The following is a 121896-nucleotide window of genomic DNA, read 5'->3' as shown; positions in this document are numbered from 1 at the left end:
ATTCCTAAAATAAAACATACTGAAACATCTCTTGTTTATCTTTATGTGATTTCACACATTTCCTTGAGCCATTGCTAAATACTTGGTAATTAGTACTTTTCCACGCATCAGATGTTTTCCGCTTGTAAAAGGAACACGTCTGGAAGGATCTTTTATTTTATGTGGACTTATAATTGTTAATCTAAAATCTCTTGATATAACAAAATCATATTCTAGTTTCCACGAGGCGTCCTTCCCCACAGCTGCGTTCCTACGGCAACGCGTGGAAGCTTCGTCCCAGAGGATCATGGGAAGCGACTTCAGCTACAGAACCGGAGGGAGTTTCGAAAATATTTCACGATTAGCTTCGGTTTAACATGAGATATCAGGGTTGTATTATACTTTCGCCGGCACTCTACGTGAACACAACATGTGAGTAGAGTCAGAGTGTATCGAATATTCAAGTTAGGCTTTTTTCTGGAGCAGTTTTCCTCGATGAAAGCAGAATTAGCTAAGTGGCTAACGACGCTATGAAAACAAAGGAAAAGAACGGCTGATAATGTTTTTATATACAGTCTGTGTTGATAACACGGCGCCGTAACATTGTCATTGTCGTGTAGATACCACTCATTATCGTGGACATATGCTTTAATCGCGTGTTTACTGGTAAAATATTAGCTCTGGAGCTAACTACAATGTGTACATACAGCACATGAACGTGATGCTTCTCCACTAGAGGTTTATATCGTCCTGCTTGTCCAGAGGGATTCTGTCATTTCTATTAACCCTTCCTGAATACACAATCCCCACGTAGAACTGATGCTGGCATTCAAACATGGAGCTGAAGCTGGAGGTTGTTTTGTCAACCAGCATCAAACGGAAGAAACCATGGCCCAGATTCTGCTGGCTTGGGCAGGTGAGGACAGGAGAGTAAAGACACACTAACCCGATGTCCCCGAGGAAAAATGACTGTGAGCCCTCTGCTGTGTCCTCCCCCAGGAGAAGGAGTCTGTGTTCCTGTTAGATGACAAACGGATCAGTGAGATCAACATGGTCTCTGGTCGCACAAAGAAGAGGACCCCTAAACTCCATCCTTTGCTCAACAGTGTAGTGACTATGGCTTCATCCCGCAACGGTGAGTTTAATGTATTAACTCAAAGCAAAACTCTTGTATTTCCGTGTTAATTCTGTGAATACATTAATACACTGGTTGTTTTTTTTTAGGTGTGTGGCTTTGTGGAGTTATGGTCTCGGGAGAGCTCTTTCTCTGGAACAGAGATAAGGACTTGCTGAAGACTGCTGCAGCTGCCCCAGAAGTAGTTCAAGTCATTACTTCTGGTCAAGGTATGCACAATAAGAGGGTGATACATCAGACTTTTTCCTCAGCTACTTGATATGCAGCGGGAGATACTTCATAAGATATCTGCAATGTCATCCTAGTACTGCAGTGAGGACTAGGTCTGTACAAGCAGTGATTTGCAGATGTATTTTATCCTAGTTATTAAAGTAGCTAGACTGTTAATAGGTGTTTACAAGGATATGTTTACTGATTCTTTGTTCGGCACATCCTCTGTCCCAAATCCCACCATTTATTTTATATATTTTGATGAGTGATTAAATCCTAAATGATGGTTCTATGTGTGTCTTCACAGGAAATACCACACGGTTTTCTCTTCAGGTTTCAGGGGATGGAATGCGAGTGCTTCTGGCAGCCTTAACAGGACAAGTCTTCCTGTGGGAGTGTGTGGATGTCAGGGACTTGACGGGAGTTCGAGATGGCACAGTCAAGGGACGTTGGGCACATATAAAGCCCCTCGAGGAAACCATTCTGCCTTCTTTACACGACAAAGAAGCATGCCAGCACTCAATATTTGTAAAGACAGAGGTCTGTACTTGCAATAAGAGTAAATGTTTAATACATTGTGTAATGTTTGACTACAGACCTGCTCTCCATTTCAAATTTTCTTCAGGCTTTAAATCTTATTCTGTCTTTGTCAAAACTCTCTTAGGCTGCGGGTGATACCTGCTTATCAGCCCTTGTTTTCACATCAGGGAAGAAGCTTATAATCACCTGTTTGAAAATTCAGTGGGAGGAGGGCAACACAAGGATGGGGTGAGTGAGAGGGTCGATGTAGCAGTCAGGACTTTCACTGGATATTACAAAAGCAAATAAAAAATCACAGTTTTCTTTGCAGTTCTGTGGGGTATAGTGTACAGTGGGCCACCAAAACGTACCCCATGACTCATCTCATTCCAACTTGCCAACCGGTCAAGTCTAGAGGGGCCATAGTGCCAGCCTTCTCCCCAGATGGCCAACTGTTAGCCATCGTCCTGAACCAGAGACAGCCAAAGGTGACCACCTGGCCCCTCCTATCTCTATTTTTCACATATTATTCACACATGTGAATCAAGATTTGTATTTCCTGTTTTTGAAACCAGGCTACACAGGTCCTTTATGTGAGCATGCAGAACTTTGTCTCAGTATCAAGCAGCCTCGGAGGATGTGGAATGAAGACGATAGAGATTCCCTCCAAATACATAAGGTAGAGCATACATACGTGCATGAGTTCAGCATCATTTCCAGAACGTCTTGATATAAAATGTACCAGAAGGGGAGTGACCATTTCCCACCTTTATCAGCAAAATGTCAGCAAAAAATCTGTGATAAACAGTGTGTATTTATTTAGAAATAAAGTGAACATATCTTCTCTTTTAGGTCCTACTGGGTCAGCAGTGTGAGCTGGTCCCCAAGCAGCCTTTTCCTGGCATGTATCCTCAAGAGGGGCTCCCTTCTTGTGTTGGCTCGCCTTGGGGGCCTTCTCAGTCTAACAAGCTCCGGTTGTAATGTGGACTTTGGACCGGCGCACTTCCTACCCCTGCATCCCCTCGTCACTTACCGGTATACATTTGAATCCTTTGTTTCAAGTTATTAATTTGTTTGAGCTGATCTTGATTATCGTTTGATCTCTCTCAAATCTGGTCATCTGTTGTACTGATTTCTTCACCTTTTATCACAACGTCATGCAATTGACTCTCTCTTATTCTTTTATCTTACGCATGAATGAATTAGAAATTCTGTGTCAAATGTGATGATTTGTTATATATAATGTTTGTCTTATTTGTTTTATTATATGTAATAATGGTTTTGACCCACACTACTTTCTCTCTGCAGGCCACCAGTGTCTGCAGGGTTAGGGGAGGCTAATCTGTCCAGTTCTAGCTTGTCGGTGCGGGACATTCTAAGGCAGCGATATTCTGTGACCTGGCATCCTCGGCTGTTCTATCTCATTGTGTCTGATGGCTACATGGCCACAGTTATGAGGATACTCGACAGGCCCTCTCCTGCCATGTTGCTGAAGTCACTTTTAAAGGACACCAGCAGGGATCTGGAGAAGGCCAGTCAGAAGCTGGAACAATCGCAGGGGGTAAACCAGGGACTTCTAGTGGGAAAAGTGATCTTACTCAGTCTTAGCTTCTGCTTATAGTTTATGCATTGCTATTCTTAACAATATGCTTTTCCTCACACACATTATTTTCAGTTTCACGTGAGGGCATGGTTGGAGTCAGTATCTTGCCTAAAGCTTGACAGCAGCCTTGAGGCACTTAGTCCCATCGGTACACGTGGTCCCAACACTGCAGACTCTGTCGTCTCGGGACCCACAGGTGGATCCACTTTGCCACTTTTCCTGCAGGACCAAGGGACATTGGGTGGAACCAAGGGGCTCCTTGAAAAAGTGCAGGTCAGTCACATGTATCAGGAAATTGTTGCTTGCATGTAATTGCATGTGATCACACTGTGCTAGAATGTGGCTTGACCAATATAAATGTCTGGATTCACTTAGCTGTCTTTGACTTGCCGTTTGACTGTGTGGTTTTCTAGAATTTCCTTGATGATGACTCTGATTTAGACGGACCTCCTGCTGGTTCTCACATGCAGAATGGCGGTCGTTTGGAGTTTGCCTCAATGTTTGACACTCTACATGCCCTGGACACACAAACTGACACTGTACTCACTACTGGTCCAGATTATGAAAAGGACTTTGCTGAAGCAGAGAGGAAGACTCCTCTTCTTCATCGTGAACTCGGGAAAATTCAGACTAAGCTGCTAACAGCCTGGGCGTTTAGCATGTCTCTAGGAAATGAGGTGGAACATAGAGCTCGTCTGCTGAAGCATACCCTCCTTTGTGTGGTACGATTTGCTGCTTTGGTCCATTTGATCTCCAGCTCCACGGACCACACAGGAAAAAAGAATACCTTAGTCTCTACCAGGCTCCTCCATCTTATCAAAACCCTATTATCTTTTCTTTCCTGGGATAGCACTCACTCAAATGGACCGTGCTGCCAGGGCCTGGTGGTAGGGCTCAGTAAACAACTGGTACACCTCCTGCTGACCCCTCACCCTGAGTCCTACCAGACCGGTCACTGTCAGCTATCATCCCAACTTCTGTCCACCGTCCTGTATATTTTGCAGCTGGTGTCTGATTCTCTTGACCACACATACAGCCTGCAGCAAAAAACAGTGTGGTCCTCTGCAGAGAAGGAATCTGTTTCCCAGTCACAACAGCTCTGGCCTTTGGATGTTTACCATGTACCTCTGCTACAGGATGAGAAGAAACAGAAACACACTTCACTGCATCAGGCATGTCCTGTTCCACAGCGACCATCTAGCAGGTAGAGATAGTCTCTTATGTGCCACTGTTTATGAATAAAATGTGTTGTTGTGGATGCCAGTATTAGTAATTGCACATCATGCTTTACCTGACACTTCAGACAATTTCTAATTCAAAAGAGACTTGAGTTGACTTGCTTTTTCCCCAGATTGTTTGGAGTGTGGCAGTGGGTGTACAAGGTCACCCAGAAGTATCTGGAACAACTGAAAAACTTTGAAGGCTGTGACGGCTGGGAAGAGGAACAGCAGCAGTTGACTTTCCTCATGTCTCAGATTCAAACAGCTCTGCAGGCCACAGGAGAAAAGCTCGAGCAGGGTCCAGCACTGATGAGTTACCCAGGTCTGAGATACATAATCCATTTATTATTTATATCTATGGTTATTGAACCGACTATAGGAAGTAAAGACAATGTTGATTTTCAACATAATCCAGTTGTTTTTAAATGGACAAAATTAACTTTGCATTTCAACTCTAATTACCAAAATCTTACATCATATTGAGCCACTAGTTCGTCTTAAGTGATTTATCTGTGGCTCAGATCAATTGTAATTATAGTTAATTGTGAATTATTACCATGTTGTTAGCATTTGACTCTTCTCCCCACAGGTGAACATCTTTTCCTGATTGGCTTGTATCCAAAAAGTGCTGATGCCTGGCAATCACAAATTTGTGATGAGAGTAACAAAAGTAAGCCTCATTGCTTCAGTTTTTCAGAAAAAAACATCAAATATTCACATTCAGTCTAAAATGGTAATTTTATATATTTTTATTAGTTTGTGATCGCAGGGTCTTCCAGGAGGAACGGTTCTGTCTGGCACTCCTATACAGTCTTCTGTCCCAGTACCGTCTCAGGGAAGCTCAAGAGTTGGGTGACCACATGGCACGTCTCATACTGCACAGGGCTGGACATCAGAAGGACAACAGAAAATCCATAACAGGTCAGAAAGAGTTTTAATAATAAGTCAGTTTATGTCATCAAGTTGTGTATATCCAACATCCCAGCCTTTCCAGTACGATTCATTTTAATGCATTATTAATATCACACCCTGTCTTAAAGGTCAAGCTTTAGAGTCGAGAGGAAATCTGACACTGAAAGGAAGATGTGTTAGGTATCAGCCTTGCCTTTGTTTCTTGCCGCAGATTCTTTTCCGTGCACGTGGCTCCCACTCGACCTTCACAGTGATGCAGCATTTGCAGTGGTTCAGAGTCTGGGGAGAGTCATGGCCTCTTACTTCGCCAACCAACCCCTCCACATCCTGCCCCCTCACAATGTGGCCGTCTTGCCTCCACTCCATTTACCTCATGGTGTGTTTCCCAAAATTATTCATCTGTAAAAAAATGATAATTTCTTAATAATATTGATAATTTTATCTTTTCTCAGGCCCAAGTGTTGGGCGCTTGGTGCCACTATGCCAAGAGCAGGTGGCTACAGCAGTTCGACGACAGCATCTGTCAGAGGTGTGGACAGTGGACTATGCCCAGGACCTGCTCCTTCTCGGGGGTCTGCTGCCTGAGGCTGTGTGGTTGGCCTCCCACCTCGGGGACTGGAAGACAGCGGTTTCTCTGAGTTTGGCTTACACAAGCTACTGCACTGACCACTGCGACTTTGCTCGGTCAGTGTAAAGGAAAGAATACAGTATAATCAAGGAGAAGTTTTCTGTTACTGTTGCCATTTTATTTCATCATATATTTGATTCATTGTCATGCCAATAACATCATTCATGACAGGCTGAGAAGGAGAGAGCTCCACCTCCCAACAGATTTGGAAGCAGAAAGCATTTTTCAGGATGAGTTGGAGAATCTTCTTGGGAATAAGCCTGACTCCCAGCAGCACAGAGACAAGGAAGATGACAAGAGCTTGACAGGTATGTGAGACCTGACAACTGTAAGATAACCCCGACACACATAAAACCCATTTTAATCAATGCCTTGTCTCACCTCCTTTTTAGACCCTTTGGAAGGAGAGGACTGGGATTTATTACTAGTTTCCATGCAGGAGATTCTGAGAGCATCAGTCATGGCTGGAGTGAATGTTATGTCCTCACCCTTGTCTTCCTTGCTGGACACAGCCAAAGACTTGTGTTCCTGTTTGCCTCTGTTGGTGCCCAGTGGACTGTATCTCCCCTCTCCTCCTCTTTATTGCCCTCAGCCTTCCCCGAACACACAGGTACTTGAGAAGAGCGGATTAACTTTTGAAATAATGTTTGCATACACAAGTAATTAAATGTTGTTGTACTTTGTTTCTGTTTCTTAGGACCCGATTGGAACAGTCGGGCAGTTTGCAGAGGTTGCATCACGTCACAAGGTGTCTGCGGTTCTCCAAAGATTACTTTTACTCCTGAGATCTGCCCGTTGTTGCCAACCTGCTGCTCAGTGGTACATCACCAATCTGCGCCGTGCCAGACACCTACTACACAAGGTTCTTTACACAAGCATTTTTGTCTGGTTAAATAAAAGGATTACATTTCTCTAAGTGTGGCTAATATAGCTGATGTTTGAAGTCTTAATGAAACAAAAAGGTAATTTTGTCTTTAAACAAGTGATTGTTTTTTTGTTAACAATTTCACAAATCACACATTCAAAAAGAATCACAATTTTTCTGAAGAAACACAAGACTGTTCATTTACACACCTTCATTTGTTAATCTGTTAATATTACATAATCATTTGCAGGCATTATCGTAACATACCGACACAAAGTGTTTGAGAGTTGGTGATCATACTTAGTTATGAAGTGCCATGCCATTTGAGATCGTGTAAATATCTGATGTTGTTTTCAGATCAAGAAGAAGTACTTATATCCAGCAGCCAGTAAAGAAGAGAAAGCTTTCCCAGAAGGGCTGATTAAGTTTGTCACCCGCAGTGGATTCTTCAGACGAGGGCCTAACAAAGACGGCCATTTGGACCCTGACACGATCCAAACTATTAGTAAGATGCCACTTTAAGTGCGATGTTGATGTCATAATCAATAATCAGTTTTCAGATGCACTTACCAATTGTTTTTCTGCAACAAGCCTGTTTCAGGGAGCTGTGTGGTTTATGCTGGATGCTGCATGTCCGGGACCAACTCTCCATTTCCTGCAGGAAGTATCAGGCTGCCAGGCAGCATTGCAGAAATGAACAGGTATTATATTTGTGTTTGAGTGGATGACATATTTCTCTAAATATTCTCAGCTATTGATGCCCCATGAGCATGTCTGTTTATTTGTGTCCCACAGATCCCTGGTGATTCAGAGGTGAGATCTAGCTGTGTTGAAGCTCTCCACTGGGCCTGTCGCTTTCTGCCTTTCTCTCGCTTCCTCAATGCTGAAGAAATTCTCCAGGACATACTGCTCAGCCTGGTGTCTGAACTACCTCCTGTCTCTTTGGTGAAATTGCTTTTTTCTTGCCTTTTATTACATAAGCAAGGTTTGTTAAAGTAGAACAGAGTGAGTAAATGTCTCATCCTTGCATGCTCCTTCTTAGGTTGCAGACACGCTGGTACAAGCCTTCCCGGGGGAGGAAGAGTCTGTCAGAGTCCCGCTGAGAGAAAAGTATAACTCACTGCTACAGAGACTGAGGCAATGCAATGTCCTTGGTATGAACCATTCATTATCAAGTACCTTTGAAATGCTACACAACACTGAAATTGTTATGTTTTGGACACAACTTTACATTTAAACATATTTTGTTTAAGTCACCTGATGGCCTAATTCTTCTTTTTTGGATACTATTAGAATCTATAGAGAATGTATGACATGAACAAGAACCAAGAACCAGCCTGAACAGATCACCAGTGCGTAGCAGGACATATAGAGACAAACAACGAGCTCAGAGTCATACCTTAAGGGCAATTTAGAATCTCCAATTAACCTTGTATTGTGGTAGGAAGTCCAGGAAACCCAAGCAGAAACAGAAAGAACATAAACATTCATACAGAATTGCCCCAGCTGGTCTATATGTTCAAACCCAGAATGTTCTTGCTGTGAGGCAAAAGTGCTTTTATCTCTCTTGGTTAACCTTTCGATAATTTTAATGTTTAAATGTTTTATATGCTGCTCCTTTTAGTATCTTACCTGCACCTTTTTTAATTATTTTTAAAATGTATTACTAGTAGTCATTATCCATCACTTCTTACAGTTATGTGATGTATTTTTAAACCTTCCTCCACTTTATTCTGTCTCTTCTCTGTCTCTTCTCTGTCTCTTCTCTGTCTCTAGAGGACGAAAAGGATGACGCAAATGAGTTGATGATGATTCTGATTCAGGACAAACACAGGCAGAGGAGAAAACATCTGGGGCGTTTGCGGAGGCACCTGGCTCCCCCTGAGCTCCACCTGTGGGAGAAAGAGGAGGAAGAGGAGGACAGGGGAAACAAACATGGGATGGCGATGCTGAGGCAACTCTCGCTGGGTACAAGTCTGAGCACCAGCACTTTAACCGACTGCGGTTTTCCCCCAGTGTGCAGTGATGGAGACACAGCAGAGAACACATCTGAGGCAATCTCCCCTGAGCAGCATTGCCGACTCATGTCCAGGTAGCCAGTGAAACAGTGGCACTGCTATTACTCTTATCATCTATGTTGTGGCTTATTCTGTGCTGTTTCTTTTCTTTTCAGGGACAAAAAAGTATATAAAGTAAGAGACAGAGAAAATGTTGTTAAGATTGAAAGCGCCATTCAGGAGGAGACTCACCCAGACGGTACCAAGGGGAATGAGAAGTCCACCTTACCAGTTGTTGGCACCTGGGAGTTTGAGTTAGAAGACGAAGAGTATTTGAACTTCCTGGAGCTCTTCATCAGCTACGAGCTAGAGAAGGATGGTGCTGATGGAGGAGACCCGGGCAGTGAACTTCCTTTGCTGAAGAGCTTCTCCTCCCAGCTGAGGGAGAGAGAGTTGCATTCTCTAACTTTTGATGTGCTCACTACGATACATCGCCGTCAAAGAGACGGGCACCATCCAGGGAGGAAACTTTGGAGCAGCAACCCTCCAGTCTTCAGAGCTGGGTGCTGCTACAAGCCCATCATACAAGGCATGACACCGGAACCGCAATCGTCCTCCCTCTGGAATGAAGCCTCCATATCCAGAACCAGTCTTTCTGTCAGTTCTCTTCCTGGGCCAAGAACTGGCAAGCTGAAAGGTTTGTTTGGCCTCCGAAAGCAAAGCAGTGTACATTTATCCCACAGGAAAAGTGGGGTTAACTGTGGTTCAGACTCCAGCCCTATTAAAAGCACCTTTCCCACTGGGCAGCCATCAGAGAGCTTGATGTTTGCCTCCTCAACTTCAGTGGAAGCTGTGACTGAACTGCAGCAGGGCCTGGACCCTAAATTAGAGGCTCAGTTTCCAGAGCTGGCCAGGCTGCTGGAGTGGATGGTGCGCTGGGCTGACAGGAGGGTGCTTCTGGGACATCATAGCAGAAAGAAGAAAGAGAGGGGAGGAGGGATCAGAGGAACAGCTGACGAAGGAGTAGTGATTCGTGTCAAAGCCTCAGCTCCTGCTGTCCTCACCTCCCTCAGCTTATTAGAGTGGAGGTACACAGCTCTATTTGGGACAGACCACTACAGCGCCAACATCCAAGTTCCAGAAACACAGTGGACTGTGGCCCCTGTGCTGCAGCCTGAGGTGGACAGGAACCAGGAGAGAGAGAGCAGTATCGATACAGGCTACCCTGGATCTGCCATCACTGGTCCGGATCACAATCTACAGCAAGGAGAACTGTCCATGTGAGTGCCTGATGTTTTTTTATACACATTGGTATTACTGGGCAAACTGGACCTACATTCTGTTGCTACAAACTAAAATAAAAATGTTCATACTGATTTTGTTTTGAATTTAGTTTTTATTATTCTTTTAATGTTATTGTTTATATGAATACTATACTGTTTCTTATATACTATTTGTTTCCTTGCAGCGGTTCTTGCACAGATGAACCAGAGGAACAGACACGTCACAGGAAGCCTCTTTCTAATGACCAGGACCAACAGACTTTTGATGGTCAGCAGGCACAGTCCTGTTCACGACAGACATTTCTCGATGACTTAGATGTTGAACCCGAAAAAGAAGGTTTGGTGCCAAGTTATATTGGATCGTAATTTTTTTGTAATATACATCTTTATAACTGAGAGTATGAATGTGTTTTCTATATTCGTAGGTAAAAGTAGTGGCAGTGAGGGGTTGGAGATGTCATCCCTTGTTTCGCATAGAAACATCTGTGAAAAAATCCGCACACCTGAAACGGTGAATATTACTATTTAGGATTTCTGTTCCTCATGTGTATCATGTGTGTTCTCAAAACAGAAATAATTTACATTCTTGTCCTTTCCAGAGTTTGAAGCTTGCAGACTTGGACTCAGAAAACACTGAAGATATGTTCACTTCCACCTCTCTGTGAGTTTTTAGTAATTATTTATATTATTGAATTATTAAACTGGTTTAACACTGAATGTGTAAAAAAATTTATAGGCATTATTGTTGTAATGTGGTGCCACAATAATGTGAAATTTCCATTGTTTTATGTCTCTGTTATTGTCTTTAGTGTCTCAAACTACCATTTTTTTTCTGCAATCCTAGAAGTCTACAAGCTCCACTACACCCAGAGCCCCAAGCTCTTCCTCCTGTCCAGCCCAAGGCCTCGCTTCACACAGATGTCACGGATACAGTTGGTGGGCTGTTCCCCAGTACACCTGTAGATCCTCTAAACCTTCAGCCACAAAGCTCCATGGCTAGTGCACCCACTGCTGTTTCTGCAGCACCCGATCAACCATTATCCAATCATACCCCACAGATGAGACAGCAACTGGGTGAAGACTTATTTAGATTAGTTCAGGTAAGAAAGGATTGCCTGAAAGGAAAGGTTTGCACTCTGTTCTCTATTATGAATGACTCTTACCTGAAGAATGTTTGGCCTTTGTTGCAGAATATCAACTACATGAACATGATGGAGGTTTTGGGAGCTTCCTTTTCCAGCCTGCAACTTGCCCAACAGAACTCTTCTTTGGCTCAGTCTAACATGAACCCCTCACACCCTAATGTGCCATCATCTTATGTAACCAACTTCATCCCTCAACCAAATGTCTTACCGGTTCAAACCTCAGTTTCTGTGGCACCCCAGACACAGGCAAGTGTGCCACCTTCAGGATCCAACTATCCTCACCACAGTCAGGCCACTGCATGTATGTTTGCAGACCAGCCTGCTGTACAGAGCTCAGGGAAACCCTCTCGAACAGATGGCCAGCATCAAATCACCAGGAATCCATCCTCCACTCAGGTATTGGTCAAATGTATTGTTCAGATGTGACATATTGTCCACTAACTATATTTACACCACAGAGAAATCAAGCTAAATACAGTTTCTCTTTTCTTCAGGAAATACATCCACTCTCTGTCCTCGTGGGGTCACCAGAAATCCAGTTTAAGCAGAGTAGGAGTTTGATCCCGTCCTCAAAGGGGCTTCTAGTCACTACTGACATTAAACAGGCTGTTCCCAGTGCTCCTGTGACACTGCCTTCTAATGTTAGCATACAAAATGACCCTGCTCCCCAGTTCTTGGGCCTGAAGTTACTTCAGGCTTGGTGTCCCCCATTGCCTCAGGAGAGTGCCCCACACTACCCTCCAGCCCAAGAGTCCCAGATTCTACACACTGAATACCCTGCATTTCTGGAATCCCACCAGCCCAACCTCAAGCACAGTTACCAAGCCTCCTCAAAGAGGGCAGAAGAAAAAAGAACTGGATCTTCAGTTCTAAAAAGACAACTCAGTTTTAATCATCCACAGGATCCAGCCCCAAGGAGCTCTCAAACCCGGATTCAGACGCCGCAGAGGTCCAGCGGGCCGGAGTTCCCATTACTTCCTCCTGCTTTTCAAGCTCAGACACCTGCTGTAATGCAGTGCCCTCGCCTGCTGCATCTTCAGCCTGGTGCACACAGCAACATCACTTTCCCCAAACTACCCATGCCATTTTTATCTAGGCCCTCTTCCGTCATGTCAGCTCCAGTGGGAGGAATGCCTGTGACCAAGCTTTTACATATACAGTCTGGACCAAAAATGGCAAGCGATACTTCCATTGCTTCCAGATGTTGAAATTAGGCATCATGAAACCTTGAAGTGTAATTTATGTACAGATATTTGTCTCTGTCACAGATTACGCCCCTGGCAGCTCCTTCAACACAAATGACCCGCCTCATCTCCATGGATGATTTGACAAGTTCAGTGATCAGGAGGCAGAATGTGGAAGAGACTCAACAGCGGTTGCTCAGAGTAGACCCACCTAATGAAAGCACTAGATCAGCTATGACTTCTCCCAGCTCTAACTCCAGCAAAAGGCAATCATTACCTTTATTAATGCTGCTACTGATTTTAATTTGCATGATGCTGACTATTTAATTCACTGTGCTTGTTCTGTGTTGTTTATAGGCAGAGGAGGAGAGAGGAAAAGGCTTGCAGGGAAAGAAAAACAGCTGTCACATTTAAACCAAATGAGTCCATCATCCCTATGCAGACGGTAGAACAATATTAATTTCATAAGAAGTAGTTTCTATTATTAACAATGTTAATTGTTATTCCAAAATAATTAATTTGTTCCTATATGTCTACAGCCAACAGATGAGCCTGTAAAGCCAGTAAACGAAGAGCCTGCAGTATCAGAGATCACTCCTGGACATGACTTTGCGATTCCTCTCGGTAAATCTCACAAACATTTCCTGATTATTAACTATTTCCATATATGGAGCAATTGCTGTGAAGTCAGACAGTTGAGGTATCATATGTTTATGTTGCCAGTTAATATTGTCGAGTAGTAGCACTAAAGAAAGAGGTTAACTTTGTAGCTGTAATAACATGATCAATTATGTGATAATGACCATGTAGAAAAATGCAGGACAACACACAACACGTCATCACATCATGTCTCAGGGGAACAACCATGATCTGTGTTCACACTGTTTCACATTTTCAATCTGATGAAATGCATATGTTATTATCTTGAGCTTTTGTCTCTCTGATCAAAAGAACAAAATTATTTCAAGTTGATTATAATATTAAACTAACAAAGAAATAAAGGTTATTTACTCAATGGTCCTCTGTCCTACATGTGTTACACACAGTATAATAACGCTCCTAACCAGATATGTATATTATGAAGCTGTGTTTACAATTCTGTTGATCTCTTTGATAAACTTCATCTCTCAGGATCCTTTGACTCATTACTGACTGGTCAGAGATTGTTGGACAAGGCGGAGTCCACTTCAGCTGAGCTACATGCTTTTGCTTCCACATGTAAAAAACCCCCAGAGTGTCATGATGCGTTCACCAACACAGAGCCAGGTGAGTGAGGATTTATACATTTGAATGAAAATATTGTGTTAATACATTTTGGCTGTTTTGATCAAACCTATGTTCTGTGAAAGTAACATGTTGACATGTCTTCTTTCAGCTTGTCCTCCCACACTTGTGGATAAAGCTGTGTCTGCCTCTGTCACCACATGTAGCCCTAAATGTAAGTTGATCTGAATTTGTACCTACAAAGATAACACCCTGCTTTTTATTTATTGTGGATCCATCGATGAGTCAAAAATTGTGTTCATGTTTTCTTCATGCAGCACAAGGTTCACAGAATCTTCATCTTGTTGAAAACATAGAGGGGCACCAAAAGAAACCAGGGAAGATTCAGGTGAGAGACCAGATGTGGAGGTCGACTCATAATATATATATATATATAATACACTTATACACTATATATAAAACACTCTGTGTTTCTCTGTGTCTTTTTTCTCAGGACATGCACGGCCACCAGTTCATAAGTGTCTTGGATCTTGAAAACAAAGCCCTGCACCATGATTTGCCGTTGTGTCTCAGCCCAGGAACACAGGATGTTCCTTCCGTACGCCCTTCATCACCAACTTCTGCTCAGCTTCATCTTTTTGCAACTTCGGTTATCAGGGGTTCTGCTGCTGCTGCTGATGCTCAACCATCAATCAGAGACAATCTGCCAAAACCCACCACTCGTCCAGGTCTTTATTTCAACAGTCTAATACATTTATGTGTTGTCTTTACTTTTAAAATGATTAGGCCTGAGGTGAAGTACAACACTATTGGTAAAATTCTTTAAATATCTGTTGAACTGTGTATTCTAGATACCCCTGAGGATTCTCAGTTTCACAGTCACACTGAGTCCAATACGGAGAGAGTGACTCTACACGACATGACAGATCCCTCTGACTCTCAGATCTGTCAGGCCATTAAGACGCTGAGTGTTGGACCTTACAGAGCCTCCTCCTCACCTCCCACACTCTCCTTCTCCTCTCACCTGTCAGAGCTGGATGCCCAGTTGGCTGCACTGCAGAAATTTGCAGACAATCTGGAGATGGACTTTTCCAACTCCAGGATGGTAATATTTTATTACATAAGCATGACGTTGTGTATTCATTCCATCTTGTTTTTAAGGCCCTCAGATTTAAAAACTTGCTACTAAGCCTGACACATTTATGTATGTAATTAATATGTCCTTGCTTGCCCTACGTTGTCTTTGTGTAGCTGGTGAACACCATCGAAAAGCTCACCCCAGGCTTTGCTCCTGACGTGGAGAGTCCCATGGCAGTGAAAAAAACCGTCAGACTGTCCGTCCCAAAGGAAGGTGTGCCTCCAATCACTTAAATTGCTTGACATTTAAATCAACTTGATTTAAATGTCCTGAAACCCATAAGAAAACATTCTAGCTTTAACAAAGTAACCTATAACATAATAACATTGTTTATAAAAAAAAAAAAACATAAGCCTCTGTTAATGTCAGGTGTGTATTCTCCTTCTTTGGCAGCATGGGCACCAAGATTAGAGGTTTTAACTGAACCAAACACCTGTGAAGAGGAAGAGGAACGTCAGGATGACAAATATGTGCTTCACAGTGACTCTCGCAGTCCGGATGAAAAACCCTTTCGTCATTTCACTTCTTCTCACAGTCAAAGAGCCGGTCCTTCCTACGTTCACACCCCTCCAAGTAAAGATGCAATTTAATCAAACATTTTCTGAAAAAAACTGCTTGAAACAACTCACTGAATTTATATCTGATCTTTCAAAATGTATCTAAAATTTAACGGCAATGTGGCTTTACACATTTTCCAGGTATGTCCCAATAATACTCCTAAATGACAACTGCAATCTAAAAGAAAGAAAAACATTCTACAACATTCTAATGATGCAAATGTTTTAAGTTACGATTTCAGCTGTTCAATGTTTGTGTTTCTTCCACAGAAATGAAGGATAATTCAACTGAAGCATCTGGAATATCTCATGTGTAAGTTTAGCTTTAATCCAAAGACTTGAGTTTTCAATGATGCATCTCCTATTTCACACCACTCTGCCCTTTACCTGTCAACTTCTAGATGGGAAGATGAGAATCTGGGTCAGACTGGGCTATCGGATACAGTGGAAATCTTAGAGGAGCTGGTTAAGGAAGGGTATTTATCCCTAACTGACCTGGATTTGTCCACTTCACAGACTCAACACCAAAGCAGGTATTGCACCGAGAATGACTGCAAAACAAATGGCTTCTTTAACAAGTATGAGTACTTCTGAGCTGAAAAGTAATGTGACCCACTGCAGGCTGGAACAGCAGCAATATAGCTGGGTGTCGTCGAGGAGCGTCCCCACAGAGGATGAGAGGAGAGAGCTGAGAATCTGGATGAGAAGGAAACAGAGGGAAAGACTTGCTGTTTATCAAAAACACAGAGAAAGCCTGAGGGAGAGGGAGCGAAAACCTTTTCCTGTCCCTGGAAAAGTGGTAAGATTTGTTTTCCTTTTTATAAGAATTGATATTTGATATTGATTTTGTCCTTTATAACATTACATACACAACATGGTTCAGGTGCTGTACCCTTTCCTTCCACAGAAATCTGCATACAGAAATCGAGCGACTGCTTTGGGAACTAGAGAGGAAAAAGTAAAGTATGTACCTGCTTGCTTTGTACATGTTCAGAAAACATTAATATGTAGGAACGTAACTGTTATTTGAATTTGGTTAATAGGTTCATGCTGATGGAGCAATACAACCAGAGGACCAGTGAAGCTTGTTCTTTGGCCAGTGAGTTTCCCGTAACTTCTCCAGTCGTACGCAGTTCTTCCCGGTCTGATGGGCCTCCACTGCCCACAACCACACGGTCCACATCCACTCCTCTTTTTGGAAGCACTCACAGGTATTGTCTGCCACTGTAATCTGACCAGGCTCGTCTCATTAAATAGTCATTTTACTCTTCTTACATTCAATCTAATCAGTAGTTATTCCACAAGGGTCAGAATCTGATTCTTTTTTTTCTATGTTCATTTGAAGCACCTGGCATTTTCTAGCTTGGGTAATGGATGTCATTTCTTTTTCTCAGGGTTTACAGGACTTCTGCCAATGATGAAAGAAGTCTTAAATCCCCGTCAGGACAATCTCAGCCCCTCCTTCGTCCATGGACTGCTGAGGTGCAGGGACGACCTATGGGGGATCACAGCAGGCGACTGGGACTACATAGACCAGGTATTATAATGATATTCAACTAAGTTGCCTGTGAAAAATAAGTACCATGATTAGTGTCATTAGGGATGATGTGAAATTAGACAAAGCGTTTATATGTTGTGTGATTTCTTTTGGTATTAGTTACCTCTTTGCCAGGGGACCGTCTGTCTCAGGTGACCAGACGTGGCATGCTCACTGATACAAAGAGCCACACACGAAACATTGTTGGATACCAGAGAAAAATACAGTTGAACAAAAGACCCTCAGGAGGGACTCTTTTAGAGAGAGGAATCCAGAGGGATCAGACAGAAGATGGAGAAGAGGGGACCCTTTGTGAGCCCACCTCAGAACTGAAGAGGCGAGAAACCAACACAGTAAGAATCCCATATTTCCCCTTTATCTTTCTGTGTCATTACAGTAATGTTACTTCTCTGTCAAGTACTTCTTCGTTGATAGATTTCACATCTAGTTTCATACGTCTCTGTATATTTATCAGGTTTTGACCAGGCGGTCAGATGAGCAGGATGACGGAGCCACAGCTGGTGTGTCGGAGATGGACTGGCTGGACAACCTCTCTGAGAGCGCCAGCAGCTGCCTCAGCAAAATCGACTGGGCTGCTATCGAGAGGATGGTGGCTGCAGAGGGAGACTGAGCTCAAGTGTCTTAAGGAAAAACTAAATGTGCCTATTAAATCCTATTGTAAACTGTGATAATAGATTTTATTTAGATAATATTTAATAACGAAAGATATAATCATCAATGATGTAAAATATATTACATCACAATAAAAACAAGTTTTGTATTTTATTTGAAAAGTAGGCCTACAATAAATCATATGAGATGTAATCACTTTCATTTTGATTAATAATTTCATTTGAATAATGTGTCTCACTGAATTCTCTAAGATGGAGGATTGTGCCATTTGAGTTTGTGTGTTACGTTTTCTGGATATATAATTTATTTTTGTACAGACTTGACTCCCCTACCAATAAATATCTGAATTCACAAGTTGAACAGCTGTTTGCTCTCATGTTTTTGTCTTGAGCTTCCCACTGGATGCACATAAGCATCTTAATTATGAATGTTAGATTTTTGTTTCAGCACAGACTGACATGTTCTGACAACCTATTCTATTAAAGACAGTGTCATCCACCACAACCTACAGTGTTCACACTAGCTTTAACACTTCTTCAGGGTTGAGCATCAGTCATTAAAATAAGCTCAAATTGGCTACTTCAAAACAAAATCAAATGATGCTGAAGAATTTAACCAGACTTTTCTTCCTTTTGGAAAAAAACCTGTAATATAACAAAATAAATAAATTATATAATTTATTGATGTTGACATATTTTTCTCTACTTTTTATTTTTCTTGTTCTACATTTAAATGATTTTCTATTTCTTTTAAACAAAGAATCGTCATGTGTGTAATTGTTTTAATAAATAAAAATATAAAAACCACTTCCTGTACCGATCAGCTGCGGCGCTGCGAGCACGAGAAGAAGAAGAAGAACTTCCGGGGTGAGAGGTAAGCGTCGCAGTTTGAAAACATGGATCCCAGCAGAGTGGATGAAGGTAGCTGCTGTTTGCTTTCACACGTCTTTAAGTTGAGTGTTTTAACTTTAAATTACTTTCATATGTGAGCCGGTGTAATGTGCGGTATTTCCTGTCAGCGTAACATGAACTAGCTAGACACGGTTAGCTGGTATGTGAAAAGAACCAGTCAGAAGCTAGCTGTTAGAGCTAGCTTCTATGTTAGCAAACATTTCTTACCAACATAGACTCTTGAACTGTATTTAACTTTAGCTTTAATCGTCTCAAAGTTGTTTTTTGTTCGAAACGTCCATATTGAATTGATGTCAACGTTGCTAGTTAATTTGTACCGCTCAGTATTCTATCGTTTTATGACATGCTTCTATATTTTAAGCTACTTTGACGGATGTGAGGCATTTTGGGGGTTGTGTTGTTTTATAACTAATAAACGGTGTATGTCTTCCATTCCATTGTGGTGTGAAGTTATTTCTCTCTGTACTTTTGACTGTACCACACTTAACTGCATGAAACTATTGACCATGTGTACCCTGTTGTTACATTGTTATGTATGCCTGTCATTGTTTAAAATGTCATTTATGAGTTTTAATCCTCTTCATGCTCAGTACTTTTACAAGCTTTAGAGTACATGGGACTCAGGAAGCCTCTTAATGTTTGCGAATGACAAAGAAAACAACAAAATCTAATTGCATTCTGTATTGGACACTTGGTTATAGTAATATATAATAATATAATACTATCAACCTGGTTGTGATAACTACTGTGCTTGGATTTCTTTTTGCAGCGTCAGGCAAGATGAGTGATGATGGAGACATTGCATCTGTCATGGGATTCTCTGGGTTTGGTATGTACAGCTAATCACATACTTTCAAATATTTGATATGCTGGTTTTATTCCGTATTTTAATATTCATTGGCTTTATGAGTCATCACAGTCATTTTTCCCTCCAGGTAAAAAAGCCCGCACATTTGACCTGGATGCCATTTTTGAACAGACCCGACGAACTGCCGTTGAAAGGAGTCAACGTGTATTAGGTGGGTTTATCGACAAGTATGATAATGACAAGCTGTGTAGTAATATCAGAGAGTATAATCGTGATTGGTGCATCCCTTAGAGGAGAGAGAGAAGGAGACTGAGATGGAGGAGGAAGGGGAGAGCTCCAAGTCAGTCAAGCCACCAGTCAAAGCTGCAGCCGCTGCTTCCAGGTAACTGGTTTCTTCTAAGCTGTTTGAATAAACACTGAATTACAGTTTAGTCAGGCTGCCACTGTCATTCAAGTGTAAGACAGGTTTCTCAGTTTGACAGAAAATGTTTTCTTTTTAGAAAGCAGGAGAGTGACAGCAGCAGTGACAGTGGTTCTGACTCTGACTCAGACTCAGAGCTTATTGGGCCTCCAGTGCCTGGTCAACATGCAGCTCAGGACGAGGAGGATGATGATGATGATGAGCTTGTGGGACCGCCTCTTCCTCCAGGCTACGCAGGCAGCACGGCTCACAGTGATGATGATGATGATCAGGAGGGAGATGATGACGACGACGATGATGATGTAAGTCACAAATGACCCATTTAACAGAATGCATGTCAGAACCCTGAAAATAAAGTTTCTCAACACAATTCATCCATGATTGATTTTCTTATTTACACATGTGATTTTCCTTCTGTGACATTCAAAAATGTTTCCTGTTGAACAAACGTGTAAAGGCACCAGTTTGTATCGTATTCTACTGTGATTTTAAGGGTCCACCACTAGATGGCAGCACAAGAAAATACATGTGGAATAATCAAAGACTGCATAAGTTTGTCTATGAATGAAGACACAACTACCATGTGTTGCTTAACAGTAGTTTTGTATGTGTATTTGGTATTTTTTCACTAATATTTTCAAATGTAAATATTTTCCTTCCAGCTAACATGAATCGGCATATAAAATAAAGCGTTACCCAAATGTGTGGTGATTCGTTTGTATATGTCGCAAACTGCGAGTGTGAATCTATCTAGTCAGTAATTTGCAGCAAACAACTTTTTTGTAAAAGAACCAGATAAAGTTCAAATGATGTATGTAATTGAATCGTTGGGTAAAAAGCTAAACTGTAACTACATACCTAATCTGTACTTTCTGACACAGAATCCAGTGAAGAAAATCCCAGACACTCATGAGATCACTCTGCAGCACGGCACCAGGACAGTAAGAAATTATTTTTATAAGCGCTTAAGTCAATATAATTGTCTTGCTGATGTGCATCAGTTACTGGATTTTTACCCAAGGCGATTAAATATGCTTTTATTTATGCAATTTCTATTCTGCTGCCTTTCGAGGAATTTGTTTTATTTCGCTGTGAAAAAATTGTTGCATCTTAACCAACCCTCTGCAGCTGGTTTGGTTCTTTTTGAATGATAACTTAAAAATGAATGGAGCAGGCTTATTAATTGTCTTTAAGATGTAAATAACACAACTGACTCCTCAGGTGTCGGCTCTTGGCTTAGACCCGTCTGGAGCTCGTTTGGTGACGGGCGGATATGATTATGATGTTCGTTTCTGGGATTTTGCTGGGATGGACCAGGCTCTGCAGGCCTTCAGGTCCCTGCAGCCCTGTGAGTGGTGAGTCAGTTTCTGAGAACACAACATGAAACATCAACACAGTTGCTTAACATGTGGCTAATTACTTTCATGCAAACATCCAGTACACTCAGCTTGCCAAAGTGTACACACATACACAAACACACATTTGTTGAGCTTCATTGAGCCTCATGTTAACTCAGTGACATCCTCTCTTTTCATTCAAAATGAGCCCTTCAGAAGCAGATGGTGGAGATATGTGGGTGTTTGTGTGATTCTCTGTGTTTATTCTGTGTTTCACTGAAGCCATCATCAAAGATTAGATTCTTATTTGATTTTAGGAACTGGAGGGCTGACCTGCAGCAGGCTTCCCCTTATTAACAAAAATACACGCCAAATTTAATTTGATTACAATGAGATCCAGTAGCCTGTTTGGTTAAGTAACAAGCTCGTCATCGTATAGAAACCTGCGCTGTTGAGGTCTACTGTTCCTTTTTCCTGACTCAAAAAGGCAACGATGGAGCTCAGTCCAACTAAAATAATAAAGAATCTGAGAATTTGGGCTATGTAGTGAGTAGATGAAGAAGCCATGATCTCACAGTTAGAAACAGCATCGGCGCTAGCCACACTTTCACTTCAGCAATGGAACTTTTTGCTCTCTGCACGGAAATCCTGGTGCCTCATCTACCCCCTGCTGTGTTAATGCTATTTGATATTGACCTGAATTGCTAATCTCACTCTGGTTAAGTGGTCCAGATAGTTATCCTTCTCTTCACATGCATGCACTGCTGTGCAATGTAGAATGTCATGAGTGTTATTCAGTGTATAAATTGGAAACATTAAAGTCACATTCATTACAAAAAGCACCAAATACACCTTTCTTAAATTTGCATGCCATCTGTTTTTTAGCGTGATACATATCTGTAACAATTTTTTATTTTGTTTATATTTTGTAAATGTAACTGGTTTCAAAAAGTGTGTTGTTGTTATTCGTTCCCTTTTTTAGTTTTAAAATGCTGTGATGCTCCGTTATGCATTACTGTGTTTATGTATTGCTTGTCGTTGATCAAAAAGACCAATCATCAGATGAACATCAGATGTTGTGCTGTTTTGTTCCTATAGCTACTTGTATCTAGTGTTTGTCCTTGACTCTTGTATAACAATGTTTTTTTTCTCATGGACACATGCAGAAGTCTTGCGCACATGCAGCTCACAGATGACTTTCAAACAAGATAGAAAACACTTATCAGAATTTATTAGCACCACAGAAAACCAATTTAAAATGAATCTCGGTGTCTTTGATCCCCTCTACATATGTATCATGTCTGTGTGTCCACTCAGCCATCAGATCAAGTCTCTGCAGTACAGTGTCACCGGTGATGTCATCCTGGTGATTTCTGGTAACGCGCAGGCCAAGGTGTTGGACCGTGACGGCTTTAATGTGATCGAGTGTGTGAAGGGAGACCAGTACATTGTGGATATGGCCAACACCAAGGTATGCCAATACATGTTTAATTTAATAAGTATGTCAGTAGTACTCACATAATTGGGATTCATTATACCTTAGGTCTAATTTCATAATTTGTCAATTGTTTGCATTGATTACAAACCACAGCATGATCACTGCAACCGCATGAGCCCCACAGGGCCAATAAACATGAGTTAAATCAAGATGTTGGTCTTTAAACTGAGATGAATGTTTACAGCAGACAGCTTGGATAATAATTTCACTGTCTCATTCTGCGTCTCTTGTAAATACGTTAAACTTCAGTTTGTTTAGTTTAAAACTTGTTTGATATTTCTTAAATCGTCCGACTTTCGAAGGATGGTGGTGTGAACCCAGACTTCTGGAGTGTTAACTATCGAAATGATGTCATCAACTATAAGGAATATGACCAAGATTTGTAGTAACCTGGAAATAATTTTAAAGACGTGAGGTGTATATCATTTTTATTGCAACCGTAGCCTGCCCAAGAGCAACCGCTAATTCTAAACGCAGGCTGGATCTCTGCTCTCCTGCTCTGTGGGTAAACCTGCCAACAAATAATGGTAGCAAGGTGTAGCTGTGAGCTGCTCTGTTGTATGTGATGATAATGGTCTGTGCTATGCGACCAGCCAGAGGCGGCTTCAGGGGGAGAGGACCACCACATGCTTTCAGGCCTGTTGCGGTTCATCTCTTGCTTGTACCTGCATCTACAAAGGAGAATCTTAATTAAGTGTCCATGTTTGGGTTTTTGCAGAGTTGAAGCTATATTGGTGGTCACTAACCATCTGTGTCAGCTGCAGCGCATTTAGACATGGTTTATACCACCCATATGAATCACTGAAAGTGAAGGCCCATTGATTGCAACTAGTGTTTTCCTGGATGTCCTAAATTCTTGTACTGCTCAGTTCCAGCTGGTGCAGGAGGCTGAGTTTGGTTCAATGAAAATGCGTTTTGGCCTGCTGACAGCGTCCCAGGAGATTATTTGCGTCTCATGTGATAATTAATTCCGTGCCCTTACTCAGCCTCTGTTGACAGACAATTACTTGCCTCCAACTCATCACACTGTGCGGAGTGATTTTCCCCACACATGCATGCAGTGAGATATATTTCGGTAAACAGTCCAAAATCAAGACAGAGGAAAAACCTTGAAAAGCAGCAAAAGCATAAAAAATCCCATAGTTTCTCATTCGACTTGGCCAAATTAAGATGACGATCTCAACTCAGAACTTTTCACCACGAAGCAACAGAAAGATACCACCCACTGCTCTGTTGACAGGGTCTGACTATGAAGAGATTAAGTTGTTATCGCTGGCACTAAATTATAGGATTACTCAATAATCAACGCCTGCTGCACACTAAATGAACACTGTATAAAAGTGATCGATTTGCAATGTGATTTTTGCATTTTCACTGCATTTCTATACTCTCACAATTCTATATCTTCATGAGAATCCAATGATCAAATCCATCTGTTATTGCAAAATATAGAACGTTTTCTTGAGAATGAACAGAAGCAGCTTTTATATTTGATCGGAATTTCTCTGCACTGTGGGAAATATTATGATTTCAGCTAACTGAAGAAGAATTGGCAGCACCAAGTGATCTGCTCTTGTAAGTTGGATTCAGTTCCATGAGTATTCTCATTTGATTCATTGACTGTGCAGCTCCAAATTGTAGTTGATCTGTTGATCTCTTCACTGCTCCTCAACTAAAACTTGACAGTTACAGAAACCTTTGTAGCCTTATACTTAATGCAATTTCCATGAACACAAACATGCCAGTATTAGCCTCACTTAGTCATTTTGTTATCAGTAAGAACTCTATTCTTGGCTCTGTTTGTCATTAATATGCTCCTTATGTGTTTATTGTTGGTATGAGTGTCAGTCTGCTTCTCTTTAGTCATTGGCAATTTGTTGTCCTAAACTGTTGAGGAAGAGGAATCGGATTTGGTCAGGAATGCTGTGGCTCCTTTAACTTAATCATGAAGCTCCTGTTTTTATTCTTATGTTACTGCTAAGAGCAGAGACACAGTGGAGTCATTCTCAGCCCATATGGATCGTGTATTTTACCTTTAACTACTAGTTATGAATCCCTTTTAGTCATTAAACAGTAATACCTAGGTAGTTTGTATTTATTGATCATTGAAGTGGTGTGTTTAAAGTGTTTGACAGTGAACAGGCAGGCAACTCTTCCTGATGCACACATACCAATGGCGTTTGGTATGACTTCTGCTCATGCAAGGCTCTGCTTTCTTAAGCATCCTGTCAAATAGCAGTATGTCATGTCTGAGGGCTCTTCCTCTCTGACCTGGCAGTCAGTGGGGGAGGCCTCTCTATGGGTTGTTCCACTCTGAAGTCATTTGTTATGAGTAATTCTCCACAGGACTTCTCTAGAAGAGGAAATGTCTAAAAGCCCTCGTTTTCTGTTTGAAGCTATGGCGCAGCACTGCTCCAGGGTTCAGTGGCTCAGTTGAAAGGTGACCTATGTCAATGAAAGCCAAAAGTCAAGGTTACAAAATGATCAAATTAAATGTCATTTCCTGAAGGAAGAGTCCTTTAAGTTCAATTCAAATGAAGAAAAAATATTGTTTCTTCCTGGGAATTATTTAATCTGACTCTGAATACAGGCCTCACATTTGCCTTGTAGTCCACACTGCAGAAAAATGAAAATGCATTGTCACAAAAATGTGTCAATCAGTCTCTGCAATAACAATGAAGAACAGTTGCCTTCTTTGCACATTCATCTTTACTAATTCGCCTTCATTGGATCCTTCTGGTGACCAATTCTTACAGAATGTAACTGTCACTGCTTAATTTGGAAAAACATTTTAGGGCAAATGGCAACTCTGAATGTGAGCAGATTTCTAATTTCTACTCTGCTCTTCTCAGGGCCATACAGCTATGCTGAATTGTGGCTGCTGGCATCCGAAGATGAAAGAGGAGTTCATGACCTGCTCCAATGATGGGTGAGTTTTATATAAGTGTAAAAACGTACCTCTGTCTTCCTACTAACTACTAACCTAGATAAGTCATGACAATGGCCTCATAGATGCTCAGGCACATCTGTGTGTTGTCTGGTCGTCAACCATTAAAATGTGTCTTGGTTACCAATAATTATTGAGGAAATCTGTAAGGTAACAGTATCAACCTCGTAAACTAGAGATGCTTTGCTTACAAGTTTCTGTCAGAAAAATCTATATGCTGCCCCCTCTTATCTACATATGTACATCTGTTTCTGTAAATAATTTATTTTGTTTATTTTGTTGCATTACCCCATACGACTACAGGACACATTTTACTATGGACATTGTCCAAGTACAACCATCCACTTCTATGTAGTAATTTAGGATGCAGGATGTCACTCACACACACATGCTCTTTTCTGCTCCCCATGGCAAAGTTTTCTGTCTCACTAAAAACAGCACTAGACCAGTATGGCTGCGGAAGCTATAACCCTTTGCTGTGTGTACAGGTGTGTGTGAATATTTGTGAGTGAGAGCGCAGTGATGAGTGTAAGTGAGTGTGACAGGCAGCAGTGCAGAAATCCAGGGCTATCATCATTAAGTGGAAACAAGGGCTCGACTTTGCGGGCAGGCCTCAACCCAGTGTTTACCAGTGTTCCCGCTCTTCCAGATGTGTAGGCTGGTTTATTTAGCTCTTACTGAGGCTCTGGAAATCCTCCCCTGGCACATTAGCACTGGGTGTTGCCCCTGGCCAGCTCACAGGAGAGGAGCGCACAGGGAGCCATTCACAGGCAGAGCAGCTGTATGTGAGGAAGGTTCACAGCAGCAGAGCAGGTCAGCAGGAACCTCAACGATAGAAAGAGAGAGTGATGAAGAGAGGGAATGCCTGTAGTGATTAATAGGTAGAAGAGGTTTGTCTTTGTCTAACCCCTATTTAATCCACCAAACTGCACATTTACTCATCACGTAATAATGTGCAGTTAAATACAGTGGTATCCCAATAAAGTGATTTTCCTTTGCTTTCTTGGTGGTCCCACTCCTTCTTATTCCCTCAGTGCAAACAAAATGTAGCTTCCAGGGTTTGAACAGGTGCCAAACATACAGATCATGTTACCAAAATCCTTGTTTCTGTCATGTGGTGAGGGCCTGGCCACAGCAATGTTGATTTCAATGTTCAGAATTTTAGCATGCATAGGTTGTTTTTTTTGTTGCATTTGTATGTTAATCCAGACAAAATGCAATAGGCTGTTGGCCAATCCATCCAAGATATGAGGGGTTTCTGGATTTTACTCAGCAGAATTATTCTGCGTCTTGAAACAGGGCCCAGGACTTGAAGTGATTAAAAATCTTCAATTTGTAAAATGATATGGTTCAACTTCTCATTTCAGATTAAGTGAGGCTTTGTTTGGGCTTTAAAAAAGGTTTGAGTATCAGTCTATAAAATTCAGAACTGATAGTGGCTCACTCCTCCTTAACAATATCAGCTTTCTCCCTTGTTTCCCCCCAGAAATGTGGCTTCTGGCTTCAGTAACTGCTAGAATGCCAGCCAGTGGTATCCAAGTCCAAATACTCCATTTAGAAAGTCCTGAGTAGCATCATATTTGTCAAGCACAACTTTTGAGTGCATTTAAATTGTGTTGGTGCGCCTGAAAAAATATGGTGCAGCAGCTAGTGCAACTAATGTAAAAAAATCTACGGTCCTGAACTACTGTCTATGGGAACAACATGGCTTCCATATAAATAGAAAAGGAACTTCAACTGCAGTAAAAACCTCCCAAAAAGTTGGTGCTGCAAAATTTGTATTTGCATTAAATTCAAATATGTTCTGCAGCCGCTCTGAAGAAATGAAACGGAGCCGCTGTCCCTTCAGTGATGAACCTTTGGGATGTAGGGCTTTCGGACTTGCAGTCCAAAAAGATTATTAATTTTCTAGTTATTAAGGAGGGACCATGAAGCAATGTTTGATTTGCTCCTCGTTACCACTTTATGTATGCTGGTCCACTTCAGTGCCATCGTTTGAATAGGTATGGAGTCTGCAGAGGCCTCTTGAGAAAAGACCAACAGTCGGCCAATAGCACCAGTGGGTGCCTGCTACTGGCAGCGTCAGCTTAAACATCAGACCAACACCTCTGCCTTTCTTCTGTGTCAGCCTAGTTAGAGATTCTTTGTTGTGTTTATGTGAATGGGTTATTAAGCATGATCACTGGACCGCCCAGCTTCTTAATTAAAGATCCCCCCAGTTGTGTGGAATCTCATTCAGAAGAATTGCCTCCCAGCTTGTTGAATGATTTCCTTAACCCTGACATTTTTCTCTGAGAGCAGTTGGATGAGCGGGAAGTACTGATCAAGCAGTTTGAAAATGCAGCAGCAGGGTGGTGGTGATTGTCCGTGCACACTGAAGGGTTGAAAGGGGCTCGAGCAGAATTGGACTTGAGTCAGTGAAAAGCATTTACTGCTCAGAGTCGTGTGAATGTGTCAACATTTCACATTCTTCTGTTGTTCTGTTTTGAGAGTTTGTGTGATTGTAAAACGGCATAGTGTTTTCCAACAACATTCACCCAGGGCTGCCAAATGTGTAATAAGCATAGAGCCACTATAACCGAGTCTTTGCTGAAAGACTGGACACCTGTTTGAAAACCGCAGCTTTAATTCTCAGAAAGTGAAGGCATTCTGTGCCGAGTCTAGTCTCCGTGGAACTATTTCTTTGGCAGAATTAAACTTGAAGTAAACTGAAATATGACTGAGACTTTGTGTCAATGGTGTATTTTGGGACCTGCAGCCTTTTCTAATGAACGGAAAAAATTTGGTTAAAAAAACACACACAGTGCAATGTATTAACAAACTATCTTTGAGGAAAACTTTACAATACTGACTTAAAGGACATGACATCACTGATCCTTGGTTTGTCATAATGCGTCCTTCTTTTTGCGGCGAGTGCAGCAAAGGAGCGAACAAACGACGACTTTCTAATTGTGCACACATGTTACTTCTGTTGAGGTTTGGGACACACTTGCGCATGTGCACACACAAAAACACACAATTTGAAGAATGTTTCCAGGAGGTTTGAATGCCAGGGATTCCCTCCATGTTGGCCTGCTGTCAGCGCTGCAGCTGGACTTGGATGTGTAGCTTTATGCAAAGAGACCCAGAGAACAACATGGCAGGTCCTTTTTACTGCTGAGGAAAAAACTGTTTGTCTTTGTCATGTGCTCCAACCAAACACATGATGTGACACGTGGTACATTCAGAAATTTGGAGAGTATCCACAGCAGTAGGAAAAGACAAACAGAGAACAGTGAGAATAAATCCCAGTGATCAACAATTATTTTTTGTCAGCAGTATTCAGCATCTGTGTTTTAAGTGTTCTCAAACTTTATTATTCAGAATTTCATACAGTTCTTATCCTTTGTATTCTGTATGTCCTAATTAGTCATTTATGACATTCTGATCTTATCAAGTTAGTAGATAATCTGAGAAAGGGCGTCACTGCCGTAAACTGCATGACAGAGCAAGGATGAAGAGTGAGGACAGACACTACAAACTGTGAGCATGTTGGGGCGATTCACATTATTTTGAAACATCAGGTTCATCCACAGTCCAGTGCATCTCTTTTGCCGGCCTTACAATGCAACCGTTGCATATCCAGCCCAAGAATGCACATACCGTACCTTTTAAGGAGTCCATTTACTCTTCTTCAACTTACAGTCATGATTGAATTTTTGACTGACACTAACGTGTGTGTGTGTTTCTTATCTAATTGGACTGAAAATCAGGCCACTACCTTGTGGAGACATTGCTTGATTAAATCTGAAGCGCTGTCTTGACTTCTTGTCCTCAAGCATCTTTTTTACCCTTTACTGTACTGTGTGGTCCCACCTGCTACTTAGACCCACAGTAATATTGTTGTGAATTTGTTGGAATCAGCATCTCTGCGTACCCACAGTGCATGACCCCAGTGTTTCTTGCTTCAATGACACTGTTAAGCCTCTTCCCAAATCCCCCTGTTATTTCCCCACTTTGTCCTCTTCAGCTGCGATGGAAGATGGAGCATCTTTTATCCTAATCTGCTTTTTCCATAACAGAGCCCCAGTTAGTCAGTCAACCGGCCATCGGGCAACACATCCTATAGGTCCATTGCTGGAATTTGACCAATAAACAACCTTATTCAAGATTTGTACGCCTTTCTCTTCCCTCTTTCTTCCTTATCTCGTCATCTGGGAAAATGGGCCTATAGCAGCCATCACCCCCACTAGGCCTATAACCTGAGAGACAGATAAAATCAGGGGCCTGGGGAGTTGTCACTCCTCAGTTGATGTGTGAACGACAGTGCGACCTCGTAAAGTGCACATGCATGACTGAGGATGTATGGGTCTCATTTTATTACATTCACCCCACAGTCTGAAGTGTATGTGCAGGAAAAAGGGGGCTGTTGATTGAAGGGAAAACAGGGTTGCAAGCAAGAAAGAAGGAAGGTATTGCCCTTGAATGTTTTTGATGGTTTCTTTATACTGCATTTGAATATTTTGACATCTCGTACTTTCTCATAATTACCGTCCCAAAACACCCACCTCCGGTGAGAGAGTAATTTGTAAGACTGCCCCAGATGTTTCTCTCTGGAAGAAAAGGTGAAACTTTTATTGGGTGAAGCTGCACTTAATTTTTTTATTATTGAGTTTTGTTACTCTAATGGGAGATGTAACGTTTTTTACACAACCAAATTAGTGGATCACATATTGGCGCTGACAGTTTCACCTTCCCCACCCTGTTTTCTCTGCTCTGACAGGTGAGATTGTGCAGCATTCATCCTGGTGGGCTCCGTCCTTTTGGCTTTGTTCCACTGACAGCCTGCAATGCCATGTTTTGGAAAGTGCCCTTACGATAAAAAGCATTCCACGTTTTGTCGAAAGGTTATGTTGTCTTCATTGGCTTGACAGGCAGGTGGACCAGTTTGTCATCCAGTCTGTGGCTATTACTCCGTCTTATTCACACTCACATATCTACTTATTGAAACATTCAACTGTACAACGTAGAGGCCTTTGTGTTGTACTGGGGAACTTATCTATATTAATCCACGTGGCTTTCGCAGTGTTTCCCAGAGAGAGGTTTTTTGATTTATGAACAGCTTTAGTTTGTGTGGATTTATACACAACTATGCATCAAACAGAGTTTTATTTGACCCTTGCCAGTTCTCACTCAAACCATATGTCTTCAGCTGGCATTTGTATCACATTGTTAGACTTATCCAAACAAAGTTGAGTGTGTGTCTGTGACTTTGTATGCAGCAGTTAAGGAATCTTTTCCTTGCTGTTAGTAGTAGCCCTGTCTGTGTGTTTATACTCCTCTGCTGACCTCATGACCTGAAGGTCATGATGATCACGAAAGCAAACAGCGGGTCACAGACAAATTAGGACACACTATGTCTGGCTTGAGTGTTGGTTGTATGCATGTGAGAGGTTTGCTAAACATTTTTGTCTCGTCATGCATTTAAATAATTGAATGTGGAGCTTTACATCTTTTTGGTCTATTACCACTATGCACCTCAATTTGATATATCTGTTAATGCTTTTATTTTCCTTTATTCTTCATCTATATTAGTTTTGATTACTATTGCATCGCTTTTTTGGTTTTCTGGTGATTTCTCAAATGTTTAAAATGACAGCCTCTTGTAGTAGTCTGAATCATCTACTTGTTTTTACATCCTTCACCTCCTTATTTTAACAGTTACTTTAACAGTTGACACTAAAATATTATTCTGCATAAGATAGAAGACTTGGATATACTACATATCCTAATTGTACAAATATAAATCTAATTTCATAACCTGCTTGAGTCAAAACCGCGCAGATGTTTTTTCAGTGTTTGACATAAAACATCTGTAGCCTCCTAGGATTGTTGTTGCGGGTACATTTGCTGACATTTTAGAATTTTTTTATTTGCACATATATGAAAAGTCTACACTTAAAGTCCTTGCTCTCAGTCATCCAGCTTGTGTAATGTGTTCAACAGATGTATGAGAGAAAATCAGAATTTCATGGAAGCTTCAGACATGGCTGTCAGACTGATCTACTGTTCTGCTGTTTGCTAACCCCTCACCCTGCAACACATAGCTGCCTAACCTCATGTTCAGATGAGGTGAACATGACTGGGTCTCACTGTATCTCTATATGATTCTGATTTATTACAGTGACTGATAGTGTTAATGACCAAATATGTTTTGAGGGACTGATATATCATGACTGATTCATGGCAGTTGCTTAAGGATAAATTCTCTGCCTGTCCACAGCACTGTGCGCACATGGGACGTGAACTCTGAGAAGAAACACAAGGCTGTGTTCAAACCGCGCTCCTTCCAGGGAAAGAAGGTCATACCCACATGTTGCACCTATAGCCGGGATGGGAAGCTGATCGCAGCAGGCTGCCAAGATGGCACTATCCAGATCTGGGACCGAAACCTCAGCGTGAGTCTTAAAGCACACACACATACCAAGCACCACGATGTGTAAACAGTGTGGTTGTAAACGAAGGATGTTGCTCTGGCCTTGGTTACAGAGTCATGGGACTCAGGTCATCTGGTCACAGGCCAGACAGGTCAGAGTTCAACAAGTCACTAACACTGACCAGAATTCAAATACCTGGCATTCAAATCCTTGGTTAAAAGTGTATGTAGTTAAGAATATTATTAAATAACTTGTCTGACTTGAATTGTCCTGTTCCCACACTGTCCAGGTACATGGCACTGAGTTTTGTTGTTTTGTAACTCTTAAGAAACAGTCTACAACCATATCAGAGGCTCTGTGAGGAGATGTTTGGAGCTAACATATGGATGTTACAATACTATTTAGTGTTTTCACAATCTTAAGTTACTTGTGATAGGATGCCAGCATTCATTAACTGGCAACCAACACAAATTACTGCTCAGACTGATGGTACTGTCATTATAGTTGTTGGTATAGATGTTAACTACCAGATAAAAAAGGATTTTTATCTGATGATGACAGTAGAGAGGAAGATCAGGGAACAAATGCATGTTGAAAATGTATTGAAATCATTCAGTATTTTCTGAGACGTCTTACTTAAAATCACCTCACCATGCAAAAAATCAGGGGGTCACGAACAGAATCATTGTCCCTAGAGCCCCATCACTAGCATGACAAAACCGACAATTATGTAACTGAATTAACTGACGTGTGATGATTGAGTTCAGTTGCACAAAAGTTTGTGGGAGGCCCGATCACATTTTCCCTTTGCAGATTTTCCACTATTAGTTAATGAGGCATTCGAGTGATCAAAGTGTTTATTTCATTTTTCAAGATTCACATAGTTGAGGTAATAGTTGATGTTGGCTCATTAGAAGCATTTTTCTCTCTCATTTGGCTGTTTTCACTTGAGTTACTTGACAAATCTTTGTGAAAATAAATTACTTCCATTGCCGTCAAGAAAACGTAATTTCTTCATATTTTGTCATGTAGATTTTCGGAAGAACTAAACGTTACATCACTGTATTTCTGCTAAAGAGCGTGTTTAGGGGGATTGCAGCACTCGTTAGTCAAGATTTCCAAAGAAGATATAGTGCAGGTGTCATTCCAGTAAAGGTATTGTCTTACATTACGGCTAGCTCTTTTGCTCTTTTCAAACTTATTCACCAGGGAGTCTTAAAACACTATATACCAAAATTTTAAGATGAAAAATAAAATAACAAACCCATATCACATTATACTGTCTAAGACAATCAGGAATATATAGACAAGTAGGTGTGAGTGTAGCTTAATGAACTATCTGGAAAGAAGACGTTTTTCTGGCCTCAATGCTTTGGCTCTTTTCACTCTCATTCATTTGTTCCACTTCATATGTTTTCATCTGTCCAGCACCATATGTGGACAAGGTTGAATGCTTCTGTTATTTCATATAAGAATAGAGACAGTGACAATTAAGCTGCTGTTAGTGAGTTGGAACAGACAGACCGAGGGGCTTATCCAGATTAGTCAAATGAGAAGTAGGCTACACAATAATTACTCCCAACAGTCAACTTTCAAATCACAGAACTCGAAATGCAGTTAGATTTGGGGGTCGTTGTTTTTTCCCTGCAAATGTGTATGAGCTTGAATAGACTCCCACCTCTCCGCCTCCACTCACCCATCTTTCTACCCCAGGGCTGCTCGTAGCGGCAGACTCCAAGTAAATGGGTTAAAGCTCTCAAAATATAATACCCCTCCTTCTCCATCTAAATATTTACCCTGCATCCCATAGCAGCTTACAATAGTCATGTCTCTTGCCTGACCACTGGAGCCTGTCTTGTCTGAATGGCTCAAGAATGTATTCAGTGCCCTCTGCCCTAATCAGCAACCTGTGCCTCTGACTCAAATTCAGCCACAACCCTAAAAAGGAGTTGACCTCTGTGGTTTTACTGCAAGCTCCCACCCCGACTCAGACGAAGCCTGTTGTATTGCCGCTATTACTCATAGTCAGAATATGCAGGCAGATCAATCACGATCAATCACGTACATGACCTTGATCTCGAGCTCAGCCTGAAGAGAAGCTATTGAGGATGACACATCGTGCTCTTGAACCCTGACACTGGTTGATTGATCCTGTGATGGGAGTCAAGTACAGCTCTTTTAGTGGACTGCCACAGAGAGTGATTGCATGCTCCTTCTCTGACCAGAGGGGTCAGTGCCAGAATTACAAGACTGCATTTAAATGGTTGCCAGGTAATGTGCACTCCGCATTGTGCATTGAGGGTGCAGGTCTCCGTTCCAAAACATTACCACAGAGACCTGAGGAATGCTATGATGTCATTGGTGGACTTAGATGTTTCCAGACTTCAAAGTGGGAACCCAGAAGCAGTGGTTTTGATAAACTACACAGTGGGGAATGTTATCACGAGAGGACATGTCAGTCTTTTTCTTGTTTTCTCCATAAGCTGTCTTTGTCACTGCAATCGATCTTTAGTTATGAGCCGGACCAAAGATCCCTATGAAGTTTTATGTGTTTTCTGAAAACTTAACTTGATCCTTTTTTATATTCTGTGATTCTTCCTTTGAGCCCATTTCAATAAATTAATCAATAATTCAGGATACTGTTTTCTCCACTCTATCTTCTTGTTCCAGTTAAACATAAATTATTGTCACCTGCATAAACTGATCACCAGCCCATCATTTAGTCAGCGGCCTAAAAGGATCCTCTAACGCGACTGCACAGTATCAATGTCAACTCATAAAAGATGGGGCTATGGGAGATTAAAACAGACACAGAAAAAAAGTCCAATGGAAATGTTTAGGATTTGATAACCAGCTAGAGTACATACACACCATGAATCAGTCTTTATGGAAGCATTTGGAGCACAATTAAACTGGTCCACCATGCTATCTGAAGGCAGCTTGATCAGATACACTTACAACAGACCTCAGTCCAGCAGAAGATTATTCCTCCAATCATTCCTTTCCACATGTGGAGTCATAGCTTGGGGAAAAGATGCTTTTCCTCAAGCTATTCTTCAACTTTTAGCTTGTACTCATTCCTTTCCTGAACAAAGACCCAGAAACAACAACAGAAGAGAATCCCATTTTTTTTACACAGTGTGTAACTTAGATATAGAGATATACAGTCCCTTTAATAAAGCCCACCATTGAATTATCTGGACACTCAATCCAATGTGATCCTCTAACACACGGCTTTACATCACATCGCCACTTGTTGATTTCCATGAAAGATCAGAGCAGCTGTTGTGGACTGCGGTTTGGCCACTTGATTCTCAGAAAGAAACAAAGGTCAGAGTGAGATGTTACGACTGACTTTACTGTGTGCATCACAAAGTCTTTCAGGTGTGCGGCTGTAAAAATATAGAAGTAGCAGACATGCAGAGCCGTGCAGTATTTATATTGCGATACCCGGTGTGGTCAGGAACAGTTGGCCCTGCGGTAGATTGCTGTCATAGTCTGCTGAGGATGAAACCCAATGCTGCGTTGTTTCAGCTATTTATCAACTCCTGCTGCTGAATGTGTGTCGATGTGGATCAGGTGCAAGTGTGTGTCAGTTTGCATATGCATGTATGTGTGTATATACAATTTTATATAAGCTGCTATGCATGCACACCTGTTCTAAAATTCTAACACAATTATGACGATTTATCCTGAGACTTCTTGGCCAGAGTGAAGGGCACAGCTCACAGAGGATGTCACAAGGCATGAGAGAAGATTCAAACAGTGTATGGGAGTCTGGTTTCACAAACCGGCTGTGTAGATTATCACAGGAAGCAAACACCATGGCATCTACCAATGCCAGCCAACATCAGGATAGTAAGTAAACACTCAGCTTTCCCAACTGCAGTATATGTTCTAGAAATAGCTGGAGTGGGTGTATGTTTGCAATAGGCAGCTAGAATTACCACAAGCTACCTTGTAAAGGCACTACTTTAGATCTGTATCGGCCCTCCCATTTATTTGGTATTTCTATTATAATTGTATGATCGTCTCCCTTGCTGCATCTGTTTTTTTCAATCATTTCCTCTGTGCCAGGGTAATCTCTATTCCTCAATCAGTTTGTCTGTGATTGGGATATGTTCTTAAATATGTATTGTAAAAACAGGCTTCATTCATCTTCAGTGCAAAAGAACCAGATTGAACACAGTGTAACACAGCACAACAATAAAACGGGGGTTAAAATGTGGCATGTGTTATAAGCAGATGGTCTTAATCTTACAAATAAAGACATCAGATGAAAAGAGAAAGAAAAAATTATGTAGAATGATTCATCAGGAGTCGAACAAGAGCTCATAACTTTTCTTACTAGATGACCTGAGGAAACTTGTGGCTGTGATTATAAAGAAGTTGTTTTAGGAAAACAAAGGCACTCTCGCCCTGCAGAGAGCTTTTCTCAGACACTCATTATCTTCCAAACTAGAAACTGGACTGTCTCTGCTTGATTTTTTTTGAGTCGCTTCTGAGCTCGATGCAAAACCACATAAGAAAAGATAATTACAAGATAATTCTTCATTAGCATACCCTTTTAGTCATAGTTCGTTGATCCAACCCAACCTACTTGTGCCCACCATATATGGATTCGTCGACTGTTCTTTGAATGGGAATGTTATGTTTGTATAAGCTATAATTAAACAGCAGTGGCAGTAGTCACTGTGAATGCATGTTTGTTGTCTTTTTTCACAAAAAGCCAGACAGTTCTCTAAGCTCAGCCTTTCACATTTAGCAGCTACTTATTAGGCCTGAGATAGCCTGTGGCCCAACTATTCCACACAATTAGAAAAGGTTTGAAAAAATTACATAATGTACTTTTTCTACTTTAAATTGACCTTTTGACTTTCTTAACCAACTCAATTATAGCGTAGCAAATAAAGAACAGGTAGATAATCAGAGATAACAAATGAGGAAAATGGAATTGAGTCAAAGGTAGCGTTCGATGAAAATGCTGATGAAATGAAGCAGAAAATTATCCCCGCTGAGATTACAGAGGCTTAGTGGCTAAGGCCTGAAAACGTTGAATCCACGTTATCAAGGTAACAGTGTTATCTGTCTCGTCCAAGTGATTAACTTCCCTGCATTTACTTTGGAAGTGAAGTATGGCCTCCTTTCCTTCTATCATGAGGACACATCACTCATTCACCTTACGCGCCACTCACCCATGCTCTTTTTTTGCCAGCGTTTCTCTATATTGCTCTATCTTATCTTTCTTCTGCACTCGTGCTTGAGATTCCTTATCCTCCTTTCTTGGTCAAAAGCCTATATTGCTGCAATTCCCCTTTCCAGTGATTTATTTGCATTCCGTTGAGAATTAATGAAAGTGTAGCTGTATAAACCAAGGTTATGTTTGTTTGAGTGTTAGCCAGCCTACTTTTCAGGCTCTTGCTTCACCAGCGTCTAGTAATGATCGATCTCTGGCTCTACTCAGCTCAGGTAAAACTGCTTGAGGCACTGGGGTGTAGATGTGGAGGAGAAGACACTTACAAGCCATTTAAATTGTAATTCATTTTTGACAGTTGATTAAACATTAAGTTAATTTATCAGGCAAAAATGTAAAGTCAATATGTAAAAAATGCCGTTGTACCCAATGTATAAATATATTTAATATATTTCCAGTTTGGACTGTTTGCTGGACGAATCAAGCAATTTAAAGATGGCATCATTGCTTACTTGCATATAGATTTTTTTTTTAATACAAACCTATGGTTAGCTGGAGTAACATGAACTTAAGTATAATTGTATTTATTTACCTGTCATTGTCTTCTTCATTGCTGTTTATTGTTCACAAATTATACTTCTACACAGCTGCTTTTTTGCCATTAATTTATGTATGTGTCAGAAAATGATTGATGATCAGGTGCTGGATTATTACCTGCAGACTTGGTTCTCGCATATCTGTGCCACAGGAGAACTCCTCTTACATTTTATGGCAGTGTGTATTAAAAACAGCTGTTTAGAGGCTGTTTTTTGCAGAGGAGCCCTGGCTGCAGTAAACTTTTATGCCATAGAAACTGATGAATTTAGCATTGTCTTTTTCATTGACTTCTTGAGAATAATTCATGGATTTTGATGAAGAATGTCAGACATTTAGGGGACAATAAAAATCAACAACTATGTTTTTAAGACGGGAACGAAAAGGTCATTCAGTTACGGCAGTGACAGACTGAGATGTTTGCTACTGGAGTAAAACATTGGCACTTTCATAGTATAATACATCAGGAGATTGTAAACTATGTTTTAATATTAATTACCTGTAGTAAGCACAGCAGCATGTTTATGGAAACTGCACTAAAAGCCAGGACCATAACTTTCATGTGATAATGATCAATTTCATCAAGTTATTTTTTCTTTCTCTGTAATGCCCTTTCAGAGTTGCTTGTTATGAATATCAACAGCATATAAATAAACTTGAAACTGTATTTGCTCAAGCATTTCTATTTTTGTCACTTGCACAACTCTATAATTAGACATAAACAGGAGTGACCCCTGTACTAGACTTTCACTTTCATGCGCATTAGGCAGGACCTGGATCTGAGACTGCAGCTGTGTTACACATCACTCCTGAACCATAAACCACCAACCTACACCAGACCCTGATATACACATAAGTGTTCAATACATTATTTTCTCTTTTTCCCCCCTAGGTTCATACAAAGTTCCACTGTCGGCAAGCACACACTCCAGGATCAGACACCTCCTGCCTCACTTTTTCCTATGATGGCATGACTCTGGCTTCACGTGGGGGTAAGAAAATGCCCCAGAGCAGCTTCTGCTCAGATCTTATGGTTTATCTATTGGCTGATCACTGAAGCGATTCATTGGAAGCATAGAATGAATTCATCTCCTTCCTGATTAAGGAAATAAAAAGGACCCACGCCATCAGGAAATTTCTGAAGACATACATATAAACAAAAACACCAGAATATCTAACATAATCTAGTCAAGAGGTTTCTTACACAAAGATAAACAGGAATAACTCACGAATATTTATATAATGTAAATGACTAATAACTCTTACTGCCTGTGTAGTAAGGACAAGTTGGCACACACACTTTAAAGATATTAATCTTTAAGAAAGTTACACACACTTCAGACTAAATATCACGGTTAACATTTCATCTGTTGTTTATATCTTTTCTAGGTGATGACACTCTGAAGACGTGGGATATACGCAACTTCAGGAAGCCAGTGAATGTCGCTACTGGATTAACCAACTACTTTACAATGTGAGACTCATGTCATTTTATTCACAACCCACCTGTTTGTTCTTATAAATGTGTGGATTATAAACGGATGTTGCATGTGGGTAAATGTCTCTATTAGGACCGACTGCTGTTTCAGCCCAGACGACAAGCTTATTGTGACCGGGACATCGGTGAGGAAAGATGAGGGCAACGGGAAGCTGGTCTTCTTTGACCGAGCTTCCTTCCTGAAAGTCTATGAAATAGAAGTCACCAACGCAGTAAGTTTTTACAAACAACAACCACAAATACTCTCATTACTAGATATTTTTCAGATGGTTGATTTGATTTTTTGTTTATAAAGCAAAACAACCTAATACACAATGGAAAAGACACATAATGAATCCAAAATGACACAAAATGAAAACCTGATGAAATCAATGTGGGGGTTATTTATTCTCAATGCAACTAGTTTGGTCTCAAACACAAATGCATTGAGATATATTATATGGTTATATCTTCAAAATACAACAGTAGTATAACGTCTTATTTTACAGCCGTTAACATTTGACCATTCCGCTTTAAATGTCTATGAATTGATAATCAGGTCAGAAAGAGAAATTTGTTTTTCTTGTGTCTACAAATGAAATCAAAATATCAAATAATACTCTGGCACATACTAGACTTATTTTCCTTTAAAATCACTGTCTCTGAGGCTAATAAATTCCTGGCAACATAGCAAAATACCTATTTTCTCAATATGAATCCAGGATGATAAATTAACAGCAGCACGATTTGGGGGAAAATGCAGGAGACGTCGTTGAGAGTTATTGAAGCAAAGTGAAGGTAAAAAAGGAAACTTACAAAATGGTTTGAGGCAAATTCGGAGAAATCGGAATGATGTGACCTTTCGTTACAGAAAGTAAGTCCCACAAAGCTTTGGCAGGACGGTGTTTGCTGCTTTTACGTGTTTGGCCTTTAAGTCATATTTAAAATTAAATTATCTACTGACACAATAAACATGTTCCATTCACATGTGAAGACAGCACTGCCACACACTTTAGCATAATATGTACTTTAGACTATCCCTGCTTTCCCAGAAATCCATTTGGTAAGGGCAACCAGCCATAGGTGCTGAGAAAAAAAAGGGCAGAGGTGCTGTCCTCAGATGGAGAAGTAGCTTCATGCTCCTCCTCTCGCTCTGTCTTCAAGTTGGTTTCATCAGATTTAGCCCCTGTGTATCTGTAGTCATAACAGTGAGGTCCGACAGAGGCTAATGGCTTCTTACTTGGACTCCTCGACTCAGGCATGACACTTTCACATGGGCCATTTGAGTGAACATGTTTGAGAGAGAGGGGAAAGAGACAAAAGCTGGGATTGTGTGGGTGTGTATGTATCCTCCTGCTATGCCAGCCAGCTGCTGTTAGCCTGCAAACCTTGGCACAGCATCCACACAAAGTTCACACACCACTGCACAGTTGCACTAGCTGAGAGGAGAGGAGGGGGGGGCTGTGTTCTGGTCGACCCAATTTATAAGAGTGAAAATTTAATTTAAAAAATAACCCAAATTTGCTTTTAGTTATTGTCACTTTTTTAATCCAAATATGACCTGAATTCCACTTCAGAGATCTTGGATTAAAACAGTAGCAACTGGATTAAACTAATATATTAATGTGTCCAAATTAAAGGTTTACTGTTAGATTCCAGCCTGAGTGTAAACTTTCAAGCACAATTTTAGAGCTTCCTCACCCTGTCAGTGCTGACACTTGAAGAAAAATGACAGTATGCTGAAACTGAATTGACTGATTTCTCTGTTTCTGTGACTTAAGGTAGAATGGTATTCTTTGTTAACAACTCCTGTGTCACACTATGGTCTTAATCTACTGTTTCTGCAAGTTGAACCACATAAAAACATGCCAGAGCTGAACTGTGTTTTCCAGGTAAAGCCCACTTGAATTAAAAGTGTTTGGTTCAACTTGTGTCACTCAAAGACTGTGAGTTAGCATTTGCTCTCACTTTTACTGTGGTGAGGATATTGCTATAGGCACCATCAAAGAGAGACCCCAGACACTTTGGTTCAGAGAGTCTATTTTGAACTTAACAACCCCCATCCTCCCATGCATCAATCTGTGGACGTTTGTCTTCTCTTACACTTTAATAAAGAGGGTAAACATTTCGAAGTGTTTTTCCATCGGCCTTTCACTCGTTCCACCGTCTGCCATTGTGAGAAATTGTGAGAAAGCTTCAGCTGGAAGGAGGGAAAAACCTCTTCCTGTCTGCTCAGCCGTTAAGCTGGAGAGAAATCCAGCAGATTTTCCACAAAATCCAAGCCAGTGTTACAAAAATCAGTGCATTCTTGAAACTAGTAAAGGCTGCCAATCGTCTTGGCAACAGCTTATTTGTGTTAATTGTACTTGCCCATTAAAATGTATATGGTAATGATTTAAAGTACTTAAATTATGCTTTTGCTCTTCTTAACTTCAACCGATTCAGTTGATGAAAATTACTGTTGAAGCCAGAGAATTGCAAGAATATAACAACATTTACATCAATTGCTTTTGTCTCCATTATAGCTATAGTTACAGCGTCAACATTTTTGTGTTGAGTGGCCACAGGAACAGAGCAGGGGAATAGAAAATATGTTACATTGGAGTGTATACTATTTGTGTTAGAACTTCTAAGTGGCAGTTTTCATCAGTTGAAAGATGAGATGAATTACTGCAATATCATAAAATTGCATAGAAATGTTTTGTTAATTTTTCTGTATTTAGACATTAATGGAACAAAGAGAAACAGAAAGTGGTTTAAAGAAGCATGGAAAAAAGAGAGGGTGGTACCACATCATGCAGACTTAACTATTTTCATTTCCTAGACTTTTGGACTGATGCATTTAAAGATTTTGGATGTTTACTTTCTGCATAAAATTCATCCTCGATATTCCGTCTTTGATCCCAACTTTCTATTACTCTAACAATCTCAGTTAAATGACCCATGTCAGAGTATATTGATTACTCCATTTTCTCAACTAATTTTGATGCAGACATTTTTGTTTTTGCCACAGATCAGTTGATCTGGTTGACGTGCACTCAGTGAACCTGATGAATGTGCTATTTACTATGTTTACATCAACCACCTGCCTCTCAGATGGCCCAAGAATTTAAGTGCAGTCTTTATAAAGTGTCGTACCAGGCAGGCGAGTGAGAGGAAGGGCCACCAATCATTTCTAACTAAACAGTCTACATAACCCTGGACCTGGACCCATTCAGTAAATACTTCAGACACTCTTAAGCTTATCTTAGTCCATCAAAAAGGGAATGAACCAGGTGAGACCCTGCTGACTATCAAAGCATCGAGCTTTCAAATGGAAATCTAGTGAACCCCCCCCCCTGCACTTTCTGTGTATGTATTCACATATATCAGATAACATGTATGCACCTGACATCCGGCACTATGCATTGTGTCATTGACTGCACTTGCAAGTTTGCAGTACACTGAGCCTGTAAATGTAAGTTATATTTCTGGATCTGGTTAGGGTGATATGGCCAAAATGTTTGGAAGTGTATATTGAACTTTTATTATATTGCTCCTGATCAAAAATAAATTGCGATAATAACTATAATTTTATTACCTCATCTTACTTGTCGAATACTGTGGTGTGAATTGTGACTCTTTCCAAAACATCCTTTTAGAAAACTTTGATATAAAGTAAATAATTGGTTAAATTTAAAATCTGATAACACCAGATTTGTATTGGTGTCACTATACCTTATGAAATATATCAGATAATTACAGTGTCACTGATATGATATACTTAAGCTTGGTATTGATACTATGTTTTATTCACAGGTCAAAACTTAAATACTGAATGACCCTTTGTACTTAAAAAAAAAAAAAAAGATTTCAAGATTGCGACTCAAATAAGATGTTTTGCTGCATAGACAGTGATTTTTGCAACCTTCAACCATAGCTGCTATTTGTTCATTCTTCACCTGCAATCATGCTTGATAAACTTTTTTCTTGTACATCTTACCAAGTGAATCTCTGAAGCTGTAAACACTGTTGTTCCAGTTAAGTACTTCATAGTAATGAAGGGTACAGACGTCCTGGACATGGGTACAGACTTCCTGGACATGTACCCACTCAGTGTGTTGCTGAAGTGCTAACCGTGGCATTTTCCTACCCTGCATTCACTTGGCCTGTGTAACTCAGCCACTCTGTCAGAAGCAGTGTACACACTCGCCAGAGACTAAACAAGGCACACAGCTGTTGTGTCCCATTAGTGCTACATAACTTTATTTCATAATCAGCACACATACTGGGTGAGTGGCTGTTTTCTTATTTATCCCCCATCAGCCTTTGGTATTTTTAGCTGACGGCCTATAGGAGGCTGCTACTGAAGAACTGACTGATTAAAGTTTCCTCCTTCACGATGTGATGTAATTTTGTGGACGTGAAGCCTAAACAGGGGTTCCTAGAGTATAAACATGCTGCTCTGAATATCTGGAAAGTAGTCTTACTATTGGACTGGACTGGGCTGTACTTGGATGTGGATATCTCAGTGGATCCACCTGGGGGTGGGCTCCACTTAACTGGCCTGTTTGAGGCTGCTCTGCTCTCTGTGGTTTGCTTGTTCCACCGTTGACAGAATGATTTGTTTGGTCTGAACAGGCAGTTTTCTGAACTCCACTGTGTTGTCACTTTTATTTTGGTTTTGCTGCCTGATTTGGGGCCGTTCTGTGTCGTGTTGCTGAGCACCGGATGAATTTCTCCAGCTTTGACAGTACCTGCAGAGTGTAACAGAATTCCTAACTCTCTGCTTCCCTTGCATGTGGGGACTGTCTCAGTTGCTAAAGCAACCATGACAGGCATATTCATAACCCATTACACATTTACACTGAAGCACATCCACAAACCGCAGACTTCAATTGGTCATGATACATACATGTTAAAGCATCTTTGGAGCGAAAAACTGCAGGTTTAACAATTCAGAATAATTTATTAAAAGAGACACATTATGTTTAAATTCAGGGAATAATTTTAATTCTGTGTTATTACTTTAAGAGGTTTAAATGCGCTAATATTCTGAAAACACATCACTTCTCTCATTCTGTTAATCGCTGCAGTTCCTCTTTTCAGTATATCTGTTTGGTTGCTTTAGTTCCTGTCTCTTTAAAATCTAAGCCCAGTCTGCTCTTATTGGCCAGCTAGCCCACCGTGTTGTGATTGGTCTTCCAGTCTGCGCTCTCGCTTTACCTGACTTTCTGAAGGGCCTTGTCAGACAAACTGCTAGACGTGCATTATGTAAATGTAAGGCATACAGGAAATATTGACCGGACAACTGACAATATGTTTCGGGAGTGATGTTTTCTGTTGAGGAGAGGAGATCCGTTTACTTTGGGCTTTTTAACTTTGCAGAACTTTGAAAAAAGTGAAAAAGAAGAAGCCTCACCATTCTCCTTTAATTTACAGGAGGTTATGCTGTGATATGCAACACCCACAGTGCAATCAATTTGTAGTTATTAAGTACTTTATTTAAATCATTTATATGTAATCTTCTTGAGGCTTATTTATATATTCCATATATGAGGCTGATGTTAAGCACATCTAGATCTTTCTATCAATTACAGCTGGCTCATGATCTGGTTGAGCAGATTAACCCTCATCTGTCCTTCGAGCCGCACACTATTACTGAGCCGCTGCTATAGTGTAGAACTCTACTTGTAATATTACTGTAGCCAACTGTGCTGATAGTGAATTAAAGTAATTCACAGAAAACTATTTAATTAATTTGAATCCTTGTGTGAAAGTATAGAACTATATTATGTTAAGTACGTTTTATTTATGTGATTATGTTTTTCTTGGAATTTATCATTTCTAGAACACAAACTAGCCATACTTTGATTTTCTGTATCTATATGTATGAGTACTTATATGTGTACATTCTTCAACTTGTGTGGGTCTGTTTGTGTGCACGCGCATCGCGCGCATTTGTGGGATTGAGACTCCTTCCGCTGGTATCATGGTGGGAAGTGGAACAGCTGGGAGCTAAGCAGCTTTCACCATCACAGAATCTGGATGTCCCAGTCATAGTCCTACCCCCACCCTCGATCCTGCGCTCCTGTCCTAGCCCCCCGCCCCCCAGATAGCCCTCTATGCTCCGCATAAAGTCGCAGCACACACTCCTCAAAAAATCTCTCCAACTTCAGAACATACTGTATACCCACACCACATTTACAGTGGTATCAAAAGTAAGACCATGTTTTCATTCAAGACAATAGGAAAGGGGTCTCAGACTTTTGACCCGAATGAATATAGATGGGAGTTAAAGATGACACTCTTTAAGATGTGTTGTGACAGAAGGTTGTGATACTTCAGCAATGGGTGTAAAGAAAGAAGGGATGACAGCAGGGAGACAAGCTCTTTACTATAAACATCTAAATCACAGACTGAACAGAGACTTTATCTCTGTCCAACAACTGTGGTTGTATTTCTCTCTCTGCCTCTCACTCACTCACACACACACTCTCACACACACACACACACACACACACACACACCTCTGGATAAATGTGGTCACATTTGTCTGTTGGCACTGGGCCATCTGTCACACACAGACTGAGGGATCCAGCCCTCATCCCAACAACCAAATATAGTCAACCAGAGCAGCAGAGCATGCTCGGTCTGATCCCCGCTGTACCACAACCAACCCAGGTCACACACTCAATACTTATAGGACAATAAAACACGATGGCTGCCTGCAAGAAGCAGAAATACCCTCGCTAATCCGACCCACAATAGAGAAAGTTGTTCGCTACCTGATGTGAGCTACTATTCCAAAGCATGACGTTCTTCAGTTATTGTTCAGTAACTGTATTTTGATGTTTCTGTCTTTCTGTGTGTGTTCTAGAGTGCCGTCCGCTGCCTGTGGCATCCAAAACTGAACCAGATAATGGTGGGAACTGGGAATGGACTGGCCAAGGTCTACTACGATCCTTTCAAAAGCCACAGGTATGTGCGGTTTAGACCTTCAGGGAAATGTTTAGTGTTATTTTCTTTATACTGATCACCAAAACCACCAACTGCCACTAAGAGTTTCTTTTAACCACCAAAACAATGGATTTATTTCTACTTAGCAGTACTGTCTCTGTAGCTTGAGCTGTGCTATTGAACTCTATAGAGGAATAAGCTACACAGGAAGTGTAGCAGAGACAGGACATCTGCCCAACTGCCCCATTAACTCACGTTAAAAATGCTGTTGTGAAGTTGGCAGAGATAAAAATATTTGACCCAAATGTTTCTAGATATTTCTCAAGTTCAACATCTGTCTCTGTTTGTCAAACTAAATACCATGACTGAATCCTTCATTGCTGTTCCCAATCACTAACATGTCACTCAATGCAGCACTATGCATCACGATGACTTATTTTTCATGCTTTTCGGACAACAATTGAATTAATGCAGCTTGATTGTACAGGTAATATTAGGCTGTGGTTAGTGTGATGAATTTAAATCAGTGTCACACATCCTTGTTAGTTTGTAGATTATCTGGTATGTCAGAGGCTTTGTTGAGTAAGTATACTTAATATATGGAATTTTAGTTTGTGTTGGATATTTCAGTCCATCCAGTCGAGGTTAGTTGTATTCTTATCAGCAGTTTTCTTTTTCTTGTTTCTTTCTCCAAAGTCCTGATATTATAAATGTTAACTTGTAGTAAATTACTCTGCAAGTCTTCACCAGTTTTTACATTTTATTTAATATTTGATCTTGTCTTGTTTGTCAAAGATATCTCATGTTGAGATAGTTTGTTGTAATGACGTTGATTCTGTATCGTCTTGTCTTTGTCATGGAAAAAAGCTTGTTAAAGAACATATTCAGTTATAGTTTTCATTAACAAAATCAACACTAGTCTAAGTCTTTTCTGGTGAATAAGAAAAGACCTGGGCTTTACGCTAATGTCTTGTTTTCTATGTGACACCTTCAAACAACATCTTTTGTAACCAACTGGCTCTTTTCTAGAGGGGCAAAGCTGTGTGTGGTGAAAAGCAAACGGAAAGAGAAGCACACAGAGATCCTAACACAAGATTACATCATCACACGTAAGTTATTGGTTGTCTGCACTTGTGTACACACACACGCACAGTTTTATACCTACAGTACCTTCTAAGGATAACAGTTTGCCACTTAATGAACTTTGATCCTATTTCTATGCTCTCTCCTCTTTTCATGCATGGCATTTTACACATCACCTTTTAATCGGTAAACAATCAGTGAAGTGGCTTTCTCAAAGCCCTCCAGCAGCTAAGTTCACCTTGAGCCATTACCCCATCTGTTCCACAGTGCTCTCCACATAAAACGGCAGTACGTGCACTACCAAAACAATGCCAGCCTTCCAAGTCCATGACATGACCGGAAGAGCATATTTTTAAGTTTCAAGAAACACGCTACCCCTTTTTGTCTTCACACACAAACATGCAAACACACACACTCTCACACTGGGGACTTCGTGAGGAGAGTGTTCAGGGCGTTCACAGGCACATTAGCTGATGGAAGGGAGTGTGGATGAGTGGATCGACAGCCGCAGGGCACTGTGCCATGCAACAGCCATGAGGTCCATGTGGTCTGTAGTCACAGCAGATCACGCTAAGGACAGCCACCTCTCCCACCTCTGCTGCGTGATCTCCTGCTAGTGTCTGTCCACACACACTTCACCCCAACCCGTCATCCTGTCATATTACCAACACACGAGGCCATCATCTCTTCTGTGCGTGCCTCATAGTGCTTTGTCCCCACACTGAAGTCATGAACCTACAGGAACCGAACAACTGCCAACACGTCGCCCCTGATTGGCTGCTCAGACCCAATTCAGACACCATTTATTGTTTGAGCGGCTGCAGCCGTTTCAGACGCATCATGTGATTTCATCGCCATGCCAACAGGGTGTGAAGAAGGCAGACATTTTGACTGACACAAGCAATGAGTGACGCACTTGATGCCCTGGCACTGGAAAATTAGAGGGGACAGGAAGCAAGTGATGGCCCATTGAGAAAAGCGAGGGAATCTGTTAACAGTAACCTTTTTGCTTAATGTAGCGTGGAGGAGAAGAATTAACATTGAACAGCGACAGGGCTCCTGAATGGAAAATCACTTTATCTAGCCCTTTAAAAAAAAAAAGTGTCTCTTTGTAACCCCTGAGGATAAGAGCTGAGCGCCCACTCGCTTTACACAAACGGCCGTGCACACACTCACTCTCTGTCCCACCTTTTGAGGGCAGTCATTCACACTTACTCATGCACGCGTTCACTCGCACACTCGTGGTTTTAAGTGCTGCGGGCCTTTATTGCGACAGTGTTCACCGAAGTGTGAAGAGTAATTGTCTGAATCTAAACATGTGGGATATAATGAATATGTTGGTGTGCACTATGGCAGAAAGAGTACACAAATGGAGAGACATTGCCAGAGATCAACAGGTGTGTGTGTATTTTCATGCAAACACAAGCACGTCTTTCGTGAGGTGTAGTAGTAGGTGAGATTGGTTTTTGGCGCCTTCTGAAAACACACGCAGCTTTACATTTCTGTCATCGTTCAGGGTTGCATACGTAGGCTGCAAACACCGAACATATCTTCAGACACTCTGCCTGCTTATTTGTGTGGCGGCTGTGTTATGTGATCTTGCAGTTACCTAAGCAACTTGATTATCCATGTTTACTTTGTGCTTCTCCAGCTCATGCGTTACCCATGTTCAGAGAGGCCCGACAGCGGAGTACACGGAAACAGCTGGAAAAGGACAGACTTGACCCCAAGAAGTCGCACAAGCCTGAGCCTCCAGTGTCGGGACCAGGTAACTTATTTTTGCTTTGCTTTTATTGGTACATAAGATTAAAAACAATACAGTATTAAAAAGGAAGATATAAAGGATATTCTATCTATGTCCCTAGTCGACAAGGCATGTAATGTGCAAAAAAAAAAGTACTGTCATTAAACATGAATAAAGTAAAAAGGTATGGCTTCGGTTCTTTCTTTAAAACATAAGTCATGTTCATTGGCGGATGGATGCATGATTCTGTTTGAGGAAAATGTTCAAATCCACAGTTGTTGATGTGTTCAGCATGATGCAACCCAGCTGAAGTGCAGAGCTTTCACAGCACTGCTCCCACTTGGCCCCTCTAAGATTCATCGTAGCCTGCTGTTGCCTCATATTTCTTAACTGCTGGGACATAATGATGCATTGTCGACTTTCTCTGGAACCCGTTTTCAGTCTGTTTGTATTTTTACTCCAATACACAAGTCCGCAAATACCACCCTTATGCATATTCATGGATACAAATCAAATCTCATTCCAACAGGCAAAGGTGCCAGACAGCGTTTCTTGATTTATTGTGTTCCAGCTGGCTTATATCTTTTCACTTTCACTGTTATTTTTCCCACTTAGTCCCCCAGTACTATATATTTACAACAGTCCCATAGTTCCACAGTGCAATAAAGTGCAAGTTTTTGTTTCTCAGATTGAACAATGCTGTTTAAACTGTCTCCTTGGGCAGATAAAATGTTAAGCAGGTCCCTTTCATGAAAATAAGTTTGACCGCTTGATAGCATGCCAGTGGTCTTTAGATGACAGGCTGTATTTATATTGTTTATCCTCAGTGTGAATTAACTCGCATAAGTGCAAGGTAATGCTCGTGGTTGGCAGAATGCTTACAAGCATTGAAAGAGGTGCCTCTTGATCCCCAAGCAACCCCCCTGCCCCAGTACAGCAGGGAATCCCTGCGTGTTTAAGTATGTGAATGTACAGTATTGATATGTGTGCATGTCCCTGTCCCAGCCTTGGCCTTTTAAGACAACCATAATAATGTCCTCTCTGGAAAGCAGGACATGTTTTACCCCATGAGGCTCCATTAAGTGTAGTAAAGTTCAGCCAGCAGCGTAGACGCACTCCAGCTACAGCAGAGCTCACTGCAGCTTTTATGCAGCTTTGTGAAACAAGAATGGAACAACTGCACAAAAACGACCCAAAGTGATAAAAAGCTCAAAATGTGATAAACTGCTCATGATTTAAAAACTGTTTCAAACCTTTTGTGCACATCTCATTATAGTAAGAAGTATTTGAAGCTTTTATATGAAAAATATAATCCAGTCATAGTCTGTGTGTAATGAACTGAATTAAAATACAGTTGCGCTTCAGTTGTGTATTTACAAACACTAGTAATTCATTTATTGTTATCTGTCCATGCGATTACACAGTTGAGTGAATTTGATGCTAAGTGATGCGACTCTACACAGAGATTATGGTAGATTAACACGTGGTGATGTCATCTGGTAGCAACGACCGGCCAATAGCAGACTGCCATGTCAGTCCTCACTTCATTAGTAAATGTCTGGCCTTTGGGTACATTCAATTTTTTACTTTTTTACATCATGTGGGTTTTAAGAGGTACAGTGGTGGGAATTTCTGTCTGCCAATGTGGTTGTAACTGTAGGGGGCGCCAAAGAAATTCTGTAATCCAACATTAGAAGATGTTACGCTTTTCTGTATGTGTGTCTAACGCGGTGATCCTGTGTCCTGACAGGTCGTGGAGGCAGAGTAGCAGCTCACGGTGGCACGCTGTCGTCGTTCATCGTGAAGAACATCGCTTTAGACAAAACAGATGACAGTGACCCACGAGCAGCCATCCTACGTCACGCCAAGGACGCCTCAGAGAACCCTTACTGGGTCGCCCCGGCGTACACACAGTGAGAAAAACTGCTATTTTCATTTGTAAAAACTCATTCACACCCCAAACATCCACCTCATTGTGTCTCACTCGCTCATCGTCTCTTGTTTCTTCATTAGCAGACAGTGTAAGATGAATACTCTGACTTCTTCTCGTGTTATTGTGATAGTACTTGGGTTTCTTCCTACTGGTGTGACTCATGAATGTTTAAAGAGCTGAACAGTTTTACTGCTACACTTCAGATCCCTATCACACTCAGACAGCGACAGTATGAAAGTGTGGAACAAAGCTGCGAGCCAAGTCAAACAGATTCATGTACAGAGCTGCAGGGAAATTATCTTTTGTTCAAGATACTAGATCAGGTGACGAACACCACTAGCAACTCGTTCTTTCATTCAGGTGAATAGTCTCAAGTTGATTCTTCCGACGAGCAGCACAGTGAAAAGCAGGTCTCTGAGTTACTGTCCAGTCCACTGCTTCATGCCACATCTGAAACCCAAACTTTCCTCAGGCTCAGTTGGCCTGAATAGAAGAGATCATTTGTCTGAAACACTGAAATTGAATTCTCGAACTTCTTAAATTTCTGCCATGTATCGTGGTTGTTTTCTTTAATCACTGCTTTGCTCTTGTGTTTGTGAATCCCTTTAGGACCCAGCCGGAGCCTTTGTTTGCAGAGGAATCAGAGGAGGATGAGGAAGCTGAGAACGAGCCAGAGTGGAAGAAACGCAAGATCTGAGAGGTTTTCAACAGCATTTTATTTGTAAAGGATAATTGATGGGGTGAGCTTGTGGTTTGGTGTAATGCACCACAGCCATAATGTTTCAGGATCAATCCTATAAATTGAGTTACTGTCAGAAACTCTGCATATGAGCATCAGTTAAATGACTAAGTTGTACAGTGTCTGTCCTCCCTCCTGGTATTTGTTTTTTAAGTGTGCATGTTTGCTTCTGTTTTGAGCGTCAGCACATTAACGTGCAGGCATTTGAACTTGGCAAACATCATATAATCTTAAACGAGTTTATTTTCTTTTCATTGAAATTCATCAGCTTTTTGGATTTTTGTGTCTGTTTTGATTGAACAGCCTTTATTTTCATAGTTTCTATTGTCCTCACACGTCTCCAGAGTTGGCTAATGCCTCTTAAATCAGCTCCAGATTTTGTGGTCTGGTTCTGTTCATGAACTATGAAGAACAGTCTGCCACAGAAGTTTGCAAAATGCAAAGAAATGCAAATAAATCAGCCTGTTTTAAATCAGCCTGTGGAGAATGTTTTAAAGGTTAACTGTTTTGTTAAACGTGATATACAGGAATTCATCCAGGTATCTGCTAATTAAGGTTTTTCTACATACTGGATTCTACCTTGATATAAAGAAACAAGTGTTAACTTGTTTAACAGTGATATATTTTATCCTTAGTGAAATCTGGAGATAATAATCTGTTTTTATCAGCTAATCAAATAAATTCCTCAGCCAAATATCTTTGTTTTTAAGGCACTAGCTCAAACCTGTAGATACACGGTACAAACTCCCTATTTTAAATAAACACTGATGAATCATGGTTACGTTTTGAAATTAATTATCTTCATTCTAATACAAAATATCTCAACTAACTTTTTCAGTTTGAACTACATCTCACAGTCACCCCTTAGCTTTTAATTTGCTAATGAAGTCCATGAAACCGGTGTTAGGATTGTAAAATACACATTTAAGTTGCTTTCATGCCTAAGTTTTTATCATAAACGTAGGTGTGGCCACAACTATACATTATTTGTTTGTTGGATTATTGTTGAAAAACATAATGATGTGGAATTTCTCTTTCTGTTCAAATACCTCGAATGACCTTCACAGTGTCAATATGTATCTTAACTGAAAGAGAAAACCACCCGCAACATGCAGACCTAATGAAACCCATGTTGGAGTTCTTTGCACATCTCTCTGGAATGAAACCTCTTCCCACAACATGCCAGTGTTTCAAACACAGCTTGAGTCACATTGTTCATGTCACCGTATGATGGCTTTGATTTTTGTTGACGAGACGACAGAGACTCCCTCTGACATCTGATGTTATCTTCTGATGTTCAGATGTGGAGAGTCTCAACACTGTCAATGAGCTGGTGTTAGTACTCTGTGACTAACAATGGGAGAAACTGTAGAATGAGCCTGTGTCGTTCCCACCCGACCAAAATCACAAGCAGACAACCGAGTGTCTCAGGATCCTGGCAAACGTCCGCTGGCCATAAAATCTCTATGAGACAAAGAAATACCAGGATGGGAATTATGGGAGGACTGAGGCAGTGACAGTGTTTTAAAGTGCAGTGAAAGTAGAAAGGAGGAGATCAGTCTTCATGGGGCAGAAGATCCTCTCCACCATGCGATCATGTGTATGAGGAGAAGAGAGCTTGACCTCTACAGACAATTTCACTGCAAGAATATTATTTTTAAAACTTAAATTAATTAAAACGTCAGAGTAAAATCCAGCACCTCACGAGGATGTTACGATTATACGTTTGAGAACACAACACGTGAAAATGAAAACAGCAGCTGGCGCGTAGAACAAGCTGCTGATCTGATGCACCACGCGGCGACCACGTCCCAAATCAAACACACCTGCCATGTTGTGTAACAAACAGGTGCATGCTGGGACTGACAAAAGCTGAAACGCTCAGTGTGTCCTTCAGCAGGACGTAGTGGAGACTTGCGGACATATTAACGTTCAGACAGGTGTGAGCAACTAATGACTTAAACTCACTGTACAGAGGAGAGCATCATTAACTTGTGCGTTGCTTAGCGATGTCGTGTTCTGCCTTATACATAAAGGTATGTGGACACACTGTGGTGTCCCTGGACGATCGCTTAAATAAATCATGTGCACAAGCTACAACGTGCCTGACTTAAATGTCTCAGTTGCTTTTGATGCAGTTCTCACCAGGAACTACTAATATGCTTTGTAACAATAATGTACATCCACCTGGTAGCCGTTTTCTGGTAGTTCATTTTCTCACTTCTTAAAACTAAAAATGAGGATGAAAACACAGTTTTATCTGAGGTTCTTTAAAATGTATTAGGCTTCAGAATTTAAATAACTTCTTTTCAGTGATGCAAGAAAACAATATTCACAGCTTTAAGACTCAAATATTGAAATACTGCATTATTCTAATTGTCAGTACTTTGAGGTCCAAAGATTTGCAAATGGACATATAGTATAATTCTATGACAAGAATTGAAATGGACTTTCCCCTATATAGCTCTTGTAGAACCTTATCTATACATCGTGTACACACTTTGAGCCCCTGCTCACTGACTCACTGTCTGCACCTCTGCTGCGGTTTTCTCATCAGCATTTACATATCTTCCTCGCACAGTGGAAACATTCGCCAGCCCCTTGATTTACAGCTCAGTGGCGCTTCCCCGCTCGCTTTTGTTTACTGTACGACCCTGGGCTGGCGTTCAGGAATGCAGAACAGAAGAGGACGGCCGCTAGCGTAGAGGCCATCGCTCAAACCATCCTCCATTTAACCCACATTTTCACCCGCAATTTTGCATGATGCTCGTATAAACACGTCCCGGGCAAAATTAGCAACATCTGGCACCGGAGCAGTGTTGTGCATGGCACGATACCAGGAGACACAGTCATTTAATAGAAACAAGTTTAATTCTGTAAAAAGTTATAAAATGAATATTGTACAAAAATAAAGTTTGCAGAGAGCTTTGGTTCTGTAACACAAAACAAGTGAGACATGACATGACAGGTTTCTGTCTCTTCTTTTTCCCACGGAGGTGTTGAACACATTAAGGAGTGAACACAGAGGCAATCCCTTCTTCTAATATTAACACTGAGGATTCCTGTGCATCTTTACCTCTTGCTTCTTAACCTTTGCGTGAAAACGAGAGGACGAATCCCAGAGGAGCAGTTGAGCAAAAAAACAAAAACAAAGTGGTGACGATGAGAGGACGGGTGGTCACAGTTTACACACTTTAACGTATGGTATATCGAAGAGTGGCGGGGCGCTCCGAGGCTTCTGGGAAATCTCCTAACTGCACATTCTCATCTGGAAAGGCTTACGCACAAATCAGTTGTTAAAGGGGAAGATGATCCAATTGATGAGGTATGCTGCGATAAAAGCTGAAGTGTTTTTTTTTTTCTCCCTCTATGTAGTATTTGGCCTAAATTCAGCCTGATGCAGTGGATTTGTTCTGTTTGCAGGGGGATTACACAGTAAAGCTGGCTTGCTTGCTGCTGGGTGGGCACAGATACCTTGGTCCCTAATCCGTGCTAACATCAAGACCCACCCGAGGGCTCTCTTTGTTCCACTTAAAACCACGGGTCTCGATGGGCACAGCAACATGCCTTTAAAGAGCCTCCTGTTTTCCTGGATGTATATTTCTGCTCAAGTTTGGGAATAAACTTACAGATGTATGTAGAAAGAAACTGAGCCGACCCATTGTCTTCGTATTCTCCTGTGGAAACGTCTCCTCTTCAGATATTTACATCAGTTTACAGTAGCTAGATCGTCCTTAAACTGCTGTCACCAAAAATGCCTTTGCCGTAGGGGATATTTGGTTAAGACTCAAATGAGAGGATTGATTTCAAATCCCCTTTTCAGGGAGTAAGACCTGTCTGTCAGAGCCGAGGCAGATACACAGGCCGTCCCGTGAACTTTAAAGCCTATCGGGACGGTAACCGCTGCAAAGCCTTTGCTCAGACTTGGTGCGAGGCCAGAATGAGGTTTCGGGTAACGGACGCTGATGGGCAGGTATTCTAGCAGCTTCTGTACTCCGTGACTCAAAGGATAGATCCTGAAAGGCACCTACAGATCCTCAGAGAGACGACTGGTGTGACGGTAGATCAGGAATCATGGCGATTCTGGATTATTTCATTTACTTTGAAAATAAACAGCAGTCTCTTTGTAAACATACAGTAAAATGACGTGGATGATGAGGAGAGAGCAACATCTGAAGTCCCCTGACTTCACGAGTGGGTGAAAATGAGGTGAATTGTCCCAAAATAAAATAAAAATCTACCCTGCCGTCCCTAAGAACACTCAAAACAACAGATCACTTCAATCTACATCTTCTATTGGTCCCCTCCTCCGTCTCCTTTAACTTTTCCTATTTTAGATTTGTTTTGGACTCATGAATTGAGAAACCCTGGAATCTAAGTGAAGCGAAGAAGCATTTTTAGGATGTGTGTGTTTAGCAGTTATGGAGTAAGATGTTTTTCATGAGAAATTGCTCCACTTTGGCACCGTCCAGGACAAACGAAGCATTTAAATAAATAAGAAAAATGACATGTCTTTCATAAAATGGTTTGAAATAAATAACAATAAGTTAATTCCATCTTAATAAATATACCTCTTACACACACGTGTATATATATATATATATATATATATATATTTTTATATATATATGACTGGATTTTATGTGGATGCACCAAAAAGTCTTTGCTGAACTCCGGCGCGGTCTTTCTATTATCACTTGGCTGTGAATGTAAATGTCGATAGCCAGACTGTGCAGTGGAGGTAAATCTGACTGCAGCTGATCAGCAAATATTTGGCTCCTCAAATCTCTGCGTTCGTCCGCAGTCTTTGGAGGAGGTGAAGGAAAACTTTCTCGGTAAAATGAATTCTTCTGGAGAACAAGCCAAACAAAGTCATTCGTTTTCCTCCACTCTCCCGTCTTTAGTGTAACAGTACGGATTCTTCTGTGTTCTTCTGGTGCACAGCTGATTCATGTCTGCATGTGTCTGAACAGTCACACACAGCTCAAAACATCTGGAGGACTGAGTGTGAAATGAGACGATTCTCTTCCATCCCTCTGTTTGCAGTGTGAGCTTGTAGAGGTGATCCTTGGTTCACTGACGCTCCTTGTCTGTCATTTTCAGTGAGTCGTCCTCAGACGCAGCCACACTTCCTGGCAGAGTGCTTCTTCAGTGTGTGATACACAACGTTGTCGTCCAAGAAAGACAAGTCGTCGTCGAACGCAATTGGTCGACAGCAGGTGCGGGAGGGCGTGTCCTTGTCCAGCTTCTTGTTGTGCGTGAGGTTGTTCAGGATCTTGTCGTAGTTGGTCTCGGCCTCGACACAGGGGCCGCTGCAGTACCGAAAGATCAGCTCCTCCTTAGTCTGGTAGCCCAGCCCCAAGTCCGTCACATTGAGATGGACCTCCTTCAGCAAGCAGCCTCGGCTCTGCACCGATATCCTCTCCCGTCCCCTCTCGCCTCGGCCCCCTTTGCCACCCCGGCTGCCCCCTCGCCCCCGACTCCGCCTCCTGTCGCCATGTCCTCTCCCCTCGCCCCTCGCACCGCCCGTGTTTGCTGCTCCTCTCTGTCTCTGCTCCCTCCGGCCCCTGGAGCCGCCGCTGGGATCCGGCGATCTCCGGAGTCGTCCGATGGTAGCCTCGATAAAATCCATTACGTCATCATACTTCTCTGGATAGAGACCCGCGATGTCATCTAGAAGAAGCAACAGATTCACTTAAAGATTGCAGAATGGCATCAACGCTGTATTTTTGGGACAATCATGTATTCAGTCATTAATTCAAACTTTAAATATAAGTTTAAATATATGATACAACCAGCTTTTTGGGGAAATTTGATTATTTGCTTCACGGCAAAGAATACACCACTCATATGTGCCAACAGGCCATTAGCTTAGCTTAGCAGAAAGACTGGAAACGAAGGTAAATGACTAGCCCCGCTCAAAGTACAGGTGGAAAACCATCTGCCTACCAACACTGATTATATGTTATATCTCATTTGTTTAGTCTGAGCAAAAATAAAACGTCTCATCCTTGTGTTGAATGGAAAGATACTACACAACTATTGATTTTTGCCAGAAAGGGAATTTGCGTTTTTCGTTTTTGCGTCAAAGTACAGAGGCACATATGTGCATTACATGTAGAGCTACTGTAGATTAACGATGTGCAGTAAAGAATACTGTACGTTGTTGTTGACTCTTCATCCAGCATGTGGACGGTAAAGTGTCCAAACACGTGTGGACACAAACACAGATATTGTCTGAATACAGAAATACTCAGAAATGTGCAGATCAGCAACCGTGCACAATGATTTATAGATAAGTCTGCAACGGAGGAATGCAAAAAGAGTCCAGGGTAGTTCACGTCAAAGTGCAGGTGCCCTGGTTTAACTCCTCTCTCCTCTGAGACGACTCTTGGGAGGATGAAGGTCGAAGGGTGTTGACAGTTCAATTTTCAGATTTTCCAAAAGCAGAAAGATATATCTGCACGTGAAATAACGGAATATGGGCCGGTCTTGGTTTTGCATTTCAACAGCGAATGCCTTCATCAGGTTTCTGTTTCGTTATGTCTTTTAAAGGATTTTCAGCAGTTTCACACGGCGGTTGCCTGCATTGATAAAGCAGACACAGGCCAATTCAACCACTTAGAGAGAGGCAGTGTGACATCGTACTTCAAGTCATTTCAATCTATGATGGATGTACTTTTAGAAGGCGGAGACTTCAAAGTCTGAATAGAAAAGGAATCGCATGCTTTGAGTCATTTAGACGCAGCAGAGTGAAGTCTGCCTGAAACTCAAAACATGCAGCGGCACAGCTCTGCACCATCTGCTCCGAGCAGGACTGACTGAAAGCCTTGGACCCTCCTTTGTTACATGTTGATTCCATTAAGGAGATACGTCGCTCCGACTCCAACGCCCGCAGGTCTGGCAACGATAAACTATGTATGAAGCTCATGAAGACATATTGTTCTGAGATTAAGTCAATTACCCAGACTCTAATTACATTAGCTTTGTGCGTGCACGTGTGAGTATACGGTAGTGTGTCGTCATGCTGTATGTGTGTCAGCTGGGTGTGATGTCTGGCAGGTGGCGTTGTGGTTGACGCCGGCCCCTTTGTTGCAGTGTCACCTATCTCTTCTCTTTTACCTGTTCTGGTCGAGCACGGGCCTATTGTATGTCACCTGACAGGCAGGGGTGGCTACAGTGTACACCTGCTGACAGGCCGGACTGGTGGCAGCAGACGGGGGGGGGGGTTGTGATGCAAGTTGTGCATAGTTAATTCTTATTGTTCTATGAATAATCTCTAGCATGCTGGTTGGCTGAATGTTGCATCAGTCTAAATGTGCAATTGTTGTCGTCGATTTTGTGTGAAGTCAATACCGTTTTCTGACTTTCCGCGCAAAACTAAAAAGGACCCCTACCCCACTTGGAGCCACAGTGCTGTTTACACTATTAGTGCATAGTTAATGGTCTTGGGTTACACAGAAGATCAGTGATGTCACCGCGGCTCCAAACAGAATATGAGGTGGCGGGACAAACATTTGTCTAAATGTTCCATTCCTTATCTAGTTCTTGGCAGCATTTCCATCTGTGTGAAGATGATACAATGTCACACTGATCCAAACAAAATAAATTCCTGCCCACTGTCGCTGTTGAAATGAACATAAACACAGAACTCTCTCTTGATGTGTTAAACTCCCCGGTGTTGTCCAGCCACTGCCCTGAAAAAGTCCCTGCGACCTGCTTCACTTCAAAACACGCCATGATTCCTGACTTTCTGGCAGACGGGTAAACATCGGGGGTCTCTCCAGTCGCAGAGGTGAGCATAAACAAAGGGAGAAGGGAAAACAGTCCGAGCTGGTCCGACTTTAATTCATTGTCGCCGGCTTGTTTTGACACCAGTGTATGTAAACCACAGCAGCAATAAAATACAAATTAAGATCTTCCTACTGATAACCTGCTCGTCTGAGAGCGTTATCAATGTGGGACTCTCCACTGGTGGCTCAGCCCACATGGATATCGCTTTACACGCTGTTTCTCAAGTGTAATTAGTCAGGAAAGGCCAAATTACTTGGCCCGCAGACCAACTGGGTTACAGTCTGAGCTGCCCTGGTTTAAAATGCAACCCGGAGTATGACCTATACGTGGTGTCAAGAGTCGACACATAGCTGTGAATGATGATAAGACAAAACAAATGTGAGATTTCACTTCTCCCTTGACATGTGAATGGTTGGGTGCATGTTTTTCTTAGAGGTTTCCACAAGCCAATTACCAACCATTCAAATGACTGTCACAGTGACCTCACACCTCAAAAGATTTCTGTCAAAACACGCCGCTGAGCCTTACATTGATTCTCCATAGAGATCTCCTGCAGGTTGGGGTCTTTGCGCTGGAACGCTGGCTCTTCGTCCTCAACAGACAGGGACGTGGAATCACTGTAGCTGCTGGGGAAGTAAGTCCTCTTGGCGGGCTGAGTGTTTTGGTAGAGAGGCCGTGTAGCAGCAGAGCTCAGGAGCAACAAACACGTGGCCAAAACATCCCATAACTTCATCTTAGACTCAGTTCCTATGAAGAAAGCTGTGAAAAATAAATAAGAGAGGATGTTTTATTGGAAACAAGGTGATAAAACTAACTGATTAGAAACAAACAAAACATTAGAATAAAACAAATCCTAGCATGCTCTGGGTGGAGGCCAACTTTTGTTTGTAATGAAGTCATCAAAGTGATGTGGCCTAAGCTCCACTGACTCATTCTATATTAATAACTATGTGCCATCATGTCAGGAGACTTTGATCCACACTTTGTCTCATGGTGTTGCTGTAAGCATGAATATCAGAGTAAACCTACTATAAAAAATTTATCACAATGAAAAAATTAACTTAAATGTGCTTGATGAAGTCAAGATATCCAGAAAATATAGAGGCAGAAAATGGAGAGAATGATAAAACGAATGCGTAAAACTGTGCGTAAAAGTGCCGCATTGTTTTTAAAATTACAAAGATTTATGAATAACCAGCAGCTTGCTATTTACTTGTTTGTTTGTTTATTTATTTATTTGTCAGACTGGGATTATAAAATGATACATTCCTGCTGCTGTGATATCAGGAGGGTGCGCCTCACACACACACACACACAAAATGCGTTGGTTAAAGCACGCACCAAAAGATTGGCACCGATAGCCTAAATAATGGTGCGAGTTGGCCAGATGGCGATCCCCAAAGCTTACGTGACTCCGTCTAATGGCATGTTGAGTCTGCAGTAAACCTAAACAGCCATGCATGGATAAATACTGGGCTTTAACATGCAATGCAAAAAGTCCCAACAAGTGATATACACAAGCACGAGTCGGATTTTCCGTTTTAGTTTGTTATTTCTGCGAGAACCGCTGGAGTGAAGCGCGTTTTTTGGTACTTTACGCACAGACAATCGAAGGATATGAAAATGTCAAATGGTGCAAACATAAAAGCTTCACTTACTTTAAATATGGCCCATGCAGACCTGAAACTCGCTCGGCTGTTGGCGTTAAGATCCAAACAGAAAACGCGACTCATTGAGTGTCCCGAGCTGATTCAGCTGCAATGAATCGTTTCAACGGCCACAGTCCAAAACAAAAAACTTCCTCGAAACGTGTTGAAATTCAGTTTGTGTCCGAACAGGGAAACAAAATAAGAGACGGTGCGCCAGGTGTGGTTTGCATGAACTCCGATCCAGCGCACCGACCGAACCATGCGTCTGTCCACACGTTTGGAGTCCAAAGGTAGGTGTTGAAGAGCGCCCACCGAGTGCCACTGCGCCTCACTGGCTCCAGTTGCAGTCGCTGATTAATTGGATGCTACGTTTCCACGTTGGAAATCCGAGAGAGATCCACCATCTCCCAGTGAAAGGAGTCCAATGAAGACATCAGCGTCTCCAAGCGCATGAGCGAGGCGCAAAAAGGTGTCTGCTTTCCCGGAGTGCAACAAACTCCTCTGCGTATTGATTAAAAAAACACAGTTTCAGCGTGGATATATCCAGACGTGCGTTAAAAACTCATAATCGCCAACAGTTTGCAGTATCTCGACATGGTACACGGCACAGATGGGGGTGTTTACTCTCCATTTTTTTGTCCAGGTCAGGTAGTGTCTATGCAGCTCGAAGGGTTTCCACACGCGTCCTCCTCCTCATGCTGGACTGAAGCGGGACAGATGTCTGCGCATAACAACGCACCGGGCGCAGAGGGCGGTTTGGAGAGATTTATAGTTGTGCGCTCTGACGTTTGGGGGCAGTTGGTGTCCGCCCCTCTTTTATAGATTCCCCCTGCAAGAGCAAACAGTGAATAACAAGAGGTCCACATATCTGTCCAAAACCACCCCTGGAGCCCCCGTTTGGAGGAGCGCGGTTTTCAGATGTCTTGGGGATTATGTCACACATCCTGATGTCCTCGGGTTAGATTTCAGTATGCGGAATGCGATTTGGAGATGTTCTGTTGCGATGCGTGTTTCCAACCTGATCTCCGCGCTCTGTGCGCACCGGTGTCAGGTTCCGTCTGATGGCTACACACATCTCAGATACAAGAGTCCCACTTCACCTGCTATTTACCAGAAGGTGTTCAAACACCAGGCGAGGAGGCTACCAGAGGACAACGTGGTTTGTTATGATAACCCCGTTTGCAATGCGCCCCACTCCAAACGCATTAAAAGCTCTTACGCACCTTGGATGGAGTGCTCATTCAATGCGCAGGTTGTAAAGGTGGGCCCGAGGCGACACACGCACATACACATACACACGCACGCACACACACAGCAGCTAAAGCCTCTCCATCACCCCTCATGATTCACAAAGCTTTCATCTTCGGCACAACTGAATTCCACAAGTCACCCAGTCCTTTAACTGTTAAAGTCATTTTTTGTGCTCGGTGCCAGAAGAGAGCTCGACTCCTTCCAACAAACACTTGCATTTTTTTTCCAAGAAGGAGCTCTGGTTTTAATTTAACACGAGAAAATGCTTCTTGATGGCTGTTGGATAAAAGGATGGAAATCCCAGCACTGACACTTTAAATCCACGCTGACTTATCTGTTATCCTCTGCTATTAAGGCTCTTTAGTTGTTTTCTTTTGGGCCTAAACGTCTTGTCAATACACGTCTTTTCCTTCATGCATTTTCCACACACCCTGCTCCATTCTTAAAGAATGTGTATGGTCCTGAGCCAAGTCCTCATTGTATGGATTCCTCTTTGTCATGTTCTCACATGCGTTTTCATTGTATCGCCAATCATCAATGTTTCATTCATCATGATGCAACCACCTGAGTCCTGTCTGTTTGTAACTAACTCTTCCTTATTATTTTCACACAGTGACCCAGATTTGACCTTGAGGGTTTCACAGTACAGTCTCAGTAAAGCTGTGACTGCCTCCTGTCATTATCTTACTGTTAAAGGATCATATATTCACTCTGATGGGACCAAATGTGTTGAAACAGAAATGCTCTAATGATCACAGGTGGCAAGTTTGGTTCAATCTTGGAGCCCGTTGGCTACGATCTGATGTTGAATTAGCCTCTGGTTGTTATTTTGAGGCATCTCGACAGCAGATATCTGGGACAAGACTCCGTCCTCACTTCCCCATTTGCACAAATTGCTTTTATCACATGGGTCAAACGTTTCTCCACACAAGACACACCCAGCGATCATTTTTGTTGGTGTTTTAGGTCCCGATGACTTTTTGGCTAATCTCTATTAACAGCTATCTGCATGTGAATGCATTTTAATGGTCAAATGTCCCCATCAGTCTGTTTCCACCTTATATGTTTATCTGTTGTTTCTCGCGTGATGATTTCCACATGAAAAGCTTTAAACATAATGTGAAGAAATCATTGACGACAAGCTTCTCAAATCTAAAAACTGTTATTTCATGTGCATCAACAGGAATATTCATTCTGTGATGTTTCCCCTAGCAGTGCATGCTGGGATAGCCTCCAGTGTCCCATTAGCCCGAGCAGGAATAAACTGGTCAAGAGAATTAGCAGAAAGGAAATCGCTGCTTATGTAAACAGGCTCAAAGCATGAATGTAATGTGAACGGGCATACGGCAGATTATATTCAAAGACTGTTGTTTAAAGGCAGCGAGCCGTGTGGTTCTTCAAGGTTATTTTAAGTTCACAGGGAGATGAGGAAGTTAGTTATTACGTTCATTGTATGACTAGTGTCAAATGTATTTACATTTACCATCACATATTATCTACCTACAAAAGCATATGGGTAAAGAACACGATTCCATTTTGTGCAAGTCACGTTCTTTCCTATTTAAGTGTTTTGTATTTCAAACCATTATAAAATAAGTACTATACTGTTTATTTAAAATGTGACGTTAATACAACAATTATTGATAAATTCAAATGACAAAATCACACTATATGTAAATATATATATACGTATATATTCTAATATTGGCTTTGGTCCCCTCCCACAAACCTCAAAGGTAGAGAATGCTATGGATGATATATTCTAATTATGCTGCATTTGCTGAACTCTAAAATTCATCATAATTCATTCTGTGCTTGTTTTACTGATCTCAAACAGAGAAAATCACTCAGATTGTATTTGAAAAAGAAAATCACAGTTAGTATTTTTAAATCATCATCTCTGCAGGAGGTTCGGTCTTCACCACAGTTTGTTTGTTTTTCTGCAGGATTACGCAAAAACTACCGTGAGGATTTCCAAATAAATGAATGTAAAACAAGAAAGAGCCCGTCACATGTTGCAGCAGATCCAGAATTCTTTTATCACTTTCTTCAACACTTCTTTTTTTAATTTTCACCAATTTCTCAGAGAATAATTCAAGAATCTTGTTGAAAACAGTCAGGCACATTTAGGGAACTGATATCTAACAGTGTGTGAAATCTCACTTTTTATAGACCAAACAATTAGCAAAGAACATAATGGGCAGAACTTCATAATTAAAACAATCATTACTCACAGGCAGCCATAATTAATACCTCAATTACTTTTAGCCACTTCTCTGTAATAGTAGATGCATCTCCTCATTCCCCATAGCGGTTTCTTACCAAGGACAATTTATTTGGCACCATAAAATGTATTGAATGACTGGTTAACTCTGGGACATTTCACATAGGAGATATTTTTATGTCAGTGCATATGACACGACATCTCAGGCTAGTTTAGGACACAGCCTGCCCAGAGCCATGTCAGACAGAGGCCATATTGTTTATTGATATCTCCAGCAGAGTCACCACAGGATTCCTCTGTGACCCTCCTCTGTCTCATACAGCCAGAGTTGTGAAGATAATGGTCACTGGAAATAGAACAATCTCAGAGAGTTCCTTTATGTGCCAGCGCTGCACAGTCCGGAGGGTGTCACAGGTCCCCGCAGGCCTGAATACTTGAGCGACTATACTAAATATTAATTTGTTTGGAGGAGTAACATGAGTAAGCTGAGTGAATCACCACCACATGGGGTGTGAGGAAGACACTCGTCACCCGTGTGAGAAGAGCGCTCTTTCATTATTTGTGCCACTGATGGGGCAGGCGTCTCAATTTTTGATTCCGCAGAGTGCTGACAGGGCCCTCACAGGAAAATAACAATGACTCCCCACCGAGTTTATATGAACATATAACAACACCCGCACAAACAATCCAGATCACCGCAGCTGCTTTCGTTTAATAAAGAATCGTAAAAGAATAATATGAAACAAATGTCACGCATTGCTAATCTCTTTTTCTCCCTGCACATCTTCGGGAGTCCCGTCTCCCTGTGTGTGTTTTACATCCCTTTATGACGACTGGCTGTGTTTAAATCATCGTATTTAAGATCACAGTGATATGATAACAGTTAAGGACCTGTTCATGGTTTCGTTAATGTGTTTTCAGTCTTCAGTCTGAGACACTGTTGCATGTAAAATGCAGTAAAAGCGAGACATCTGTATGCTTGTTTCAAATGTTTCATTCCAACTTAACAATGTGTTCTTTAATGAAGTGCATCGCCAGTGTACATAAAGCTGATGCAACACACAATCAGCAAATCGATGGAAAACAAACAGCACCTGAAATATCAACTTAACTTAAACTTAACCTACCTTCTCCGAGGAGCTTATGTTTTCACCTTTGTCCGTTTGTTTGTTTGTTTGTCAGCAGGATTACATCAAAACTGCTCAACGGATTTCCATGAAACTTGGTGGAAAGATGAACACGGGCCAAGAAAGAACCCATTAAATTTTGGCGTGGATCAGAACAAAGGCTTTTTTTGTTTTCTCTTTCTGTAACATTGTGAGATGGAGCATTTTCTGTACATTCACACTGACTTCTCAGAGAACAGTTCATGCATCTGGATGGAAAAATGAATCAGGCATATTTAGAGGATGGATTTCTATGAGTGTGTGCACATTGGTTAACTTTAAGTGTTGGGCCCTTGGCGGTCGTGTCTGACCCTCAATCAGGACTTGAACACGATGAATACACTGTCATCTGTAGTTTGCTTGACGGTTTATTTTGAAAATCTAATTTCACAACAAAGAAAGGGTTGCAGAAATAGAATAATGGATGGCCGACAGCAGCAGAGCATGCTGGGTTGTCTCCTCTCACTGGAAAAAAACTACTGGGCTGATTACCACAAAACTTGGTGGTGTGGGTCAGGAACAAATCTGGATCAGGGGACACATACAGGAAAGAACTGTATTTAACATTGTGAGATAGAGTTTTTCATCATTTTCGTTGATTTGTCAAAGAATAATTGATGAATGGAAATAATCAAGCATGTTCAGGGAACTGATATCTGTGCCTGTGTGCAATTTGGTGCAGCTTGATTGAATTTAAGGGGACGGTTGGGCTTTGGCTGAGGTATGTGCTCTAATGAGTGCCATTCTAGTTGGTTAGTTAGTTTGTCTTTGTTTGTTTGTTGTACGGATTTCCACAAAACTCGGGGGCTGGATGGGAGATGGTCCAAAAAAGAACCCATTAGATTCTGGAATGGATCCTGACAAAAGCGGGGATAAATCACTTTCTTTAACATCTACAGATTGGTTCTTGATTCTAAAAAACCATCATGGATATTTTTGCTATATGTTCCCGTTTGTTTATGATTATTTTCCTCAAAAAAACATCTGGCCAAAGGAATAGTTGAAAATTTAGAGCACTGGCACATCTACAGAAATATTCCTTCATGAATGTTGTCCTAAATAAATCAATGAAATGGAATTTAAGGGACACATATCTATGATCCATGTCATAATTCAGACCTAGCAGATTTAGATGTAGATTCATTGAGGGACTGTTGGGTCCTGGCGGAGGTGTGTACTCTGGTATATGTGGTGGAAAACAATCAATCCCAGCAAAGCAGGAGCTCTCGCCGTGTTGCATGTTGTTGATTTGCTTTAGGACTTGAGTGTTTGACAGTGTGGGGATGTAATTAAGTACATTTACTCAGTCAGAAGTGCCGGTTGTTTGCCAGAGTGAGCTCGGCTGTCAGCGGGCACTGAGCCGCGGATCAGCCTTGGCACAGAGCTGCAGAGTCAGAGAGCAGGTAGTCTGGGCCGATACTGAAGGATTCACATAGCTTTCAGCTGATCCATTAGGACATGCTACAATTCAGCCGTGGCCCGCTGCCAAATGCCCGGCTATTGTGGCGCTCAGTGCAGTTATTTCCATCTGTTTCACTCATTGCTCAAACATTTTATGAGTATTTGTTGGCATGATTCGCACATAGATTGTATGTGTGCAAAATATGTGCTCTCAGCAGCGCGTGTGTGTGTAACTGTGCCTGTGGGTGAGTGTGTGCAATGTGTGTGTGTAAATGAGATCACTTGGTACTATCAAAGTGCAGCAGGACTATGACACTCTTATAAATAGAAGGGAGGAAGTGAGGAAGGTTAAACACAGATACTAAAAGTGTACAAGGAGCCATTTAAAAACCACATGTCCTTCCAGACCCATGATAGCACTATATATAATTACATTATGCTCATTTTATGGTGTACTCTCTTACACAGTGGATGGTGGACTGATCATATATATAATCATAATAACTTGAGTTTTTAATCAACCTCACGGTCTGATTTGAAACTTTTTGAAATTAAGATGACTTTAAAAGACTGTAAAAGCTACATGCAGGTGTCACCTGTTCATACATAGCATAGCGCGCTATAGGTTCATGCTGTGAACAACTTTTTAATAGTCAAGGTTGAATTATCACCACACGAGTAAACGAGAATCCAATACGCTGCAGATAGAAATGACTAATTTCACGTCCTTCGAGTGGACGTCGCTGCTGTTAAAGTTATGGATGTGTTGAGCATTTACAACAGTGCTGCTCAAAAATAATGATGTAGGATTTGGGGAATATTTTTCCCTGAGTGTGAAGAGCTGGACAGGTGGGAAACATACATGAACTCCCTGAGATGCACTTGGGACGGCTTGGCCTCTGCCCAAACCCTGAAAACCTCCTGTGTTCAGCTGTCTGCGCCACAAAAGACGAATTGAAACGAGGAATTTCAGCAGAAATGCATGTGTGTGTTGTACATTGTATGGTGGGCCATATGTCCAAACACACACACAGCCCTGCGGCTGCAGACGCAGCATGAGCGTCTGCGGTTGGACTGATAGAGTTGCTCGATTCTCTCCCTTCAGCCCCTCTTTCGTCAGCTGTCAGTGGCGCCGCTTACCGAAGAGGAGACATGTGAGTCACTAGCGCTCCTCCCCAAGGTGGCACAATGTCAGACTCTGTGCTGGCTTTACGGTTTTTAACATTCAAAGAGTGTCTGCCAGGGGCCTCCTGCTACCGTGTTACAAAACAAACAGGGCTGGATAAGTGCTGATCACGACCACTGGGCAAAGATGAAAGCCCCCCGGGGAAGGGGCACAGTTACGTCGCTTGTTGTCTGTTTGTTTCATGTGTCTGTATCAGCTTACAGATTGGAACTGAGCTATTTTGATGATAACCTCTAGCCTTCAAGGCTGCGGGAAAGACAGCTCGGCTACAAGCGCAGTGCATGAAGCCGAGTCTCGACTCCCACAAAGCTTTCCTCGTCTCCGATGCAACAAGGTCACCCTAATTGGAGGAGGAAGTGTTGAGGATGTCTTTGGGAAGGAGCAGCAGGGTTAGAGAGTGACAGCAGAGAGGGTCGGATCCTGTTTCTACTCTGGTTCCTCGTTCTAATCCAGCCTGGTATGTGTCGAGATCAGAGCAGGTCCCTTTCACTGCAGCCATCCGGTGGCCTCACGGTGGGACTTGCTAAGTCCGCTGCACGATCACCAAGGAGAGCAGCGGAGGAAAAGCCTGCACGGTACGGGTTCACTCAAGATAAATCAGAATGAGGTGACTGAACAGAAAGAGTCCCACGGTTTATCTCAGGTCCTACACCCTGAGAAACACGGCACTAAACAGCTGTGTTCCCCTTGATGTATTTATGTTAGCCGCTTGCATAAATATCCTTTGACACACATTCACACTCAAACATTAGACCTGTGAGTGAGGGTGAACGCACACACAGGCACTGTGACACACACAAGTGTACAGTAACACACACACACACACATACATATCATGCTCCCTGTCAGTAATACCCAGAGGATATCATGTCTCTCTCTCAGAAGACCGGACAGTTGATCAGAGGAGCATGAGCACGTGGTTCGTTTGATGTAAATCACATCGAGCAGTCACCTTGAAAATGGCTCTAATTGTAAATATGAGACAGGAGCCAGTTCACTCGAACCTGATTCATGCACACAACAAGATCTCAGTTATTATTCTACACATTAATAAGACGAATATAGTAATACCTCTCAGATACTGGTTTAAAGAACGTGACTGAATTTATCAGTTGGCAGATAATATCATTTTCAACGACATATTGTGTCTCTCTTTGCATTTTCTAATAAGCAACGATAAAGAAAACTTTATTTTACAGAATAAACGATGTGTATTTACGTTTGAAATTCACATGTTCACAAGTTAATTTTAATTTTCTTAATTCAACTTCTATGTATTTGCTGGCATTTGTGTAACAATAATAATCCTGAATTACATTTCTTTGTCATAAGTATTTAATAATGACATCTTATGAATTATTGCCTAATTTAATATATTATATATATGTACCAATATAGGGAATTTTTTACTCCCTATATTGGCCCCAAACATCCATATCGGTCGGGTTCTAGTGATGATCTTATTCTTATAAGATGATATAATTACACCCATGGATACAGTTTTTACATTTTTAAATTATACTCACTCATTATAATTGAGTTTTTCTTTCACAGATCCAGGTTAGAAATGATATAGTTTCACAATACACAGTCAAAGCTAAACATAGATCATGAATTCTGCACGAGAGTGTTAGGAATTCTTAAAAAATCATCGCAGTATGGTTCTGGTTGACTCGGTCCTGCCTTAACACAACAGTTAGTATTGGATGGCCGTGTTATCATTCTGTCATGTACCTTAGTGTTTACAAACACACAAAGTTAGTCACAGTCACGCTCCAGCGCCGTCAGCTGACTTCAGATCAACGCACACCTCCGTGAGCAGAACGCAGGCCTCACACTGCCAGGGTTGGAAGTTCAGGTCTGAACTGGGGCCACCCATGTTAAAATGTATAAACTCCTTGTGCTGCCTCGGCGGTCTGAGTCCATTAAGGACAGATGTGGAAGAAAAAGGGAGGCGAACTCTTCCAGCCCTGAGAAATATGACTCATGATTATACTGAACGGGATGTGGCATTTCCCCCCATGTTTGATTAAATTACATTACCACTTCAACACTTTAAAGACCCCCGAAGCATTAGCACTTATTGTTGCCGCCACACCACAGATAAATACTCGCTCCCGTAATAAAAAGAAAGGTGAAGCAAACGCGGCGGCAGCCTTGAACTTTGTTTCATGCCTAGCACATAACAAGTGGCTTATAATAACAAACAGGCCAGAGCTTACATGGAGACAATTGGAAGTAATGCCACGATAATCTAATCAGTTCACTTTGGGAGTAGAGGTTATGGGAAAGTAGACGTGCAGTATCAATTTACTTCCAAGGTCAAATAAATTAGTAGCAGCTCCTGGATGGAAACAATAGGTGGATCCTCAGATGCAGAATTAAATCAGCTGTAATGCAAAATCAGATGTAAACTAATCTAACAGCACAGTTTAATCTTCTGGATATTAAAAAGAGAGTAAACAGCAGTGTGTGTGTGTGTGTGTGTGTGTGTGTGTGTGTGTGTGTGTGTGTGTGTGAGTGATCTAACAGGGATTAGTGAATACACTGTCGAGTGTTAACTGCTGATTAAAGAGCAGACGATTAGGAAAAGAGATGCTGGGATAATCATGTTTGTTATCGTCTTTATCAGAGAAGGGAGGTCAGGTTCATTCAATAATCACCGAGGAGTTTACCTCCAAGGCCAAGAACCAAGAAAGTGAGTCATTCAGGGGCAGAGAGTCTCTTTTCATGAGCTGTTTTGAGTCTGACTGATAGCTGAAGTATCTGGAGACAAACACGCGGGTTCACAGATCAAGGGTCAGGTGTCAGATGTTGAATTGCTCTGGGCGAAACTTTTGTCTGGCGTCAAAGCAAAAATACAAAAAATTGAGTTCGTAGAATGCAAACTGACAAACTTCAAAGATGCGTGAATAAATGTAGTCATCAAATCTTAAGGGAGGAAGGTGACGAGTGCTCCGTCTCACACGACAACATAGCAACTTTATCAGGACGGTGACAAGATAATCTGGCCTTGTATCACACATCGCTCCCATTCCAAGACACTTTATCAGTTTAAGCCCAGAGTCTGAAAACACTCCAGCTGTCTTTTTGACCTGTGACAGGCGAGCCGACTGCAGGTTAGGATGCTGAGTCGGTTCAGGTTACCAACAATTGGCATTCGCGAGTTTGTGTGCAGAATCACCGGCAGCAGCGTTGACGCGCCTCAGCAGCTGAGAACACTGCGGATGAATGGCAGGATGTGACAGATAGATGTGTGTGTGGCCAGACAGGTGATGGATGGAGCGCCAGACGGCTACAAATGAATATAAAGATAAGGGTGGAATATTTCAGACTGTATGAGTTCTGGCTGTAAACGTGCAAAAAAAAAAAAAGAAGCTCTGTTTCAAAAACGTTCAGCGTCAAACCCTTTGTGGTAAATTAGAGGTCAGCTTAGGGGTCAATTATCTGACTCTTAGTGAGGATCAACACACTCATACATTCCTTTAGAACAGTTTTTTCTCCTCTTTAAAACAAAATACTGTTTTCACCAGGGGGACGAGGGCGCAGGGGCCACGATCGTGTTTCCAATGTGTTTCTTCTGAGAACAGAGGAACTTTGGTACCTGTCGCAAATGTAAAGCACAGAGGTGTCAAAAGTGAAACGCGATCGGCACGTCTGACAAAAGGGGAAACCGCTGTGAGGGATCAGTTCAGAGAGAGACAGACCGGGGTCCCCACAGCAGATGGGAGCTTCATCGTTACAGCCGCGGGGGGGGAGAGGGCCACAGGAGAGCGACGCGAGACCACAATAAAGGTTTGGCGACGCGGCTGGACTGTGACACATGTCCCACTGCGGAGGGGGATTTTACTCACCTGGCCTTTGGTGTGTCATCGTGTTACCAGTCCTGTCATGGGCCTCCACCCTCGTCCGCCTGCGCTGCATTGTTCTGCACTGCATGTGGACAAGGGAATAAAAGAGGATGGATAACGAAGAAGAGAATGAGTTAGGCAGTGGGAGTGAGCCACAGTTTGGCCCATTGTCGCCACTGTATCTTTCTTTTTTTTCAAAACGCAACTAAAGTGAGGGATAAAGCTGATCAAAGGGGTTGCATGTGATTGCTGAGGTGGGTGTTGAGGGTCATTAGTTGCTGGGCCAGTGAGAGTGAATAGGATGGGGGGGGTCTGCGGTGCCATGTAGGAGGAACAAATGATGGCGAGGACGAAGAAGCTCGTCCACAAAGATATCAAACTACACGTATGTCTTGAAAAGATGCACCTGAGGACTGAATGCCACACCTGGGCCGTGTTTTTATACCATCGAGTGTCTGTCAACATGTGTCTCATTCAGAGTAGCCGCACACTAAATCTCCCACTTGTGTGTGGCACCTCGGGACGTTTCATAGCTCCCATGACAACTTTTGTTGCTCTTTCACATAACGCAGGAGGAAAAGAGAGAGAAAGGGAGAGAGTGTGTGTAGCGACCTGTGATGTAAGAGTGTTTTAGTCCTAACACACCCCATATGTGCAAAATGAGCAACAGCTACAGCCAGTTTTAATATGACAAGTCCTTTTTACACTGATGTAAAGACGAGTATTTACCTGCACTGTGCTCAAAGATGTGCATCGATCAAGCAGCGGGGGCGGGGGGCACATAAGAACTGACCGGGTGCACTATGCAAAATGTCAAATGAATGTAAAACATGATAGTTTATAACAATTTGGAGGGATTTTTTACATTTGAAGAATCAATCACCATTTACTTCAATTGTATCGGATTTGGCTGCAACACTGTTTACCCCTAATACTCCAGAAGTGTTTTTTGGACTCAAACACTTCACCCACCCCTCCAGTGGTGAGGAGATGATGAGTGAATTTTCATTTTTGGGTGAACTATCCCTTTAAGACTGAAGCTTCCTTTAAATCCAATCATAAACAGACTTTTATCAAATTACATTCTCTGATTGGACCTAAATCTATATTTTATTATTGTAATGCTTTCACATGTTTAGTGTTTTTATTCTTTGATTTGTTTTTGTGTATTTTTTCATTTCAGAATCACATTTTAACTTGAGAAGTGCGAGAAGAAGAAATATATTATTATCATCATTATTATTGGTGCGTTCCGGGAAGAAAAGAAATCCATTACAAATGCAGAACAGCTGAAACATATCAAAAACATCAGCATATAAAATACTCTAATATAATCTAGCTGCATGTATGTTAACTTTGACCATGATGTTCTGACTGAGGTATTTATAACGTAAAACAAACTCTGTAACATAGAAGTATATAAAAGTAACACTTGACTGACGAGACACTTTGTGCTCAGAAGTGAGTAACAAACAGTCCCAAAGACCTCCACCTCAAATACCTTTGTAATGGAGCTGTTTTTCTAAAAATGACCACATACACACACACACACACACACACACACACACACACACACACACACACACACAATGTATTTCTGAGTGTGTGCATGATAAAGTGGACCTTGAGGATCTTTACGGGGAGAGTGAGGGAGAGAGCTGAGTTGCTGGAGGTGCTGCGAGATCAAGAACAGTCCACCCCCAGGTGGTAAAGCTGAGCTTTCAGGGGTGAGGGGTCGCAGACACCAGAGTGGTCACACACGTGTCAGAACACTATTTACAACTGGAGAGGCCCACCTCAGACCACCTACAACTGCTCCTCCAGTACAGTACTGTACCTTTGCAGGAGGTGCCGTGCCTCAGAATCCACTAGGTGGTGATAAAGCTCCACGTACACTCCATATCTCTTTATCATGATATCTGGACGTGAATGACTCTTATCATCAGTGAAGTGATAGTACATCTGTAATATGTCTGAACCCTGAACCTCTAATATACAATCAGAAAAGCATGAAGGGAGTCGAGGACACACACACACACACACACACACACACACACACATTCCTTTGCCTCTGAAATGAAACCATAAGTGTGGTGCATTGTGATACAAATGCATTATTGGGCATGTGAGTGCATAACTATGCCCTTAATTTGAAACGGGTCCATAACCTTTGGGCTCTTGTTCAAGGTTGCAGGGAAGTTCAGGTCAGAGTTGGAGCGCAGCTAACGATATTGGAATGCACACTGGTTGTCCCCGGCAAACTAAATTTATTATTCAAATATTTAAAATAGAACAAAACTCTATATGCAACACGAGAGCATGATCTCTCATTGCAACGCCACAAATATCTGTATGACATCCTGAATATCTGTATGACATCCTGAATATCTGTATGACATCCTGAATATCTGTATGCCCTGATCTGTATCCAGTGATCAGACACAATTACACTTTACAACACAACTTCCACGTTCGGAGGAGAGTCATGAAGTTACAGCCACATGCCAACACTCACATTCTACATTTTAAAATGTTTTTCATTTATATTTTATTACAACAAATAAAAGTGAGAGAGGTTAAGCTGAAATTTAACACAGCATTTCAACAGACATTCACTGGACTGATAAACATTAAACAAAAAGCTATTTGTTTATTCATATAGCTTCAGTCCTAATTCCTGTAATTAGTCTGTTGTCCATCCCCTATAAATATCAATCAGATAGATTCTAAAATGAAGTTGTTCTGAGGTGGTGGGTAAAAAACATGTCCAACACCAAAGCTAAAAAAAAAAAGAAAGTACAAAATGGTTTGAAAACCAAATGCATGTGAATTATTAAATTGTTATTATGAAATTGGGACTAAACGGAACATATCAGAAATGTAAGTGTTCCTCTGCTGCTGTATGAGCCTGTGTAGAGCATGAGAATTCAACATGTCGCCCTCTGGTGGTTACAGATGACAGGAAAATACTTGCAACTAATATTTCTGCTCAATTGCTCTAGTCTCTCTCTCTCTCTCACACACACACACACACAGTCAATGTCATTACATTGTCTAGATTTCCTGGAGACTTCAACTAAACCGTATCCACCCTAAAACATGTCTTCACCGTAAATATAATTACTTACATTATGGGGACATGCTTTTTGTCTCCATAAGGAAGACCCCATAATGTCACAGATGTATTTCCCCACAACATGAGTAATACCTATACCACACACACAAACTGTGATGTAATAGATAATAAATGAATAAATGATAATATAATAAAGTCTCAGTATCGTCAACATGAACATGGAGTGCGAATGCAAAAGAGTTGATCAGTCATAGTATCTCATTTGTGATGAGGAGAAGAAGCACTGGTGCTGATGATGGGACACGTGACATACACTAGATATTATGAGGGATGCGGCCATCTGCCACTTGTACATGATATTGTATAGTATAGATTACAGTACAGCAGGAATGTGGAGTTCTTGGCATAAACAAGTATGCATGAAACAATAACACAGCGATAGAGAACAGGAAGAGGAAGAGGACGTGGAGCAAATGCATCAAAGTGTCAGAACACTTTTAAAATAGGGAGGAATAAGATACAGTATGTACTGTGAACGTGTGAGGGGAAGGGAGCTCAGCGTTTAGTCATCTGGACTCATTACTGGAGCCACCTCTGATGTGCCATCATCACCTCGACCTCGCCACACACTTCCCCCGGCTACCACGACCACAAGTCTTCAACATATTGAGTCAGACTGAAGATTTTGTCACGTTAACGGTTAAAACAAGCCGGTTTACCACTTGAAGTGGTTTTTAAACCTGCACTGTTAAAATATTTGAGGCAATTTGAGTATTTTCACGAGCCAAATGATCTTCAGAGTAAAAGTAACAGAGTAAATGTTTGATTAGCGTTTTACTGAAGCTCTGACACAGTTCAGTGAGAGACTCAGGTTGGCTTTATTGATTATTTCTCATTCCTGTGAGTTGCTGTGCCGCTATCTAGTGACAGTAATCCATACGCACAGGTCTGCAGGAGCATTTAATATAAGTGAGTAGTTGATCCTCTTGTGCCATTAGATAGAACCTTATGTAACATGAAAAAATAAATCAGTCAATCAATATGGAGGACTTTAAAAACGGAGAGGAGCACACTGTGAAGGTGACTAGTCATTTATTCACCATTTGTCACCCGGGGGGGGGGGGGGGGGGGGGGGCACTATGAGAATGGATATACTCGATATCACGCCTGTTCTCCTGGAAGGCGTCGACCTACAGAGGGTCAACTGAGGTGAAGAGGTCTTCACCTCAGTTGACCGTGTTAGTCATGACAAGATGACTTCAGCACTAAAATTGAGGAAGACTCTTGAAATACTGTGGTCATCGATCAAAGGATTTTAAAAGTCTTATTGTCCAGTCCTATAATATCATCAGCCTAATGTTTTGTCATTTCTTCTAAAGGGCAAATGTTGAATCGAATATATTTTTTAAGTAAAAGTGTGCATGGATTGATGTTGCTAATTTAAACATTGACACCTCTCTTATTGCTGCAATTTAATATTTACAATTCAATTAATTGTTTGTGTCCACACCTTCCTCTGAGATGTATTTCAGATACTCCTGCATATTGTGATCCACAGCTCCAAGGAAAATGTTTTCCTTTAGACCATGCTTGTCTCTTCAACTCTCCAGAGGGTTTTGCAGAATGAATTTGTCCTCTTCACACCTCACAAGGAGTGACAGAGGGGTGTCAGACCATTTTGACAGTAATTGGACAGTTGATTGTTGTGTTGGTAGGGGGGGGGGGTCACCTCAGGCAAAATGAAGCCGATGTTCTCCCTCTTCCACTCTTCTGGGCTGAATACAACAAGTGACATAAGTGGGCGGCCTTGCTGTCGTAAAGCCGCCAAGGTTTTTTTATCATCCTACGTAACTGTAATGCACGATTCGACACAACTGACCTCTTTCTGGTTCACACAAAGAAAAAACTCCCACTCTTAATCTGCACCGTCCTTCCGCAGGCTCCAGCCTCAAGTGGTAATACAACAGATCTGTGCGATGACCACAGCCTATTCAAACAATAAAATACAAAAATACTACCTTTTATTTCCTCTGCCAAGGGATTGGTTGGTTTGCTTGTTTGTAAGCAAGATGGAATGCATTTCCATTAAACTCAGTGGAAGGATAAGGTATGGCTCAGAAAAGAATTCATTAAGTTTTAGTGCAAAGGGGATTGTTGGGCCTTGGTGGAGTTACATGCTTGCATGACCATCAAAAATGTTGCTTAAAATGTCCAAAGAGTCAAGTTGACACCTGTCTGAGAAAGTCAACAAAGATCTATGAGCTTCATTGACGTTGTGTTGACTTTTTTTCACCGTAAACTGCATTAAATGACGTGTTTATTTAATGAGTACATCCTCCGTCCTCAGGTTTTTCTTTTATGATGAAATATACAGACGTGGTGAAAGCTCTCTTTGTCTGAGCTACATACAGAAAACAGTTAAGCCTTGTACCCTTGATGCTAAACGCTCGGCCAGTGAATCAGGTGATAATCACAATGTTGTTCTATGACAGAAGAAGATCCACAAAAAAAACTATGCATGACCTAGAAAACAAAAAAGGCAACAAACAACTGAGATCCCATATGTCAGATTTATTAAAGCGAGCCCAGCTGGTTGGAAACAAATGTATGTTGATAGGCCTGTTTCCCTTGGAAGTGCAGTGACCTATAAGTGCAAGGGCTTATCTTGCAAGGATGGTATATCCTCACAGGAAGAATGCTTGTTTTATAAGCTGCTGCATCTTTCTGACCTGTTTTGAATCCGCACAACCCGTCCAGGTGATATGAATCCGACAAAGAAGTCCAGTTTCAGCATAAAGGGAAATACTCAGCCCTGTAGATGAGGTGCTGCTGCTGCCTGCTCAGTTGTGCATGAGATGATAAACATCGCGAGGCTTTTACCTGAGTGCTTTTCTCAACATTCTCCTTACACACGGATGAGCAGGGACAAGTCTGATACTATATAAAAGGGTTTTGGTGCGTTTGTAAACCACAAGACTTCCCGGTGGAATGCAGCGGAAACCAGGGTGTCGCTCTCTCACCTTGCATGAAACCAGCAAACCACTTCTGGTTGCCTGCATTTGTGCCACTGGCAGTGGGTATTAGATGCACAAAAATCAATGCTTGATGAAAATCAGTGTGCAGGATTTAATTCAAAAAGGGAAGCTGCATGCAATTTTTTCCTCCAAAGCATTACAGGAGTTTGGATTTTACACGTTATTACCCCAAAAACATCTTAATTGTATTCAAACCAGCTCCCACACAAACACACAAGCAGTAACACAGCCTCATGCACACACACACACCACACACTGGCTTGATCGATGCATTGTGCCATATGAGAGCTGTGTGTGATGGGCGGCCAGCAGGGGGATGGGTCAATGTGCTGCTGCTGCTGCTGCTGCTGCTTGCCTTTTTATCTGTCTTTATGTATTCTCATAGTCTCCCAAGTACTGATAGCAGGAGCTTACTGCTGTTGCTGTGCATTAGAGAATCTCCTCCTGACTTGGTGGATCAGAGAAGCAGCCGTCAATCTGTTCAAATCCGTGGGCGTGTTGGATTTTTCACCAGTTTTACAAGCTGTGCTGCCTCAGTGTCTCTGAACCTCTTCACCACTTAGACTTTACAAACACAGACGTGCCCTGGAGAGGAAAAGGGGGCTTCACTCTCTGGATAAGGTACAGTAACACTTTTATTAATAGAACAGCTGCATGTTTTACAGTAGAGGTCAGTTTGACTTGATGGGAACCTCTTTCCTTTTTTTTGCTTTTGCACATTCATGAACAATAACACATTTTAACCTAAATCTATTTAAAATGTGTGTTTGTTGCAGACTATCAAAGTAAACACGAGTTTTCAAGAATGTGATTCATCTCATAATTGTGTTTTGTGTTATGTTAACTAAGAATCTGGAGAAACATGAGGGTTCTGTTCAGTTTTTTCGCTTGTCGTTCTAGTTTCATGTTTGTATCTTAATCAGGGGACTCCTCTTCCTAATTTTAATGCAAGACAACAGATTAGTCTCATAAAGAAAGAAAACCCCCAAACCAAAACACACTTGTTGATTCAAATCATGCTTTGTATGATGCATCCCAGTGCATTTGTCAAGTTAATGTCTTTAAAATATCCTCCAAGAGATCTGCAACTTCTTAAATCTGAAATATTTTAAATGCAACATTACAAATTCAAATAATTCCCAAATAGCAGACGGGGCAAATCTTACTCATTGCACCTGCATGCCACTGTTATGAGATGTTCATAAAAAGACGTGCAGGGTGCATGTCACCTCCATGCATCAGACACGCGTTTGATTTATATGACTTTATGAGACAATGCTTTCACACCCCATGAGGGGGAGTAGGAGGTGATTGAGAGTTCCTCTGACGCACAAGGCTTCACTGAGCACAGCAAGAGCTCCCTGTGTGCACCTGACTCACTGCATGTCCATGTATTCTTCACCCATTGAGCTGTGCTGTACATGTGTATTTGTTTTTTCATCCCATCACAGAAAATGCTGCACTATCAATGATGCAAATAAAGCACAAAAAAAAAAAGACACCACACATGAGGCAGAACAACGTGCTCCTGCATGTGCATGTACTATGAGTCAGATCCACTTCTGCTCTGCTGGATTATGCACAGTATAATCACTCAGCCTAATTTTAGATCAGGGTATTCAGAGTCATGATTTATAACATGTTTCTGTTCTTGTACAACAAATTATTAATGCGATACACGACAGATGTTTTCCGGCGCCTTTTGAAATTGATGTGACACGACATTGTGCTGAACTGTAACGACTGCAACTCTGTTCAGCAGAGGCGGACAGGAAGCGGGTTTACAAAGGATAAACGCGACTTAATGCGCGTTCCTGATTCCATCACATTAACAAAACATAGAAATCCTCTTCAATTAATCTGAATCACTGCCGCTGCTGAGCAGAGGCCACATGCACCAAAGTCCAGCCATTTTCATTATGGAAAATGCATCAACACAATCACCTCTTTATTAGATAAGTATTCCCCCACTCCTTTACAGCATGGCAATCATTCAACATTTGTGGCAGATTGAAAACTTCCCCATGCACTTTCAGCCATCTTACCTGTCCTCCAGTTTACCTTGTTGGATTGGTGAATAATTCTTTGGCGATCCTAAGAATGACCTCGTGAAAACTGCTTCAGCTCAATAATGCAGAGTGAGGATCTCCTCTCTGAATCAGATGGGCCGTCATTGCTCTTCAACTCTGTGATTAATGCTGTGGTCAAAAGATGTCCACGTTTGCAAGGGTTAATAATCGATATTAAAAGGCTGTGTGTCATAATCCCTCTGATTCTGTAGAGCTATAGAACACATGTCATTCATTTACATTGAAACCACAGGGAAATTTAAAATTGTACCATCAAGTCAGTGTGCAAGATGGAGACTTTTTGGAGCAGTGTGCAGAAAGTTTTAAGCTCCTGGAAAAGGAATGCGTTCTTTCCAATTGTCAGACTTTGGAGAAGAGGAGACTTGTCTCATATCAATCCTCCCCATGTAATCCAATCCTTACCTTACATAATAGACTGTTCTCATCGGTGCAAAAGTAGAAGACTTGAAGAACTGAAAAACATAAACAGGTTAAAAAGCCTCAAAGTGTCATGAGTACAACACCGGCTCTGAACACACAGAGACAGCAACATGTATGTGCAGTTTTTTTGTGATTTCGATCATGTCTGAAATAAATCACGAGTCTCTGTTTCCCTGTTTCCACCGTTCGCCACAGAGACATCGAGACTCTAATCAATTCCTCTCCCATTCCTTTCAACCACTCAATGAAAAAAGTTCTCTAGTTTTACAGATTTGACTTCATCACGAGTTTCTTCAACAACAGCTGTGATCGTCACTAATTCCTTGGCTCTGAAGTCATTATTATTAGACAATGGAAAATTCATGATTTAGTTGAATGTGCTCACAGTGAAACATATTTTTAAAAATTTTTTTAGAGGAAAGTAAATAATCAAAATAGATTTTTTGTCTACATGTGTTGTTCATTAGGAGTTTTACAAATCACAGTGTTGACTGCAGACCTCTGGGCTATACCCCAGTCAACATGGTTTATTATATTTACCATCATAGTTTTAAGGCTTAGCATGATAACAATTGCTCACATGAACTAAATAAAATACAAATGGAAATGTCATCATTAATATTTCAGGTATTATTATTATTCCGATAGTGGTTTAGTTTATAATGAATGATGCAGAGGAGGCGTTTCACTGAAAACCACAGTTGTGGAACTCGTGGTGAAGTTCAGAGAAGCACAGGAGTCATAAGATTCATCCTCTGAAAGGAACCATAACTGTTTATGAATGTCAATCAATAGCTGGAAGTGCTGAAGTGTACAATTATAGCTTCTCAGTCATTTCTACACACACCTAAAGCTTAAAAGATGATGCAGACAGTCTGTAATGCACAACAGCTGTGCACACATGCAGTGGTGTGGGTTCGAATAACAAGACTGACTTTACCTCTAAACCTACAGATTCGCTGCACAGTTTTGTCACGGTTCCCAACATTGGCCCCCGAACCCCAAAATTTCCTGTTTGGAAACTCCACAAAGTCTCAAAACATCTGAGTCTCAAAACATTGACTGTGAGCTGAGAGGAAATATGTGGATTTCCTCTGATTTCCAAAAGGGAAATATGGATGGTGTTCAAAATGCCAAGCAATGAACGGGTACATTTCTAAAGCATGAAAACAATCAAAAACAACAACAAATGGATTTGATTTAAAAAACTGATAGAAAATATAAAAATCTAATGTAATGTAAAAGCTATAACAGAGGTTAACTCTTACAACTGAAGCAACTTAATTCACAAATAGGAATGGAAACTAAAAGCTGCAGCTTTTCTATGTCTCTAATGCTGACACCTGTGTATGTGTCTGCCCTTAATTTCCCTCGGGATCAATAAAGTTTTCTATTGTCTATCTATTGTCACAGAAATGGATGTGGATCGGGGATTCTATCGGCAGGTGGATGTCCAGGACCACGCTCACTACATTGTCGCCTTCTTTGTCTTGGTGATTGGGACAGTAGGTGTCACTGGGAATGCCTTGGTCATGTACGCCTTTTTCTGGTAAGTGATTCTTTGTTAACCTAAAGAACTAATGGAACAAATGTGTGGCTCAGGAGGTAGAGCGGGCTGTCCACTAACCAGAGGGCCGATCTCAGTCTCCAATACGGAAGTGACCTTGGGCAAGATGAACCCCAAAATGCCTCTGACATTAGTTGTTTTTCGTTCTTACTTGTAGCTTCTGATTATTTCTAGTTATTCTAACTACTGTAATACTCAATGAAGTAATGACAAAAAAAGGAATGCACCCTCATTTGACAAATTCAATAATCCTTGCTGCCCATCACATTTCTGCATGTGAGCTGGTCTTAAGAACAGATTCTGGGAAGTCACACATGCAGGCACAGTTAAGACCGAGGGAGCACAGTGCTCTACTGTTCAAGTTCTGCTGGAAATCCAAAGCGGGCGAGTTCACAGATGCCGTCTGCCTGAGCACGGTTCTGTTTATCACTCAACGACACACATTAAACAGCAAATTACAACATCAATCTGATATATGACGACATTAAGGCATGAAGTCGCTTCACTCTACCTGAATATATGGATTTATGAAATTAAACACTGCTTACCTTTAGACAATAGTAAAACAAAAAGGCTTTAATCAGTGGTATTCGTTCAGCTCTGTACAGTACACACTACAATGGTGGGGGGTTGCGCAGATTCTGAGCGCTGAACAGGGAAACTGTGTGCTCTTGCATTACTAAGTACAGATGTCACAAGCACAGGCAGAGAGGGCTTCACAGCAGCCTCCAGGCATTCAATACCACAAAGCAGCTTAGTGATTTTCTAACTGTGCAGGATAAATCAATGACTGGATTCAATTATTCCATCAGCTACTTGCTTATCTACATAGACTCAACACTGGGCTACTATCTAAGACCACATGAAGAGGCCGAGCTTAAATAAAAAGTAAGGCGGCTCAGCGTTGCACGATCTTATACCGCATTCTCAACTGTAAAAGAAATATTTGTTTATGTTTGGACTCTTAGTATATTACGATGTGGTCAAATATGTAGCATTCACTGCCTTTCATTCTTAATATGAAGACCTGGAGAAGAGAGCTGCCTGCAGCTTGTGTGATGACTCAGGTTTTGACACTGCTGGGAGCAACAGTTGTGTCTTCTGTCTGGTGAAGAAAATAATGATTCAACTGAAAAACAATGATGTTTTTTGAATATTGATTCATTTATCCTAAGTGTGTTCCATCCAGCAAAATATTTCAGATTTCATACAAGCCTCCACCAAAGCTCAGCAATCCCCATATGAAGCCACATTTAAATTCACTCGATCTGGATTTTCCTTTCGATCTGCACTAAATTCCACAACCTCATAAATTTCAGTCCCCTAAACACGCCTGTTTTTTTCTTCAACAGCCACAAACTATTCTCTGAGAATTCAAAATTCAAAAACTCAAAAACTTAAATTTGAAATAATATGAAACACAATTGAAAAGACAAACTCTGAAGCAAACACACACACACACACACACACATACACATACACATACACACACCCACACCTGTGTGTATGCAGTATAAAACTGTGGCCACTCCTGGGTATATAGTAAGCCACTAAATGCAGTAGAGAACCAAGTGTTAGATACAATCCTGGCTCCGACATGAGTTCTGCATTAAGGTCACCTCCAGTGATACAGAGCTACGGATCTCAGATCGATCTCTCCTCCAGTCACACCATCATCTCGCCTGCATGTCGACACACAATGAACTCAACTCATCTGTCTGGGCAGTGTTTACTCTTTTTGCCCTTTTTACTGTCGGCGGGAAAATCGGCAAAGGCGATGCCTGACGGCTGCCTGGATAAAATGGAGCTGATGTGAAGGTTAAAGTAAATATTCAAGTAAATAATACAGTCAAGTTGAGCACATCATTGTATTCAGCTCAGTTAGACTAGTTTTTCGTCTGACATCTGTGTCCCTATATACTCTGTGTACTTTACCTGCAGTAAGTGAGTATTAGATAATAAATGTGAGCGTAAAATGCTCATTGACACAGATCACGCCAACACTTCACAGATGAGAGACATGAAAGGTTCAAGTCTGACGCCTGCGTTGAGACAAGCTAGAGCTGGATTTAGGTGCTTATCAGATTTCAATTTAGGAAACAATCATGTGCACTGGTAGCTCCGTGCAAAGTCCATAGAGACTTGTTTCCGTGGCTTTAGATATGTGTGTGCACTGAGCTGTGGCATGCTCAGAAAAGGTTATCAAGTACACAACAACACCGTGCGTTACAACCCGACCATCTGTGCCCACCGGCAGCCTCTGAGAAAAGAAACATCTGCTGAGGCCCCCACATGGGCCGCCAAAGTTCCAGACTCATTATTGTTACTTATGTGTTGTGTAGACATGCAGACGTGTATCACAGGTTTTCATTAAGTGAGAGCATGTAAATAGCAAAATGTTCATGTTGTCCCACACGTCTGGCTATTTGATGGCTGATTTTAAAGAGGAAAGATTTAATGTCATGATGACGTGAAGTTCTTTCTCCCTAGTCACCCTCAGAGAGTACCACAGGAGTCAAGTGAATATACTGCAGGCACTCGACATATTTGGAAATCCCTGATGTTGTTCTCATGTTGTCTTCCTAACAATGGATCTCAATGTAAAAGGGCATCTATAATTGGATTCTTGACCTCCGCTGATGAAGTTTTTGCTTCGACGGACATTTCATCATTATAGCCGCTATCTAGCTTCACTGATTGTGTACGGAGCTACTGAATGGTTTTTTTCATCCAATCCATTTGTACTGTATTTGCAGTCCTTCATTTTATGTGAAGAGGACAGCACTCATGTGTTTATTTATAATCTTGTGATTCTTTTTTTGATCCAAACACACAAATAAGAGTACGATTGAAAGCTAGTGTTAAGGAGTTCCATTACCATTGATTTCCACAAAACAGGAAGTGGACGTTCACTCAGAAGGATATGGATTTGAGAGTTATTGATTGGATTTTTAATTGGCTGTGTGGGGATCACTCTGCGCCAATCAAAATCTTTCATGATCCAGGAAAACTTAAGAATTGAAATTTAAGGACAATAATTCTATAAAACCTCCATCTGGATTTTAATTTACACACAAAACCATTTCAATACAATCTTTACAGTTATTAACCTAACATAGCGTGGATAATGATGGATTAATCAGCTGACTTTTTTTTTTACAGAGTACTGTTGGCTATTAAAAGCAGTACACTTAATGTTTTGTAGGCCCATATGGTTCCAACGTGCAGTCACAAATTATAGAGGCTGCTAGAACGAGTGAACATACATGAGGCAACATCCAGTAAAGAAAATGTTAGATATATGTATCTGCATTATTTCTAACAAAAAATTTTCATGTTCATAAAAGCAGTGGGTGCATTACACCACATATTAAATCTATAGCAACAAAGTCTTGTTGTTCTAAGACATAAGAGGAAGAAACAGTTGAAGCTGGCCCTTCAACAAGATAACAGTCATTTATTATCTCCACTCAATCAATTCAACAACAACAGATTGCTCTGTGAGATCCTGACCACTATTGATCTGAGACATCTAATTATCATGTGTTCCAGCAACAAGAATCTGAGGACGCCGCCCAACTTCTTCATCATGAATCTGGCCGTCAGTGACTTCCTCATGGCGATCACGCAGTCGCCCATCTTCTTCGTTAACTCACTGTACAAAGGCTGGATTTTTGGTGAAACAGGTATTTTTGTCACTTTTTTTAACCTTTAACACTGTAACTCTGTATTGTTTTTGTCTGTATTATACTTAATATAAGAACATCTGTTTTTACCATGCAATGTAAAAATAATTGCCAACACTAACGGCTTTGGCATGGACAGCAATATTCTGACATTGTTCTGATTAAGAGAATTACCTTATTCCGGTGAAGGTAATCAAAAGTATATCTTTCTTTCTTTTTCTCCACAGGGTGTAAAATGTATGCCTTCTGTGGAGCTTTATTTGGAATCACCTCGATGATAACCCTCCTGGCAATCTCCATAGACCGCTACATCGTCATCACCAAGCCTCTGCAGGCCCTGCGATGGACCTCAAAGAGACGCACTTGCCTCTTTATTGCCCTGGTGTGGCTGTATTCATTAGCCTGGAGCCTTGCACCACTCCTGGGTTGGAGTAAGTAACTCATCTTTCTCACACTTTTAATGCACCTGCCCTCTTGTTATACTTTTACATGCCCATTTCCTTCTCATTTGACCGTCGCATATTTTTCTCAAGGTTCGTACATTCCCGAGGGCCTGATGACATCATGCACGTGGGACTATGTGACATCGACTCCAGCCAATAAGAGTTATACTTTGATGTTATGCTGCTTTGTATTCTTCATCCCTCTGGGAATTATATCCTACTGTTATCTGTGCATGTTCCTGGCCATCCGCCATGCAAGCAGGTGAATGAAGTAGCATATGTTCATTTTAATTTTCAGAAGGTCTATTTAATAACTGCATAAAACAGCATCACACTATTGAAGTGCTGCAGCTCCTGGTCCAAGTGAGCAGAAAAACTAAAATAAGAATAAGTTGATCAGATGTATCTTGAATTTGTCACCTGTTTCCCTAACCTGAATATTTTGCTATCTTGTATCTTGTCTTATACGCCTGTCTCAGTGTGTCTGTAGTATACATTAAAATCAAGTTTTACTTTAGTTGTATTTATTTTCATAAGCCTCTGTTCAGGCTCATATATATTGACTACATCCCTTTGTTGCTTCTCTGTGTCCTGACAGAGATGTGGAGAAGTTGGGATCTCAGGTGAGGAAGTCAACCCTGATCCAGCAGCAGTCCATCAAGACTGAATGGAAGCTGGCCAAGATTGCCTTTGTGGTCATCATAGTGTTTGTGCTTTCCTGGTCGCCCTATGCATGTGTCACCCTCATCGCCTGGGCTGGGTAAATATATACAGTACCACAGGGGCCCTGTATGGTCCCTTGATGTTTTTCAGTAGCATTAGTTGTAGCTCGGCATAAAGTGTAAAACATAAAGGATGTTTGCTTGCACTCTGCAATTCATTCCTGCCATTAATCATGACTCATATTCCATAGTCTATATATATGGCATGATGAAAATGCTAAGCGGGTCACATAGAGGTCGACCGATAGTATTTTAAGATTGATTTATCAATAGTTTTGGGCAGGAAGAAACCAACAGCTGTTTAATTGGTCAATAAACCAATTATACATGTAAAAAAATACCCTTCTATAACAATCTTAATCGGTTTATGTCAGAATCAAGCTGTCTATATAATGTAAAGTACAAAATGAAGTTACCTTAACAAGGTTTTTTCCTGGGTCTGGGATCTGCTGGGGGTTTCCAGGTTAGGCATTATTAGAAAGAAAATATTGAACTAAAGGAACAACTTTGTCACCATGACAACTCAGTAACATCTCACTGGAAGTATCAGTTCAGCTGATACTGACATTCCTATTAGTTCTGATTAATCGACCAAAGCGATGAATCGGTCGACCCCTATCAAATTACAATCCCAGTATCATCACTGATGATGTGCACAGTTCTACTCTTTACAACTTTCAGATACGGAAACATCCTCAATCCCTACTCCAAAGCTGTCCCTGCTGTTATAGCCAAAGCATCAGCCATCTACAACCCTTTTATCTACGCCATCATCCACGCCAAATACAGGTGAGTGAGCAGTGACACCAACTCTTTGCTGAACTACTGAACAACCAACCTGAATGTGAAAATGATAGTGAAATGTATTTAGATTTTATATTTCCTCCAACAGGGACACACTTGCAGAAAAGGTTCCCTGTCTCCACTTCTTAAACCAGGCCTCCAGGCGGGACTGCATATCAGTGTCACACAGTGAGTCTTCCTTCAGGGACTCGATGCTGAGCAGACAGTCCTCGGTGTCCAAAACCAAGTTTCACAGAGTCTCTTCCATGTCTACGACAGACACAGTGAGTCTCATGGGCTTTTAGAGACACAGGTCAAGCAGCAGCATCAGCGTCGGGCTTAAAAAATTGTGTTTGTTTTAAACCCATAATGGCAGAGCTCATATCTTTTGGTTTATAAAGTCTAAAGTCATTAGGAATTAAATTCGGCTCTTTGCATAGGGACCTTATAAATGTTTTAACTAAACTTCACATTACTGACCTTTTTTTTGTGCGTACTTGTACAAGCTACTACTATACAGTCACTAAAAGTAAAGCATATACTCACCTTGATATTCATGTGCGTATCCCATGTAGCAGGTTTGGAGCGACGTGGAGCTGGACCCTATGGACAAGAGCCATTGTTTGAGGTCAAGCTATTCCCTCGGAGCTCTGAAGGACAAAGAGTACAAATCACTGGCTGAACAGGCCAACGAAAAGGGAAGCCAAAGCCAGGAACAGGTCTGCTCAGCATTTTATCAATTGATTTTATGAACCAAACCATCTTGAAATAAATGTTTTTAAAGATGTTAACACAGTCACGTTATCACCAGAAGGGTCAAGCTTTTTAAATTTGCATTTTATTTGAATTCAGTTCCAGGCTTCAATCCCACAGTGAGGCCCACTGAACGGATGCGACCACAGCCTGTCGCCTGAGTCCGTCAGCATGGTGAAGCCCTCCACCTGGGGGAGGAAAAAGGGAGGAGAGCCCTGAGAGCTGGATTAAAGGGAGGGAACAGGAAGATGAGCAAGAGAGAGAGATAACGTGAACAGAGAGAGAGAGAGAGACACACACACACAAGTCCAGATGGAGGAAGACGAGAAGGAATTGTGTGTCCTCTTCCAGTCAGACTCTCTGGATGTAAATGTACGTACGCTCTCCCATGCATCAGACCAGATTCAGAGAAAGGCCTTCAGCACTGTGGCTGTCACTCTGGACTGTCGAGCTCACCGACTGAAGTCTCTCTCCCCGACACCAGGAAGATAAATGTTGAATAGTTTATTTATCTGTGGCTCTGTGTTACTGTAACACAGCAAAGTAAACAAGTTGTTTTTTGTGGAAGAATGTTAAAGGATATATTTTTAAACAACTGTTTGACAATGCAATGCAACCAAATACGTTTGTTTTATGTTTTTTTGTGCAACCATGACAACAGAACTCATTATAGTGTAATTATGATGCAGCATCACAGTGTTTATCATGTTTTGTAAGTTGCTGACTGTCTCATTACATAGCACAAGTTGGACATTATGCATTACACAATCTAAGATTTTCCATCACTGCATCTAAATTTGGAACTGTGTTATACATTTCTTTTATAAAGAATTTTGAAAAACAGCGTGTGAACATTTCAGCAAAGTTAGTCTGACACCAGAGGAGCATATATCATCATCATCATCATCATCATCATCATCATCATCATCATCATCATCATTCATTATGATACTTTCTCATGCCGTCATCTTTATTCAGGGACAGTCTGGCTCAACAGTAATCACTGAGTTTACTTGTTTTATTTTTTGAAATATCCCATTTGTGCTTCAGGGAAATAAACCTTTCATGAGGTTGTCAACAAATAAAGACCTCAGAAAGAACCTGCCGAATGGACACAATATGTTGCTGAAACTATTTGCAAATCCATTCTGTCAAGAAGCAGATAGAGGTGGATTCATTTTCCCATAATTCTGCTTTAATCACTAAAAATCCCTCTTATTTAATGATTGGTTGTCAGTATTTTTGCTCACATTGGAACAGCAGAGAAAATGCAGATGAAGAGGGGGAGGATGAGGAGGGGATGGGATCCAGTAGATTTCCTCCATTAGATTAAAAACCAGGACACTTTAATGCATGTGACCAGCTGAGCCACCATTATAATCAACATCCATAATATTATGGATCTGATGAACTCCATGAGTGGAAACTGCATTACAATGTACATCCTTTTCTCTTTTTTTACTATAAGCTCATCACATGGTACAGTTGCCTCAAGTGTTTATCTAGAGACGCTTGATTCAAACACCCAGAAAGGACCTTTTTGAACTGTCTCTGAACATTAATTCTGGGATTTCCTGAGTGCTCTGCTCATCCAGTTATGAAAGGAGGATCTAAAGGTATGTGCCTTACATAAAGGACTAACACACTTCAGTGGTTCAATAGCACATCACCGGGGGATTTTGCTTCTGGGCTTCCCTTCTGTTTGCAACCATATATTGACATGACACACATGCAGCTGAACAAAAGCTCAGCTGACCACAGTGCAAACATCTAATGGCATCTGGCTGCAGTGACTTTGAACAGTTAATGGTAATCTGCAGAATGGGCCAGGCCGTTTTGTGTGTAACATGCAAAAGATCAATGTGTGTTTGTTTAAAATATCACAGTGGAAAAAAGGATGCACTACACATGTGAGAGCTGTAATAGACAGTAATGTTGTTTTCACTTTGGAAAATCTGGTCTGGAGTTTGCCTTTCTCAGATGAAGAGTGCAGGGTTACCCTACAGGGACACCAGCGTTGGCCTTTCATCGCCAAAAGCTCTTGAATCTAATTGTTTTTCCAAGTTGACACTGTCGTCTTGTCTCTTCTACTTGATTAACTCCGTCCTTTTATTTTGAGATAATTGTGTTCTTCCAGTTTTGTGTCTGTCGTGTGCTAGAAATGTTATCAACACATCCACTCGCTCGCTGTGAATTAAAACACTGAATTAAATTAAAACGCTTTGAGTCATATACTTTGGCTCCTAATATTGTTGAATGATGACTTTCACTGACTACCAGCACTATTGTCTATGATACGTTTGTACAACTCATACTTTTATATTGTTCTTTATTTGTTATTGCCTTGAGTTGCTTCATGAAAACCTCAGCCTCAGGCTAGATGCTCTGTCTACAAGACAAGATGAGTGACACATGTTGAGCTATGGCTCTGCCCACGAGTAGAGGAAGACAGGATTAACAATAAACTTCCCACCCTGAGGCCATTCATTGTATAGAGGCCTCCAAGGTGTTGAGCATGCACTTTGTTTGCTGGCCACTAGAGAGCGTACCAACCCCATGCCACTAGCGTGTTTCACTGCCAATATCAGTACAGTGACCGTAAAATTAATATTCGCTGAAAAAATGGATGATAAAACAGTTATAATGACAAACAAAACTCTGCTTTATACTAAGAAAGAAAATAAACAGATGCAAAGTTAAAAAATGAAAACACGGTCAAAAAATAATAATGCATGTGCTTCTCTACTGTGATTGTGTCAAACTGTATTCAAACACCTATAAGATATAATATGTGAATGTCAAAGCACAAAAAACACCAGTGGAGTAATTGATGATTCTTCACATTCAGTGTTTTTAAATTGCTCCCCATACTGATGTGTGCTGGTGGATAAAAGACTGGTGCATTTATAACTTATCTGCCCTGCAGCCTACACATGAGGCGTTTAGAATGCATGCAGTGGAAAGAATGGCCCATTCATGCAACAGGGCAAGCTGCTGCCCTGTCACACGCTCAAATATTTCTTTGCTAACATCATGAAAATATGTCCTTAATATAGGGCAATTCACCACCGCAGACAAATAGCTCCATTTCTTGATTTACATGACTTTATTTGACCCAGAAATACCAATGAGAGATTTAACAAAGTTAAGGGCTTATACAGATGGTGGTAGCTACAGGTTTCTAGTGTTTGTTACCATGCACTGGCTGATAAAAGTGTTTATATGGAGCTTTTCTAGTCTTGTCAAGTTTTGCCATTCACCCATTCACATGCTGCACATACAGTGTATCTAGGGGCCATTCGGAGTTCAGTATCTTGTCCAAGGACACTTCTGCAGCAGATGGGGAGGGCTGGGATTGAACTAAGGTTGGCAGTTTGGGAAGAGCTCAGCTCCACTTTGTAGATTTAAAAACAGCTCTGCTGCAACTCACCTGTACTGTGGCAAGTCTGTCAAGTCTGCACCTGTAACAGCTGCAGTGTGGCCTCCAGTCAAAGGCTGGAACCCTCACACACACACACACACACACACACACACAAAATCTGTCTCTCTCTCACTCAAACACACACACACACACACACACACTCTCTCTCTCTCTCACACACGCACGCTCTCTCTATCACACACACACACACACACACACACACACACACAGACACACATGCTCTCTCTCCCTCACACGCACTCTCTCTCTCTCTCTCGATCTCTCTCTTTCTCTCTCACACGAACACGCTCTCTCTCTCTCTCTCTCTCCCTCACACACACACACACACACACCCTCGTGGGGCTGGTTTATATGCGGAAGCCTCAGTTCCGCTCTCTCCACTCCTCCAGGAAACTGACAAGCGACGGACCAAAGTCACGCTCCTCTCCCAGAGTCTGAGCACCGGACCCGGCTTCACGAGCGAGGTGAGTCCGGACACCTGAACACTGACTGGAACTCATCGTCTCTGATCGCTTTACTGCTTCAACTTTACGATGCTGTCACAGAGTTTCTATTTCAAACACATCATAAAAACTTCCTTGTGTACTTTTAGTCTAATAAACTCTTTATTCCAGCAGCACCCCCACAGTTGTCCACACTTTAACTTGGCTTTGAACCAGTGACGACCAGGCTGAGAGTGTGTTAGAATAATGTCAGACGTGTTTTAATGTCACACCCACTGGAGCAAAGAGTACACACACATTAATGCTCAGTTTGCGTGAGAGGAAATCAGCAGTGCAGGGAGGGTCAGGTTCTGTGAATAGAAAACCTGGGTAATTATTGATCTGCCACATGACATCAACTGCAGCTCGTGTCATGTTGTTATTACCAGATTAAGTTCATGTATTTCATTCATATTATCAGAGGTAAGATGTGTGAAAATAGGCAGCTGAAGTAGGAATGTCATCATATTCTACTAAAGGTTTATTTTTTTTCATTTGTGACCAGGAAACAGAGTTAACTGTTGCTTTAAACCCAACATGTGGACAAAGTGTCCCATAAAGTCAGGCTGGAACAAGTCCACATGGTTTTAAGATGGTGAATCTGTCCTCATTCATTTATTTTGATAATGACAAATGAAGCATTTTGAAATGTGATGCCCACACATCTTATTTTCATAGACAGTTAGGTATTGGTGCAGTTAATGACCTCACACAATCAACTTCCCTCTGTGAGTCAACATGTCCTGTCGATGATGATGATGATGTCACCAGCCACATTGTCTCCTGAAGCACTGAGAACTGAGCATGTTGAACATGTAGTCATGTTAAACTCTGTGACCCGTGTTTCATTTCCAATCATGAAAGCTTTTTTTTACAATGATTATTATTATTTTCAACAGTAATTAAATCAATTTTTAACCCAAACGTCCCCAAACATTTTTACACATTTCACCTGGCAGGTCACATTTACTGTAAATTCAGTTGCATTTAAATTCAGCATCAAACCATTTAGATATTCTGCATAGTAAGCGAGTTAATATTACATCTACTACAAGAACGTAAGCATGTCTGAGCCTGTAGATAACTTGGTCAGCAGTTCTCCTGTGTCCTGTGCTGAAAGGATTGTGTTTTAATCTTGTTGCTGGTGTGAAAGTGTTGAAACATTCAGCAGAATAAAGTGCCATTATGACAGGAACTATAAAAGATAAGACCCTACTGACAAATGACCAGGATTATGCTCATAAATAGCCCAGGAAAAAAGAGGTTAATGTGGGTGCTGCTGATAAAATATTTCGTGCACAGCCCGACTGTTTGCCTTTGTTTGGGAACACTGAGAAGGTGTGTCTGCTCATGTCTATGCATGATATCATTGGGGACTGGAAAACAGGCAGTGACACGAGATGAGTTGAGCCTTATGTTTGTTTTCTCCATATTAGGAAGAGAAATGCGGTTGATATGCGGGTCCAGCATAACTTTGGGTCTGCGTGAGCCAAAATTCCAGCTATTTGCCTTCTACCAACATGTCACGCACCTTTTCACTGTCTGGGAAATCTAATACGGAAGGAATCTGATGTAATTGTGATACAGCAATCCAATGCTGTGCATTCCTCGAGGGCTGGTGGTTTAACAATGGCAGCGTGTCCTCTAACTGGGACTTTTGGATCAAAGAGTGTGGCATAAAATCTAGTGTTGAGGTCCATTGTGTTTTGTGTCACTTGAGAAAACAGTTTTTGCCATTGCTGCCTTCTTAAATGTGTTGACTCACTCAAGTTGTGGTTGTGGCGTCAGCAGCTTTCATGACGTTGTTTGTGCATCGTGCTGTAGTAAATCTCCAAAAGCTTTTTTATTCATATTTATAAGTATGTATTCATATGTTCTAGAGACTGCTATAACCGTTTGGTATCGATAGTTGTGCAATGAATGGAAAATCGTTTTGTTTAGACCTTTAAATTTTCTCTGCTTAACTCTAAGTCACCTTGAAGAGGGAGACGGCTCTCATTTGTCTTCAATTGCTCTCTGTCCCTTTATAGACTTGCATATTCTGCAAATGTGTGTTTCGTTATATCCGCTTGATTGTGAAAGTGCATAGCATAAATAGTAGAGCTGTTTATCCCCTGCTGCTTTGCAGGTGTTCGGCTACTCCCTGTCACTTTCACATGAGATTTTTATTCCTTCTCCTCCGCCTCCCCGCACACTTTTATGTCTTCTCGGCTTTAAAGAGGCCTGTTCCCCTCCAGGCGTGGCGATGATGAGACAGCGTGCAGGCATGAGCCTCTGATTTGATTTGTGTCTCGTACAACCGACCAGGTGACGGGCTGCAGCAGGTGGTGCTGCGGCCCTGAGGGGATTTGTGATGGTTGCATTACTTGCAATGTTGAAATGACATGCCTCTGGGATTACAAGGTGTACTTATATAAGAAATACTCATTGGGAAAGTATGTTTACTCTTAACTGCCAAGCACAAATGAATATATACAGTATTGATGGTTATTTTCACGGCAGAGGTTGAAATATTCAGTTTCTTAGTTTTAAGAAGTTCGATACACATCCATGTGTTCCATCCATCCATCACTGTCGTTTAAGGGTTGTGGGGGTCTGGGGGCTGGATCCAATCCCAGCAGACCTTGGGTGAGAGGCGGGGTTTATCCTGGACAGGTTTCCAGTGTCAATTATATTATGAACTTGGCAAAATTTCTCCAAAGCCAAAAAATTTGAGCACCTTATCAAACTTGTGTCATCATCATTAAACCTTTCATTTCATTACAAATGGATAGAAGCTATAACTCTCTATTCACCCCCAGTTTCCTTCACCATCTTTTCAAACATTACGCCTCCTCTGGGTCTCAGTTGTAAATTCTAAACTATTATCATGTCTGTTCAAAGCCAGATGATTCAGCTTCACCTCTGTACTTCCCTCTCTTCCTTGTAATTGCATAGTACACTACATGACGTGTAATGCTCATGGGCGAGTCTTTTGATGTCGTGTTTTCATGTCAACATCCTCTCTTTGCATTGGGCAGTTCAAAGGTGACATCATGTATTTCCACATGATCTGGGGGTTTTGCCCGAACTGTGCACAGCAGCAGCAATACCGACATCACACTCTTTCTCTCTCTCTCTCTCTCTCTCTCTCTCTCACTGGATAGTAAAGTGTATTCTGCCAATATAGTATAGCCAATATCCTCAGTCATCAACCTAATGAATTAGATAATGCTCTAAATCTCAACATGTGACTGCACTTAACTTGGGTCTTGCTTCCAATAAATAGCTTACAGCTTCAGTTTTCAGGGGAAAAGGAATGCATGACAGGCAGGGCTTCAACCAGTGAAAATCAACTGTGCATGAACTATTTCATGGCCTCAAATCCTCTTTTCAATGTCTCATTTTCTGGAACTGTCTTTTTAATTTGCATGCACTTTACTATAATCAGGATATGATCAACCCATGAGGTAATGTATGTAATGTAGGCTGCAATAGCCATTTGTGGCAGCAATGAAACTCTGAGCTGGTAGAAGTGAAGCTGATCTCCAACAAGTCTCCAGACATCCAGGGTGTTGCCTTCATCTCTAATTTATCAGTGTTTGGGCCGAGCAGCACGACAGTCGTCTCAGGAAAGATCAGTGCTCACTCTGTCACATATAATTTAACAGGGGTTTTTAGCAAGATCTTACTGCACACTGGTTGTTTTATTTTACGATTTTAATGTTTTATTAATTTCTAAACCCCAGGAATGAGTGTGATTGATGATTCTGGCTGAATGTGAAGATGGAATAATTGGAATAAAATAGATGTCTTCCAATGCTTAATTGAAAAGAGTTACCCCACCACTGGTAATTTTCATTTAACCCCTATGTGTTCGAACGGCAGTGTGATCATATTTTATTTCCTACATCTCAGTGAGCAGACACTGAGAGGATAGAGTCTCTGATCTGAGATTCTTTGTAGGTAAACAAACGATTATTGTGTTTATGTGTCACATATTTCTAACTGTTCCCTCCTTCTTTTCTGCAAACATCACATCCAATGCTGTGGAAGAATTTCATCAAGAGCATTTCATACTTGTTTGCACTCGAGAGGGTTTTTTGAGCATCCTAAATGAAAAAAAGTGGAACCTTGCTTCGTGGTCAGAACTAATATTAGGAAGTTACGCTTGAATTCAAACAGCTTCCGTATGAGAAAAGTCAATCAAACCCATGAGACTGACTGTTTAATATTGGTGATGAGATATTGGGACAAACAGGAAAAGAGGGAACATTCTTTAGTGTTTCAGAGGTAAGATAATTATTATAGTTCACAGGGATGGGGAAAAAAAGCAGCAGCATACACAACCTTCAAATTATATTCATCAGTGGAATGCTTTGTTTGGGTTTTAGCAGATTGAGCAGATTACAGTGCTGTACATTGATAACAGTAATCTTTACTAAATGTCAGTGTAGGCTGCAGATCACACGTATACAACCTAATGCTCGAATACACATTTTCTTTATTCCTGTTATTATCTTCCGTTTGTATTCTCTGTTGTATCTGAATATTTGTTCTATGTGCGTAGAACCGACCTCACAACGAGTATAAAAGTATGTCTTGTTCTGTCTCCAGGTGAATCATGAGCAGCAGCTACAGCGTCTCCCTGGCTGGCCCTGCCCCCTGGGGCTTCAGACTGCAAGGAGGGAAGGACTTCTGTGTGCCCCTCACCATCTCAAGGGTGAGTGACACACACACACGTAAACACCACTTGCGTACCCTTCGCTTCATGACACCTCTGAAGAATGCTACTCACGCTCACTATGCCATTTGCCTAGTCAGTGATAAAGTTCACGTCCCATTCATCTCCTTAGGGACACTCATTGCTGGATATTGACGTCTTCTCTAACAGTTCATGGCCCCTGTTACTCCGCAGCCCCCCTTGCAGTCTTGACCTATCCCCCATCAAGACTGTGACTATTGTCATAATAATATTACATAACTGAGTTGTGACCACAACATCCGTCAATTTAGGAAGTAAAAAAAACCAAAAACCCTCCCTTGAATTTCTCTGACGGCCTTTCAGGATATATTTGGAGGATTAAGCCGGTGGCTGTTAACGCCTGCTGTCATTTGGATGAGGGATAATGCGAAGTGCCCTGGCCTTTCTCCCTGGTATTAGTCCTGATGTGAGGCGCAGGGGAGACAGTGTGTGCTGGGGCTGCAGTGGAAGCACCAGGACCTGTCTTTAAACAGCCCATTAGAATGAAACTCTAGAAAGCCACAGTGGTTCTGTAATAACTATCTTTGTGCCACATAAATTCCGAGTGGGCTGACGAGGTTCTGTCTAGGCCTGAGCTGGGGGGCGAGCTGCTGGAGGAGCCGTTTGAGAATCAGGCCTGTTTATATGACAGGTCCATCCTCAACCTATACATAGTTATACATAGTTTTAAGTTCATATTGTTGCGTTCATTCAAGGAAGTGCAGCGGAGTTTAATGTTGATCTTTGGTAAATTTGAGCCCGGGGCTGTCTGAAGTGTCTCAATTATACTAACATGCCTCTTGTCAAACAGGATTAGAAGTAGTCAGCTTTTCATCTACCAGTGTGACTGTGTGCTGTGAAAATAACTGTCTGCTGCAGACTGAGCTGTGTTTTTCACCTCTAACTGCTTCCTGTTACGTAATTGCGATCGCAGTGTCACGTCCAAGGTCAGTTACAGTGTTTATTTGTTGGCGGGATCGGTTACAACATTTTGAAAGTTATGTGCCGAGAAGAGAAGTGGCTTTGTGTCAGGACATAATTACTCCAAAGGGTATGAAAAGGCCAGCATAGCTGCTCAGACTATTTTTATGCCTTGCCATCGTGATAATAATGGTACCTGGCACGTGTCAGACATGCATGTAGCTGTTGGCACACATCCTGTCATCATATCTCAAAAACAATACGCAACTGAAGGAGCTCCACACTCGTCACCTGATTAGACATTGGAGTACATTTAAGTATTAAAATGTATAAAGATAGAAGAAAATCTAAATCTTTCCAGAGGTGAAGATGAAAATGAAATCAAAACATTTGACAATATATCGACCTTCTACATAAAACTCCACATTCTTAAGGGTCTGCAGGTACAAGAGAACACATATCCTACTTTCATTTAGATTTTTGACTCCTCAATGTGATTTCTCTTTGGTGATATATGCTGTGTCATGTTTTCATAGTATAATTTAGAACAAAATGAGACAGGTGACCCGACAGGAACTTTGCATCTATTAAAATCTGGTGAGCATATGAAGTTGTAGGTCTGACAAGTCATTTTTTGTGGTCATGGTTGCGGTTAAGCTCTGGACCATAAAAGTGTTGAATACCGCCTGTGTCCACCAGCAGCCCTGTGCTGAGTCATCAGTGGTCAGGAGCTGCAGAGCCATTCGCATTATTTGATTTTCAGAGTGAATGGCTTATATTTCCTGTTATTGTGCCATTTTTCCATTTGTCTATTAATACCAGAATCCTATTGTCACATCAGGCCAACACAGTACATGCTGTACTATAGCTAAACGTTTATATATCCATTTATTTACATACTTTTTCCTAATTATTGCTGATGTCAGTTTTATCCATCTGCTATTTCTGTATCTGTATTTACCAAGGGAAGAGTTAGTCAGTAGAAGGTATATGGAAACATCTGCCAGCAGTTTAACCATTACTTCAGCTCTGCCATTACATGAATTAGTAGAAAATTGAGTCGACCACAGGCTTATTTTCAGGTTCATTAGACATCGACAATGTAAAATAGACTTTCCTGTAAAGAATAACCATCTGTTGGTATCACATCTAGTATTGTTTTACTTAGATGGATAAGATAACTGGAGTAATGATGTAATGACTCAACATATGCGTCCCATATGTAACTGATCCTCCGATTATGTACATAATTTAAGGCCGGTTCCTCACGATAAGACGACCGCAGCCTGTTTTCCTCGTTCCTTTTAAGGAATTTGCCCGTTGAAAGGCACTAAATAAAAATACGAGTTGGAGTACAGTATATCTGTTCCATAAATATTCATTGGGTGTCGTAGCTATATTTACTTAAAATGTCCCAAAAGACGTCATGACAACAGTAACTATATTTGGAGGAGAATAATGTACACACACCGATACCTGTGACCTGCACCCGTTGGACGATACTAACTGTAAGTCACACGGTGTCCATGACTCAAATACATACTATACTTTATGGTCAATTTTACTCGAAATGGGGCCATAATATACTAAATGAGCATCATGCTGTATTGAACTTGAAACTAATGATTGAGACCATGAACTCCTAGAATTTTTTTTTTACTAATGTTGTAAATTTCTCATTGACTTCTATACAAAGACCTCTTATATCAACCAGTGGAGGCGCATTGGTTTTAACTTCCAGAGCTGGAGTCGAATAATCTATCGGAGAGCGTTACTGTGAGCGCTGAGATGGTTTCGTGTTTGAAAGGTTAGCATGAGCCATTTTATAAAAAACTAGTATGTTGTACGAAAGATGCCTTTTTGTTTATTCACGCTGTGTTTTGTTATGTTAATCCTGTGTTTTTGGTTCAACTTTTAACAAAGCAACTAACCTTCAAAAGCGAGACCACCCAGTATTGTATAGATGTGTAATGGAGGAAGGACTTAGTTCTGTACATTTCGTGTGCGGATGCCTGTTCCTCCAGACTCTTTCCATCCTTGTTGTCTGTGGTTATTCCAGCTCCTTTTTCAGGAATTTGTTGACAGGCTTCCACATGGAAAGACTTCCCCTGGCAAATTCTATTGATTTGAGTGGACACGCTATTATAGCACTACTTATGATTACTTATATGGTTATAAAGTCTGTAAAAAAAATTATGCATGCCTGCGTTCATCATTGTCTGGTTACCGCAGGTCAGGAAGAGGTCAGCACAGCGAAATTGTTCCCCTCTTTTTCCATCGACCCCTCACTTCCCCTACTTGCCCTTCGTATCCTCTTGTTTGCTGTTTTAGTGGCATGCATACTTGGAGGGAACACAAGCTAATTTTAGCTAATGTGTTTGCATTAGGGTCTGTCCCTCCAGATGTGTCCTTTTCACGCAACTACCTTTGTTTTCCACATGATGAAGCTACTTCAAGTTAATCATTTTAAATTTGTAGCAAAGAAACCATCAGTCAAATTGAATGACCTATAGATATAGAATTAAAACTTCACAGCAGCTCAGAATAGGCACTTATTTATAGTTCAATATATAAAGAATCACTTAGATATAATATAACACATAAAAAAGACATATTGCAGTGATTACCATTGTAGCGTAACAAAGTATTCAAATTGTAAAGCTCGATGTACAAAGAGATATGTGACTTACATTGTCTGACATTGAACCTTGATGTTTGGTTCGGCTCGGATCCAGAAAATATAAAATCAGGTGGAGAAAAACTCGCTGAAATCTGTGAGGCAGAAAGCGTGTGGTCTGCGCTGCGTAGCTGCCAGAGCGTTTGTTTCTGTCTCTTCTATTAAATCTCCGGAACATTTTAACATGGAAAGTGACATTTAATAGAGACCATTTGAATCTTTCAGTTTTTTATCATCTTCACGGACAATAATCTAATAAACTGTGATTTTATGCAGGCTCCTAAAGACGTGTTCAGGTTACATGTGTGTTTTAGTAGAAAAATGTCATCTGCAGTATGTGTTTGATCCCCGGCTCAGCTCTCTGGTGTCTGTCTCGAGCTGTATTGAGGCATCTGCTTTCAATCTCCCCAATGCTATATGGCAGGGTTATAAAGAATAACTTGATTTTGATTTAGATCGCTCACTCTATTATTTTTTGATGGAATCCTCTTTGTCTCCACTTGAGACAGTTCGCTGCTTAGAATAGAATGAGCCCATGTGGTATAAATTCAAAGACGCACAAAAATGCCCTGCAGACTTTGTGGTTTGCAGCTTGAACAACAACCCACAATTACTGCAGTGGGACAGTGATAACAGTGATAGCCACTCGCTCTTGATAACAGACATCCCCTGATATAAAGCACTGTCAAGCACTTTGCACAGCTCTCAACTTCCAAGTCCGTTTATACGTTAACCACAGTCGATGAAAGTGAAACTCATTTCCGATGCCAAGTATCCATTAGTGTTAGAGTGCCGTCTTGAGTTATATTGTTGTACCTTTGAGTGAACCCGCGTTTTTGACGTCTTAGGTGCTAGAAAGCACAGAAACTGTATATTCTTAAGATTGAACCAGTGATAAAGTATTCCTATGCCTGAATGCAGCCAGAACACGTTGCCATCCAGACAGTAGGTGAAACTTAACAGTTATCTTGGCACTTTGGTTGGTAGAAAGCCTAAAGCCCTGGCTACAACACGCAGGAGAGTTTGAATGAGCCATGAATTGAGTTACAACCTCAATCTGGTGCATGACTTAGGCTCAATTTCTAGAAACCCTTTTAAAGCTACACTATGTACTTTTTACTGAGCAACTGCGCCCTCTGCAGCCACACATGGTCACTTATTCTGCTTGGTTCAGTGTCCAAGCGTGAAAACAAAGTCTATTAATGTGTCGAGCTCTCACGTGCGTAGTCCCACTCACTGCACTAAAACATAACTGTATACTGGATATTACCCATGATCCTTGGCTTCCTGAACCAGAAGACACTAAACACTATAGAATTCTTGATATTTAAATTTTCGGCTCTGAATATTGGAGATAAACGCAGGTTTTTTTAGTGATCTAAAGTTTGGTTTGATTCTAGCAGCTCCATATTTATTCCAGGCGATTGTACAAGAACAGGCGTTCAGGGTGAGGAGTGGAAATGAAAGCGGCACCATTCTCTCTTTTCCAAATCAAACTGAATTTAAAGTTGCTATTTTAAGGTAAAAACGTTGCTTTGCCTTCATCTGCTTTAGCAGCGCTTGTCAGCCGGGCTTGTTTCTGACATGACTAAAGCGCATTCACTATTCATCGAGGGCTTGGTGCCGCTTTGTGCTGTTTTGTTTGTGTTGTCATGGCGATTTGACTGAAAGCTCCCGTGTAGGTCCGCCTGGCATCTCGTGTTTTCCAGCCGCCTGATTGATGTAGTAAGAGACGGGGGTCAAACCATGACAACCACCACCGTACCGCTGCTCAAGTGCGCTTAATTGGGATGTTTGGCTTGGATGAAAAGGGTACTTTGCCATTTTGTCCCCTCCCCAACTGCTGTCTCCTCCATTTACATGCACTTTTCTCACTGTTGAAACAGTTTGAGCCAAGTGTAGCAGGTGTGTAACCATACAGCGCTTAGTGGAGGGTTACTTATTTTAATTAGATAGTCAGAGTGAGTCAATCCGCTGCAGCCTGGAGGACTTAACGTTAGAACCAAGCCTTCTCCATATAAGGTCCTCTAACTTACGTCTTCCCTACAAAGACATGACATGCATCTCGCAGGCCTTCAGCCCCACCACAAGACGCTTCCTGTAACATGACTTCTGAAATGTAAAAATGACCGCACCCCATTTCCTTACTCCATAATTTCACATGAAGACAGGAAATTACAAACTTACCAGGAGGGAACATGATTAGTGTCCTAATAATAACGTATGTGTGATCTTAAATATATTACCTTACCCCAAACGTATCTGTTTTTTAAAGCATGTACTCTACTGTAGATGTTTTGCCCATACTGGGTGTTGTGTGAAATGTAAAATGGTTGGCATTGACACTGTGCTGCAAATCAGTGGTTTGAATGGTATTTGGAGTTTTGGCAGCAGCTTTACTCCACTGAGCAGAGACTTCATTTGCAGCGGCACCATATCAACTTTTTAAGCTGTTTTCTCTTTAAACATTATCTCTGACTCCTGTTCTCATCAGGAACTAATCTAACAGAATGTATTATTCTCCCTCATTCATTTATTGTCCTATTAAGAATACGTTTATTTGTGAGTAAACGTCTGCATTAGAACAGTATTGAGAATGAACTGGAATATTGTTTTATTTGGTTTAATGATTTTATTGATTGTATCTGTATATAAGATTGATTGAAGACATGTGCACTTCGTAGTGCAACCCGTATTAAATATACAAAACATTCAGAAAAAAAAACAAAAAAGAGAAATCTCAAATGAAGTATTCACCTACAGAACTATTGCATATCAGGTTGACTCAATAAAGATCTTTTTTTCTCTTTTCCCTGGTTTTCTCCTGTTAAATGTACTCATCTTTTTGCAGTCAGACAAAGATGGAGCTCTTCCATAAAAAAACATTTGCTGTAGAGATAAATCAAGGAGCTTTTTAGTGAGGAATAATCCCAACCTCCAGTGTAGGACACTAAGTATTGTGCAATATGTTACATTCAAGGTATATTTTAGAGGCACTTACATGTGCAGCGTGGAACCACCAGTGACTGCACAGCAGTAAAACCAGCCGTGTGTAGAGGACCACAGCAGTGTAGCAGCCGCACCATTGTGTGGCTGGAATCCCATTCATGTAAACGCAGTTGGAAAGACATAGAAAAATGTCTTTCTCATCTGCCAAATAAACACAAAGACTCCAGCACCTTTTTTACTCTTCTTACTAAGTTGTAACCCCCCCCTTCCTTTTTTTATTTAACCTAGAAAAGTTTGAAATAGTAACTTGGTCTTTGATCGAGTGCACAAATTACATAATTCCAAGCGGTTGGCAGTATTTGTTAAAAGCACATTGCAGAGACATCCTGTGTGGAGTAGCACAGCCGAGCTTCCTGTTCATTACTTATCTGCATTCTGCCATGAGTGCGTCAGACCTTGATTTATATTTATAGACGATGGATTCCAGGGATTCTTACTGTAACATCTATTTGTTTTGTATCCTTGTGAGTGAGACAGCCTGTGAGTGAAGGACATCAGGGTTTATAAAGTGCTCTCTGTCTGCTGCAGACTAAAGTGTCAAACATTAAAACACATCTTTCTGGGAATGTTACAAGAGTCTGTTTCTCTCTTCACCTCTAGAAATAGTACATGTTTGAGGAATTGCCATAGAGCTATGTAGAGTCCTGTCTCACATCCCTACAAGGAGAGAGCTTGTCCTTTTCACTCTCTCTCTTTCTCTCTAACACACATTAACACACGCTAACACACACACACACACAGACGTCCAGAGAGAGGGAGACATCGAGGGATGGAGAGACATGTCCCAGGGACATGCTCATTTAACTATCCCTCCTCTACTTCCCCCCTGCTGTTGACCTCTGGAGCTGTAGTGTAGACAGTATCATAGACAAATCAGTATCTGCATTTATGTTTGCCAATAAGTGTAGATAATGGATGGATGAAAACCGCATTCTCTTTTTTCTTATTTCACATTATCTATTTGAAATGTGCCTACCTCAAACAAACTCCTAGATCTGACCATTTTTGCGTATCTGCTCCAAAATGTGATTGGCTCTTCCTTGGGTCATGCCCCACCCCTGTTCAAAATTTCACGGAAATCACTTCAGTGGTTTTTGCATAATCCTGCCAACTAACTAACTAACTAACTAACAGATGAAAACATAACCTCTGTGGTGGAGGTAGATATCAGGCCTTGATTACATTTCTTTGTCATACAGGGTTGACAATTTTTTTATTCAAACATATATATTGGCAGACTCTTAAGTTCTTACTTGCAAATACAAGTATTATCATCTGTCTCCAAAAACACTCATCGGCTGAGCTCTGTAGAGTATGACGGAGCCAGTGGATACCAGTGATCTGTGCAGACGGCTCACTCTCTTTATTGGCCTCCACACTGAACACTAATGAGTTATTTTACTGACAGTGAATGAGTCAGGTCAGACGCAATAAATGCTGACAGGTGCGAGCCTGCTTCAGACGTCCAGTGAGTCAGTTGAAGCTTTGTACTTGCACATACAGCGAGCGCCCCTGCTCTTTGTGAGTCACACTGAGCATGCCGCTGCACTATAGGTCTCCTCAATGCTGGTATGCATACATCAGTCGCAGCTACACATTCTACAATCCCCCTTCTGATCCTCTTGATAAGGAAGCGAGGAAAGCACAGCTCGAGAGAAAGAAATGTGTGGGTCACTGCCGCCACAGCTTTGTCACTTCCTCATTCTTTCTTATCCTCCCTCCCTCTCCTTTCCCTAGTTTGTCAGTATGAGGGTTGGCACAATGGTACATTGTTTATGTCTCAGCTTTAAAACCAGGAAAAGGTTCTTTGCAGTTACCGAACCTGAGCACATTCTTTATGAGCGGGTAATGGCAATATCTTGTTCTACGTTTATCTGTGTAATCAGGGCAGGTTTATAAAAATAACAAAGATGATTGGAAAGTGATGAGGGTTTTAATTTCATTTTGATGTTTAGACAGCAGAGGTGAAGGTGTTATTAGGCATTTACTGTGTGTCCCAATATTATGTTCCACACTCGGAGTCAACAGACAAAGTCACTTTCCTTTCAGAGTAAGAGAACACAGAGGACATGCAAACACAAGTGAGCAGTGAGTGACTGATAAGGTGTGCAGAGCCGAGAGTCATGCCATCGTCATGGTTTTATTACGATGCTTCCTGTGTATTAAAGTCATGTCTCAGCATGAAAGCAACAGAAGAGCTGACTAACCTTCACCCTGCTCTACACTGCCTGACAGACGGTTGAAGAGCTTTAAGCTTTTAAGCCTGATTCAACATTACCAAGTATTAAATTATTGTCTCCCTGAGAACAATTTGAAAAAATTTTTTACCCACTTTTTGTTGCTTTTTAGAATACACAACCCCTATATTTGTTTAAATAGGTTTGATTCATTCACAATATATATAAAATGTACAACAAAAATATTTGTTTCTGTGATAAAACCCAGTGGCTGGGTCAGACCACACAACCTGTTCACTGGCACCTTTCAGCGCCACGATAACAGACAAAGCACACAGCAACGAAAGGAAAGCCTGGGAAAAAAAGCTTCGAGTTTTCAAAAACCCTTTAATAGCCCCATGCAGCAGAAGTTATGGATGTGGCTCATGAAAAGCTCAGGGGAGAACTGGAGATTTAAATTTCCCAAATGCAGTTGTGCTAACCTGAGACAAAAACGACTGCAGCTGAAGCTGTCGTCATTGGCAGTCGTCCTCCTTCGAAGGATACACCAGCTGTTATGTTTGTAAAGTAGAAATGTTCATTTGTAACTTTATTAGAATATTTCAAAGTACAGTATTTATCATTTTTTAATAATTACTTACCAGCGTTAATAATATATTTGTAATTGAAATCACACACTTGTGACTATAATTCAAACATTGGAAAATCATGTGGTTTGGATTTGTGGTCAGTGGTTATTTGGTCGTGTGAGTCATCACAGTGGGAACGCTTTGGATTTTTTTATGGGTGGATGTAGAATCCTGCCCCGTGTTGTGAGGAGAATATGACGCTTATCTTATCTGGAAAAGGTTACATAAGATGGGAAACAGGATGGAGAGCAGGTTGCTTTGTGATTCAAAGCAATAATAAAGTAATAACACCAAAGTACTTACACAGAATTTTATCTTTATTCCTCTTTCTGAGAATGCGTGATGCAAAACCCTAAAGTTTCAAATGTACACACTGGGAAAAAAGTGGAACAGGTCTTAATGAACAACTCACTTCTGAAAAAAAAAAAGAATTCTTCAAAAAGATGCCGAGTTGGTGTAACTCTTCTGCAATATGTGCATTATTAAGTGTGTTTCCTTGTTTGGATGTTTAAATTGCAGCTAACTGATGGAGGCAAGGCGGTCCGAGCCAAGATGACCGTCGGAGACATCATTCTGTCCATCAATGGCATTTCCACTGACAGTATGAACCACCTCGAGGCCCAGAACAAGATCAAGGCCTGCTCAGGCAATCTCAACCTCACTCTACAGAGGTAACACACAAGTGCACCTTCTGCAATATAATCTATGAACTTTATAATTCAGCAATGAAATGCATACTTTGTCGATTTGCCTGCACCACTTGTGTGTATCCCAGCCTACGAGTGGAACTTTTGCAATGTGCTTTTGAAGCATTTTTCACATTCTGACTAACATGTTTATGCATGAAAAGGAAGCTTGATTGTTATATTTGGTTGATTCGTCCTGCCTTCAATTTGCCTTTTCATCATTTGAAACAGACGAGCTCCCGTTGTGCTAATTTGAAACAGCTCTGCCTCTGCAGGTCCTGCAGCCAGTTAGCAAACATTAGACCAGATTAAGCTTTGTGTTGGTTTATGCAGCGAATCAGTTCATCTGCATCGTAATTAGAGTTGACAAGCATGGTATTGGATTTGTAGCGGCCCTAAAAATTAATTTAAAGACAAAACTGCACTGTAGCATCAAGCTTTAGACCAAATCAACACATTTAATGTAGATTAGTTGACTTGACACAAACTATGGTCCCAGGATCGGAGATCTTGTGCTTGCCGTGCACTGAAATACCTCATTAGAAAAGTACCGGTACCGTTTTACATATTAATGCTGCACAGAAGAAATAAAGAACCACCTGAATTATTACAGTGATGCTCTTAACAATCTACACATGTTCTTCCTGGCAGTGTGGTGTACGGCACAGAGTCTGCAGAAGTCATCAGATCAGGCTTCGGCCTCTGTTTTTATCTGATCATGCTGAGTTCATCAGATGCTTCCCTGCTCCTGTCATTAGCAAGAAGAATACCTGGTATTCTGGGGCCCTTGAGTGTATTAAGGCCATAGGAGAGCTTCAAAATGAAAGCTCTTAATTCCCCTTTTTTCCCTTAATATATGATTTGTGAAAGGAGAGCAGGAATCCAGCAGAGACTATATTTGTTGTTATACTGTGCCTGTTCTGAAGAAAGATCCAAACAGACTTGGAGGAAATCGCCTCTTTTGCGGAGGTCAACTGCAATCTGCATAACGGTGATTGGAAATCAAGACTTTAGATCCAGAGGGAGCAGTAATCCTGTGAGCACAGGATCCCCTTGCTGTTTATTTCCTCATAATATAAGAATATATATTAATATATATTTTATTCTCAAAATATTACAAAAATATCTTCAAAATCTCTGGTATTTCTTTCTTCAATATGGCTCTAATACTGAGCACAAGCTAACAAATGGCTCAAATTCACAGGCAATACTGACAGCCCTGAAGTTGTTGCGTGGAACGTCCGTTTTATTTCATCTTAAAGACGAGGAATCCAAAAAACAAAGAATAATCCCTTCACATGAATCTGAGCACTTTACCAAATGCAGACCATCTATTGCAGCCAAGTGTGAAGAAGAGTAGCTCTACTGTCACAAACAAGAGGCGAAGCACGCACGCTTTCCGAGTTGTAAAACATGTTGACAGAAAAACCCGAGGCCTGGTTTGCATGTCCTGTCATTCTGTCGCCACATCAAAGCAGGAGAGAGCCTCTGTGCTTTTAATCGTGGGAATATCGTCCTAAAATAGCCCAGTGTCCAACAGCTGTATGTAATCTACTGAGAGTAATGGATGCACCATAAAACATCAAACAATCTGCTCTCATCGTACATGTAAACTAAAACTAAAATCACCCGCTGAACAACTAGAATGATAAATGGTTGTAGTTTGCTTCACGTCTACTGTTATTCTTCAAAGGTGGCTGCTGTTAAAATGCATGCTTTTATCCAGCGACACAGAAAATAAGTCGTTATACCGGATTTAAAACGTTAGATAATGACCTAAACAGTGGTGGGATGTTAGAAAGTATATTTACCTTGTGCTAAAGAAAATTTTTTGTGTATCTGTACTTTACTCAAGCAGATTTGTTTTCGGTACTTCTCACTTTTACTCCACTACATATGTTAGCGTATTCTACTCCACTGCATTTATGAAAAATACTGTTTTTTATACCTTAAAAGTCATCAATAACGGCAGGTAACATTAGACCCCGCCTCCTGCAGCAGCAGCATCACTGGTGAGGAAGAATCGCATGAAATGGATTCAGACATTAATTAATGTGTCAATGTGTTCTGCAACATTCTTGAGTAATACAACAGAGTCTGTGTTATTCTTGTATTATACATGATATACAGCGAGCGCAGTTAATGATGTGTTGACCACAGGGAATAGGCTAAACTCTGCAAGTACTTTTACCATTATCCTGTAAGTGTATTCAAAGCAATTACTTACTTTCTTTTTCTCAAAGAGAAATGTTGACGTGGTACTTTCACTTGGGTACATGTTTTGTGTATTTATTTGTACTCTAAGTGAAGTAAAATGTTTGAGTACTTCCTCCACCACTGGGAGTCTGTCTATTGTTTATTCAAACTGGAATCACACAGTAACGCGCCATGTAAACACTGAAGTCCATCTACAGTTCAGTTGCACAACTGGGAATACAATGGAAATGGTTATAAAGTTAGTCACTTGCTGTCACACGTAATTTCTTCAAGTTAAGAAATATGAGACAAACATCCAACGAAAACCATTTAGGTATTACACCATGCATCTTTTCTGTGCATCGTCCAGCCAAAACACGACTATTGATGCCAATATGTTTAGGTTATGTCCCTGTTGCTAGGAGAGGAGGACCATGTTTTCATCAGAGAGGTAATGAACTCCCTCATCGGCCGTCGTTCCATTAAACAGTAAATCAAAACAAATCGGACTAGATGAGTCCAAATGAGTAAAGAGTTGTTATGTGTTTTTGTCACAGGGAGAAACCAAGTTTTTCTTTCCAAGACTGCGGTTTTAAGACGAGATGTCAAAACAGAGTCTGTTTGCTTGTTGAGGGAAATATAACTGCCAGAGTAAAAATATTTACTATTCATGATTGTGTAGTTGTTTGTGCCGGGGATCCAGACTTTTATTTTGACAAGGCTTAACTATCAATTCTTGGGTTTGAATTGTCAGCAGTTATCAGCGGGTTTTATGGGTTTGTACTTTCTGTGCTGCCATCATGTGTAGTTGAGCAACTAACAGTCACCAGGGAGCTGTGGGAAGTAGCCAGAGGAAAGTATGATAATTGATGTTTATTTATTGTCATTGAAATATGCAGCACAGCCCAATGAAACACCGCTCCCTAGAGGCTGTGGCTGGCAGCACCTGGTTCCAAAACCTCAAAGATAATACAGATCAACACAGCCAGCATTTCCTCAGTATTTCCTCTGTTTTCCACTTGTGTATATGTTTTTGTTGTGTATTTCTTTGTGTGTGTGTGTGAGCGCCTGGAACACGTGCAGTTTTAGGAGGAACAGGAAAGCAAGAAGTTACACACCTGTACATCCATATATTACCCATAGAGTATACCCATCGGCCAGAGGCATTATGTTTTCAGGTTGTCCGTCCGTCCATCTGTCCTTCCGTCCAATTCTTGTGAACACAATATCTCAAGAGCGCCTTGAGGGAATTTCTTCAACTTTGGTACAAATGTTCACTTGGACTCGATGCTGAACTGATTAGAATTTGTTGCTCAACGGTCAAAAGTCACTGTGACCTCAGAAACCAATCTTTTGCCATATGAATGAAACATCTCAGGAATATTTTTAGAAAGAAGAGATTTGTGGGCGCACAGGCCACTTACTGGAGCTAAATACAAATCAGCTGGGTAGCTGTGGGTTAAATCTGCATCAGATAAATCATACATGGCCAACCCATCAAATCTTATGCTATGATTATAACAGGGTGAAGTAGAGGACGGGCCCATGTAGTGCCGAGCCCCCTTGCTGACTCTTGGCTGCCTTAGCCAGTTGTGGTGTGGTGGTCGGAAGAGACATAAGAAGGGATGGGGGACTATAACATACAAAAATAAATAAATAAGAAATATAATTGCAGTTTTTTCTTTCTATCTTAGATTAACTGTCTAGAAATCTGACCTCAAGAAGAACTCCCTCATTCCACTACTTACTTTATTCTTTAAGCTTGTCTTGATAAAATGTCCATATCTTGGTGCTATTAAATGAAAATCTGCATATCTTTTGCCTGGTCCTGCAGGGGACATTTTATTTTATAATTTACTTGAGCAGAGTGAAGGCACTCACGTGGGGAGCAGTGCTGTACAGAGAAGAGTGTGGTATGAACGTACACTTTCACTTCAATGTAATGACTGGTGATATGGGAAAGTGCGCGGGGTTCTCACTTGACACAGACACACCACACATGCAGACATGAGGATTAAAATGATAGTGAAGTATTTGCGCAGCTGACGGCAGCAACTGTCCTGTTACGCCTTTCTCAGCTTTAACTCACGTTAGCGCTCACATTTCTGTCGCTCTGACTCTTTCCACTAAAATGTGTGAGAAATCCCTCCTCCGAGATCCTCGTTCGTGGTTAATGTGAGTGAGCCGTGTGAAGAGAAGGATTATGGACAGATCAGAGAGGCCAGACTCAAGCTGTGAGTTTTGCCACTGAACGGAAAAGCCTGGCTGCACAGAAAAACAGAAACACAGAGGAAAAAAAAGATTACTTTCCGCACCCGCTCATACCACCTCCCTCTGCTGGAGTTTTTGTTTTGCTTTCCTATGCTTTTTTTCCCTCTTTGTTTTCTTTCTTCTTCATGGTTTTTCTTCAGGTTTTCATGCATGTGGTCGAGCTGAGAAAAAAACAGTGCTCGCCAGGTTTCACGCAGAGTTTTAACATTCATCACACAAGTTAAATATAGGACGGCAGATGTTTTGGAGTATCATGACTTGAGTCTGACATCAATAGGTTGTATGAATAATTATATTCTATACTGTGCCCTTTACTCCCTCATATATCATGTCATATTATATCTGTACCCAGTTATGATTCCCGGTCTGCTTTGAGATCAGAGTAAACAAAACTGAACCATGAATAGAGGAAAAGTCAGACACTTGGAGTTTTCATCTGGTGAAACTGAAAGGCTGCACTTATTTAAACAATGTGCCCTCGCTGTTAATGTAAGGTGGTTAGATGTGTGTGTGTGTGTGTGTTTGTGTTTGTGGTGAGAAAGCTATGTCTATTAGCTGCTTCATCACTCAGTCAAATGTCAGATTGTTTCTCTTGGCTCTCAAAGAGACACAGGGCAGGATGGAAATGCTTCAGTCTGCTTTGCCCTCACACTTATTACTCTGGTTAACCTCCTCATTCTCTTGTTCTGGAACTTTGTGTGTTTGTGTGTGTGTGTGTGTGTTTGTAAGTTTCTTTTCCAATTAAACTAAACTGTTTTTATAGCTTATATATATTTAAGAGCTTGTATTTTGGTATAAAGTCTAAATTTAGCCAAAAGTGATCCTTGTAGATATCGACAGCGGTGATCTAATGAAACAAGGCATCCTGATTAGATTAGGAAGAACCGACTGAGGCACGTTTGAGGCTGAGCAAAGCCATGATCCAGGAGCCATATTTCTCTGTTCAGACTGTGGTGGTATGACCCATGAAAATCAGTCTGGTACATTACATTACATTCATTTCAAATTGTTTTCATTTGAGTATTTAAACCTGAACTGCAGGAAAAGTTTTGCAGCATTAGAAATTGAAATGAGTTCCCACACCACCCAGAAGACGACGGGCATGTGAGCCACAGTCTGACACACACGTGTGCCCACGCACTCACACCGTGTTTGTCTCTTTGTAACAGCAGAGCAAAGTCCATCCAGCCAGGCAGGCAGCCGGACAGCAGAGAGGCCGAGCAGAGCAGATGTTTGTGGGACCACCTCAGCCGGTGTTTTTTCAGTTCGCTCTGGGAAAAGACAGATAGTGAATCCACCCAGCTGTCCCACTCTGATACACACGGCTTCATTGTAGGCTGGGTCCTGCCTGCCTGATCTTTAGACCTTTTTCCTGTTGTCCTTGGCACAACATGGATTTTCTCCATAAGCAAATCCACTAATAATGTACAGAGGAAAACAAGCATACTAGCATACAAACAGCTAAGTGGAAATTGTACATTCGAGTCTGGGCACAGATGACATCAACATCTGGCTGGAGGGTGGGGCTCTGTCGTAACCCAGTGCCAGACGCGGCTGTTGCGTCTGAGCTCAGTCAGAGAGGAAATGCGTGAGAGTTTGTTGACTGTTTTCCTAATATGGCAGAAGAAAGGAAGCGGACATACCGTAGCTCATGGTGCGAGACCAGCCTTGCTGACTCACTGTCTGTTTCTGTGTTTTGTTTTTTTATGAGGAATAAGGGACGTGGTGTGTCTGCATGTCAGGACCAAATATAGGACACGTTGTAAAAAGGCATCTGTCTGCATTTGAGTTTCAATGCTACACTAACAGAGACATTTTGAGACATTTAAGTCGTCCAACAGGGACTACACAAAAGTATTAAAACATAACACATGCTGAAGGAATAGATTTTTTAAGGGTGGAGGTTCAATAGAAAAAAGACAAAATGAGAACATCTATAGTGAAAACAGAGATGATAGTTTATTGTATATTTGCTGGTCTCTGTCAGAAACAAGTGAAGACAAACAGACCACCCTCTTCTCCCATAGGTGATAAAATTGTGGGAGCTCCTTCCAAAGCAAATGTAAATCAGATGGACACCACACTTCAACACCAGCCTGCATGGAGACACACCCTGAAGTACACTGGGTTCACACATAATGGTGGTTCTGCATGTTAAAGCACCTTTGCTCTAAATTACAGATAATTATCATCCTCCATTCTCCTGAGCACATATGCCCTACTTTCCATTCTGCCATTTGGTTCCTTTCATTTCATTATGCGATAAAGGTTCATTTCCAGAGATTAAAACTTGCTGTAATTACACATTTTCGTTTTGTAATCAAAGTTATGATATTATCATTCACTTTTTGGAGATGCTGTGAATAAAAAGTCTCAAAGTTCAGGAATAATATTTCCTTCAATTGTAAATCTTTTTTGCACTTATTAAAATATTAAAATATTTCACTTCACATCTTTTTGACCCTATTTCCGTCCATATACTAACACAAGTCTGCAGTTTGATCCTAGGAGCTATTCACTCATGTGCTTTGCAGGAACTTTACTTTACTTTACAGATGAATATGTGCCATTAACATGTTTTTTTGGACAATGTTTTTATAATCGTCTTTCTGTCTTCACAGAGCCTCCAGTGTCCCTAAAGATGGAGCACCTAAGGTACCGTCAAACATTTACTTAAAACTTTATATTTATTCAAATGTATATGAATTCTGTTTGTCATATGAATAAAATACCATATTAATTTGCCCCTCTGAGATTATGTCAGTGCACAAATTTGTTGAAACACATTGCATAGCCCCTCTAGTATGGAACCTGCATGACTATCATTCATACAGCCGTGTGTTGCAGTGCTCTTGGGAATGTGTGTTTACATGCATGAGTTCACTGTGGATTTGCCGTGTGTGCATGTTGTGTGTCTTCACCTTCTATCCAGGACGAGCCTCAGGAAATCATTAAGCCTGTGCCGATCACTCACCCTGCCCCGAGCTCCCCATACATCAAGCCCTTGAGTCAGCCTAACCCTGCATACAACAAGACGGCCCGGCCATTCGGGGGCGGCACCTCTTCCCCGGCTGCCTCCAAAGTAGCCTCCATTCCGTCCGAATCGTCTGCTTTCACTCCTGCTGCTCCCTCCCAGCCACCGCAGCCTCCATTTCCGCTCAAGTCCAGCCACCTTGCTCCAAACTCAGCTCCGGCGGTTAACTCCACCTTCACGTCCCCAACCGCCTCTTCCTCCTCATCTAACTCCTCATCCCCTGCCAGAGTGACAGCCTCCAATCCCAATGTGCCGCAGTCCTCCGTCTATAACACACCTATCAGCCTCTACTCTAACGCCAATGCCTGTGAGGTGGCTATGGGCCAGAGACGAGGTCTTTTGGAGAGCCAGGGTCTGTCAGAGCACTTCAACGGGTAGGTACCGTCCATCAGATGCAGTAATGATGCGTTTTTTCCTATATTTTCTCCTGCTCTTTATATGGAAAGTAAACTGGTCTGAAATAAACAATAAATTCAGACCCCTTAACCTTTTACACACTTTTTTGTTTATTTTTATTAACATTTCTGCCCATCAACTATATTCAAAAACCCACCATGGTAAAGGAAAGAGCATTTTCCAGATTTATTAAACATTAAAAACAGAAATTTCTGATTTAGAAACACATTCAGACCCTTGTGAGTTGAATTCAGTACTTTGTTGAAGCCCGTTTTGCTGCAGTTTCATCCTCGACTCTTCTTGGTTAAGTGTCAGTAAGCTTTGTGCAGATGGGTTTGGCGATTTTATCCCATTCCTCCTGGCAAATCCTCCTGGATGGGAAACGTCTCTGAGCTGCCATCAGGTCTGTCCGCAGATGTTTTATTGGTTTTTTAGTCAGAGCTTTGGCCGAGACACTCAAGGACATTCAGAGACTTGTCCCGATGCAGCTCCAGCATTTACGTGGCTGTATGCTTCAGGTCATCGTTGTGCTGACAGGTCAACATTTGTTGGGGTCTCAGATTACGTGCACCCGGGAGCCCAATTTCTTTAAGGGCCTCTGAATTCATCTTTCCCTTAATTCCAGTCTGTACGTCCCTGCCGCTAGGAAGCAACACTGCAGCCTCCATGCCACACTGAAGGGAGGAGATGAGCGCTGCCCGGCAAAGACATTTTTTTGTGACTAAATAATTTGCAAAAACGTTTAACTTTTCATTGTGGGTTGTTGAGTTTAGATTTACAGACAGAATTGGCAGTTTTATCATTTTTATATTGGATCTAAAACACAATAAAGTGCAGAAAGTGAAGGGGTGTGAGTACTTTCTGATGCCTCTGCAATATATGTACAGGATTCTCTCTATTTATGTTGGTGAAATAATATAGCCACAGTTTGTGCTTTAGTGAGCAGGTCCAGAAGGAATTATGATCCAAGGAGGCCACAGATTAGTTGACAGTTTTGCTATCTGATGGAATGTACATATATTACAGAAAATGAAATACTCCATTCTGCTTTTCTTATGTTACTTCATGCCCTGTTTTACCTCAAAATATGACTCTCATTTCAAAAGCTCTCAACGAAACAGTCCGTCACCTTAAGTCTTCGCACAGCTGCATGTGGGAGAAAATCCAAAGCACGCCGCACATCTTGTTTAAATTTTCCACAGGGCAACTGGAAAAGGACCAGAGTCTAGACAACATGCGAACTGATGCTACTGTCTATCATTAACTGACAGTGGGGTGGTTCGCAGCTCGCCGTCTGCCCACCAGGCACTCGTTTCTGATTAGAATCCTCTCAGCTCTGAGCTGCTGAGTCCGGCAGCACTGGGCTCTGTCAGCAGGGTTTTCTGGCTCACTGGCTGGGTCACAGAAGACTGGATATAGGTTTAACTTCTTTTCCCACTTTTGCTTTTTTTTATTCTCTCTCACCTGAGAAAATAGGTCAGATACGTGTTTTCATTGGCTTCAAGTGAGCGGAACGTGTTTCTTCACACTTCAATACATCTGTGACACCCACCCTACAAAGTGAACAGTAGTTCATTCATGAATTATTCTATTTTATTCTCTGTTTTGACAGAAAATCAACCCAACCTTAACCCCCCAAAAGTGAGGAACAGAACAAAAACAGTTTACTGTAATACTGTTTAAAGAATATCAGCCCTTTAATTTGTGGGTGGCTGTGGCTCAGGAGGTAGGAGTGGGTCGTCCACTAACCTGCAGGTTGGCGGTTCGAACCCAGTCTCCCTATTTCTGCATGTGCCGACAGTGTGTGATTGATGTGTGATAGAGATGCACCATGGCCAAACTGTACTGTAAAACCTTGAGTGGTCATAAAAGACTAGACTGTATGAATACTTTTATGTCATCTTTCAGTCACATGAAACCTCACAGTGTCATTTTTAAGGTAGAGTGTGTTTGTCCCTGCATGTGTGTGTGTTTGTTTCCTGACCTGCGTGCTTTCTTTGTGCACTTTCTGTGTTTTTTATTTTCCTCTGCCTGCTCATTCTCTCAGAAGGCCCTTTCATGTGTTGGCACTGTGCTCTTTTCCTCTTTTTTTCTCTCCATCTGGCCTTTTCACGCTCTTTCTCCGCTTCATCTCTTTTCCGTTGAACTCTCCTCTGCCAACAGGAGGAAGAAGACACAGACGTCAAGTTAGTGCTGCGACTGATAATATACTGGCTCTGCAACTGTGTGGAATGTGATTGCAGCCTTCAGCGTTGCTCTGCTTTATGATTACCAAAAAGGCATCCTCGCTCCCCTCTGACCTATAACCTCCTCACGAGCCTCACACGCATGCTCATCATCCGCTCACAGCACGTGCTTATTTCAGGGTCCAAACACGGGGGTGGGGGCCAGCTCATGCTGTCCATTCATTTTTCTCAGCGGCATCGAGCTTGTGTGTTAGCTAATGTATTTACACCCGGAGCAGTCAGGCCTGTCAGCGCCCTCAGCTGAAGTCACCCAGCTCTGTGCGCCTCTATCTGCTGCCAGCGTCAGTGTGTTTACTCAAGGCATTTTAAATCACTGCCAAGTATATTCGGCTTCGGCTAAAAATAGACTGGACTTGTGCTGTGGTCCATCATCTCTCACCTCACACATGCACACAGGTCAACACACACTGAAAAATAATCTGCAATACTTGTGCTTTTGACGTGTAATTAACCCAGCAGCACTTGAACTAAACTGTGCACATAAACACTCCACATAAATATTATTGAATTCTAGAGATCCCTCAACTGACATTTGGAAGAGAGGGGCACTTTTCCTTCTTTTAAAGCACACTCCCTCCACCTTGTGGTGTGATATGGTCACTGTCAGGCTATTGGTTGTGCATTTCCCCACTATCGTTAATCTAATATCTCTTCACCTTCTTACTATCGCTAATAAACATCCACTCGTTTTACCACCTTGCTGACTTTCTCTCTGTGGTTTCCTCTCCAATAGTGAGCCTCAGAAAAGTCTCAAGTAAGTATAGGTCAGAACAGTCTCCCACATCAACAAGTGCGTAGTAGATTATACTTATACTAATGTGACTTTACATTTCTTTCTGCCTTTGCACATTTCTGCGCTCTGCCTTCTCACCTGCAGAACTCCACCTCCACCTGCACCAAGGAGGTAATTGTGAGACAAAAACAGATGTCAGGTCGTGGTGTCAGACGTGTATCTACAAGCTACATATATATGTGTGCAGTAGTATATGTGAATTTAAGGTGTTTGTGTGTATTAACAGGAACATTGTTATCCTGTGGTATGGATGTTCTGTTTATATTATTAACCCCAAGTAGTTTATATAAAATAATGTAACTAGAATGGCACTCTGGTAGAGTCTGGTTGGCCCCCTTTGAAACCACATTTTAATTCACTAGATCCAAATTTTTTATTTGGATCTGCACCAAAAATATATCCCCTGGATTGGCCCCCTGATATTTTGTGTAATCCTGCTCACAAATAAACAAACTAACTAAAGCAGATATAAACATAACCTTTTTGGCAGAGTTGGTCATTGTTGTTGATTTGCATACTTTGAAACTCAAGTGCTTTCTGTGTCTGTAATATGAACATTTCTTGGTTGATGTAATCGTGCAGGAAACCTGTTGTAGAGGCAGAGATTCCCGTGTCTCCAGTGAGCGACGCCAGCAAGAAGCGTCTGATTGAGGACACAGAGGACTGGCACCCAAGAACGGGCACCTCCCAGTCCCGCTCCTTCCGTATCCTGGCCCAACTCACCGGCACTGAAAATGGTGTGTACCAACTTCAGGCCCTACATATATATATATATAAATAATACAAATATATATTTTCAAGAGTTGAAACAACCTGAGTATCATTAAGCTCATATTGGTACATCTCTCAGTTCATCATAGATCTGTTAAATCACTTTTGGTTAAGAGCACTTAACATATTTATTCAATATCTTATATTAATCTGTAATTTTCATTTTCATAACTGACTTTTACTACTTCCCTGTGTTATAATCATAATGTTTTATAATGAAAATGTTCTGCAGATCATAGTGATTTCATACTTTCTTTAAATAATAGAATAAATCTTTCATCACCATTTGATTTTATGGATTTTTCACGGTGACCTCGATGGATACACGAGCAGGCTGTGGCTTCGGGCCGCCCTCCATTGTGTGTATATGTGTGTGTGTGTGTGGGTCCGTGCAGCTGATGCAAAGTGACATTTACAGAAACTTTCTTATTAGAATGATGTAATATGAGAGATTTGAACGTCTCGTTGCCAGACCCTTTCTGAATATGTATAGTGCTTTTGATGCACAGTATATTCAATGTGTCTGGTGTTTCTGCAGCTGTGAATATTTAGAGATACGACCACACAAGGTCCCGTCAGAGTTTACTTTGCATTGAGTTATTTTGATGACAAGATGAATGTAGAGTAAGACTAAGTTCAGACCTGGTATTAACATCCGTCCTGAGAGATGTGATCACAATAGGTTAGTTCTAAGTTTAGGTCTGAACGCACCCAAATGTGCTCTCAATCTGTCCTGAGATCTGATCGCTCGGTCCACATTCGCAGGTGGTCTGCGACACAGGTGGCCTCATTCTTTTCACTGTGTGAACACTAATGCATCCTGGGCTGAAATGGGTAAAACTCTTTCTTCACAGTACAAATACACAAACCTCATTAATTCATTTAGCCTCTCTCTACTTCTTTCTCACGCTGACTGGGTAAAAACAACACAATTTGGACAATTTGGCAAACAGAAATGCAGAGCATGATTATTTACATATAGAGCGGGGAAGTGAAGTCACAATTGCAGATCCACTCAGGACGGACGTTACAACCAGGTCTGAACGGAGAAAAATCTGCAAACAAGATTGTCTGCTTGCATTCCCATTGACTATTTTTTGCAAATTTTGCATTTATGTTAATTGCTGTTTCTTTTTGCTTTGTTGTTGCAGAAAAAGTTCCAGAGAACAATGGAAAAAAGTAAGTGGTTTGAGGTTCTTAACATTAAATTCATTGTGTGCTTGTGAAGGTTTGTTCCCTCTCTGTCTGTCTGTGAGTACTTTTCTCTATGTAATGCATCTGTTTTAGCTATGCCGTTGTTGCAATTAAAATAATTTTTGGGTTATAGGGGTTTCAAATTCAGATTTGGCCTCCAAAGTCCTCGTGTAAGCACGTCTATTAGTCTGCAATCCAGATTTAACCCTGATTTCCTCATCTTACGATCCCACACATCACACTTCATTTAAGGGTAAATTTGAAGTGACCACACTGAGGAAGATGGTCTGACCATTGACTCATCAGACGCTGTAATGACTTCTGCTCCTTTCAGACATAACTCGATTTTCTCTGCAGTAAACACAGCCTGTCCTCCATTCAAGATCTCCAACCAATCAGTGTGTCACTTTCTGGAAACTGTGGGTAATTAAGTGGGATTGTGGGTAATAGCTGCACTGCCAGAAGGAGATTCCTGTTTTCTTTCTGTTACTGAGATTTCATGCGGGGAGCTGTCCTTAAAGAGAGAGAGAGAGTAGATATTATATATCCCCCCTGGTTCTTAATTCAACAAACATCTGCAAGTCTCTTTTCTTTATTTATTTCCAACTATGTGTTTTCTACAACTTTCTATTTTCTTTTATTCCAGTGCTTCCTTGTCTTTTTACTTTTGTTCTTCTTTCTTACCTTTTTTTCTTCTAATCTCCTCGAATGGGAAATCAGAGTAAACAAGTTGGACCCAGAAGTTGTAGGCCGCCAGTACAACAAGCTGAGAGATTGGCATCATGACATCTCAGCACGAGCACTTAATATGCAATAGAAAAAAAGTGTGCTTTGTTTTGTTAAGTGTTTTATTTATTTCACTTTGACCATTATTAAATTTGCATTTTGCACCAACAGTCTACACTAGTCATTAAAGTTTGAGCAAAACCAGAAAAAAAGTGAACAGCCAGCAAACAAAGTATATATTATCTTATAGTTCTAGCTTATGGTATTTCATAATGTACATTAAAGCATTCATGTGTGTAACATTACATCATATTGGAATGTGCACATGTTTTTTTCTTCGATAATGTTTATTTCTGAGCCTCCACTTTCCTCTTTCTTCTGTCTGTCATCTTATGCTTTATTTTCAGTGCATGTCTGTATCTGTTTTCTATCCTAAGTGAAGTAGCTTCATTTATCAACCTTTGATGATTTTTCTTCAATAAACTAAATTTCCTTGCTGCTGATGTCTACCTCTTTCATTCATTCTTTTCTTCTTGCCCAGCTTTTACAACATGATATTTATATTTATATCTTTATTTAGTTGTGACGGTTATATTTATATTAATTTCATTATTTA

At 41.3% G+C, this 121896-nt stretch overlaps 5 protein-coding genes and 1 long non-coding RNA gene across 12 annotated transcripts in view; 5 read left to right on the top strand and 1 right to left on the bottom strand.

Moving 5' to 3' along the window:
* Nucleotides 1–258: 258 nt before the first annotated feature.
* cplane1 (ciliogenesis and planar polarity effector 1) lies at nucleotides 259–18129 on the top strand. 2 transcript variants are annotated; one of them, XM_020082577.2, is made up of 50 exons: nucleotides 259–411; nucleotides 794–895; nucleotides 979–1114; nucleotides 1204–1323; nucleotides 1632–1864; nucleotides 1989–2092; nucleotides 2175–2331; nucleotides 2419–2522; nucleotides 2696–2878; nucleotides 3152–3404; nucleotides 3519–3719; nucleotides 3860–4650; nucleotides 4798–4988; nucleotides 5256–5336; nucleotides 5423–5587; nucleotides 5790–5954; nucleotides 6031–6262; nucleotides 6378–6514; nucleotides 6599–6816; nucleotides 6904–7068; nucleotides 7429–7576; nucleotides 7663–7772; nucleotides 7867–8016; nucleotides 8114–8225; nucleotides 8848–9163; nucleotides 9245–10348; nucleotides 10537–10688; nucleotides 10777–10862; nucleotides 10951–11012; nucleotides 11196–11451; nucleotides 11542–11892; nucleotides 11991–12671; nucleotides 12765–12946; nucleotides 13038–13125; nucleotides 13220–13304; nucleotides 13812–13946; nucleotides 14056–14118; nucleotides 14222–14292; nucleotides 14398–14632; nucleotides 14756–15009; nucleotides 15156–15255; nucleotides 15436–15615; nucleotides 15870–15912; nucleotides 16001–16132; nucleotides 16221–16398; nucleotides 16507–16562; nucleotides 16643–16810; nucleotides 16994–17136; nucleotides 17257–17489; nucleotides 17612–18129. In XM_020082577.2, the coding sequence occupies exons 2-50, from the start codon at nucleotides 815–817 to the stop codon at nucleotides 17765–17767; spliced, it is 9747 nt and encodes a 3248-aa protein (XP_019938136.2). In that variant the 5' UTR covers nucleotides 259–411; nucleotides 794–814; the 3' UTR covers nucleotides 17768–18129. The 2 variants fall into 2 exon arrangements, with proteins under 2 accessions (XP_019938136.2, XP_069370075.1); XM_069513974.1 differs by having other exon boundaries at nucleotides 264–411; nucleotides 718–895.
* Nucleotides 18130–18575: 446 nt separating this feature from the next.
* Nucleotides 18576–52587, top strand: LOC109626469 (WD repeat-containing protein 70). Of its 3 annotated transcripts, none has more exons than XM_020082458.2 (18): nucleotides 18576–18642; nucleotides 19450–19509; nucleotides 19616–19699; nucleotides 19780–19870; nucleotides 19989–20211; nucleotides 20791–20850; nucleotides 21131–21264; nucleotides 22564–22717; nucleotides 25597–25673; nucleotides 31954–32128; nucleotides 38788–38887; nucleotides 39285–39369; nucleotides 39467–39605; nucleotides 46232–46332; nucleotides 47341–47420; nucleotides 49046–49162; nucleotides 50889–51051; nucleotides 51681–52587. In XM_020082458.2, the coding sequence occupies exons 2-18, from the start codon at nucleotides 19461–19463 to the stop codon at nucleotides 51766–51768; spliced, it is 1920 nt and encodes a 639-aa protein (XP_019938017.2). In that variant the 5' UTR covers nucleotides 18576–18642; nucleotides 19450–19460; the 3' UTR covers nucleotides 51769–52587. The 3 variants fall into 3 exon arrangements, with proteins under 3 accessions (XP_019938017.2, XP_019938016.2, XP_069369962.1); XM_020082457.2 differs by having other exon boundaries at nucleotides 18598–18689; XM_069513861.1 differs by lacking the exon at nucleotides 18576–18642 and adding an exon at nucleotides 18698–18721.
* Nucleotides 52588–54997: 2410 nt separating this feature from the next.
* Nucleotides 54998–55458, top strand: LOC138405428 (uncharacterized). The gene is made up of 2 exons (XR_011239165.1): nucleotides 54998–55135; nucleotides 55234–55458. It is a non-coding gene; the product is annotated as an uncharacterized lncRNA (long non-coding RNA).
* gdnfa (glial cell derived neurotrophic factor a) lies at nucleotides 55100–61955 on the bottom strand. Its single transcript, XM_069513862.1, has 3 exons — nucleotides 61263–61955; nucleotides 60133–60363; nucleotides 55100–57483 (listed from the first exon to the last, which is right to left on the bottom strand). The coding sequence occupies exons 2-3, from the start codon at nucleotides 60335–60337 to the stop codon at nucleotides 56924–56926; spliced, it is 765 nt and encodes a 254-aa protein (XP_069369963.1). The 5' UTR covers nucleotides 60338–60363; nucleotides 61263–61955; the 3' UTR covers nucleotides 55100–56923.
* Nucleotides 61956–78751: 16796 nt separating this feature from the next.
* opn4xa (opsin 4xa) lies at nucleotides 78752–91208 on the top strand. 2 transcript variants are annotated; one of them, XM_069514149.1, is made up of 10 exons: nucleotides 78752–79064; nucleotides 82367–82502; nucleotides 86073–86206; nucleotides 86434–86637; nucleotides 86740–86911; nucleotides 87248–87409; nucleotides 88053–88160; nucleotides 88264–88438; nucleotides 88733–88873; nucleotides 89007–91208. In XM_069514149.1, the coding sequence occupies exons 2-10, from the start codon at nucleotides 82369–82371 to the stop codon at nucleotides 89028–89030; spliced, it is 1254 nt and encodes a 417-aa protein (XP_069370250.1). In that variant the 5' UTR covers nucleotides 78752–79064; nucleotides 82367–82368; the 3' UTR covers nucleotides 89031–91208. The 2 variants fall into 2 exon arrangements, with proteins under 2 accessions (XP_069370250.1, XP_019937384.1); XM_020081825.2 differs by having other exon boundaries at nucleotides 88730–88873; nucleotides 89007–91201.
* A 1452-nt stretch (nucleotides 91209–92660) lies between these two features.
* The window catches only part of pdlim5b (PDZ and LIM domain 5b), a 34323-nt gene continuing 5087 nt past the window's right edge, over nucleotides 92661–121896 (top strand). The window contains exons 1-9 of one of the 3 annotated variants that reach the window (XM_069513956.1): nucleotides 92677–92813; nucleotides 97428–97533; nucleotides 107487–107638; nucleotides 114742–114775; nucleotides 117714–117736; nucleotides 118530–118550; nucleotides 118674–118700; nucleotides 119172–119326; nucleotides 120512–120539. In XM_069513956.1, the coding sequence (XP_069370057.1) occupies nucleotides 97435–97533; nucleotides 107487–107638; nucleotides 114742–114775; nucleotides 117714–117736; nucleotides 118530–118550; nucleotides 118674–118700; nucleotides 119172–119326; nucleotides 120512–120539 (539 nt within the window). In that variant the 5' untranslated portion in view covers nucleotides 92677–92813; nucleotides 97428–97434. Of the gene's footprint in view, nucleotides 92814–97427; nucleotides 97534–107486; nucleotides 107639–114741; nucleotides 114776–115052; nucleotides 115529–117713; nucleotides 117737–118529; nucleotides 118551–118673; nucleotides 118701–119171; nucleotides 119327–120511; nucleotides 120540–121896 lie in introns of all 3 variants that reach the window. The other 2 variants (XM_069513955.1, XM_069513957.1) reach the window with 2 other exon arrangements.

The sequence above is a fragment of the Paralichthys olivaceus genome, chromosome 18 (genome assembly GCF_024713975.1).
Source record: "Paralichthys olivaceus isolate ysfri-2021 chromosome 18, ASM2471397v2, whole genome shotgun sequence".
NCBI classification, from domain to species: domain Eukaryota; kingdom Metazoa; phylum Chordata; class Actinopteri; order Pleuronectiformes; family Paralichthyidae; genus Paralichthys; species Paralichthys olivaceus.
Note: the sequence above shows the minus strand (reverse complement) of the source record. Positions and strands in the feature narration are given on the sequence as shown.

Excerpts from the sequence above, each read along its gene's own strand:
- LOC109626469 (XM_020082457.2), top strand. The coding sequence starts at position 18,665 with ATGGATCCCAGCAGAGTGGATGAAG. Across the intron at positions 19,871-19,988 it reads GCTGCAGCCGCTGCTTCCAG|AAAGCAGGAGAGTGACAGCA; the intron begins GTAACTGGTTTC and ends TTTTCTTTTTAG. Across the intron at positions 32,129-38,787 it reads TCTGGGACCGAAACCTCAGC|GTTCATACAAAGTTCCACTG; the intron begins GTGAGTCTTAAA and ends TTTCCCCCCTAG.
- opn4xa (XM_020081825.2), top strand. The coding sequence starts at position 82,369 with ATGGATGTGGATCGGGGATTCTATCGGCAGGTGGATGTCCAGGACCAC. Across the intron at positions 82,503-86,072 it reads GTCATGTACGCCTTTTTCTG|CAACAAGAATCTGAGGACGC; the intron begins GTAAGTGATTCT and ends CATGTGTTCCAG. Across the intron at positions 88,439-88,729 it reads CCATGTCTACGACAGACACA|CAGGTTTGGAGCGACGTGGA; the intron begins GTGAGTCTCATG and ends TATCCCATGTAG.
- cplane1 (XM_020082577.2), top strand. The coding sequence starts at position 815 with ATGGAGCTGAAGCTGGAGGTTGTTTTGTCAACCAGCATCAAACGGAAG. Across the intron at positions 896-978 it reads GATTCTGCTGGCTTGGGCAG|GAGAAGGAGTCTGTGTTCCT; the intron begins GTGAGGACAGGA and ends GTCCTCCCCCAG. Across the intron at positions 12,947-13,037 it reads AGCTCTAACTCCAGCAAAAG|GCAGAGGAGGAGAGAGGAAA; the intron begins GCAATCATTACC and ends TGTTGTTTATAG.
- gdnfa (XM_069513862.1), bottom strand. The coding sequence starts at position 60,337 with ATGAAGTTATGGGATGTTTTGGCCACGTGTTTGTTGCTCCTGAGCTCT. Across the intron at positions 57,484-60,132 it reads GATCTCTATGGAGAATCAAT|ATGACATCGCGGGTCTCTAT; the intron begins GTAAGGCTCAGC and ends TGCTTCTTCTAG.